We start from the raw sequence: 140,887 nt of genomic DNA, 5'->3' as shown, positions 1-140,887 counted from the left end.
TCTTATGTACGCCCTCTTTCTCAAGAAAACAAGGTGGCCACAAGAAACCTTCTGCATATATATACCCAAATGGAGACTCATCAACCATTTCTATTAAGAAAATGAATAGGAACAGATGCTCACTTTCTCTGTAAATGAGTGCAAGTGTTAACTTGTGGTGCAACTTCTCAGGACCCAATTACTTTTTGGAGTTTGGTTGATTACCATTTCCATCTGTTTCTTATATTCGAGTGAGGTAGATTGGCAACTGTAACAAAAGGCGAAACGTAAAGGCGATATATTCCTGGAAAAGACCTAACACGACTCGAGTCAATTGCGTCTTCGTCAATCTAATTCTTTCTTGATGCAAGTAGGCGTGAGTCTTAGCTTTCTTGTTCACGTACTACTGTACTGCAGCCAACAGGCATCTTTATCATATATTTGGTATCCGGTGGACTTGTTCTTGTTTGTTCGCATTCACATGCAATCGTTTGCATGTTTTTTTTCGGATTATATATATATATATATATATATATATATATATATATATATATATATATATATATATATATATATATATATATATATATGTATATGTAGATTTCGGATTATATATATATGTACCGAATTCAAATTTTTAAGAACATTTCCTGTGGTTTGTTTCAATTATGTACATCCTTGTCTTGTTACACCAAAAATGCATCAGTCTAGTAAGTAGTTCTCAGATTTATTGGCTTTCTTTAGAGCATCAGTCGCTCAACTTAGTTCATTAAACTGAAAATCCATCAAAACCATATAGGTAGGTCATTTGGCCAGATATTCTTATTCTGGCTTGTTAACACCTTTGCCTGCTTGCTCTATTCATGCATGCGTGCCTACTTTCGAATATTTGGAACATTTTAAGCTGTGTATCTATTGTTGGTGGAATTTGTTACTACAAAAATACTTCTTCATGGTTTATACTTCATCAATGCTAGGAAAAAAATAAGTTAAAGAACACTTCACCAAGAGTGAGATTTGACTTCACCAATGCATGTATTAGTATGTTGTTCACTGTGGTTAGTTTTTTGTTTGAATGGACTACTTTCCATTTGATTTCCTTTTTAGTTTCAAAATATTGGCCATCCTCATCTTCGTATTACTTTAAATTTCTCGAACAATGCACAGACTAGTAAAATGTTTGCAACTTCTATCCCTTGCATTTGAAATTGGTTGTTTCATGTTAGTGCCATGCTCAACTGTTCAACATCAGAAATGGAATGTGTTTAGCATTCTGTCTACCTAAAATTGAGGCCCTAAGAATTTAAGGACCATATCCTTCCCTTGCACTGTCGATGTCGAACTATCATAAATGTAATCCATAAATCATTGTTTGTAAAAATTCGGTCATCTGTGGCTGAAATAGCAGATGGTTCTTGGATTTTGAATTAGTATCTTCTTTCCTATTCACATCATGCGGTTTCTATTTTGTGTAAAGCAGTATATTAACAATCTTCCTTCATGGCCTGAAACATATAGAATCTTGCCTCTCATTTTCATGAATCATAAAATTTTGTCTTTATAATTATACAGCCTTGGTGTAGGGATGAGTTAAGATTTAAAATATATTTACCTTTTGGCATAATCTATAAAATGTTTGGATCAAAAATTCGTGTGACTTATATCTTGTAACTTGGATTTCTTAGGTCAGATGATTCTTCTTCTTGTTTTTTTTTGGTTGTTGTAAGCCCTACTTTGATTCGAAAGATTGTTTATTTTAGCACTTTTGCTCCCATGATAGTACCTACTAACCACCCTCCATTCCAGTTAGTACCTAAAACCTTATTTTTCTTTCTCTGAAGGAGTATCTAAAGCCCATTCGATATAAAAAAATACTTTGTTTGGCTTAATTAGCATTATTCTATTTCAAAAAGAAAAAAAAATCATTAATTTGGAAATAAAGCATGATATCACAGGCAATCTCAGATTATTCTTTTCTTTCAAGTAGTAACTTTGCTGAGTTCATAATATTCTCTTCCGTAATTTGAACTCTCTGTGACCATTAAGTTATATGTAATGGATTTGGTTTCCATTTGAGTGCACACTTCGAATACTGATTAACAAAATCTTGTCCACACTGTGGGTGGCCTTTCATTCTTTACAAATAAGAATCCAATAAATTCCAAGCGCATATCGCCCAAATATAGGTCTCTAAGCATTACTGTTTAATTATTCTTTGTTATCCTGCAGACTAAGGAATACCGGGAATGACTAGGATAACAGTTAATTCAAATACAACGAGGGTTCCACCACCTTGTTTTGGAAAATGATTCTCTCGTACCATATTTTAAACGTAGAATATATGTTATTCATCAGAGTTCCAAATCCCTCTACTTGATGAATATTAAGGCTTTAGTTCCATTGCCTAGATTGGATGACTCCTCTAGCTGTCGAAGCTTCCAGTAGGAGGACATGAAATTGATTGATATCTACATCTCTATCCCAAGTAGTCCCATCGAATGATGTTCTACCATGGGTTTATCTTAGACTGTGCTTTATGGACTCTGATATTTAATAAAGCGACTCGACCGTTAATGGATCACTACTTGACTTCCCTAAAATTTTAAAGAAATTAAGGTGCTACTTGGAGCATCGATGGATATCGATATCTTATCAAACCTGAGACAACTGATAATTAGCTTTGAAATCAAAGCTCGGGTTCCGCCATTTCTTCATTATTGTTTGGCAAGCAGTACTCTTTAGCCTTCACTTGATCACAAAAATAATCTTATCCTATTATGGCCTTGCATGACTACATGCGTGCAATCAAGTAACCCCCCCTATAGCTTTCCGACACTGACTACACGCATGTATGCGTGAAGGGTTCTTTATTTTTTTTTGGTAGAAAGCAGCATTCATATAGCTCTTATATGGGTACAGCTACCAAGTCAGAAACAATAAAATGATACAAGGGAGAGGGAATCTCAGTGGCAGTAGTCCAAAAATACTCTCTAGAGTGCCGAGCAACATAGAAGACGATTCAATCTGCAACTCTATTCGCCTTTCGATACACGTATGCTGCCTGTAAGAAGGCCAATTTTTTGACCAATCTGCGAGTCTCACGAATCAGTAGATGACCATCCCCATATCGATCACCTTTCTCTATCCAATCGGTCACCATAGAAAAATTTCCTCGATGTCTACATCACCATGAAGGGTTCTTGATTCCATAAGTACGTAGGACCAGGGAATAAGTTTGTACGTTTGGCGGATAGGGCATCAACCAAGGTGCCGTCCAAGTTATCGCGTGCAATGGCCTAACTCTTTGTCCTGCATGGGTGGCTTGTCCCGTCTCCCATTCCATCCAAGTGGCAAAAGTCTTCATCTCCTCCCCCATGGGCCATCTCAATGAATGAATTGCTCCAGAAGTATCCATGCCTTGAATTGAAACGTTTTCCGATTAGGCCCGTGCAAAAGACGTGATAGAGGTGGGTGCAAATTTTTGATTAATTTTGAATAAATTTAAACTCTTAATTTAACGTTAAAAATTTAAACGAAGAAAATTTTTTTTAAATATTTATATAGAACCAAAAAATTTAAATAATATTTTTGAGCTAGTTTTTTTTTTGAATAAGAGTTATGAGAGAGACCAGCTCATAGTGGTATGAAAAATTAAAGTTCATATAGATTATTAGAGTTACTTCAAAGAAACAGGATTCTTCCTGTCCTCGAGTCCTCATTTTGCTCAAATGGTTGGTCATGCTGTGGGAGAAAATGTTGCTGCAAATATTTCCTTTTGTGAATTTATTATATAATTTAGCTATATTATCATATCTTATAGTTGCATTATTATATTTTTTTAAATTGGAGGAGATTAATTTGCAGGATCATTCTAAGAATTGCTAGAGACATATTGCTGTGTGAATGTGACCGTGCCCTTTTTTATTCATTAATTGTTTAGAGATCTCATGTTTGGTATGTTTGGAGCCATTAGCTGCATCAATGAGAGGAGGAGGTAACCATGCTAAGACTGAACATTTTGGGTCAAAACAACTGCAACGGAAACCAATGATGCCGTATACACCTCATTGGACTTATCTAATACAGTGTATGGGGATACTTACTCCCAGATTGTCCCATATTGCGGCCTGCTACTTTCTTTTCTCAGAGACATGATGGCCCTGTTTGGGGGAGCTTTTGGAGGGCCAGAAAGCACTTTCTGGCCCTCCAAAAGTACTTTTAGATGAAAAACTGTGTTTGGTAAATTTTTCAAAAAGCTGTTTCAGCTTTTGCGGGAAGCTGAAAACAGCTTTTGGGAGGAAGCTCCAATTTGGAGCTTTTGCGAGGAAGCTGTTTCAGCTTTTTCGGAAAGCTGTATTTTTGACAAAAATGCCCATATTAAAATAACATAATTACATAGTCTATCCCTTTATAAACCTAAAAATCTGCTGGAGCCAAGAACCCTAGCCGTCAGACTCCCTTCCGTAAGAAAATGTATTTTTCTTTTCAATTTTTGTATGCATCTCTTGAACCACATTTTAGAAGAAAAAAATTTTAATCCTTTTCCATACCTTCCAAAATCAATCTATTTTTTTTTTTTTATCATCAACCTCGCGGCCCACGCTGAGGTCCTCCTCGAGCGTGGACCACGAAGAAGAGCCCCTGGACCGTAGAAAATTATTTTATGGTAAATTATGGGAAATTATTATGGAAAATTATTTTATACTAATAATTATAATATTTTATACCTTTATTTTTGTGTGATACTATAAATATAATATCATATTATATTATATCATAATACATTAATATGCTATGTTAAAAAATTTAATATTATGTTATATTATGAAAAATTAATTTATACTAATAATTATCATATTTTATACCTTTATTTTTGTATTATACTATAAATATAATATCATATTATATTATATCATAATACATTAATATGTTATGTTAAATAATTTAATTTTATGTTATATTATGGAAAATTAATTTATACTAATAATTATAATATTTTATAACTTTATTATTGTATTATACTATAAATATTATATTATATTACATTACATTATAATACATTAATATGTTATTTTAAATAATTTAATATTATGTTATATTATGGAAAATTAATTTATAATAATAATTATAATTTTTTATACCTTTATTATTGTATTATACTATAAATATTGTATTATATTACATTACATTATAATACATTAATATGTTATTTTAAATAATTTAATATTATGTTATATTATGAGAAATTAATTTATACTAACAATTATAATATTTTATACTTTTATTATTGTATTATACTATAAATATAATATATATTACATTATATCATAATACATTAATATGTTATGTTAAATAATTTAATATTATGTTAAATTACCAAATATTAATTTACTCTAATAATTATATTACTATTATGCTATATTAACATAATATTATTTTATATTACAATAATATTATACTATATCGTATATTTATGTATTAATTTATGTTATGTTTTATTATGTTCTGTTGTATAATACTACGCAATGTCCTTTATGGTAATTTTGTCATACAAAAGTACTTTCTCAGTTTGTTTACCAAACACAAAACAAAGTACCACAGCACTTTACGAATGTAGTTACCAAACAACAAACAGCTTTTTATAACAGCTCTACTTCAGACAGCTCTACTTTCAACAGCTCTACTTCTAACAGCTCTACTGCCAACAGCTCCCCCAAACAGGGCCGATAGATTCTTAGGTTGGAACACAGAGGAAACTGTTGTCAGCCATCCGAAACCAAAGGCTCATTTCGTAAAGTTGGTGGTTTTATTTTATATTTGTTTATGTGAGCAGCTTTGGGCCTGCATGTGGATAACAAGCCGGGCTTTCGTTTGGGACAAGATATTCTTTACCCGCCCAAAATCCTATGCAGAATGGGCTAATCTCCCGTTGAACTTCACGGTCAATTTCTACTACAAATTTCTACTGCAGAATAGGCTAACATCAGAAATCAGATGGTCATAATTTCTACTGCAAATTTCTCCATTGGCAATTTTTTTTTTCTTTCTAAATCCCTCAGCGAAGCATTCACCGAGCCTGTAGAATAGAAAAGTCTACGTCGAACGTTTTCTTGCATTATTTACATGCAGACTTGGCTATACTCTCACAAGACAAGCTATCTGTTTGATTCACCATGGTTGTAAATTATGTGTGGACTTAAACAGTCTTAGATATGCTTTGAATTTGAAATATACAGCGGTTAGTCCGTCTGACCGGTCGGTTAGGTCAAATGATTTGATTGCCTGCTATAGTCATCTGCTCTGTTCGGCAACTTGATCAATTGCTTAAATTGGTAGCTTGATCGGATTCTCTGTACGATATTCTGGTCAACTAATTTGATCAGTAACAGTGGATGAATTCAGACCACAACAATACCCCCCCTTATGGAAGGTTCTTTGGATCTCACAAAAGCGATCTCTACCGGCTGCGAATCCCAAGGGAAAAAGCTAGAAATCAAGCAAAGATTGTGTTGACCGAACTCCCAACGTATGCCCATCAACCGCGGACCCCACACGCAGTGTACATGCCGAGTCACCTCATCCTCCCAGTCCCTTCCTACATCAACCAAAAAGAGTGAGTCGTACCCACCCAATTTCCCGGCTGGTGTTGCATGTAATGTGTATGCAAGAAAATGTGGCAGTCCCTTGCTTAATGAACAAGTCAAAAAGGCTTTAAGAAGTCCATCAATTGATTGATTGATTGCTGCTATTTCTTTACCTGGTTATCGCCCTTTGGTTGAAAGGAAAAGCAAGTCCATCGCTGGTTATTGCCATTTCGTTTTCCTATGTCACAATCCTAAGCTATTTGAGGCTTCCGCATAGACTTCGCTTAAATTCTGAGTCACAGGCTTGGCAAAGATATACATGTAAACGTAGAATAAATTATCCTTTCAACAAAGTATCTACCACGTACCACATGGCACTGCCTGGTTAGATAACTTAATCATAGCAAGCATTTCATAGTGATTAGCGACATGGCGTTAAACGCCAAGCAGTCGGCATCTTGCACGACCTTCTCCTCTTCGTTTCCCATTCCATGTTCATTCCCTGTAATCCAACTGTATCAAAGCGCGTCCAAGGGAAGCCTCTCAGAAAACGGCAACCTCACTCCCTCCCTCCTCTTATACCCCGCGCCTCCCCTCTCGCCGCCACCCCACCAAATGAAACACCAACGATAGCGTTAACAGATCCCGAAACAACCGCTTATCCCGGAATAACATATCCGCGTCTATGGTCGTGCCGAAGCCATGGCGGAACGGTCCGGACCGCGAGTGCCTCGACCTCCGGCTCGACGAACCGGCCGGCGGGGGGAAGGCCCCGGGTATCGGGATCCTTGCCTTCGAGGCCGCGGGCGCCATGTGCAGCCTCGTGTCGCTCCATCGGTCCCTCTCCGATCCCGAAATCCTTAAACTCCGATCCGAAACGATGCGCTCCCGGGGCGTGGCCTACCTCAACTCCACCGACCAAGCCCTCCTCCTCCGCCTCGCCTGTGCCGAATTCGTCGCCGACCTCGACCGCGCCGCCGCCGCGGCCTCTCGCCTCGCTTCTCGGTGCCAGGGGGCCCTCGCTCAAAGGTTCGACCGGGTCTACGCCAACCTCAAGGCCGGCTCGGCCTATCTTGACCGGATCCCTGTGAGCCTTAAAGGGGTCGAGAAAAGGATGAGAAGCATGGAGCGACACGTCGCGGCGACTGCGAGATTATACGAGGAGATGCAGGTCCTGGGCATGCTGGAGTCGTCGAAGCGGAAGTGGGACCGGTACAGCGGGCCGATACCGTTGCAGAAGCCGAGCAAAGCGGAGTCGGTGAAGCTCGAGCTGAAGTCGCAGCGCGAGAAGGTCTTGAGGCTGAGGAAGGAGTCGCTGTGGAACCAGAGCTTCGACAAGGCCGTCCGCCTCATGTTGGAAGCCGTCTGCGGCGTTTTCGCTCGAATCTGCGCCGTCTTCGGCCGGTTCGTACCGACGCTGCCGCCGGTCCTCGTTTCGCCCAGCGCATCTCGTGCCAGTTTCGTTCCGGCCCGTCCCAAGTTACGACTCTATTCCCGGTTCCCAGCCAAGCACTCGTCAGGTCCGCTTGAGAGACCGGCGGTAGAGCACCTAATTATCCCAAATTCCTGCCCCATATTCCGCACCAAAGAATCGGAGCCGAAACACTGGAGCAGGTTACTGCAGCCGGCACCGAACACTGTGGGTGGTGCCGGGCTAGCGTTGCGATACGCTAACGCGATTGCACTGGCTGAGAAGATGTTGACGACAAGGTCTAACTCCGGCGAACCGGAGGCGGGGGAGGCGGCGGCGAGGGAGGAGCTGTACGAAATGCTGCCTGCTGGGCTCCGGGCGATGGTGAGGTCGAAGCTGAGGGCTTGCTGGAAGGAGCGGGGGCCGATGGACGGAAGGTTGGCTCAAGGGTGGAAGGAGGCGGTGGAGAGAATACTGGCATGGCTGGGACCGGTGGCAAGTGACACGATTCGGTGGCATGAAGAGCGGCACATGGACTGGAGGCAGCGATTCGACCCAAGTCCGAGAGCGCTGATGCTTCAGACGCTGCACTTCTCCGACCTGGAGAAGACGGAGGCGGCGATCGTCGAGGTTCTGGTTGGGTTGAGCTGCGTGTGCTGGTACGGGGAGCAGCGCCGTGGGTCCTTGCGGGTTTCATGCAAAACATAGGGCTAGCTTGACGTTGTTATTTGACATCTGGATGGAAGCTTGCATCATGCCAGGCTTAACCTGTACCGATATCAGGTTCAAGTCTTGATGTCAATGAACAAAGTTTAGCTGAAGTTTGAGTACTAAATTATCGACGCTTTGGCTTGCTTATACTTAGATAGAAAGGGTGATTTCATGTTTGCCTGTGAGCCTACACTGATTTTTTGTTCGGGGCCATTGTACACAGTTTGATTCAAACAGAACGGGTTTTATCTTTCTGTGAATCCACCGTTGGATCATCCACAGATTGCTTTGAGATTTGCTCATATGCTTTGAGATCTGTAAAGTAGGTAATCCAATGGTGTATTTATGCAAAGAAAGGTGAATCTAGTCATGATTCAGATGTAAGTTAGGAGTTATTCTCAACTGTTTGTTGAGAAAGACCAATTGGTTATCCTTCTCTGATTCATATTTCTTATGTTTGCCCCGGACGGTTGACTCCGTTTGCGTTGCGAACGAAAGCGGCACATGGCCGGCCGTCACCATCGCTGAAATGCTTTGGATATTTTTATAACATATGGCTGATTGAGAGAACGAATCAGATGCTTGATTATTTTACATGATGAACTCTTTATTATACATGATTTTTTTATTTTAAAAAAACCATGAACTCTTCTTTTTCTTTGTTTTGAAATTCTTATACGTAGAAAGATTGGCCTAATTATGGATGCTTAACTAATAGGAAAATTAAGTTCTATCAGCATCAAAAGTAAAGCTGGTATGCATAATTGGAAAATCACGAGTTGGATTATCGGTCCCATTCATGTCTGCCTCCTTTTATTTGTTGTAATATCAGCAAAATACTCAAAGGAAAATGAAATTATTATTCCATACATTGCCTAATTAGAATTTCATTGATTGGTTGTCTATGGTTACCCTTCTTTTTGAGGTCATGCAGCTAAACCATGCATGTCTTTAGCCATATGAAATATAATGATTCATCGTGGTTTCAGAGGACTTTTTAACAATTATCTCATTTTAACCCAATTTAAATGGAAAATTCTAACTTTTCACTGCATCCATTTAATTTTATCTAGGAAAAATGTACAAAAGTATACTAAAGATCATGCCCAATTATGGTATCTAGTAAGAATCAACCCATTGGTATGGATACATGGAGGTATGCTTTATATGACATAATTCCTTTGATTGTTCTCTTAGTGGATTTCAGGTGAGCATCAAATTCACCATCCACTTGGCATGCAAAGCATGCCGTATATATGCAGATGGTTAGGGACATGGGAGGTCTGCTTTTTGCGACAATGCTGATGACAAACCTAGCTTTCTTTCGACTGTGGGCATTAAATATGCCATGTGGCAATTGATTAAATGGTTAGGTATCTTAAATAGTTAATAGTTAACTAATAAATTCAAAATTATGGATCATTTTATGAGGTCAAACTTCCTACCAATCCAAATGAAATTGTGAATTTGCCATAGTGGTGCGTTCGCCACCTCCCCTATCAAACAGCCATATGGCGCTGGCTCCTTTCGTCTACGGTCAAGAACCCCTTGGAAGCCCATTTTTAATGGATAGGAATCTAACTAAAGCCCTTAAAAGAAGAAGGGGTGGTGCAGTAATTTCGCATACTAGCCCTTTGTCTATAGAAGTTTCACACATGTACCGGTGCCGTATGTAGTTTTCTATTTTCCGATCTTGTTGGCCGTATTCATATCTGTCGAGTGTGAGCTGCAAAAAATTTTTTTTTTTACGCGTAGCCTGAAAAATAGGATACCCACTTTGGGCCCTGTAGTAGTTTTTTGTTTTTTGCGCTAAGGCAAACGAGTCAGACTATATGAGTACGAACACATCCAATAAAATCAGAAAACAACACATCACGAAATATTCTAGTCAACACTTTTTTTCGAGTCTATAAAGTGCCATCATAGTGATTGGCTACGTAAACAGCCATTTAATCTACAGTATTAGTGGCCTCTCTAAAATATGTTTAGCCTGGAACGCCATCCGGTCCGGCCCATCTATCAAAGCAGGTCTTTTAGAAAATATGGACTAGAGCGCGGGCCGGGCTCTCGCCGACCCTTCGGCCTTCGTACGGCGCGGCACGGTTTCCTCCGGACGCAAACTTATTTATATTCTTCCCTCGATACCCTGTTTCTCGTCCGCAACCCACTCCCCCTCTTTTCTCCCTCCTTCCCCACTGCTCTCGAAACCCTGGACCTCACGAAGCCCCAAGTTTCTTTATGATATCACCCTCGAATCCGCTCGGATTCGCGTATCTTCCGCTCTCCGTATCTCTCCCGGAGGTTCTCTGCCCCCGCTTCCGCTTTTGGGAGACGTTGGTTGATCGCTGGAGACAGCGATCAGGGTCTGCGCTGTTTACATCCTTGTTGTCGACGACGCCATTAGCAAGGTGCGCGACGGGTTCGTGAATTTCGGGTTCGGAGAGAATGTATTGAACGAACTCCCATTGGTAAACCCTCTTCCTCATTTTGTTCCAAGATAAGTTAAAGTTTTTTAACTGATCAATTTGTTATCAGGGTTCATTTGTCTTCTGGCAAGCTATTGGAATCAAAGAAACTAAAATGTTATTTCCTCTTTTGATTTTTGTTTTTTGTTTCGTTGGATCTATTTATGCACTAATTTTCTCCAAAAACAGGCTAAATTTTCCAATCCGATCCGCTTTAAGGGTTTTAGTTGTCTTCTGGCAAGCTATTGCAGTCAAAGAAACTAAAATGACTTTTTATTCCCTTTTCTTGCATTATTGTGGTTTAACATCCGCATGGATACCTTTTTATTTCCAGAAAAAGGCTAAATTTCGTCAATCTGCTGTGGTTTATGGTTATTAGTATCTTCTTGATAAGCTATTGGTCTCTCTCTTCTTTTTCCCATCTACGAGTCTTTTGATTTTTCACGTAATATCTGTATGTACGATTTTTCCCAGTAAATGCCTTTTTTTGATAGAAAAGGCTAAATTCTTTAATCTGGTATATTTTTAGGGTTTCAATTGTCTTCTCTAGGCTATTCGGACAAGATTTATTTTTCCTTGTTTTTTTTTTTTTTGGGCCTTTTGGCTTGATCATGGCGGAAAAAAGAAAAAAAAATCTAGCTATGGGAGACGAAGATGATGTAAACTGGGGCTGTAAATGGAACAGTGGAGAGGTCATCCGTCCAGAAACCTGCTGGACCGATCACCACTGTTCATGCCCTTAATGTATACCATATCAAGGGCCAATAGAGGATTATGAGACCCCAACAGCTGAGATGCTTTTTCTGCCAGTGTGCTCTCTGCCTTCGTTGATCATTTGACCCAGATGCATTGTGTTCAAGTAAAAACCTCCCTTCTTTTTGCGTTACACATGTAATTTATTTGATTATTTTTTCAAAAAATATGGCAAAGTTACACATGTAACTTTGCCATATAATTATGCACCATGACTCTTGTGTGAGCTTTAGTACTAATGCTATCAAGGTTTCAAATACTGCAGAATGGGGCAGTACGTAGTATGAATGTTACTGTAGTATTCTGGTAGGTCTCCTGCATTGGTACACAGTCCTGCACCATGTGTTCATACATGGTACCATACCATTTTGGCAAAAAATCGGTACAAGATTGTGTACTTGTACTTGAAATCTTTGATGCTATGTTATTTTCGCAGTGTACTTTTCGATATAGAATAAAACCTACTATCTTGTTCCACCGAATGTGTCACAATAGCTTGAGACTCATTTGCATGTCACCTGCTTCCTCATTATGCAATACTTGCTGAAAATATAAATTACATGATACTCTATCATAAACAAAAAAAATAAAATATTATTGAAGCTTAGATGACCAAGAAACTATGAAGCATGGATACCAATGCAAGATGTGTGTGTGTGTGTATACACGACACGATTAGGGCTGGAAATGGGCTCGAGCCGGCCCGAGGCCCATTTGGTTGGGTCGGGCTTCGAGCTAGGCCCGAAAGAATGTAGACCGGGTTTGAGCTTAAATGTAGAGCCACATTTGTTTTTCGGGCGGGGCTCGGATATGTCAAGGACTAAATCCGAATCAATTTATTTTTGTATGTTGTTATTTAGAAAGAATAATGAGAAAATAAAGGACAAATTAAAATGGGTTTAGCTGAGAATAATGTATCATGTATCATTTATTTTTTGTTATAGGAGAAAATTCAATTTTTAGCTAGCTCATTTACTTGTGAAGCAATATTATGAAATGTTAAATTTCAATTAGGTTCGGGCGAGACATATTTTTTGCCCAAATGGGTAAATTCAGGTTGGCCCAATCAGGTTCGGATCGGGTTCAGGCCTGGGCTCAGGTCGGGCTCAGACCTGGATTATCCAAAAACTTTCGGGCCTAAGTCCGACCTGGCCCACTTCACTACAGAAAAAGTTGGCTATCCCGACATCTATATGCCGACGCTAGGTAGAAGTGTCGGTAATTTTGGCTCCAACGCCAAAATTTGCCAACGCTTCTAAATAGCATTGGCAGGCATGATATTACGACGACGCTAGATAGCGTTGTGCAAAGCATGACGCTTACTAGTATCGTCGGAGGCCAAATGGGGAAAGAGGGAAGTGATTAGACGACGCTTAAAAGCGTCGTCGGAGTCCTAATGAGCCGGGACCAAGGATGACACATATATATGTTATTGTTGGAGGCCAAATCTTGCCCCCAAGACGACGCTTTAAAATGCATCGTAGGAGGCTTAATTGCCCCTAAGACGACGCTTTATAAAGCGTCGTCGGAGGCTCATTCTCACCCCCGGCCCCCACCCCCATCCACATAAATCCTAATCGTCCCCCCTCCCGATCCCTAACCCCTCCAGCCGCTCCCCTCATGACCCCTAACCCCTCCAGTCGCCTCCCTCCTTATAAATCTCTAATCCAAATCCACCAAATCGTCCTCCTCTCAGAGCCATGGCCATGGTCCCCCTCCCTCCACCACCATCCCGCCCTCGCCTCTTCCTTCTCTTCGCCTTCCCTCGTGCGACCGTCTAGGGTTAGGGTTTTCCATGGTGTTTTCCCTCTTCGATGCTCCCATGGCGAGGTCCCCTCCCCCGCCTCTTCCTCTTTTTCTTCCTCGCCTCCGGTCGATCAGGGACTGCCCCAGGAAGCTGTCCTCAAGGCCATCTCCGGTGAGCCCCCCAACCCCTTCTCCCCCAACTCTAATTTTTTGCTGGTTTTGGTTGCAGAAGCGGAGAGGGTTGAAGGAAATGGATAGCATGGACAGTGATTTGGAATAGTGATGGAGATGAATAAGAAAATAAGAATCCGAAGCCAGGGGTGGAGAGAAAATAAGAAAAAAGAGGAAGCAAAGATCGGGCGGTGGAGCGTTTGCGATGCTTTTGTTTTGAGGTGTTCTCCTCCCAAGATGCCCTAATCTTGGCATCTTGCTGTTTCTCGCTTATTTTTCTTCCTTAAATCTTTGGCTTTTTGTTTTCTTTAATCTTTTTGGTTGTTCTCTCATGCGGATGGAGAAGTGGTGTGGCCCTTCCAATCCTCGAGCTCTTGTACAGATCTCCAATCCCCATTTTAATGACAAGAAATTCATCGAATGAAATTAAAATGTGGCTTCTTTAATACATGTGATAACTGTGGCTTCTTTAATACACTGTGTGACTGTCTAGGGTTAGGGTTTTTAAATAATTTTTTTTACAAAATAATTATAACGACGCTTATAAGCGTCGGCAGAAATCAAGAGAGCCGATGCTTATAAGTGTCGGCAAAGGCCTGAGCGAGCCTGACGCTTATAAGCGTTGGCAAAGCTTCGGTTTTTACTGACGCTTTTTGAAAGCGTCAGCAAAAAAAGTTTCCACTTTTAGTTTGCCGACGATTTTGCGACGCTTTTGAAAGCGTGGGTGCCAAAATTACCGACGCTTATAAGCATCGGTATAGGCTCTGAAAAGCACCGGAAAAGACTTTTTTTGTAGTGCTTCCAGCCCTAGACACGATATGCATACATTGGTATGATAAATATTGAGAGAAAAGAAAAAGAAGGAGGAAAGAAAATAAATCCTTCTCCCTCATTGTTGAAGGTATTGGGTAAGCATATCAGGTGTATCCAACAGTATCCAAAGTCTTTTTTTTTTTTTAAATTCAGAAAAAAGGATACATCAAATATGTTTGCAAGACCTATCTTAGGAAGCACTAAGAAGTATTAGTATTTTGATACATGTCCAATGCTGACATGGCATACAACTAGAAATGTCCTTGTTTCATTGTAAGGAAATATTTTCTTATGATAGTTAGAAGATACATGTCAAATATGTATCGATAAATCATGTGCTCATTTGACACTTTGGGTCTGTTTAGTCCTCTGGAGATTTTTTGGAAAAGGAAAAAGAAAATGGAAAAGTTTTCCCAAGAAAAGGAACAGTAGAATTTCTTGGTTGCCTGGGTTAGCCAAATCAGGAAAACATATTTTTTGTATTAGTTTAGCTTTCCTACCCCTCAAAACAGCCAGAATATTTGATTTTTGTAAGAACTTCTGTTTTCTAGGGCTTTATCTAATGTCCAAAGCAATTGAACAGAACCTTGGATACTCAACCAAGTTCTTTGGTTGAGGCATTTGAAGATGGGTAGCAGGTTGTACCCTTCCATTTATGAATTCAACCAACCATAATGATGTTTCAGCTTGTTCAAGAACGTAGGTATTAAAATAACCGTGTTAAATAAAATGTACATGATGTTCTCCGATTTAGTAGTTTTGATGAGCAATATATACTAAAAGACCTTAACGAATATCACCGGTCATGTTCTCTTGCATATGATATTTTCAAGTATACATGTAATTCGGTTAAAATCTTTTTTGTACGTTCCTGTATCTTTATTTTTCCTCTTCCTGAGTTCAATGCTTGGATATGTGTGGACCCAATTCTTGTGTTTGTGTCCATAAAATACTGTCTAATCTGAATTTGGAGTTATTGCGAAGGATATTTGGTGAAATTATATATGCTAATGTGAAGAACAAAACTATGTCAGGGAGAAATGCATGCTTATGAAAAAATATGACGCATGAAAACATAACAATATGTCATTTTCGAAGTTTGTTAAAAAAATGAAGAGGGCCGACCATTTTTGGCTTTTATCTGCATATATTTTCTTTAGTGCAAATGAAATGCCAAGTGCAACAAGAAAGCCATTGCTTTGGCACAACAAAATAAAATGTTGGGTAGAATTCTGTTATGTTTCGGCAATAAGCTTTCAGTTGTCCCAAATTGTTGGAATCTCTTACAGATTTAAAAGCCTGAGCTTCAATGTGACACTAGCTTTAGCATCTGGTGGAACTGAAGCTTTAAGCATGAATCCTGTACACTTCCCTGCTGAAGCTACCAAATTAGCAAGTGAATATGCAATAAGTACTATCTGAGATCTGATGTTGACTTGATTTCAGTGAACAGATAACACACAAAGCACGGAAAAGAATGCCATTTTTATGTGATTTCTTAAAAATGCTATTTTTTCTGCTTTTTTGTGTGTGTTTTTTTGGATATTTACCAATAGTTTGTCCTACTCTAGTATCACATATGAGAGTAAATATGTAGTTTTTGATGGTTTTATCCCATGATTTTGCCATCTTTGAAGCAACAAAATTTGCATGGCTTTTGCACTGCAGTTGAGCCAACCTTTATGACTTTCTGTTTTCACTCTACCCTTTTCTTTTATATTGACATCCTCGTAGAAACTTGTTATTTGCATTTGCCTGCCATTTGAACTCAACTAAACATTAATCCCAAATTAGTTTGGGTTGGCTATATGAATCTTTTTCCTTCATTCCGTTTGATTTAGCCCATACTTTCTAAAAGATGTTTAAATATCAAGTCATTCATTAGTACTTCATCTCATATGATTTTTGGTCAGCCTCTTTCCCTCTTCATTTTTTTTGAATGTATTAAATCACCCATAGGTACTTGTGTGGTTGTGCATCCCTTGGTATATCTAAGCCATCTAAGTTGTCCTTTATTGAATTTGTCCTCAATTGATGCTGCCTTTATCCTTTTACTCCGGACTTCATTTTTTATTTTATCCTTTTTTGTATTACCACCATTTTTATTTCACCTGCTATTTTCTCCTACCATGTTTTTTTTTTGCTGGTCACCCTCTTTAGGGAAGCTATAGAGCTGCATTTTCAATTTGAGTTGCCCATCTGGAAACACTCATTTTAACTTTTATTGTGGGCTGCTGAGGAGTTGGGACTTTTAATTTTTGTTTTCAATGAGCCCTTTTTCCAAGAAGTTCAAATGCTATGAGTGTTGAACTATAGTTTGGCCCGAGTTGGATTCGCCAATAACGTGCTCGGTGTTTTAGTTCGCAGGCATGATACCTTTAGAGATGACATTAAAAAAGAAAATTCCCATTGCTCATGGAACTTTTGGTGATTTTCTTTGTAAAGTGGCTAAATCGAGCATTGTAAATTAGTTTTCCGTTAACAATAACAATAGTTAAATCGGTTTTAGCATTTTATATCATGGTGGTACTTGATGTGGCGTTTAGAAAATGATGATTGTATCTTAGTAGGGTTTGGAAATCACTTGATAACTTGTTGGTGCTGATATTCATGATCCCTGTTCCCCAGATGCAATTGTATGTGTTTATGGAGGGGTTCTGACTGGCGAATTACATTTGATATGTTTTGCTGATCATGAGCTCTTAGTTAAGAGAATAATCAAAGAATCAAATGATTCTGTGTGTACATACATTCCCTCACCCCAACCAAAAAAAAAAAAAAAAAATTAGAAAAGGATCTTTGAGCATTTCCACATTTCTTGTATGTTCAAAGAATTTTTTTTTTTTCCTGATAAACACGCTTGCTATTTTCTTTGGAAGAACATCAAGCCTTATCTTCCCCTGTTCCCTATATGATCATGTCAGCAAAAAAAAAAAAAAAAAATTCCCCTTACTATGCTCACCTACCAATAAATTTTCAACAGTTTTCTTGCTAAACATTCTTACATTCTGAAGTTGATGATTATACTTTTATGTCCCAAGTCCCAACTAACAAAAGGAGGATGGTTTCTATGATAACGAAACCGAAGGGAGGAATCTCCGGTTATATTATCAGATTTCTTTTTTAGAAAATAAGAATACAATAGTAATATGCCAATTTCGAGGTGTATTTGAGGTCCTTTTTAATTCTAGTATCTGTAATAAATTTCATCTTCCCCGGCCCTTTCTTTTTCAGAAGAAATGGCAGAGCATCATCGGTAAACCTATACACTCAGGTACTCTACCCTTTACAACAATTTTGATATTTGAGATCGTCCCATCTCAAGCAACACATTAGAGATTAAATATACGTGAAAAAAATCTCAGTAGGGTGCTTACTGGAGATAATCCACCAACTTGAACCGCAAATGAAAGGAAGTGGGGAGGGTGACGGGTTCCGTCATCATCGTGGCCAATGCTGGGTGGCGCCATCCGCCGGATGGTGGCAGCGGCGACGGCATCCTCTCCTCACCCCCATCTTCAACATCAGCTTTGTCCTCCTTTGCCGCTCTCTCCTTGGCGAATGGAAATGGAGTGGGAGAAAGGATGAGCGGTGACAGCAAAGGGATCGGAGCGCAAGAAGAAGGAATGTTTTCCCAAGGGAAGGACTTGTTGGTGGGAGGCTTGAGCTGGAGGGACGTCGGGGCCTGCTTCTGTAGCCTGCTTGGAGGCTTCCTGGCGTCCTTCAATCTCGTCGATTCGTCTCCTCGTGGGATTTTTCTTTCCATGATGGCAGCTTCTAGCTTCTCCGATATCTAGAAGGTACAAGTCGTTTGCGAGTTTTATAACAAAAGGAGGGGGGGTTGGAATTTGGCTTGGAGGGAGGAAGGTAGTCAGCCTCCTATTCTTGCGGCTGTGGTCGTGAGAAAAGAACTCCATAATGTGAGGCAAAGAGAACGGTTAGTTGTTGAAATGTAAACGACTTTAATAACTGTATTCAAATCAAAACGGTGGCTAGGCTCCTCCTCACGCCACCCATGTCCATATCCTCAGATGATGTGCAGCATATCTAATGCTACGTTCATGTTAGATTAAACTGTCCGATGTTATATTCTATAACTTGCTTTGATAAGGCATAAATTTTGCATAACCGATTTTGATGCCCGCGTATTGCGGTTGTGTCGAGCTACAACGCAATGTAGATGGAAAATATCATTAAAATATTGCAACATATTGCGATTTAATTATATGCAACTGGCACAGCAAAAAGTAATCTTTCTGTACTTATGAACAAGAATCAAAATTGCCGACAAACAATAGAACAAAATGCTTCAGGATGTTGATTTTGTGCATATGAGAGTTAAGCTCACAAAGATTTGAGGGTTAACTCAGCATTCAACCATCCTGCTGTTAATGGAACTGGTCCTCTCCTTCCCGTGCTAGAGAACTTCTTCGAGCTTGCAAGGAGCGGCATGGAATTGCTCCAATAAAATTGCGACACATCAACTGTTTTCTATCCAGCTCAGAACTACTCTCATACGAGGAGGCGCGGGCCCCGGTGGGCAGTTGCCTTCTTGGTAACAGAAAGTGAGTGCGGTTTCCTCGTTCCTTTTATTTTTCCCCGGTGAGCTTTTATTTTGGCCCTTTCTTCTCCCGCGTCTCTGCTCCCATCTGTACCGGTACCCGCCACCACCATCGCCGCCCTGATTCGCGACCTTCTCCGGCCGTCAAGAAGAGGAAAACCTTCAGATCGACCCAAATACTTCTCCTCTGTGCGCCCAGATCCATCTCGCATCTCAGAACGGGATAATGGGTTCGGTACATGGGTGTGGGTCAGCAAGATCAAAAGAACTAAAGATTAGAAATATCTGGCAGTTCTAATTAAGCAGTCCCTTAAACTCCACATTCATCCCATTCTCCTTCTGAAATCAATTGACATGGGGTCCATATCTCGCCTCTTTAACCATTTCATTGCGAGTACTTTTCTTAACATAATCTTTTTGTTTAGTTGACTTCGTGAATGAGCCCCCTTTGTTGTTTGTGTGCATTTATGGCATGAGGCTTGTTTGATTGTTATGTCAGAACGACATGACATATCACTGTTCTAGTATCATTCTCAGAGATGATATTACTATTAGTCATGCATTTAAGTAGTTTTTGTACCATTGATTTTCCAAAATGACTAATTCACCAGTGTATTTTATGTTGCAAGGCATAAGAATCGCCTGCCATGAATTTGCTATTAATTATTATCTTTTAGTTTAGCCTCCTACAGAAAATTTCTCTTAGTATCGTGGATGTATTATACCATAGATCGGTGAGATAAAATGACATCTGGTAGAAATAGAACTGCATGGACAAAGTGAAAATGTGCTTTTGGTGTTTATGTGACGAGAAGGTTCAATGCTTGAGAAATTTGTGTATTAGGAAAGACACTAATGTGTTAAATTTAGTGATACGTGGTAGATAAATCACTTAATCTATAGTGAGTTATTTGAAGTGGCCTTCTAGGAGTGGCTTTCTATGTAAGTGCTTTCAGGAGAAAGGGACGGAAATCTACAGAGACAATCCTGTAAGTCACGAGAAAGGATTTGAAAGACAAATGTTGTCTATTATATGAATGAACAGTGAAGAACGATTTACAAAACTTAGATAATTCAGGTAAAAAGCTTTCTATGGCTATAGTTTTCCTTGCTCCCTTCAACAAAGAAAAAACAAGGGTTTGTCTTTCTGGAACGGAACAATCAAATTGATGAATGAGTTCATTGGTTACAGTTATATGTTTTCCCTTTCTCCCTCTTCTTATAAGTGAAGCCTTTTTTTGCAAGTATTAGTCATAGAATTTCTTATTCTAGCAGTATAGTATTGCTTTGTCTTGATAGAATTAATTTCGGACATGAAAACTGGGAACCGAACTATCAGGTCCTTTATATGTTGAAGTGCCTGAAAGAGCCTTTTTTTGGAGATTGACATGTGCTTGCTCTTGAAGCTGCAAAACCTTCGAGTTGGCAATGAGGAGAACAAGTTCATACTCCTCTGTGCACATGTTTAGGAGATTTATAAACAGCAACATATTTTGGATGCTCAGGTGCTATTGAAAGCTGTGGCATTACTCTTTTGCTTGATTTAATTAATTTCCTTTTCTTTCAGGTTCTATGAGCTTTAGTATTGCTGTTCTGGCCCTTTCAATGGGACACTCAGCTTTGATCCTGTCTAAGCAGCAGTGGAAGCAATGGGTTTAAAGCACTAATCTAAATCTCTGGCTGAGGAGATACTAGTTTTCTCAGGCTCAAAGTTACTTAAGCTGGCAAGTTCGATATGAAAAAAATAGATCTATGTACCATATATCCAACATATGATGATTATTTTCTGGGTTAGGCTTTTCCCACTGGTAAAGTGCCTGAACTGCATAAATTCAAGCAATATTTTTGGAGGTTTCTTAAACAATCTCATGGCTTGGGATTCCAGGTTTCATTTCCAATACTATTTCTAAAATGTTAGGATTATCCCTTGCCAGTTGCCACATGGCTGAGCATGAATCACTGAACCAATGTTGCTTGTCTCATTACCCAGGCTTCTCTTGTAAGAGGTCTATAGTCTCACTGGCCAGAATTTGTTATAAAGATTCTGTAATCAATGTCATGCAATTGTTTGTTTGTATCCAGTGCGGTGACTTTGTTTCTGGTGCAGTATTTATTTAACACTTTGTGTTATATATGAAAACTTTTCTGGTTGTTATATTTAAATGTAATTGCTCATGCTGAGTTTATTCCACATATCAACTATGAGAAAGGTTTAGTAGCTAGATCTTGATGGAATTGGAAATTGCTTCAACTATAATTATACTTGCTCATGCAGCGTTTATTCCACATTGTGATCATGAGAAGGGATTGGTAGCTTGATCTGATGATGGATGGAAATTGCTTCAACTATAATAAATGGCCATGGAAGAATTTGTTTGGCAGAGCCGTAGCATCTGGGATGTATGTTAGTCTGACTCTTTCTGTGGCCATTGCTTTGGAGCTTTAATTTCTGCTGCTTTGTGTTAGAGCCCATGTGGTGCTGCCAGCGATTAGATGGGCGGTGGGTGATGGACGTTCCATTGATGTACTTGAGGATAGTTGGGTGACGGATTTTCCTATCAGTCGTTTGTCGACGTTGGTGGATACGGACAGATTACAGGGGCTTAGGGTCTGCGATCTGATTGTTCCGGGTGAGGGATGGTGGCATGAGAGTCTGATTCGGGAGGCGTTTGGAGAGCAGTTAGCGGCGAGAGTTTTGGCCTTACCTGTTCCATCACTGGAGGGGCCCGACAGATTGATATGGGAGCCGACCGGCAGAAAGTGCCAGGGATCTTCACTCTTGGATAAGTAGGGTGCCAGACAGACAGATCGATGCGGGTTGGAGGCTGAGGTTGCATCCTCGTGTGGCGCTTTTCCTCTGGAAGGTATCCTGGGGCTGCCTTCCGACTAGGTGCGTTCTAGTTAGGAGGGATGTAAGGATAACCCAGTATTACGAGGTATGTCCGGATCTCGAGGAGTCCATACATCATGTCTTACTCCGATATCCTAGGGCGGTACAGATCTGGAGCTGTTTATCTGCAGCCCTACCCTCGAGGTGGGAGTCAGTGGTGGATTTGTTACAATTCTTGAGGGACTCCACCAGGAGATCTAGCACAGCCATGTTTGGGGTTGCAGTTGCCTATCTGGCCTATCATATATGGCTGGATAGGAATGGACGGCTGTTCAAGGGGAGAGGGTTGCACCCGAGGATTGTTATGGATAGAGCTATGGCCCAGGCAGCGGAGGTCTGTTTGGTGACTCCATCGACGTCATCTGAGTTGGCTAGGGACATTTGGGGTACCTCTTCTGCTGTTTCAGCGCCTAGGTATGCTTCTCTTTTCTGGGTACCCCCACCCCCTGGTTTTCTTAAGTTGAATTTTGATGGTGGTATGGCGATGGATAGAGCTTCGGGAGGAGTTGGCTTTGTTATTAGGGACCAGTATGGCAGATTGATTGCAGCTGGTGGTCGGAGCACTCCAGGCTTGACTGTCATTGGGGCGGAGCTACGAGCTGCTTGGGAGGGTATCCGGTATGCGAGATGTGTGCTGGGTGTTGATAGACTGTGCATTAAGGGCGACTCTGCCACGGTGATTGACTGGATACGGGGGGTGGATAGATATGGTGACGGCCACCCATTGATTCGAGATACCCGCAGACTAGTTCAGGAGATGCTAGCTGTCCAGATTGGTCATGTGTATCGTGAGGTAAACAGAGCTGCGGACTGGGTAGCCTCATATGTGGCTCGCCACGCTGGGGACGTCATCTGGACGAGTCTAGCTGGTGTTCCCCATTTGTTGCTCTGTTTATTTTTCTCTGATTTAGCAGGATGTACTTTTTGATTTAGTGGAAATGGATTGCCGTTTTACCAAAAAAAAAAAAAACTCATCTGATTTGAGAGATCCATGCTGCGATTTGTGTTTACCAAAATGACAGCAGTTTGTGCAGTCGAAATAACCATTTTCTAGCTCTTCCATATTTTGAATTCAATCAGTTCATAGATATGGTTCCTCCCTGCTCTTAGTGGAGATGAATGCGGTCAACTGGTGCAGTGAGGAGGGCCGTAGCGCAAGTAGCTCAATAAGATGAGAGTTGATGGGAGAACCCATGAGACGAACACATTGATAATAGGAATGCATGTATGAACTCGGGCGAAAAATTCTCACTTTTAAGGAGGACACGGAGCTAGAAACTGCATGTATTTACCCTTAATCTTTGGTATATATGTGAGCACATTAGCTTGTTTATATCAATTAAAAAGTATCTCTTCCATTATTGTATCTCGAAAAAAATGGTGATCTTTCTTTCTTTTGATATGACTGGATGTACTCGTGTTGGATCTATATGAATTGCCGTATTTACTAAAAAAAAATGATTTATATGTTTTTTTTGGGGTATGCACTCTTGGCCTACATGGTGGCAGTAATCTTTAGTGTTTATCCAAAAATGATTGCGCTCACATTTTTTTGGAGCATGCATGCGTACGTATGCCCACATACACCACATACACACAAAAAAAAAAGAAAAAAAAAAGAAAAAAAAGAAGAAAAAGATGGCAGCCCAGTTCAGATTAGAATGAAAAAAATAAAAAGATCTGAACACACGCAGCAAAAAAATGGAATCATAATTTGGAGAAAAAGGCTATTTTACCTGGCTAAGAAACACCTAAAGAATGGATTGGTGGTGAAGATATTTCCTAGCACCAAAACCACCCCTTTGCCCCAGCCAAGGTCCCACCTGCAGGGACGCCAGTTTGGACGCAACTTATCGGACCTGCAACAGTAGGCTCCGAAGCTGCCACGCGTCGCCTTGCCTAATCTCCAGCGTGTGGCCCTCAGGGTTTGGACAGCCGCTCCACAGGAGCCCAAGCGATGGAAATTTCAGAACTTCCCCTCACCACACCACTACCTAAAAAAACCAGAGCCAAATATTCTTCTTATATATACAAGCCTCCTCCCTTGCTCAACCTCGAGCAAACCAGTGGCAGACCTCTCCCTGGTTGAGATCAGAGCTCTCGTCCTCCACTTCCGTCCCTCGGCTCCCAGATGGCCACTGCTGTCTCGACCGTTGGAGCTGTTAACAGAGTACCGGTACTGCCTATTTAATTAGACTTAACCTTGCATGCAGATGATTTCTGTCGTTAACTTCTTGTATTGAGTAGTTTTGGTATTCTTGGTGCAGCTGAGCTTGCATGGCTCTGGCTCGGGAGCTTCGGTTCCGAGCTCGGCCTTCTTCGGGAGCAGCTTGAAGAAGGTGAGCTCTAGCTTGAGCCATGGGAAGGTTTCCACCGGCACTTTCAAGGTCTTGGCTGCCGACCTCGATGAGTCGAAGCAGACCGAGAAGGACAAATGGGCTGGGCTTGCATTCGATGAATCCGACGACCAGCAAGATATCACCAGAGGGAAGGGTTTGGTTGATTCCCTCTTCCAAGCTCCCATGGGTGATGGCACCCACATCCCCGTCATGAGCTCCTATGAGTACATCAGCCAGGGTCTTCGCCAGTAAGGGAACTGAAAGAGCTCTAGTTCTATATTTTAGATGCTGCGTGGTTCATTAATGTATAGGAGTGGAATACTTATCTGATCTTGGTATTATGGTTTTCCAGGTACAACTTGGACAACACCGTGGATGGGTTCTACATAGCCCCAGCTTTCATGGACAAGCTTGTGGTTCACATCAGCAAGAACTTCATGGACCTGCCTGGCATTAAGGTATCACCAAACAGCTAATTTGACAGGTTAATTTATGTTTCGGTTGCTGTTGGTTGGACCTAAATGTTTTTGGTGGTGGCTTTTGGACAGATTCCCCTCATCTTGGGTATCTGGGGTGGCAAGGGTCAAGGGAAATCTTTCCAATGCGAACTCGTCTTTGCCAAGATGGGGATCAAGTGAGTCTTTCTTCCTGCTTATGTTCTGCCCCCGTGCATCTTTTTGCTTTTCTTTCCGCCTCTTTCGATAAGTGCTTGGCATTGGTCTTCCAAGATCCGTCGATTGCTCTTTTTATATGAATTGGAAGACTGTTTCTGTGATTCTAGTTTGAGTTACAGGTTGCAAGAAATTAGAATTTTATTTCCTGTTTCTGGACCTTTGTTCTAATGATTTCTGCACAGTTGAAATGTGCAAAGTATGATTTCTTAAATCTATTAAACTAATTATAGAGATCAATCAACTAGTCGCTTGGTTTAGTCATGATGCTGAAGCTGGGTGGTAACTCTGTTTTGCATCTATAGTATCTTCACTCGATGATAGAACCGAACAAAATCTACAGATATTCTCTTTGAGGTAAGTTCATTAATCTTTGATTCCAGTTCCTTGTAACATCAGATGTCTTATTTCTCTAACCTGGGTTGCCTTCTAATTTCTCTTCAATTATCATACTATCATCTGGTCCTATACCGTCCTATCCATTTTAATTTAAATTCTAGCACAGAGAATCTGGGAACCATCTAGGATCTCTTTGTATCAGGCAGAAAATTTCTACCTGATCCAGGTTCTGGTTTCTCTAATTGCCCGACCAGATGAAGCATTTACAGTCAGAACTCGAGATCCCACTAAATTGTGCCCTTTGATTCCCATCTCCTTCGATCAAGGTCGAAGTTATCCCTCTGCTTGGTCATTCATCATCTCCTCGAGCAATCAGAGGACAGGATGCAGCTAGTTCTTCAAGTTGCTCGATGACCAACAACATGATCTATTAGACTCTCACATGATTCTCTCCTTCAATTGCTGAATTATAATATAGATTCAAGTTCATGCTTGACATCACACCACTCAATGCATTCCCACATATAAGACTTTCACTGGATATTGCCTTGCTCTCTGCGCCGTGGAATTGCTGGTTCCCAGCATGCAAAATTCAAACGTGGAGAGGGGGAAAAACCAGGACTCAAATAACCAACCCACTCATCGGTTTGGAGAGCAAGTGCAATGCATGCATGCATGCATGTATTGCATGGTGAATGAATTCCTTTCTGATATCTTCATCTGTGGAAACATCTTCCTCTATAGAATCGAGTCAATGCTCCCTAATGCTTATCTTATGGTGGTTGCTGCTTTCCATTCACAATATTTATCCGGATGTTCGCTTCTTCTTCCATTCAGCCCTGTCATGATGAGCGCTGGAGAATTGGAGAGTGGGAATGCAGGAGAGCCTGCAAAGTTGATCAGGCAAAGATACCGCGAGGCGGCAGACATCATTAGAAAGGGGAAGATGTGCTGCCTCTTCATCAATGATCTTGATGCAGGAGCAGGAAGGATGGGTGGCACCACCCAGTATACTGTCAACAATCAGATGGTGAACGCTACCCTTATGAACATCGCCGATAACCCAACCAATGTGCAGCTCCCTGGCATGTACAACAAGCAGGAGAATCCTCGCGTCCCCATTATAGTTACTGGGAACGACTTCTCCACCCTGTATGCCCCTCTCATTCGTGATGGTCGTATGGAAAAATTCTACTGGGCGCCAACCAGGGAGGACCGTATCGGCGTTTGCCAGGGCATATTCAGGACCGACAACGTTCCCAAGGAAGATGTCATCAAGCTTGTCGATGCCTTCCCAGGCCAGTCCATTGGTAAGCCCCTTGAAAACCATCATATCTCAATAAACTACACTAATCTTCTTGAACACGTTGGGAGGAATAACTCTTCTTCACTGCACTGAAATGGTAGAATCATGATAAGAATGATGGATATTTGCTCTCTTTGTATGCAGACTTCTTCGGTGCCCTCCGGGCCAGAGTCTATGATGATGAAGTGAGGAAGTGGATTTCAGAGATTGGAATTGATAAGGTTGGAAAGAGGCTTGTTAACTCGCGTGAAGGAGCACCAACATTTGAGCAGCCTACGATGACCCTGGACACGCTCATGGAGTACGGTAAGATGCTGGTGATGGAGCAGGATAATGTGAAGAGGGTGCAGCTGGCGGACAAGTACATGAGCGAGGCTGCACTTGGAGATGCCAATCAGGATGCCATGAAGACTGGAAATTACTATGGTTAGCACTCTAATCCTAGGGGCCTTGATGGGAGGTTTGCATCTCGCTTCTAGATCGACTAGTCCTTCCTGAAGGCTAACAAAGCCTTTTCTTGTTTCCTTAATATACACAGGCAGCAAATAAGATTGGGCTTTTCGCTTATCTGTTTGTTACCTGGGTGCAGGCCAAGCAGCCCAACAAGTCCATGTGCCAGTTCCAGAAGGCTGCACCGATCCATCTGCTAAAAATTACGATCCTACGGCTAGGAGCGATGATGGAAGCTGCGTATATACACTTTAAGCTTTGTGATTGACGGGAAGCCTGGCAAATAATCTTTTTTTTATTATATATATATATAAGCAATGACTTAATGGAGTAATCGTATTAGAACTTTATGTACCTATGCTATACTTGTGTGTACTTTCTTTCATTTATAAATGGGTTTTCTTTTATGATTGACTGATTTGCTGCGACTAGATAAGATGGTAACGTGAAGGGCCATTCAAGCTCTCTATGAAATATGTGGCAATCGTAGGATCGGACTTGGAGCGTCGATGGGAGCTGTTTGGATGCATTATAAGACATGAGCATGGTCATGTGATCGGTGGAACACAGATCTCAAAGTAACAATTGCGCAATCAGATGGTGGTCTCGTGCGAAGGAAGGTGGATCCTTCTTGCGTGCGAAAGCTATACAAAACACTTGCGTGGTTTGGAGTTTAGTTTTGTCAGGGCCGGCCTAGGCTGAGGCGGTCGCCTAAGGCTCTGGTCCAAAGAAAGTCCACTTTAGAAAGGCCTCAAGGACAAAACAGAAAGAAAAATGCTCTCTTTAGTGAGTTCGCCTTAGGCCACCCCACTGTAGGAAAGGTCTTAAATACAAAATAAAAAGAAAAAATACTCCTTTTAATGAGTTCGCCTTAGGCTCTCAAATGCATTGAACCGCTCCTGAGTCCCGTGATCACATAATCTTGCAAGGCGAAAGCCTCCTACCATTCTCTCAAGTTCTGCATGTGCTAGAATGTTGCCGCCCTTGATGTCTCTATTTATTGACAACTTGCTCCCATTCCTCGTACAAGTAGAAAGCTTAGATGCCACATTCTTGATTATTTGAAAGCGTAGAACAGCACACTATCTGAAATAGATCAATTGTGCTGGCCTACAATCCAGAGCAAACAACAAACATAACAAAAAAATAAAAATATAAATTTGCAGAAAATTTTGAGAAGAAAATAAGTGGAAGAAAAAAAATGAAAGAGAAAAATAAATTTATTCAAAAAAAGCCAAAATAAATAGTTTTCTCATAAAAAAAAAGACTCACCCCTCCAATGCCTTTCTCAACCGCCAAAAAGAATTTGTTCACTTAGCTCGTTCTCCATATTTATAAAAGCACACTCTCTCTTCCCCGAAAGAAAGAAATATATTGAGTCTTAAAAGTAACACTAGAAAGTAAACTATTCCAACTAGAATTGGAATAGAAAACAAAGATATAAATAGAACAAGCAGTATACTTCAACAAAAACTTTGAACCTAGTCAAGCATAGATTGGGGTCGATCAAACTGAACATGTCGAGGCTGCCATTAAGCATGAAGTCATAGTCCAGTCAGAGCTCTCCGTTTGGCGGGCAACAAGACAAGGAGCTGCACCAAGTTCTTGCGACGGAGCCGACCCCCATGCTTATAATTTTTGCAATAAACTCTCTCTCTCTCTCTCTCATCCCTTGTCTTCATTCCCATGAGACTTTCTTCACTGCGACTTGGTTATTGCTGATGGGCAGCAAACCTTTGCAGACCATGCCAAACCTCCACCTGGGCCAGCCCGGTCCAATAGTGAAAACCCCTAAGCTCCCATAGCTCCCTTGACGACTATGGTGCTCCTGTCCCTTTTGTTGGGCCTCGTCGTGAATAGCCGGCCGACAAACTTGGTGCCACTCCCGAAGTATTCCTTGGAAGTAAACGTCCGAGAAAAAAAAGAAAGAAAGAAAGAAAACGAGAACATCTATGAAGTCTTTGCCACCCATTCTCCACAGAGCCATCTACAAGACTGCAACACTTCCTGATGAATAGATCACCAATAATTTCTTCTGTTTTCTTCCACCTCTTCTTCATCCTCTTTGCAATGGCGGAGCAGAACAAGGAATTTCGGCATCCCCAAGATGATAAACCACCCCATCCAGCAAAGTGAGTTGCTTAGTATTTCTTACTTATTTTTACTCTCTTATGTGTCTCCTTCTATCAATCGTATTCTAAAATAACAGTTATCTATTTGTCATGCGCTACCAAATGTAATGTAGAAGTCTCTCACACATTACTTTTTTTCGATGTCCTCTTCCAACTTTTATATATGGGCCGATCAAATGGATAAACCTAGTTCATTATTAGCTGAGTTGAATGTTACACAATAATACATAAAATACGAACACAAATAAAAAAAAATGCAGAACTAAAATGAACATACTTTGGCCTGAATTGAGGTTTTCAAGAAATAACAACACATCTCTCAACAATATTGTAATAAATGCAAAAAGGAAGGGAAAAGAAATAGGAGAGAAGGCAAGAAGGAAGAGAAAATACCTTGAGCCGGGATAAAGAGGTTTCTGCGAGTTGAGTGATCGATCGAACGTATTGCCGATTTTACGAAAGCAGGAAACTGGAATGCGGCATTGGAGAGGGCCCGTGGAGGTCCAATTCCGGTTCAAGCCTTGGGTCCGTGTCCATCGTAATAAGGGCCCCGATCTAACGGCTAGGCCCGGTCCGCATAACTCAAAATATTATGACACGTCACACCCATATGTATGGGATGACGAGTGATGAGAAATGGACACACCATCTGCCACCGAATTATTTATTTGTCTTTCTTGTAAGTTTGTCGACCGCGAAAGAGACAAGAAGGAAGAAAGTCATCATACGATTGTATATGGTACAAAAACCTGTCCACATGCATAATTAGGTCCGCTTAATTTTCTATAGAGACAGCGGTAAATGAATGGCTATGCTGCCTTTGAAGAGGTTGTTTTAATATTAAAAAAAACCTTTGATTTGTAAGTAATTGCCTACATAATAGGATAACCCTCCTCAAATACTCTTAACCCCATAACCTTGATCAAGGTAGGATATTATATCATGGACCTATTTTACCATAATTAGTAGTAAGGCTTTCTTTTCCCTTTGTAATTTATAAGTGGGATGTTGCTAATTGAAGTTCTTCATGAAAATTTACTCCTTTTGTTTTTTCAATGATGCCAATTAAACATTGCTATGTAACTTATCCTTTGGTTCTCTTACTCAAGCTAGCTTTCTCTTTACCTCAATCCACTATAGATTTCAGAGATCGATCTTAATTCCCATCTCCTCTAGTAAACTGCATGGTTTAGATATACAGAACCATTCAATGAAGCATTTCACCCCAAGTGCTTGTTTGATTGCAGAATTGCATGCCGTTGTTATATGCTCTTTTAATTTCTACCAGAAAGCCGAATGTGCTCTTGCTTGGGGCATGTGTCCTGGAGCCTAGTTAGCATTACTCTTCCGAAGTTCATAAAACAAGATGACCATCCAATTGGAATTCTTTTCTTCTAATAATATTGAAATCGTTTTCACCAGAAAAAATAAATAAATTGAATTCATGTCTTAAGTCAATGAAGTGTATGAACTTATCATACTTTTGAACTAGGGTCATGTCTATCATAATTTTTCTATTTTGGTATTCTCAGTACCTATCCATAGTAATCATGCCTCTCGTAGATTACTAATATATATGTTCTCTATCCTCAGTAGCTATCTGTACGTAGTCCAAATATATAAAAAAAAAGACGTCGTCGTCTCTTGAAGTTGATTGGCCTCCTGTACTTTGCATCTGAGCTGCTAACTTGTGGCAGCCTGTCTATATGATAAGACCGGATTTAATGCGAGTCTTGCCCAATTTCAGTGCAGCTCTTTGGTTATTCTTCGCAACAGTCTCAGCACTTATTGGTGGTTGAGGAGAATCTATCCTTATTGAATCCAATCCACCGGATAACTCCCACCTGAAAATAGTTGAACAAAAGATACCCTCCTCCCCATACCGTATCTAAGCTTGGATGCAGCCCTTCTGGCCGAAAGCGAGAAAAACCCATCCCTTTCTTTCATTTTTATTTTGTACCTCCATATCCCGCCTGTGTGACACGGTCTAGGGACGTAGAAACAAAAAAAAAAAAAAATCCTATCAACTAACTTAGTCCTTATATTTATCTATCTGGCCATGAGATAGATTAGCAGCTACTCTCTTGGACGTAGAAATAATTGTGTCATTCGTATACTTGTGGTGGTTTCGATTATATCGTACAACAATTCTCTCTCTCTCCAAAAATATATTAAAAAAAAAGCTTGTGCATCGATATATGCCATAAAAGATTCAAGCCACGATAAATAAGAAGCTGTAGGATTTAGCTCCAACATATTACTTTTATATAACCATCTTTCTTGGGTATTTAAGTATTTTTCATTTTAGAAGATTGGTTTAAAGGAACAACTTTTGTAACTTTCTGGCATACCAATGGATTAGCCGTTTCCTATTTGGAAGGTTGCAATGTTTTAACCGCTGCAATTTTCTTTAGTTTTCACACTGCCATTTTATAAGTTTCTTCCTTTTAGCATATGGTATTGCGACTCTCTCTGGCAGTATTCACTAAGTCAGATTTTTTTTTCTTCTCGTGTTTTGGTTAGTCAATATATTACAATCGATTACAATAGATTGGATTGAATTTTTACATTTTTTTTTCTACATTACCTCGATGTGATATGAGTATGAAAGAGATTTAAGAATCGGTTTCTTTTACGTTAATGAGAAAAATATGGATCAAGGCCCTTAGGTCTATTTACTTCGTCAAAAATAGGGCAAAATTCTCTGAATCTTTCTTTATTGTTTTGGTTAGGTTAAAGTCTACCAAGAATAATATTCTATGGCTAACAACTCATCTATTTTCCCAACCAATTCGTGTACTATCTATTATTTGATTTACTAATTCTTTATATTGAAACGAGTAAATAGTCAAATATTTTGACAATTTTTTGATTTTGGATGACGAAGGAATTGAAAAATCTCTCTTTCGACTCTAACTCTCCGCTCCCACCGTTGCTTTTCTTTTTGTTACTTCGAAAATAGCTACAAAACAGAACTGCTATGAAGAAGTTCGGAGAGTTATGAGAGGAAGCTTGGGGCTTATACTATTCATACAGGAGTTGAACCTTATGAAGAATCGAGTTAAAAGGCCGCTTTTTCCATTAGGCGTGCCATACTCTGTCTTTGCATGAACCATTTCTCGAAGCACATATGCCAATAGTCCAAAATCTAAATAGTTAGCCCTAGTTTTTCTACTCATAAAATGACGTTGATGAAGATGTATAGCTGCCCTTGTTTTCACGTCAAGAATCTTTTGCAGACGAAGAAAAGTCAGGCAAAGTAGGTCCTCAAATATTAATTTCCTAGGTTGCCATCAATGATTTTTTTTTTTTTTTTTTTTTTTAGAGAGAGACCTGACGCATAAAATTGGTGATCCCCAAAAGTCCAAGCGTTCGTCTCATGCTAAACCAACTCATCCAAATCCTCCATTCCGTGGTTCCAGCTGCGACTTTTACACGCCCCAGCCCTGCTGCCACTGCCACCACTACTGTGTTCTTCACATCACTTTATGATGCATAGTAAAAAATGGTGCAATTACAGTTCGGAGATCCAATTTCCAGTCTCTTTCAAACACGGACGGTGTGTGGACCTAGTAAAGCAGCAGTTGGCAGAATGAAGTCCGATTAGCTGGTAATTAACCAGTAGAGATAATAAAGGCCAGCAAGAAGTGGGAATACTTCTATGATGTTTGAATGCAGCCATGGTATCCAGGATCCTCCTCGTGATCCTTCTACTGAAATTGGTAGCCTCCTTCGACAATGAGTTCATCTTCCATGGATTCACCGATGCAAACTTGAGCCTCAACGGCTTAGCTCAGATCACCTCCAGCGGGCTTTTGATGCTGACCAACAACACAAAGGCAGGACTGGGTCATGCCTTCCACCCTGAGCTGCTCCATTTCAAGAACTCTTCAAATGGCGAGCCTCTTTCCTTCAGTACTACGTTTGTCTTTGCGATGATACCGGAGTATCCAGATGTCTGCGGCCATGGCCTGGCTTTCGCTGTCTCCCCCTCGAAGGAGTTCGCTGGAGCTATGCCCAGCCAGCATCTCGGCCTCTTCAACACGACAGATAATGGAAACTCTAGCAATCATATATTTGCCATCGAGCTCGACACTGTCATGACCGTGGATTTCCACGACATCAATGACAACCATGTCGGCATCGATATCAATAACTTGATATCTGTGAATTCATCTCCTGTATCATATTTTGACGGCAAGAGTGGTGGATCGAAGAGTCTGAAGCTGATCAGCGGAGACCTAATGCAGGTTTGGATCGAGTACGACGGCATGGATATGCAGCTGGATGTTACGATATCGCCAATCGATGCACCTAAACCTGCTTCTCCCCTTTTGTCTTCGAAGGTCGATCTCTCGTCGGTCTTCCTTGATGACATGTATGTAGGCTTTTCCGCATCAACAGGGGCAGCTACATCGCATCATTATATTCTGGGATGGAGCTTTAGCCTGAACGGAGATGCCCAGCCGCTTAATCTCTCTAAGCTTCCATCACTTCCTTACCAAGAGAGCGCCAAGAAGAAATCTCATCTTCTTCTAACTATTGCACTGCCCTTAGCTGCAGCAGGCTTCTTGCTCATCCCCATAGCTGCGATCTTCTTTGTTCTGAGGAGGAGGAGGAAGAAGTACGGAGAGATACTTGAAGACTGGGAACACGAATACGGACCTCATAGGTTTTCATATAAGGATCTCTTCAAAGCAACCAAAGGCTTCAAGGAAGAGAACCTCCTCGGATTTGGTGGTTTCGGTCGGGTTTACAAAGGTGTGCTGCCCTCTTCGTCAACCCAAGTTGCAGTGAAGAAGATATCTCACGAATCATGGCAAGGGATGAGGGAATTTGTTGCTGAGATCGCAAGCATGGGCAGGCTGAGGCACCGCAACTTGGTGCAGCTACTTGGTTACTGTCGGCGCGAAGGGGAACTCCTATTGGTATACGAATACATGCCCAACAGCAGCCTCGACAACTTCCTCTTCCAAGGAAAGCAGCCGGCATTGACTTGGAGCCAGAGGTTTCAAATCATCAAGGACGTGTCTTCCGGGCTCCACTATCTCCATGAAGGGTGGGAGCAAGTGGTGATCCACAGAGACATCAAAGCCAGCAATGTCCTAATTGACGCAGAATTTAATGGGAAGTTAGGGGACTTCGGACTGGCGAGATTACACACTCGTGGGACTAATCCTCAGACCACCCATATCGTCGGGACGCTGGGTTATCTCGCGCCGGAGATCAGCAAGACCGGCAAGGCGACAACGAGCTCCGACGTGTACGCCTTCGGTGCTTTCCTATTGGAGGTTGCCTGTGGGAGGCGGCCTATAGAATGCCACCCGTCGGTGGAGGTGCCGGGCCTGGTGGAATGGGTTCTAGGATGCTGGAAGACGGGGACGATTCTGGAGGCCAGGGATCCAGTATTGGGAGACGAGTATGTGGTGAAGGAGATGGAGCTGGTGCTGACGCTTGGCTTGCTCTGCTCGCACCCTGATCCCATGGCGAGACCGAGCATGAGGCAAGTCGTGCAGTTCTTAGAAGGTGATGCTCCCCTCCCTCCTATGTCAGCGGATGCTCTCATCACCAGCACTTCGGCACAAGGATATGATGAATGCTTCGACGATTTTGTGATCTCAGATCTATCTACAACTGATCGCACAGACAGAACATTTTCATCACCATTTGTTCCTGGTGGTCGTTAATAGTACAGTAGATCTTGCTGTGTAACAATAAAACTGTCTTCCTCTGTTTAGGCTGTTCGCTAAGCATGCAAAGATCCATCTATATATATAGGTTTAATAATGTTCTGCAGAAATACTTTGTCGACTGGCTGCTGTATGTTTTACTTTTAACGCTGTGAATTCATCAGATTAGAAAACTCAGAACTTGGTTGGAGTAAACCCACCTAGGATCCGCCATGGATCGACTATTATTTGAGGCTGTATTTTTTTTTTTTACCATCGCCATTCAGTTCTGTTAATGATAGATTTACTAAATGTAAATAAATAACCTTGGACAAAATTAGGTGAGAGGGAAAAACAAGAATATTTAAGGGCTGGATATTCTTCATATGCTCTTTTCCTGATTTGTATCTCATACAGATACAACGCTGCACTTCTTTAAATTTACCCACCAAAACTGGATCCTGGGAATATGCAGAGTCCTGGTAGCACAATACAATGGCATCATTTATGCAACTAGAATAAGAATGCACTTTTTTTCGCATGAGATATGCCCTGGGAGCTGTCTAACTCTTCTAGATGTTCAAATGCTAATAATCTCACAAATTGATGATATCTCAAATAACACCACTCACGCCGTGACTGGCTGAAGTTGAAAATCAAGAGGACAACAGCAGGCAGGCAGCTGGAAGCCATGCCAAACTAAGAAATGAATCCCACAACCCTGGCTCCAGAGTTACAAGAACTCGGTTCTTAACATCAGCATTCAAATGTCATTTCTTGTGGTGTTGTGGCACTAAACTCAAGGATATCTCATAATTTTCATGAGGCACTAACAAGCATATCTAATACTAAAGTAGAGTGTGTCAATGTTACTCAAGGGCCCAACCATCATGTCAATGTAACTTCCTGTATATGGATTACAATCGCTTTCAAGGGAAAGAGTTAACATTAAAACCCCTTACAAATCATCATATCTTCCATTTCAGCAAACTTTAGTGGATTTAAACCATTTATTGGCTAAGATCAGGCCTGACTGTCTCGATTATCGATAACAATAGCTTACATCAATTTCAGTTTTTATCTGCAAAGTTTTGAGAAGGGTTTGCTTGGATTTCAACCATTTCATATGTTTCCATCTCGCCATTCTGTTTGTCATCGAACAACAGCAGACTCTACAAATTTCATCATATATAAGAATCATACACCTCCGTTCTGTCCTAATGATCCCATTAAGTAAAACTCAGCATTTCAATGTCATTGATCTTTAGATCTAGTCACATCCAGAAAATTGTTACCAAGTGCGTCCAAATTTAAAATTTTATGACATTTTGAACTGAAGGCATGGTCAACTGTTGTCGATCACATTGTTAGAAGAGAATTTACATTATCACTCTATAAGATTCATATAACTTCTGCACTTCATCAGAATTGCTCAGATAACCTAGCATTCTCTAGTTATTCACATTAAGAGATCTTTACCATGTTTGCAACATCAGCAGTTACTGACAGAATAAACTGCGACGCTGGGGCAATAATATCAAGTACCTGACAATCATTTTCGACAGGGAAGATAGTCCACATAAAAATAGTATCAAGTCTAAATCACATTGTGATAATATTCCACAAACCCATGCATCTCCAGAGAAGCCAACATTAATTGCCAATACAATGGTCTGGAACATTCTTTTCATTTTACTTCTCTGCATAATGAAGTCAAACTACAGCAACAGTTCAAAAGCCACAGATGCACTTACTTTACATATGATACTTTTCAAGTAGCATGCAACTTGTCTTACATACAAAGGTGAGAAATGTAAATGGAATTATGACATATGAGGTCTTAAAATGCAGGAACAACAAACCTCTGCCCATATCATTAAGAGTATGATGTTGTCTCTTTTCATCAAACCTTCAGCCTCAAACAATGACTAGCTGATCTGCAATAAATTCCACAGTTCTGATTCTAGCCGAAATGGAGTAGCTTAATTCACATCAAGGAGCTCCAGACCTTCTACTTCACTTTCATCCTGAAACATATCCAGAGATAATACTTTCCTTCCTGTACTTGCTTTTGCACTTTGTCTTGACAGTTGTCTCTGTTTTTCTCATTTTGAGCAGAGCTATAGCTGCCTTTGCCTTTTCCTTTTGCAAAAATTCCACAAATATCTATGTCCAATAGCCCACTATTCCTCTCCGATAGCTTATTTGATTAATAGACAGTGCATCTTAGAATCTAAGCTTGATAAGAGAGCCTATGTAGGCCAGGCTCGAATATAAGGTATCAAAAAAGCGATTTGTTGCACAAATCCACGGGCCAAAATTCCTAAATTCAACTTAAATTTATTTATTTGAACATGTCTTTCTATGGATAATTGGATATCTTAGACAATAGGTGAGTATGGCTTAATTTGCTTATAGGCTAGGTTATAACTCCTTAATACATTTGGAATGGAATTTTAGACTGAATCAATGAGAAACAAAAGTTCTAGGTCTTTATTCATTCACTTGCTTAAAGTTACAAAATTGAGGATAAAGTAGTTTCCTCACACTTTAAGGTGAGTGGATGCTGCATAAATGTCCCCTAAGTAGTTACAAGACCCATGAAAATTTATCATACACATCATTACAATGTTCTGCAAGGTGTTCGTTCACAAAAGAACAAGAATTCTGGAGAGATGCTTATTGAGATCACAAACAATGCTTCTGAAAAATAAAATATTATATCAGAAGGAGGAGTTCAATTACCAAATTAGGGATACAGAAACCGACATTCAAATCCTGTAAGTTAATAGGCATAGTTCATGCATGCAAGTGGATGAAAGGTAGCCTTCCTACAAATAAATGCAAGTACAACCTACATATTCAAATGCCTAAGCATCTATAGACTACTTGAGTACAGATTTACAATATCTTTTTTAAATAGCAGCCCAAAGTAAATGCAAAATAGCTAATCAATAATAATCACGCTATCCCTTAGAAAGACTGAATATACGAACTTCTACATGGAACCATCATCCCTTTATTATATGACTCTTCAATTACATGTAAAAGAAGTACCATCATGGCTCTCATCTTCCTCTTTAATGTCATCATCATCCTCTGCATCTTGACCAGCACCTTGGATCACCTCATCATCAAGTCCTATGAAAAGAAAGCCTTTCAACTTTAATTTCATGCAAATGAAAAAAAAAAAAAATTGTAAATACATGTAACTCAATAACGAAAGATACCTGCAATAAAGGCTTCAACTTCAACATCATCAGAATTTTCTGAAAGCACTCCACTAGCTAATGGTGGATTTAGTACCATCCAATTGGGATCTTCATCAGCCCCAGAAAGCAGCTCGCTCTTCTCCAGAATCCAATCATCAACAGTGTCAATGTTGTCAATGGAAATAGGATCAAATGGTTTACTCTTCAAAAGTTGCCTGTATAGTTATAAATCATGATTTCCCCATGAATTTAGTAATGTCTAATGTAAGTGACATGTTTCATATTAGGTAAAACACACATACAGAAGTTATTCTTAGATCACTTTCTTACCTTTGCTGCAAACGCAAGTTATAACGGACAAAAATGAGGTCACAGAGTCGCTGATGCTCCAAATAGTTCATTCGTTGGTTATGAATTTGTTCAAAAGGAATGTGCATCCGCTCACATCCCCTAGCACTGCAAGTTTGACTGAGAATGCGTACGGCCAAACGCATCAGATTCGGGCAACCACCTCCGTATGTGGACCACCACTCAGCTACAACAAGAATCAATGTATTATCACATTGAGGATGCATTTATAAATACCATAATAAGGATAGCAAAAGCTATAATAGCAGTCAACAACAATGATGACGACAAAAAAAGCTCACAAAATCTTTCTTACCAGGAAGTAAAGTATGTCTTGCTCTGACAGCCATCTTTCTTCCCAAGTCCCCTGCTGCACTTTTATACAAGCTGAGCTCCTTTTGGATTTTGTCTTGGACTTTTGTCTCAGGCACTAATCTTTCTATACAATCGAGCATGCCTGATGAGACCTCATTGGAAACTTCTCCCTGGATGCTGTAGAAGAACTGAGGGTTGAGGAAGAAACCTGCTGCATGAAGAGGGCGAGGCAGTTGCCTGTCCCACCTCCAATCGATGATATCCCAGTAAGTCATGTAGTCTCTCTTCTTCACCAGTTCCTTCTTAATTGCTTGTTTAACTTGATGCATAGCCACATAAATATAGCCCATTGCAGGCCTCTTGTTGCTATCGACCAATTTAAGAACTCGCACTATTGGCTCCGTTATGCGAACAATTGCAGCACAAGAAGACCAAAATTCTAAACTACCAATAAGATTAGCCATAGCAATGCCTCCAGGCTTTTTCGAACACAGGCATTCCATCCACTCCTCTGAACTGACCATTGCTCTTAACTCCTCTTTCAGACTAGTCATGCTCTTCAATGTGATGAAATTCATAGCAGCACGGGTGTCACTGGGGATTATCAAATCTTTCCCATTTGTATACTTCCTCATCATATTCAAAACAATCGCATGATTGTAGATAAACCCAGTAATGGTTTTTGCATTCTCAATAACCTCATTTATCGCCTCCAACTTCCCAATATCCTCGAGCATTGCATCTATGCACCGTGAAGCACATGGCGTCCAAAACAATGTAGGAAAGGTTTCCGTCATCCTTTTCCCAGCAACAACATGGCTTTCAGCGTTGTTTGTAATCACTTGCACTACATTTGTTGCACCGACTTCTTCCACCACATGCTTAAGCAGCTCATAGAGCGTATCAGCGGAGTTAACAATATGCGACGCATCAACCGACTTCAAAAACATTGTTCCTTCAGGACAATACACCAAAAAATTGATCAGGGTTTTACCGGTCTCAGTGGTCCATTCATCTGCCAATATAGAACATCCAGTCCGACCCCACATCCCCTTTAAACGCAGCAACTTGTTATTCACTTCTTCGAACGATCTCTTTAGAATCCAACCACGGAAATCATGATACGAGAACATTTCAAGCCCCGGGCCAGCTGATGCAATTGCATCTAACATCGGCTGGAAATACACTGAATTCACTGCATCCAAAGGCACTCCAGCCTCATAGAGAAACCGCCCAATTGCCATATAAACCTGATCCTTATCCACGGTCGCTCCTGAACCGGGCTTGATGGGCACGCCGACCTCCAATGCGGTGAGAAGAGGTGGGAGAGGAGGAGGAGGGGGAGGAGAAGTGTATCTCGCTCTCTTCTTCCTCCCTCTCTCTTTGGGCATACCCTCCTCTCTCACCTCCACCTGCACGGGAGCAATATCACCGAGCATTTCAGGTACGGGGATCATTTGCAGCGCAGCTTCCACTTGGTCCCCTTCTGCTTGATTGTTACTCGAGTTAACCTTCTTCACCTCCTCAGGAAGCTTAAGCTTCTTCTTCTTTCTCACCGCGGCGCCCTCCAAGCTCTGCTGCATGGCGACCTGGACCTCCGGCGGGACTTTCGGGCAGCACGAAGCATTGCCCTTATGCCGGGCAAGATGTTCTTTGATTCGGTGGATCCCGCCGCCTTGAAACGGTTTCATGCAGTACATGCATTTCAGCTTCGTCCGGCCACCCGACCGGATCATCAAGCAGTGCTTCCAGGCCGGATCGTGCTTTTGGGTACCAATTGGGAGTATAATTTCCGACGCAGATGCCATTCAACTGTACAGCAACCGAAATAACTGTCATCCCAATGACACTGTTGGGCTAACTAACTCGGGACTCGCGTAGGCATCAATTGAAACCAAGAGAGAAGAGGGAGCAGGGATGAGGACCTCAGGTGGGGCCCGCATGATGGGACGAGTGGGTCCCACTCCAGAGGCGGACGCGTGTCGGGAAAGTGGGCGCCCACTTGGTGAATTCTGTACAGAGTGCCTACTAACCGATCTACAAAATGGATTTACGAAAGGAAAGAGGAGGGGGGAAATGGGTTGAGGCCGTACCCGGGGGTTCGAAGCGTTCTCTCTCCTCCAGGTTCCGAGGGTTTGTTTTTTTGGGATGCGCCTCCGGAAACCAAAGGGGGAGAGTGCGGTTCGGTTTGGAATGATATATAGGAGTGGGGGAGACTTGGGGGTCTGACCGGCTAAACCGGTAAGGCGCTGGGCTTGGTTCCCTTTATTGGCGTCGGCCTAATCGGGTTCCACCGGTCAAAGCCGGGCTCTGGACCGGCTCCGTGGGCGAAAAACCGGAACTCCCGGTTGCACTTGCCCCGCGGTGGGCGCGGCCTCGGGGCGGTTCGGATGCCGTCCGCTCCGGCTCAGGTCGGCCGGCGAGTTTCTCCCGATCGATCGTTCCACCAAGAAAAATCCTCTCCTTTTTCTTTCCCCTTTTGGTTTTCTTTTGCCTCCCCTCTCGGAAGAGGGAAAGGTCGGGCGGTCTATTTTTTTCCCCTCAGTTTTTTTTTTCTCCTTCTTTTGTTCGAGATCGGATCGATCGATAGGAATAGCTTTGAGAGCGGTCGAGGTTTCCGCGCGCGCGCGCGCGAATTCGAGGTTAGGGTTCTCTTGGAATTCGTTTATGCTTGTTTTTGTGGGTAATATAGTGGATTATTTCGACAACTCGACGGATCTAAATCTAGATCTAGGGTTAGGTCAAGCAATAGTATTAGGGTTCAGTTAGGCTTTTTTCCCTCTTTTTCCTTCATTTGGATTTGAGGGCCTTAAATCTTGAATAGCTGTGTGTCCCGAACCCTAGATTGTTAGGGTTTATGCAGTCAGATGGCAGGAATTTTGTTGAGGTAAGAAGATAGGTTATCTGCTGTGATATGCTGTATGTATTTACGACTTTCTTTCATCCTATTGTTGGAGCTGGTTCTGTACTGAGGAATTATGGATATGATTTTGATGATATTTGGAATTTTCCGGCTTATAATGCTTGAAGCCTTGTTGGACCTGCTGGAGATGTTTGCTTTCCTGTTTTCAATGATATGCATCAGGTCATGGTTCTTGAATAATGATATCAGTTGCTGTACCAAAAGCAAAATTCAGACCAAATTCCTATCAGAATTAATCGACTGTGGGTTTGGTCTAAAGTATGAAATCAGGTTTTGTGCCTTGAATTGGTGAGCCACTGTATTATATGCCTGACTGGAAAATAAAACTCAAAGAAAAAACTTGGACAATAACCACATAACTATTTTGTCGGCTAAATATGGATTATTTGCTTGCTGTAAACAATAGTAGACATAGAGACCATGGTTGCAATATGCTCATTAAAGATGGACAATTGGGTGTTACTGAAAAAGCTCATTAATGATGGAGCCTCAATTTGCTGAAACCTTATTTTTCTTTTGAATTAGTTCGCAAACCACTGAATGAACAGTATTTTGTTTTTCAATTGAAGCCCTAGCCTTGCTGTATTTTGATACATTTTTTTAATTGTTCATATCTTGTTATATAGAATTTTGATACTCGCTTTATCATCGACTAGTGCTTTAGTGTATTACGTGCGTGGTATGCTATACCTGTCCGAACTGAGTAGTATAAGGTGTACTGTATCGTACTAGTTTGGTACCGATATCCGGTACAGACGGCGCACCGATATTCCGTATGCCAAAAAAAAATCCATACCATACTGTATGAACCAACGTCTGCCGAACTAAGCCAAACCGCCCGGTTCAGGCAGTACCGAACCAACCTGGTGCGAAATCGGACCGGTTCGCTAATTAAAATCAGTTCCGGCCCCTACGTGCCAGAATCGCAATGGCACTGACTGGTACCGGTCCTTTTTACGTCAGAACCGGCTAGAACCATTTCGGCGGTTCCGACCGGTTCAATTCTGACTCAGTCGGTTCGCACCAAGTTAAGGAGCAGTGTGGCAATAATCATATTATTGCCATAGCGCGGCCACTGTGGCATTTTGTGGCAATAATGCCATAGTGGCATGTTGGGGGTTTTAAAAGCCCCTTCAACAGCATTGGGAAGGCCCGAGAGGGCCTTCCTAACGGTGAGTCCACACATAGCTAGAGATTCTCCTTTCCAAAAATCCATAAACAACATCAATTCAAGCTATCAGAAGGAAGAGTCAAGGCTAAATAAGTTGCGCTTTCTCTCCATTATCTTATTTCTTTCCTTTTTAGGGGGGCTTGAAAAAATAACTCAAAAATTGCAAAATAAGAGGAGATCATGCCAATTTTTTTAATTTGGGCTTGATTTTTTTATATGTTGTAGATCATGTCACAGGAGATTCAGTCACCACATGATTCCTTGTCCGAGACATCCTCTCGGAGATCTGATGAAGAGATGCTTAGACGAGGTTACTACGCTATCCGGTTGACTCGGTTAGGAGGGCGACATAGCCAGACGGTGAGGGATACGAAAGGTAAGAAGGCAGCTGTCTAGCACATCGAAAAATAAAAATAAAAAGTACTTGCAGCACCAATAGAGGTGTCGAGGAGTTCTGGAGCAGGTGGTCATAGATTTGCTAGCCATGGAGAAAACGGAGGATAGAAGACCGTTGTTTATGAGATACAGTCGCAGGGTGGTCTTTGTTACACCGGTGACTCTCAGTTTATGCATGCTGCACAGGATAGGGACCGTGGTGCACAATCTGGTAAAGCCCGCGAGGTTATGATTGCATATAGAAGGCATGCTTCTCAAGGTCATTTAGGAGGATACGATGCAGCTGCAGATGACCTCGTACGTGGTGTAGGATCCATAGACGTATCAAGTTTTGAGTCGTATACTGGATCATATTATCCGCAGCCACATGTAGTCTATAACCTATACAAATATGGATAGGTGTATCTGATGCATCTTTCGATGGCTACTATCTTATGCAGTCCGTAAACATCTTACGTGTCGGATTTTGCTACCAACTTATTCGGATGGGCTCCTCCATAGCCGTATTATCAACCAGAGAACACCTCTCAGAGCCAGAGCTTCAGCGAGCGATTCGAAAGTGCTTATAACTCAGCCTGCGTTTCTTCTGGGATGAACGTACAAGACTACAATGTTGCTTGGTTAGAAGGTGGGTTGATGTGCCTTCGGACTATACTTATGATCCGGATATCTACGAAGGTTATCTTCACTCAATCCCATTTTAGATATCCATGTGTATATTATACTTTAAATATATATAAGTGATTGTATTATTTTATATTTTTACGTCACTACTTGAATCGAGGATATTTTATGTTGTTCCTTGTGGCATGCGACGTCTCACTAAATATTTTTTGATTTGTATAATTTTCAAATAATAAAATGCATCATTAGGTTAAATCGGGATCATAGAAACATCAAAAAATATCAAGAAAACACCAAAAAAAATCAAATTACACTTAAAATTATTAGAAAACTTCAATGATTTAGATTATCAATTAAATATTCTTCAAAAGTTAAAAAAAATGGGCGTGCGGGTACGGAACCGGCACGCTCTAGCAGTACTAATTTTGGTTCGGTACCAAACCGATACCGAACCGGACTGACCGCTGACTAGTACGGGTCTCGGTACTGATTCGACGGTCCTTGGTAATAACATTGTGTTAGTGTAGCACCGGTACGGGGTCCGATACCGAGACGGCAAACGTTGATTGCATGCTTGTAATACTTCATATGTAGGTTTCTTACTGCTGAACAAACCAACGATTGGTTTGTCAGCTTCTGTGTCATTATGCTGTTCCTAAGTTTATATGTTGTGCAATTGATAGTTGAATTTTTGGCCATAGTTTTAATGGAACGAGGTTTCCTCCTGACAGGAAAGGAATCTTGTATATGCTCATTATCTAGTTTCCCTCTTTTGAGTTGTTACACTGTTTTAATGCATTGATGCCAATTGTATTAGCGTGTCCAGTTTTCATGCTGGGATTCAAGTTCTAGGTTACTTTTTGAGTTTACTTTATCTAATCTGGATTGAAATCAGTTCCTTGAGCTTTTAGACAAGGTGTTGGATCAGTGGTTGCATCTCTAGGGTCTTGAAACGTCAGGTTCAAAGATTGATATTACTTTTAGATGAAGGGTAAGATTTTGCTTCTCTTATTTATGAACGAAGATATATTGAGCCGTGAAAGTAAAGTTGAAATTTTTAGTTGAGGAATGCTGCATGATTTCTTCCACCTTGACCCTCTCACTCTTCTATGTTCTATGTGACTTTTTGTGGTTATTCTTTAGGTATATCTTGCATCAGTACTTGAAGTAGCCTATCTCAGCATTTGAATATTTTGCATGGAAGAGAACCAGTTAGAGTAGCATCTTGCATTGGGATTACATTCATTATTGATGATGGTATTGTGGTTATGTTTTGGAAGTGGGGCTGCCTCTCTGCCAGGGAGGTGGATGCATGGTGGAGCGGCAGGTCTCCTTGCTCCATGATGCTTGAAGTGGCAAGGCTCTTTCTCTGATAGAATGCAAACTGGAGTGATATGTCAAAGAATAAGACAGTCATTCTTCTGCCAATGGAAGAAAATAGAGTAATTTCCCCACTTCCTGGTCTCGCAGCTTTGCACCTAAGAGTTCTATGTTTCTGCTTGCAGATGGTGGTTTCTTTGCAATGTTTTACAATACATCTGGGCATGATGGTCTTGCCTAACAATTTTGGATGGTGTGTTCTTTTTCACAGTCACAGGGGGACTTGGTATGGCCCAAAAATGTTACTAACTGAGCTTTTTCAATCAGGTTTCAGAGATACATCACAGATACAAATGCCTGCAAAGTCTCAGTTTATAGGAGAATATATTATGTATTGTTTTCATTTGGGGCCTCTTATTGTTTAAACAGTTGTTAAATTGCCACCTGTATATAGTTTCATGTCGTCTTTCATCCTCCCCCTCCCCAATATAATACATATTATGTTTTGATGCTTTAAGAAATTCATTCTGCTGGCCTCTCATATGCAAGATTCTTTGACCTTTAGTAACTATCATATCTTCTTGATTATAGCATTAAACAGAAGCCACTAATTCATATTATGTATTTTCTTAGTTGATTTTTTTTTTGGAATTACTAATTCTCTTTCCCAAGGTAAATGGACTAATAACTAAACTTACTTCTTACAATTAAGGTTCATCAGAAAGTTCTGACATACGAATTTGGAATCCATACTACTTTACTAAAAATTCAGCTATCTTTCTTTGGGTTCTTGGCGAAATCTCCGTCAATTGCTTACTAGTGTAGGGGTCATCCTTCCCATCCAATGATTGAAATCTTTATCCTGTGTTCACTTTTCTTTCAAGGCAGTTATGTTCTGTGATGGATAAATTGTCAATGCAGAGAATTCTTATCTTTCTTTCAGTTCCCCTTAGTTTCTTTAGAATGGAAACCATATTGAATCTTTTAGGCATTCACGATGTCTTTGCTTTTTTTGAAAATTTTCTCATACTGTTATTCTAATATTTTCATATCATAATTACCATTCATTTGAACAAGATCAACTTTTTTCCCTCATATATAATTTCATGCTGAAGGTGCTATATCTATTCTGCTGGATTAACTATTCACATGTTTGTTGTTTTTTCTTATTTATGCTTCCTCCCACATGTTACATGGTTGGAAAGAGGTTGTATGTTGGCCATCACAGGCTGCTCCTATGTTTGCTCTTGCTGTAGTCATGGCTTCGTTGGTGCCTTCTTTTGTGACCCAAACAGCAGGTATGGTCCTTCTCTCATGCAGACTCTTTATCACATTTTAGCTACATTGTTAAAGATATTTGAAAAGGAATCATGTAATTTTTCCATACCTTCTTTATTGAGAAGAGAGCTCCAAATATTCTATATACTGACCATTTTTAACTTGATGATTACAAATTACTAGGTGAAGATAGCCTATAGTCCCTGTCAGATGTTGGACTCGGAGTTATTAAGGGCAACCTCAGGTTTCAGCATTTGTCATATATGTTATGTAGAAAATAGCTAAATAACACATTAGGTGATACAGGGGGAACAATGCTTGCATGAAGTGAAAAGGGACCAGTTCTTGCAAAATGAGAATCATCATGTAAGATAAAGATTCCTTCATTGAAAAATAATCAAGGTTGCATCTTATCCGAGTATCTATACTAAGGTGTCACCAAATCAATGAGAGTATCCCGCTTGTTCTTTTGAGCACCATTGAGAAGGTTTTATGCAAGATATTCAGAAGGTGTTAGCAGTTGCCTAACAATAGACTGGGGAGCTGTAACCTAAGATTATGTGATTTGACATGTACCACTAGTTGTTTGGATAAATTATTTGCTACCTAAACATTGTATTGGGGATAAGTAAAATCATCACATTGATGTGTATGATGAAATAATGAGTTATGTCTGCTTAAACAAGGTTGTAATCATCCCGGACCTTTTTTTTTCTCAACATTTTTCTTGTGATATGTTTCTTTCCCCTTTCTTCGTCCTTGTTTTGCTACAGTAATGACTGCCATGTTATAACTTCTAAGCTGATTTGACTAAATCATGAGCTAGATAGTAGCAGAATCATTGTATTGGAAATTAATTTTTGTGAGTATATATTTTTCTTCAACTAAATGAACTCACAATTGTGGACACAAAATAATGAATTAGGTAAATGTTGCAATTGGTAGTTCCCTAATTCATTAGTTCAGTAGTTATTTAATTCACCTGAACTATGAGTTGGTAGAAAGTGAATGAATTCACAACATGTAACGAATTCACAGCATATTTTTTATTTCTATTATATGATTAAGGATATCTTTAATTAATTTGATTATCCTTTACAAACCGTTTCACTTCACATTTATCTTCTGATAAAATTGCAGAATTTATTGATGCTGATATCAGATGGAAGGCCAAAGGATTTGGTGAATTTTTCGCTTGAAGGCTAGCAAGAATTGTTATCTCTATCCTGATCCTTGAAGCTTCATTCAAGCTTATCCAGGTCAAGGCCACTGGAACCCTAAATCAACGCGATGCATGAGCATGGGAACCATATATAAATCTGAGACTCAGATAATTTTGATGCAAAGTAGCTTGGCATAGATTGTCAGCATGTTTTTGGTGCATCATTCTGGTACATGCTGCAGAGTAGACTGGTCGGATGGAGGAAAGAGAAATATTGTAGCATGCCAGGATGCCAGAGACGAGCAGGAATGCTAACATTGGAAAGGAGAGCTGGATTTAGGAACTTGCCCCCAAGGGTATTATGTTCAATCACTTGTGCTTCTTCATGGCTCTATTCAGATAATTGATTCAGCAAACAACCTTACGTTGAACATAATTTTTGGCATTGCCTTGGATTGAAGATCTTGTTATTATTAGAGAGGCCGCAGGGGATACCTGTGGGCAAATGGATGAAATTTTTTGGAAGACTTCCCATGTCTTTAGTGTTGATTTATGTGCAAGCCTATGAAGGATTGCAATTGACTGTTTTTAGGTTGCCGGTCGATAGGCTTGGAAGGATTTCAGCTACAGGGTTCGAAAATTCCTGACAGAAGGTGGGTATCAGAATAATCTTCGAAATATGCTTGCAATAAGTTGGAGCAGCTCGATCCCCAAACCTGGCTTGTGATTTGTACTGCCAAGTATGGCGTCTATGTTAGAGAGATTGTTATACAAAAGAACAGTTCTGTTCTCTGTCTTTGTAGAAATTAGTGGAGATTGCTGTACACCGGAAAACCCCCAAAAATCTTAGTGGACTAAGAGAATCAAAGCAGTCCGTGGATGCACTTCTTCTTTAGTCATGTGTCTTTTCTATGTTGTGCTTTCTGTCGATGATGTGATGATGTTATGGGCTGCCGCTCATCAGTGGTCTTGTTGTGGCCCACCCACCTGCCGTGGCGTGTGGGCGGGCTCCAGCATTCGCAATCAATTTGTTTGGCTGCGTCGGAAAGGAGTAGAGCTTTCGAATAATGGAAACCAGAGCAACCGGTAGTGCGACCGAGGAATTATATGGTTCACGTGTTGTAGTAGAGCAGAGCATATTGCGTGAATGGTCCCTGGCTGTTCACCTCCCCTCCCCGCGTGTGAATTTGTAGCCTTACCTCGCACTATTCACAGGGGAGGGTCCTCCGCCGGCCACCACCATGACCGCGGCATGGCTTCCAGTTTTATCATCATTCAGGAAGGATAGTTTTTTTTTTTATCAAGTGGGAACGGGATATCTCAGCTGTAGCCTTTAGATATGCAAAAGTTCAGAACAGACCTGGTCCAATTAGAAATGCTACGAGGTTGGACATCATGCATGTTCTCTATGAATGGTTATTAACCTAATGCCGGTTACTTATATTTTGGTATGACTTCCATGGTAGGAGCTAGGCTGGGATGCGATGAGGTGCAGATCTAGCTAGCAGCCGATCATCCAGACAAGTTCTTTATCATCAGCATATTAATTGGTGAATTATGAGAGATGGAGGAGAACGGGCCCATCCTCGTGTACCGTCACGCCAGTGGTGAAATAGAGAGGAGAAAAGAAGACACTCAGCATTTACCCTCCCTCATGAGGGCAACCCTCCCCGTTTTTAAAGCCCCACCAACCACCAACCCCCCGTTTTTACTTGGGCCAGCCCACCTCCAGTGCTCCTTCGTGTTGCGCCTCGATTGATGGTCGGTTGGCGCGACCCCACCACCCGCACGTCGCGTTACGTGAGGTTGAGGGGGCTACAGGGGATAACCTCCTCCCCTGCACTCCGCGTCCTTTATCCTTCATATTTTTACTAGAATTTATGCATCAGGCACAGAAGAGATATTTACCAAAACCGAGAGAGTAGAGGTCAGGATAGCGTACTCACACAGTCAGCCGCAGGTTTCGAAAAACCGTTAAGGGCCTTTGCAGATCTGATCCCGTACACATCGTTCAGAGACACTGCAACTCTCTCTCTCTCTCTCTCTACCCGAGAATTATAAAAGGCTGCATCATCCTCAGTTCCTTTCGTCATTGAGAACTACCATCCTTTGGTTCCTCTTCCTCTTCCTCCATTTATACCTTCTAGATCGATCGCGAGAAACCTCCTCCACTTCACCCCGATCAATCACATATCGAAAACCCGAAGAATCCCCCCAGAGAGAGAGAGAGAGAGAGAGAGAGAGAGGATGGTGGAGAGCAGCAGTCTAGAGCTGCTGTGCGACGAAGAGCCGTTTCTTCTAACTCCCGCGCCTTCTCCGGTGGCAGCTCAACGCGGACAGCGCTACTCGTGTTTCCCTGAATCTCCTCCGCTATCCTACAGCAATATCACTGATGAAGAACGCAGCCAAGCCTTCCAGGATTACATCCTCAGGGAGCACCAGTATGGTCCATGCGTCGGGTACTCGAAGCAACTCCACCACTTCGCTCATCTATCAACTGCCCGAACCAAAGCCATAAGATACATCATCCTGGTATGCGATCATATTCCAGTTCTGACTTCTGACCGTGGGTGTTAGCTAGCTCTCATCATGTTGCACTACCTCTACCACTACTGTCGCTAGTATTACCTTCTTGTGTCTCTAGGTTTGCAGCCGACTTGGTCTTGCCACTGGAACAGCATTTAACGCCGTCAACTATCTCGACCGCTTCTTCTCCATGAATCGTCCCATGGTACGTAGTGCGTCCTCCCAGACTTCCTTATTTGCTATCTAACTTTATTTAGCCGATCGACGTCCTCCATGATGATGATCATCATCTTGGACAGAGATGGGAAGTTTGGATGACAGAGCTGCTGTCCGTTGCCTGCCTCTCAATTGCTTCCAAACTGGACGAGGTCGACGTCCCTTCCCTGCATCATCTCCAGGTTCCTCCATTTCTAATCCTATACATCCATTTCTTTCTTTGAGTTCCCCAAGAAGAAGCATTAATCGATCGTCGTCGACGTGCTTACAAACAGACGGAGGATCTGGACCATCGGTTCCAGCCGAGCATAGTCCAGCAGATGGAACTGACGGTCCTCAAGGCCCTGGACTGGCGTCTCTCCTGCGTCACCCCATACTCCTACGTCCACTTGCTGACGTGGCGCACCCACGCCTCCCAATCCGCTCGCGTCACCCACCTCCTCCTCCGCGCCCTATTAGGTAACTAACCGAACCCCCCACCTCGGCATGATAAGAAAATCCAGTCTTTGGGAAACCACGTGATCGAAATTCAACGGTACAGATACCACGTTCGTGGATTTCGCTGCGTCCACCGTCGCTGTATCAGCGATGAGGTGCGTCGTGCAGACCGATGCTCATCTCTCGACCCTCAGCCGTCTGATTCCGGTCGAACGCATGGTAAGATTAAGATTTCAATCCTTACCAAACCAACTAAAACCAAGATCGTAGTTTAAGCTTGTCATGATTTCTTTTTCTTTTTCTTTTTCTTTTTCGGGCTAGGATGACGTGGACAGCTGTCATAAGATCATGGGCCGACGCATCATGGGCCCACAAAACAAGAACGATGGCCCGTGGAGCCCGGTGTCCGTCATTCCCATGCGCTAGCCTGCAACGCAGAGCCTCCTTGGTTCTTTTCCGGCTGTGCCTCGGAGGCAGCTCCAAGCTCCAAACAAGCCAAAGATCGAACGGCTAAGAGGATATCATCATCGACAGCCGCACGCGATGCACCACTGCGTTGGATGCACTCGCTGTATGTGATTGTAGCGTATGATCATCCAAGGTAATCATAGATTGGATGCAATGCTACCGTAACACGAAATGTTTCATGCCAAAAAGTTGAAGACTCCTGATATGCACCCTCCCACTTCTCCCTGATACCCGATCCAAGGAGCAGCAGAAGAGTCATGCATCAGCTGTCTGAACTTTTTGTGTGACATTTCTGCGTTATTAAGAGCATTTATTTTTATTCAAAAGTAATTCTTTGTACATTTTGTGGGCTTATGTATCCTTCTTCTTCATTATTCGGAGTAATGTATTCTTCTTCTTAAGCATATATATAAAAATATATGCATTTTATTTCATCGAGTAATATGATTAATGTGCTTTCGATCACTTATTGATCAATGAACTTGTCATAACTAATTAGAAATTGATAGCGAAAAAGCAGCGTAAAAGGACTGCGGCAGAATTTTTTTCATATAAATGATCGTTAGTTGTCAGTTTCTTTAATATATAAAGGAATCAAGAGAGCACTGTCATAAATTGTGGGACAATTAATGATGGAATACGGCTATTATGCACGAGGAAGTACTTTCACGACAGCATACCCATGTAAAGATGGGCCTGCATTTCGTCACAATGGAGTTGAATTAAGGTTTTTCGTAATGTAGATTTCGTGCATGAGCATATCATTATTCATGTGTTTAGTCTTGCATATGATCATAATGGAACTGGGTCATCTCGAGATTAAACCGAGAGGCAGCTTGAGTGAGGCAAGTTGCGTATGGGCACTCGTCAAATTCCTGCTTGCTTTTTTACCTATATCAAGCGTCGCCACTTGATCATGATAGCCTAATGATAATGAAAACAGAGCACATTTAGGCCTGTTGCTTGATGGAAATAGACAATAAAAAAAATAATCATGGAATATGTGTGAACCGCATATAAAAACCTGTAATTTGTATTATTTTTTAATTACACATGCACTAATGAGCCTGAGATATTAGTGGGCATTGATATATTTGTAGATATGTCAAACTTAGTACATGAAAAAATTATGATAAAAAATATCTATTAATTGCAAATACAACACCACAAAGATTGTATATTGTACGTAGTTTCGTGCTTCACACAGAGAGAGTGAACAAGAGATCTACCACAAAGTATAAAACAATGGTACACAGAAATGCCGATAGCGAGATACAGTAGGCCTTTGTATTTACATAGCCTTTGTTACTCGTAATCATATAACTCTGTATTTATATAGCCTTTGTTACTCGTAATCATATAACTCTACCAATCCGTGTGTCGATAACAGGAGCTTTTGGCGGTTCACAAAAATCAAGCGCTTGGGCGAGAGATAAACGGTGGTTCCTCCAAATAGTCTTGGCCCACTTTCTCATTCGTTCACCTTCTTCTTTTCTGTTCTGTTGAATGCATAACAGTTCTGCATATCCACCTAAACAATAACACTATTTAGTCAAAACCTTAAGATAAACCCTAATATTCCAACTACATTATTATATCAATAAAATGTAGAAGTTACGAAAAAACAATACTCTATAAAATAAATACGTATTAGTTATAGACTTCCAAATCTATCATGAAATCTATAAGCTTTATTTTTATTATCAAGCAATTTGTTCTATCATCTAAACGCAAGCATCTTTACTGAAACAAAAGTCTTTTACATTTATCGGCAGATCAAAGAGAAAAACCATGTTACCATCATCTAGTATTTTTTCTTCTACTACTACTACATAATAAAAATTAAAATTGATCATGTGAAGTTCTAAACATGCTGCCATAAACTGGAAGCTTAAAGCAATCCTCTTCCATGATACAGCTCAGATGAACCATAACAAACTAGTTCTAAAATAAGCCATATTTCACCGCTCACTATATAAAAATGTTTTATTACGACAATGGCCTTCTGCATACACTTCCTCACAACCGCTATTGGAGAGGTCATCTTTAAGTATCGTTCCTCCTTCGACCAACTAACCCAATACTTATTAAGAGGCAAGCATTTACAAAGCAGCAAATCACAAGCATATGGACGGTAACAAAAATGTCGCAAACAACTTTAAGAAAGTTGAGAGGGCATATGCTGAAGATACCAAGAAAAACGTAAACTGGTTGAACCTTTTCTAAAACCTCAGGGTCCGAAACAAGTACTAACAATGGAGAAAAATCTTTTGCTAGGAAGTACGTAATGTTGTAAGAAAGGACCTAAAGGCCCACACTAACTACAAGCTATTAAAGCCTGCACAAGCTAGTCAAGAAGAGGGGTTCCAATAAAGAGATGTAATTCATAATAGGGGAAGCCCTCCACAGAATTCATACATATTAAGGATGTTCTAGTTGAGATCAAGGATCATCCAGAAATTGTCTAAAAGGAAAGGTATCGTTACATCTCATGATGCATAGGCTTGTGTGCAAGTGTTCAGAGCAGGTTTGTGTTAAGTACAGATTATCTACAAATTTCTTCTTGCAGACTTTGTATCTGAATGACACAGATACCCTCATATTTTTAATTGTCAGATGCTGATACTCTGGGATAAATCAAAGGTCCAACAATCACAGGTCAAATAAAATCAAATACATGTGCATAATAAAAAAAATGGTGGCTCCTTTTAAAGGAATGATGATTAAAGGAGGAGAAGGAAGAGTAAGCGGAACAGAGAAGTTCAGGGTGCAGGAAGTGGACCACTAACATGCCCATGCCAATAGCAGCACTCAAGGACTTCAAAATCAATCAAAAAAATTGGATCTGATACATTACATGTTTCTGTGTTACTGGCTAATATTTAACAACACCTCCTACATTATATCCACTTCTAGCATCCCAGGACGAATAAAACAACAATCATGTGGTCACTTGGAGTATCATAACCTGGTCAGAGTTGGGGGGGGGCATCTACAGATTGGGGTTGAGAGTATTTCAATAAACTTTAAAAATATAAATGAACAGAGAATTTCAATCAGCAAGAAATAACCTTTAGAAAGAGGTCATCTATAGTTGATTCCACCCCCCCCCCCCCCCCCCCCCCCCCCCGGTCCCCCCTTCTATGATCTTTCTTGCCATTGACATGAAAGAACCCAAATCCTTCATAATGTCTTGCTTATATGCAATGGTCCTACATATTATGAACATGGCAAATAAGGTGGTGCAAAGAACTACCTCTTGCAAGGGCAACAATGTCTCTTCCATCCACCTGTACTGCAGCATCTGCAATGATCCACCATTGAAAAAGCAATTCTTACATGCAGATGTGTAATGAAAAATTGGATATAGCAGTGGAAATTGAAATACCTTCACAATCCAAGGCTGGAGCTTTTAGCAAATCAATGGCCCTCCTATATAATCCCTGCCATTTGGCAGTATCAACAAGTTATTAAGTAGATAATATACTGAATTTCAATAAAAATGACAAGCTTCTTTGACTTGGGTGCTTGCATATAAATTAAACCCAGCTTAGTGGAGAGCATGTGAGCAAATTTAAGATAATCATGGCATACAATTAAGTAAAAACCAATAGCGCAAAACAAGGTGAAGCCATGCTGTATGTCTAACCAGGTTTGGCCACATTTATAGCTATGGAAAAACAACAACTGAATTTGCAAAGACACAACTACCAACTGTATGTCAAGGTTCAGGCTAACCTCCTGGATCAATATAGAACTTGAAGATTCCATCTTTGCTTTATGTTTAAACATAAGAGCTATGCAAGTTAACACAATCCCAACCTTCGGATGAGTTGATCCTGAGTCGAAGAATAACATGTGATGCAAGTCGAACTCAAACTAAAAAATAGCCAAATGTTATAATGAATCTACAGTTCATGTACTGAGAAGTTTAAGTATGACGAACCAAAATGATTTTCAGCTTTAGTTAGTGCCTTGGTCAGCAACTCCTCCGCTTCTTGAAATTTCCTGAATGAGAAAGACCGCATTAGCCAACTCAGTAAGAAAAATCACAATGATTGTATTGTTGCATTGTAAAAGTGAGATACAATCTTTAGGTGAATCATATATGCAGAATGTAAGCTAAAAAATGTTGACTAAAGTAGTGACTCTTTAGTTAACCACAAGAACCTTACCCCAAATGTGACAATAGCTGGCCTAATGCACATGTAGCTCCCAGGAGACCTTCTTCAGGGATCATGTTGGCAGAAGACAGATACAAATTGTTCGATATATCCTTTCCTTCTGATATCTGAAGCGCCCTCTCATACAAGTTCTTTGCCGATGAAAAGCTCCCAGTGCAATGAAGAAATTCCCCATGAGAAAGAGCAACATTTCCTGCATATCAAGAAAAAAAATAATAACTTGCATGAATTCGGCATCCAGAGGAAAAATTGCCTCTTGAATTGCTGCTGCGAAGCATAACATACCCATTTGATCTTGACCCTCTCGCACATTATAGTCTGGAAGCCCCTCAAAGAGCAGCTCAGCTGTCACAGAAAATTAAAATCATTTCCATCCTAATCTTGCTTTTCTTTCTAATAAAAGAGTCGGAATGTTTTTCTTGGGGAACTTCAAGAAAGTCACAAGGGTTCCCCCAAAGAAAACAGAAACCTGATTGGAGTTCCCCATTCACAAGATCAGCAAGTCCCTTGATGGCTTTAGCCCGCAATTCAGGTACGCTGACTTCCATGCTTTTCCTCGACAGTTGAGAGAAATCATCTGCGAGCACTGATGGAGGAACATCCTATGGCAAAATAACCATCAAATAAATCCAACCTAAAGCATCACAGACGCTATATATAGCCGTGCTTACCAACCTGGCCCAGCTCCAACTTCAGCCCGATCAAAGCTTCCCATGCTGCCACTGCACATTCATTTGAAAAAAGAAAAGATGGGATGCATCTTAGTGCCAATAACTAGGTGAGAAATCATGTGCAAGGTTTCTGTAGGATGTTGGAACAGCAGGATGGATCCCTACATATGATTCCTTTGTAATTTGTAAAGTAAGGCAACACCGTTTGTGCAAATCGAAATGATAGACCGATTGACCAAACAAGAAAACAGATGGGAGACTTGTTTGGTCTCTATCGCATCCAAATATACCAAAAAACTACGGAGCAGTTCATAAATTTCTCACAGAAACAGCATGTAGAGAACCTACCAAACCCTGACGAAGGTAAAAAGGTAAGAGAATCAGTCAAAAGCATTTCAACAAACAGCACATAGCCGGTGCGAGCTTATCCATTTCATTTTTGTTAATCATATGAAAAGCTTCCAGAAAGCAGCCATGGGAATCACCTTTAAGAGCTAAAGAAGTGCGCCTCAGCTGGCGAACCATCTCGAGCTTCTCAAAGGCATCTCGAAGCCGCCCTCTGCCCATATACATGAGATCCATTATATAGCATAAGCGACCAGTTATCATCAAAACTCTCTTCTAACTCCCGCTTCAAAAATGATGATGAATTTAAATAAAAGGAGTGACCTCTCGTAGTGCAAAGTCGACATGGCGAGCATCAGCATTCCCATCGCCTCCTCATCTCCTCCTCCTCGAAAGTTGGACAGGCCTTGCTCCAGCACGAGCATCGCTTGGGCATACGAATCCCCTGCATACATATAAACATATAGTACAAGATTACAAAATTGGATCGAAGAAAAAGAAGAAGAAGAAGAAGAACACTCGACTGAAAGATAGAAAGGGGCAGGGGACCTGATCTGTGAGATCTAGCATGGCCGAGGGCGTACTGGATCATCTGGCGAGAAACACCATCTGGGCCGTTGGTCGCGTAGGACCTCAGGACTGGCGTCGAGGCGAGTACGAGCTCCCTTGGGGACTGGGCTGGGGCTTTGGTTGCTGCTCTCCTCAGCGCGACTCGGAACATGGTCGTGGGAGATGGGAAAAGAAAGGGAAGCTGCAAGAAGAACCGAAGAGCGAGCAGAGACAATGGAAGCCGTTTACATCGGAATATTAGATTCGCCGCGGCCCCAGCCCAGTCCCCGAGATTTTGCCACGTCTCCAGGTTCGAAGTGAAAACGGCTTTAGGTCCCGGAGGCCCCGCGAACCGAGCGGTTCATCAACCAAAGCGATTCCGTTTTCGAAATATGGCCCATATGGGTTTGGTAGTTTGATCTCGGAGTAATATGGACAGCACTCCCTCAAAGGCTGCAGCTTTGAAGATGGCTGACTATGGTGATTGGCTAAATTCAGAGCCAACACAGTTATATTGATGGGCACCTGTCTGTTTTAAGTTATATTGATCGGCACCTGTCTGCTTTAGATTATCTCTAGGCTTGCGAGAGGATTTATTTCCTTTTAAGTCATTTATGTCTATTAAAAAGGAAACAGTGTTGCTGGCTGTATTACCTCCTATATTGTGCATCATTCAAGAAAGTTTATCTGATAGAGTCTCAAGTTTATTTCTTTTTCTTTTCGTCAAATATTTTTTTCTGATTTTTTTGAATGCATGCATGAATTTTTTATGTGAGTCACTATTATATAAATAAATAAATAAATAAATAAATAAAATAATATATATAAAGAAGGACGACGGCTGCAGCCTTCATGGGCAAATCCTTATATTGGCGCAAGACGCTAACCGCCCCCTCATCATCAAGACGTTGGTGCTCCGTGACGCTGACAACTCTAGAAACAAGGGCCTTATCCTCGGTATCTTTGACGATATTAAATCACATAAACATCTTCATGAGGACAGCCATGATCAGAGGCTCTCTTCCCACCAAAGTACTTTGAAGGGTGATTCAATTCAGGGCGAACGATTCATAGGTCCGTAGGAGTCTCATGAAGGTTAGGCTTGAAACGGACATCCATCTCAGATAATGTTATGGTAAGCGTTCGCACTTAAATAGCAGTGAGAAGACTCAGATTTCCAGGAGATGAATTTCTATTCATATTTACCATTGGAATCCATAGAAAACAGCTATGCTGCCATTTCAAATTTAGCAATATCTATTTCAGATATACAAATGAAAATCAATTAAAAAATCTACATATGCTCTATAATGTTCAAAGCCAGGTAACACTAGGAATGATACCAATATTTTTTTTGAAAGAAATGATTTTGATAATAATAACTTTTTGTTACAACTTTAGGCGGACTGGGATTCTCGGGTACATGAGTCATGTCAACGAAAACTTGGAAGTGGAAGTGGAAGTGGATGGTACAATTTGTAAAAGAATTTACATGAATATTGTCAATATAAGAAATGCAGATGCACTATTATTTGTTATGCTTTGGCAAAATCATAAGGCATCCGGAAGTGGACATTTGAGCAAAAGATTGGGCATCAGCTTTGTTCCGAGCAATATCTCTAAACTCATCATGGGTGAGGAAGTCTTTCCCTTGGAATTCCTTCTTTACCACGAAGATGCTTCAAAGGTGACTCCAGAGAATGCCACTAGAGTCCCAACTCCTTTTTCAATTGAGCAAGAGCAGCTTCAATTTCATCGATGCTGTTCTCGATACTGCCTGCATTTTGGCTTCCATCTTTCCTTTTATCTTCCCTAGGCTTTGTATACGAGTTTTCCTTCGGCGAGTCATCACCACCACTCTCTTCTTCAGAATTTGAATCGTTGATGTTGAGCTCCTTCTCTAAGAACTCGACAAACTCCTCACCAATGTCCTGAAACATACAGTGATGAATATATAATGAAAATTTCAAGTTCAGAGCAAACGAATGCTTTTTCTGTTTTAATTGCATAGGAATATGTTCGGTAGGCAGGGACAAGGATTACTTCATATTTTATAATTGCACAATGTTTATCAGATTGGAACTTACTGCCAGTTCCTCCCACAGACTCTTGGGTTTCTCTTCTGAATTTATGCCTGCTTCCCAGTTTTGAAATTCTGCTTGTAGATCACGAAAGAAATCCGCTGCAACATCAAGGTTCTGGTTATCTTCAAGGAAAATTGGCTCTTTTGTAGAAAGAAAAAGATTGATCAACTAAAACTGCGAGAATAACATGTTCAAGCCACAGTTTCCTGCAGGAGAAAAATCTACCTATTGATATTTGAACATCTCTCAAAAAATTGCCTGCAGAATAAATGGGTTATATAAGGACTTCCAATTAATTATGAGGATAACACATCCTAAAGGAAGTGCTAATAGAGTGACCATATTTTTAAAGTATGACGGCAAACTTATTGAAAAAAAAAATCATGGTGTTCATGATGATGCTGCAAAGGAAAAAGGACTACTTTCTATAAATAACTCCTTATCCAATATCGGGAAAATAATTAAAAAAATTAAGGTAATATAATTAAATTTGGATCTAGCAAATTTCCAGACAACTTTTCAGAAGCCAAGATTCGCACCAAAGCCATAAAATTCTTCTTCTGGGGTACTGCTGTTCCTTTCAGCTGTTCTCGAATAATCTGAACTGTAACTGCCATACTTGAACTTTGATTCTGAATTCAATAAGGTATTGTATGCATGCTTAATTCGCATGAATTTCTCTTGAGCATTTGCCTATATCACAGTCAATATAGAACTATATCAGTAAAATAATCAACATGATAAGGCAAAGCATTACGTCTCTTATCTAGTATAGTATGATTACCTTAAGTCTTTCCAGCAAGTTAGTAACTCACGGGTCTCGTCAAAATAAAACTAGAAACGAAAAATAGAAAATAGAGAAACAATTTTTTAGCAAAACAATAAAAATGAATATATGGTACCAAAACTTTCAAGCACATCGCATGCCTTTTTAGAAGAAAACAGCATTTGTTATGATCCAGAAGGATGAGACAGCCGTGGCAAGTGAGTTATTTTTTTTTAGAGGAGGTTAACATGCAGGTAGCACACGTCTGAAAACAATGCATATATTTGCAGTTTCCTCTTTAGTGTCTGGCAACTGTATTCAAGTTTTACGGAACTAACACTCTCTTTTAAGAGATCTTTTGTTATCACTAAGTGAGATCTAAAGTAGACAAGGATGTAGGAAACATTGTCCATAAAGAAGTCAAAACATCTGTATCAATAATACTAGCACTAATGGAGGTCTAGTCTCAGTTTTGGATGATGCTTCCTGCTCAACAGAACAAAATGGTGTCAGCTTTAAACAATTCACCAGACGAACTTATGAAGTAAAATTATAAAAAACGTTAAATATATTACACAAAAAAGTTGCCTTCAGAAAGTAATCATGAGAACAAGGGAACAATATACAGACAGCAAGAGAGATTAGATATGCTCCATAGTCCAGTGGATGTACATGTTACCATTCCGGTTCATTGGCTTTTGCAGGTTAACCATCGAATTGCTGACACGATTAGCAACTGTTAGGTCCTATTTGCTAACTGTTGTTTAGCATAATGTAAATTTTTCCATAACATTACTGAACAGTTAACATTTTTTATCATCAGCTCTTGCATCACACTGGATGATATATGTATATATATATATGTATATATGATGAACTTTCCTAAAATTCGAGAAAACAAGAATCATAATAGATATAACGAAATCTTGCCAAAGTTCTATAAAGCAACTAAAAAAACCAATTTCACCAATTCGCATAAAAAATCTTAGCATCGGAACGAAACAGGCAGATGCAAGGGAGAGTGAGTAAAAAGATTTTCCAGGAATCGAGAATCCAAGGCTCTCTAGGAGAATCTAAAGAAGTTGTTGAGGTGAACTGTAAGTAAGAAAAAAGAGGGAATTGGAAGCCTTACCTCTTTGTTAACATCGGGATGATATTTGAGGGCGAGCTTCCGGTAAGCCCTCTTGATCTCGCCAGGGGTTGCGGATGGGGACACGCCCAATACCTCGTAAGGCGACTCCCTCCGGCTCGATCTCACCGTCGAATAGGTGGTGCGCCTTCTCGCCTCCCGCCTCCTCTTCGGAGGGCTCCAACCAAGACTTGTTCTTGGGTGCGGGGACGGGGGCGAGAAGTGAGAGCAGGCCTCATAGGAGCGGGCAGGGATGGAGAATTTGGGGAAGAGGGTGGGAGGAGGGAGCAAGAAGAGAGGGTGTTGAAGACGGAAGGGGGGAGAGGAGGGATGGGTGGAGAGAGGCGGCCTCATCCTCTCAAAGAGACAGCCATGGGATATATGATAAGACTGTTCGGTCTTAACAACGCAGCCATGGATAGGTTTTCGATGAACACATACCGACCACAGGATCAATTCAGTTTGAGAGAATATTTCATAGCTTATGCGGTCCCAAATTTATTAGCTAATTAACCAACGTCCTTAATCATAAAAGTAGAATGCTAATCTGAGTACATAGCCTTGGCGTTATTGGGCCAACAATTGCAGACGCTCCGTTTACAATTTGATAGGATCAATTTTTCTACATGTGGAACACACATGCTTTTTCAATTTCTTAGGGCTCGTTTGGTTCGCGGGAAGTATTTTCCCTCCTAGGAATATGATTCCTGGGAATCAGATTCCTAGAAAGAGGATACCTAGGAAAGTACTTTTGACATGTTTGGTTAACCATGGGAAAGTGACTAATTTCCAAAGTGCTTATGTTTGGTTGACCATCCACTTTCCTAGGAAAGTTATATATAATTCCTATTATGCCCTTAATAAAAATTAGGTCTTTAATGCCTCTTTAATGCTTCTTTAATGCTGAAGGGTCTTTTTGGGAAAAAATAAAAAAGGAGTGATTCCTACCTCATGGGAAAGTAACTTTCCCATGTTTCTCATGGGAAAGACTTTTCCATGAAATGTGGGAATCATATTCCCATAGGAATACCACTTTCCCATCTCTCTCCTTTGAAAACTCCAACCAAACAAGAGGCATTTCATTACTTTCCCGTTGACCACACTTTCCCCCCTCGTTTTCCTGCGAACCAAACGAGCCCTTAATGTAGATCTATGCTACGCACATGATATTTCACATACACAAACCTCGAATTAATAATATATTGTATTAATATATTATTATATTTTTTAATATATTAATAATATGTTTTTTATATTAAAATATATTATTGTATATTATTTTAAAAATTAATATATTTTTGGATAAGTGAGAAATTATAAAAGCTTTACTTCAGCAGAATTTTAGAAAAGATTTATATTTTTTATGGTGGGATTAGGAAAGAAAAATGTAGTTAGTTAGAAATTCATGTTGTGGCATACTTGATTTTTTTTCCCTAATTAATTTAACTTTTTTAGAATTTTGAAGAGGGTGGAGCAGCTTTTCTTTCCCCCTTCTTCTTCCTTCCTTCCTTCTTCTTTTTTTCCCTAATTAATTTAACTTTTTTAGAATTTTGAAGAGGGTCTTTTTTTTCCCTAATTAATTTAACTTTTTTAGAATTTTGAAGAGGGTGGAGCAGCTTTTCTTTCCCCCTTCTTCTTCTTCTTCTTCTTCTTCTTCTTCTCCTCTTTTTTTTAAGTACAATAGCTGACCACCCAACTTCAGGATAGATGGAGCTAACAGAATCACAAGTGAAAAAATAGCCCAAAAATGGAGAAAAAACTCCCTAATGCATTCCGAAGAGGCCCAAAAATGGAGAAAAAAGTCCCTGATGACCTCTTCGGAATGCTGGGCTAGCAGTCTAGTTTGCAACCCTGTTCGCCTCTTGGTATACATGCATAACCTGAAAAACGCTGCACTCCCCTGCCTTCTTATCTATTCAAGATACACATTTCACATGTACAAATCGGGCCCGCCAAACTAATTCATCCTTTCCATCGCAAGGAGCCGTTTGCTCAACGCCTTAATTGATGTATTGATCTTCAAATGACCTAGTCCGGATAGAGATGAACATTTTGCAATATAAAATTTTGATATAGATATCCTCATCCATAATATTTTCTTTACTCCACAAATAACATGGAGAACTAGAAAACATATTTGCCAATTCTAGAAACCATTATTTCCATTCACCTTTTCTAGAAATGTAGAAGAGGTTAAATTAGAAAGGCAGACGGCTAAAAATTCTCTGCATATTTTTTTCCGAATTCTTACAGTTGTAATTTTCGATTGTTTCAAATTTCTTGGCAGCTAGATGCTTTACGTACCGTAGATTCTATCCGGAACAAGGGCTCTAGCTCTATGCGCCGTAGTTTCGACTCAGACCTCAGTTTTTGCCAAACCGCTGGGGCCAAAGCAGGCATTAAGGCCCCAAATAAATCACCAAAATGTTGATACTTGACGTCCGAGAGGCTTCATCTCGTACATAGAACAAATCTTTTATTTTCATCAGAGAAAGGTTTAAGGCTTCCACAATAACAGGGTCGATATACAAGTTTAACGCACTTCCCTCTTCTTAATCCCAAGCAATCCTGCAGATCAACAATACAGGATTAATAAAGATGCTAACATGGACTGCAAGTAGCCGGACCTATTTTTTAACATGTTTTCATGGTAGGCTCTTATTTCTTGGTTGAACAATGGTCGTGGACATGGAACATACTACACCAATATTCTTTTTATTTTTAAGAAAAAAATACCATAACATATCTTGACTTCTCTACCTTCTCTGTTTTTTCTAAAAAAAAAATCCTGATGGCTTCAAAAAAATTTGAAGAAAGCAATGCATGACCACATATTTAAGAAACAGGCAGCTCTAAGATCAATTATTAAAACCCCTAAAGCAAGGGATCAACATTTCCTTTCAGTTCATGACATGGGCTTTTACTTCATATACCGAGAACCATAGAGGTAACAAACCCAAACCCAACCCCAAGCAAGGAATATATGCAAAGCTTAAAACTGGGGGAAAAGTTGAAAGTAAAAGTAAGAAAATAAATAATTAAAGAACGAAAGGAAAAGCAAGCGCAATGGTAGTATAGGAACATGCCTGTCCACTTTATAAAACCGTTAAGGCAGTTGTAGCATGCTTCATGATAACGAAATCAGCTTCCAGGCTAATATAAGATCCATATCATACCATAACTTCAGAAAATCAAAGAGGGAGAAAAATGCCAGCTTCCAGCTCACATCTCTTCTTCCTCTGCCTCTGCCTCTCCATCTCTCTATCATGTAAGACTCGGATCAACAAAACCTTTGATTGCATGCTCACAGCTGTAGTATCTAATTCAATTGTGTTTCTCCTCAGTTGCAGGTGAGATCCAAATCATTGTGGTAAACAACTGCAACCACAGTGTGTGGCCCGGCATTCTTGGCAGCTCAGGCAACCCCTCCCCAGAAGACGGTGGCTTCCACCTCGGCGTCGGCGAGGAAGCAGTCTTTCCGGTGCCCACTGGATGGTCAGGCAGGATATGGGGCAGGCAAGGCTGTTTCTTTGATGAACAAGGGAAAGGCTTCTGTGACACTGGGGACTGCAGCGGCGCACTGCTTTGCAAGGGCGTAGGCAGCACGCCACCCAGCACGGTTGTCGAGATGACATTCGGAACTGCCAAATCCCCCCTTCACTACTATGACGTGAGTTTGGTCGACGGCTTCAATCTTCCAGTCACAATGTCCCCGATTGGTGGAGGGATCGGGTGCGGTGTGGCAGGCTGTGAGGTGGACTTGAATATGATCTGTCCTTCAAACTTTGCAGTGCTGAAGCAGGGGAAGGTGGTGGGATGCAAGAGCGCATGCTTGGCTCTGCAGAAAGATGAGTACTGCTGCACTGGGAACTATGGCTCTCCAAGGAGTTGCAAGCCGACGCTTTTCTCCCATATCTTCAAGTCCATATGCCCGCGAGCTTACAGTTTCGCCTATGATGACTCTTCAAGCCTGAACATGTGCAGGGCATCACGATATCTAATCACCTTCTGCCCTCCTCCAAGATAAGAGATGTGACACCAGCTTGTTTGCAGTTGCAGTAGTAGATATAGTCTGTTGGCTTTTATAGATGTATCCCCAGAGTATTTTCAGTTTCTAGTTATGCCGATTACTGTTATTAGTTATGCAACATTGTCTTTGTTAAATTGACTTCCCTGATGGAAAATCAGTTCTTAAAATCTAGCCTATAAAGGTGCGATCAAATGAGCTTATTGCTTACACTAGTTAGTTGATATGAATGGCGCGCCGAAAGGTAGCAATCTAAGAAGATACCTGTTGGGACCTGAAGCAGAGACCAGCATCAACACCTGAGAGGAAAAACCTTAAAAATCAGAATCATCTTAGAGCTTATAAAATGAGGGAACAAAAGTTACTTACAGAAGTAGTGTAGAATAATCAAAGATAGTCCAAATGGATAGAAATGAGTTAACGCACACCAAGCATTCTAAATATGATCTGGTATGGCCACCTACCACCCTACTGGATCAAACTTCTTAAAACTGAAATAAGCAGAGATGAACCATTGTCATCAGAGCACCTGACTTTAGCCCTTTAATTTTCAGGGACTTGTTGGGGCTTAGAAACACCCAGTGTATGAACCAGTCATGACTGGGTATACAGCACCAATCAAGTTGGACTTTTGAAACCATATTCATAATCATCTAAGCAAAGGGAAAAAAAAAGAAGAAGAAAAGATAATCCTGAAACCAATAGTAGCTCACAAAGTAAAAGATTGATTCTAAAATTTTGCAAAGATTTGCCACTTATGTACCATATCCCTATTCTTTGTTTGACAATTTTACAACCACACAGGCATATAAACCTCTCTAAACCTCAGAAATGCAGGCAGCACTGATCGACATATGGTATCTACTTTATTATATTTCCTATTCAAGCAGTGACTTGGAATGAAGTTATTGCTTTCAATAATTAGAAGCTGCAAATAATAGAAGTTGCCACAGCCCATCTTCAGGACGTCTCATTAGTCATTATCAGACAAAAAGTCACTTTGGCACAATTAAAAAAAGGGGTAATGCTACAGAACTCCCCTTATGTGCATATGAACAATGAACTTTTTGTTGGTGCATAATGGGCGCCCTGAAGCACTGTACTAAGAAAAATAATGGAGGATACAGGTAAGTCAACCAGAACACTGAATAGCAACAATTGGACTAAGCTGTCTTCTTTATGTCAATCCATCCATCCAGGTTCAGAAATCTTAGCTATAGGCAAACATTCTTTTTTTCAAGATCCTTTTTAAGGAAAGCTATAGGCAACAAAACCAACTTATGCACGTTTACTTGGCATCTTCTCTTTCATATCAAAAATCAAAAGTTTTTTTAACATCTCGTAACATATCAATGAAGAGGACCATTATCAGAATTATGATATACAGGGGACGTAATGGAAACAAATTTTGAGTGGTTTCAATCCAGAGATTTTAAACAATATTTTGAAGCACATACAATTACAGTCCAGAAAAACAGTCATGATTGAACAATCAGATTTGGTCATGATAAAAAAATGAAAGAGCTAAGTGAATTATGCACAAAACTGAAAGGACTAAGAACATTACATAATTAACTGTACTAGTATCATAAGCTGTCAATTTTTTTTGCTCTTACATGTATGGTTTTCTAAAAAATATGAAAATGGAAAAGAAACAGTTACAGATAAGATTGATTTAGACAATCTAAGAGGGAGGTGTGGAAGCCATGGACCCATTTAGCAAGGATATAAAGTCTGCCAGATCACTAACACACAAGTAATGCATCAAAAAGTCCACCAATATGCTAAAACTTTTCTCGTCAACTATATTACAAAGTAAACTTAAAGGAAAGTTACCCAAGAAATTTAGGTTTTTAGAGATTAGTTGTTGCTCATCTCTCCATATTAACTATAACAGCCTTCTCATTATGATATTTACTCTTACCTGCAAAACCTTATATTAGCAACAATGAACATGACACCAAGTGAGACAATGATCACAGAGCATTAGATGTTGCCAGGCCTGAAAGTGATCGAACTTGGTGCATAGGAAAGAGGGAGAGAAGACTGAGTTAAAATGGTGTAGCAACTTATATTTTTGCAAGAGGAGTTTCCCAAGTAATTATTTTAGAAGAACTCCAGTCTGGAGTTGACCAAAGTTGCAAGCTATGCAATTTTTGTAGACATTTGGCAGGAAAAAAAAGAACAAAAATTAAAGAAAAAGATAGGAGCAAAATAATAAAAAGTAACCAATCCAAACACAGTCACACAGGTGAAATGTAGAAAGTATCAATACCAAAGTATTCTGGTAGTCTTCTTTATGGTGATTAGGTCCAAGGAAATGGCAAGTACAAAATGAATTGAATATTGAGCCATGACAGACAAGAATAAGCCAAGAATTTCCACTGCAACATTCATATCTCCACAGGATAAAGAAGAAATGAAGCCTAGACTAAATTATGGATTTCGAATAATGTCAATGTACAAGAACATCACTTAAGGGTCACATATTGAATTTTACATGTGTATAAATTAAATCTCATTTGATGTTTATAAACCATCTAACCAAATATTGAGTAGGAAGAATGCAATTTACTTAAAAAGCGAAGAGAAGATATTCCTACCAATGCTTCAAGCAAGGAGAAGAAATAATGCCCAAGGCAGAGCAGATGAATTCAGAGAAATGGGCATGACGCAGCTGTTCAATGAAATGGTTGGCAAAGAACTTTCAAATCCATCCAAACTGTCCTACAGGAATCAGATGTAATTTCTCTTTTTGGGAAAAAACAGAGATACCTGGTGAAAATTGATTGTTCCATAAAACACAGCTTATATATTTTGAGTTCCGCACTAGGCAAACAAGCAACTTGAAACAAACTATGGAACAGAGACTAGGACAAAAACAAACAGAAGAAAAGTTGGCCAAATAAGTGGCAGGATCGTAGTGGGCAATTAAAAACTGGAGAGAAATTTCGAAACTAGATTTCTGACAAAGTTTATTAGACATAAGATCAAGGCAAGAACATGTGTGCAATTAAGGATCATAAACCAAACCAGAATATAAGGGATTGAAAGGTAAATGGCCAAAGACTAGAGGCATTAAGAATGTAGCACAAGTACTCCAAATTAAGATGATGCAATAAGTAAAGATCGAATGAATAAAAAGAAAAATCACCACATATCAAGTGGCACTGAAAGAAGTTTGTCGACAACATCACAGCTCCATCAATGCAAAATCAGTAAATCCATGAGAAGATAGTTGGTCACAACTTTGACAACATCAAAGGCATAGTGTTTGCAGTTTCAAGAGAAAAGGGTAACATAACACACCAAAGTGGGAAATACAGATCTGCAGTCTATACAGCTGGGATGAGAAAGGATGAAGCAACAAAGGCCAAAAGGCCACGCATCTCATGTCAATAGATAAACATGAAAAAAAAAACTGCATTTTTTCCCCCTAACACAGCCTACCAAATTTAATAAGGCTGACATCATGGTTTTTGAGGTAATAAAGCACATGAAAACTGAAACCACAAGAATATGGGCTTTCTAATCCTATCAAACTATGTAATGTGAGTTATGCTTCCTAAATCAATATCAAACAGCAAAATTCTTGAATAGTTCATATATGGTTATTTTGTTAGTCTATGTTGATAACATTATGAAACCAGGAGATGATATATTGGGAATTTCATCTCTTAAGTCACACCTTCAAAAACAGTTCAGAATGAAAGATCTTGGTGAGTTGAGGTACTTTATCGGTATTGAGGTTTTAGAAACCTCTCGTGGGTTACCTAAAGCCAAGCTCGTAAAAGCTCAAATTCATGCTTTGTATTGAACGATCATAGCAATATAAAGGATCGAGAGAAGCATTTGCTTCCCTTAGATGTACCGATTTAATTTCTATTTACAATTACTTATCATTAGATATAGCATGTGGATGGAAAACAATCGAACCAGACTTGTTCCCAGCAGACCAGTCCCCCTGCTGGTCCCCAATCGCTCCTCCATTCGGATGATGCGAAACAAATCCATGATAAGCCCCAGCGGCCTGGTGTCGGCTAACGACCGGCATCATCTCCTTGGCACCGCTATGTCCGGGGTGGAATGAAATGCCGAAGACCGGCATCGGGACCGGCGGCGGCGGGACACCATATGGCATCGGCATCAGCGTCTGTGACGGAGGCTCGTGAGGAAAATGGTCGGACGGGGGCAGGCCCACGCCGGGAATCCCCTCCATCCTCTTCCGGTAGAGCCTGTACTTCTGGAGATGGCTCGCGACGTTCTCCCTCGTCAGCCCGTCCACGTTCATCAGCTGCATGATGGTTTTCGGCACCGCGTTTTTGATCCCCAGATGCGAGACAACGTCGATGAACCTCTTGTGGAGCTGCGCGGTCCAGACCAGGCGGGGCCGCTTCAGGGACCGGCTGGAGTGGTCGTCGCCGGAATTCTCCGGAGGGACGCAGGAGGATTCGCCGGCGGTAGACACGGTGGCGGTGGTTCCATCCTCGGCGTCGTCTCCTTCGCCATCGAGGACGACGGGGTCATCGGCGACAACGGAGGAGAGAGAAGGGAAGGGAGAGAAGAAATTGAGGGCAGCGGCAGCCGAGGAGGAGGTGGGGTGGCGACGGAGGCTGGAGACGGTGCTCTGGGAGGCGCGGTGGACGTCGAGCAAGGTGCGGGCGGGCTCCGGCGCGATGCTGAAGGCATAGGCGAGATCCGGCGAGATCAGGGACTGGGACAACGGGATGAGGTCGTCGGCGCTCGGGAGGCCGACCTCCCACTCGAGGACTCGCCCCTCGTCTCCTTCGCCGTCTCCGGCCACCATGTCGCAGTCCTTGGAATCGGCTTCTTCCCCCATCCGCGGTGAGAAGGATGGTTGAGGAATTATTAGGGTTTGATCGATCGATGAAGGTGGGTGGGTTGGATATTTTGGGAGGTCTCAGATTCCGAGGGATTTTTTTAGTTTGGGAATTTTTATGTAGTTTAAGTTATGATTTTGGATTCGCTGTCAGCGTTTCCAAATGTACACGTGACGGGCTTCCGTTGATATTTTCGCTCGCTTTTACTTTTTTGCGTACCCGGAATGAGCGCCAAACCGGATTTGAGCACATTTGATAGATTATTAGATTATCATCCATTTTACGCCCAGCCGGGTGAGGATACCGCAAAGCTTTTCCCTTTCTTAATACTCGCGATTTTTTTTTTTCTCGTTCGTTCATCGACCGCATTATCGGAACAAATTCCTTCCCTTAATCCAAATTATCCATTTAAAAAAATCCTCCTGCCTCAAGGTCTCGAAAACCGGATATATGATCGGCTTTTTTTTTTTTTTTTGGTAGATGAATATGATCGGCTTTGCACCACCCTCGGACCAAAACACACGATATGAAGTTGGTCAACTATGGAACTCCTCCACCAACATTATCAACCCACACGCTAGAGGCTCTTATTGGTGGCAATTAGAAGGATTATAGGACGGATATGAGCACAAAAAATATTAAATTTTAAATAAATTTTATTCAAAAACTATCTAAAAGTAAATGTAGTTTAAATCCGAGGTCAGATGGCAATAAATTTAGAATAATCTCTTGACCATCAATTATTATTGGCAAGACATCAAAATAATTCTGAAAAAACAACATTATATTTAATAATAAAGCCTGAGGACTACCATGCTTCACCACCTTTCCGGTTACAGAGGCTTCAACTCGTTGGGAAAAGGAATCAAGGCTCCATCGACCATCCTATGTTTCCCCTGATTGCTGCTACTTTTTCTTTGCAGCCCTTGAAACTTTTGTACTTCAACCTCGATTTTTTCATGATCCTCACGAAATCCATGGGTGGGTTTACCGTCCCTTTCTCCAAAAACCACAAAAAAAAGGAAGAAGAAAAAAAACACAAACACAAACACACACAACTCCCTGCTCAAATACAATTCTTTTCTATTTCCATTCAATCCTGCTCGCAGGGGGAATCGAGTTGACTTGGCGCCAGGAATACCAAACCAAGTCAGAGCCGGTGCTCTAAATACCCGAGAGAAAAATGGATCGGGGCAGAGGATTGATAATATAAAATAATCACAGCACTATTACTCGCAATATACATGCCGAGTGCTAGCCTATAGCATACACCATGCATTCTCTGTTTTCGGGAGAAAGAAAGGAGATGAGCATATTTATCAATATAATAACTATAATAAATAACAACCAAATTGACTATAACAAAATAATCACCATCAAATACAATCACAGCCATCATCTCCCACGCGCTATCTCACTTCATCCAATTCCTGCGGCATGACAGAACTCAAAAAAGAACCAAGAAACCCCTTACAGCTTAATAATAACATTATGAGTTCATCATACAAATAACTTTGTTCCATAACATTTGAAGGCTGATTTTTGTTCGGTAAGATGATGGCTAATGATAAGAGAAGCAAGGTACATTTTAACACTATTGTACACAACTCGAATGTTGCCCTCTATACATGTCGTTGCACTAACGGCAATACATTCTTAATAAAGACAACATTCCATCCCTCAGCTTTGAGGTTCCAGTGTTCCACCATTTGAAATAGGGCCATCGTGGTGTGCACTAGACCCCTCATCCACAGCTCCAGGGCCTAGTAACAGCGGGCTCTCCTTGTTGTCACTCGTGGAGTTTGAACACTGTGCCATGGGTTGTGCTGCCCATGCTCGAAGTGGTGGCTCGAAAAGCTTCCCAGCAACATCAGGTGGCGGCTGAGATGCATCTTCTCCTGGAAGCACGACAAGACCCTTCTCTCGAAGAGAGGATGGCTCGTTGTAGCATGTGCTCCACAAGGAGTCCACAAGGTGTCTCTCCTCCCTAGCAGCCCCAAGATCATCAGAGTTCATAGAGTTGATGCCCTCAATTCGGCTTTGGAGTACCTGTCTCAGCTTATCTTCTTCAGGTAATGCATTACTATTTCCTGATGTCCTGCAACAAGCCAGCTCTAAAAGGCCTCCTAGAGCAGCTTCCCGCACACCTGAATCATCGCTGGAAGCTAGATGCATCAGGAGCTGAGGAAATCCAAGTTCAGCAACAAGACTGCAGTCTGAGTTGTTTTCATAGAGCAGGTACTGAATCAGATTGAGAGCCTTCCTGATGAAATAATTTGGTTATAAGCACAAACACAAAGATAAAGCTCAGAGGGGAAAGGGTGGTTAAAAAAACATTGAATATCTAATATCAGCACAAGCACAAAGGTAACAGATTATGAACCAAATCCATTTTATTCAACGTCTCTCTAAATTAATGGAGATCCGAGATGTTCGCATTTATAAAGGACAGCTAATTTCGAGTCAACCACGAGATCCACAAACTCATTGACCTTCTCTAACCCCACTGTTTAAGTCGCCATTATGACTAATCATATAAATCTCTATCATGGTGCTCCCCTTAACTGGGGAAAAAAAGTCTATTGCTACTCATGATACCCAGTGCATCCAACAACTCAGTTAATATCCACATACTTCAGCCAAGTAGATAAAGGATCAAAGAGAGGTACCTTTGAAATCTGACATTTTCTGAGCGCAGTGCATCCCTCAAAGCTGCGTAGCCATTTGCCAGACGAAATGCAGCAATCCCTGGCTTGTTATGCCGAATCAATGCTGAATAACACATGAGAACGCTTTGAATTATCATTCTAGCAAATGCATATATAATGAAATCGAACAAATAATTCTATGTTCTGCTCTAAGTAAAAAAAACATAATACGAACAATGATAGGTACTTACAGGATATTGCACCAAGAGCTTTTGTTCGTACAGTTATATCAGGATCTGATGTCAAATTTGACAGGAGGGATTCCAGTCCATTGGCTTCCATTACAAGTTGTTGACTCTTGGGATTATTTTGCACAATGGTAGTCACAACTTCCGCAGCCTTTGCTCGAATACCAGCATGAGAATTTTTCAAGTAACCAAGTAGAGGAACCAAACCGCCAATCGAGTGAAGATCTGTTGCATTCATATAAAAGTACTATAGAGAATAAGCAAACCTCAAAGGACCAAACTTTCAAAATTGGATGTTCTTAGCGATGCCTATATCACTCTCCCAGAACAATTCAGTTAAAAATAGCCCATAAAACAAAGTTTCCATAAACAATATACAGGATTCTAAATGTGAGGCTGCAGAAAGTTCAGGAGAACAGACTCTTCGCAGAAAATAGCAACAGAAAAAATATGCAGCAAACACAGCAAAACAGTTACAATACAAAATTAAATTATGCATTAGCAAGTCTCACTTTTACTTCTCTGCACACTATAATTGGATAAGTTGTAATCATTCCATACAAGAATTGGATATTCTTCAGCTTCTTTTTCTGTTTTATGTATTTGGTTGATTGTGTGCATTGAGAAATTCTCTGAAATTAGATTCTACTTGATCAATTTCACTCCTCATAAGTTCTGAATTGAGGGTGATTCATATTTTTTAAAAAAAGTAAAAACAAGAATCTGATGAGTCATGTCATATTTCAATATTTGCATAAAAATAATTCAGATTGGACTAAAACTTAGAACAATCTCTGACTCTTCAGTTTACATTCACCAAAGCAATATACCAGCTAATCTATGGTTAGGTGTTTACCCAGACCATACAATATTAGGGAGAACTCATCATCTCGCATTAGCTATAATCACAAAAGACAGGGTGCTGGGTAGGTATTCACTAAAATTTTATTGCCTCAAGTTTGGAGATGCATTTAAATATCTTGCCTCTGGTTTTGACCAGTCAGATACGACAATCAAAATAGTGAAAGCAATTCACATCAAGAAGAACTGGAACAAGATATCATCGCTAATCAGACAAGGCAGCTAGGCACTATTATGTTAACATTTCTTGAACCGAAGAAATATAAAGTGAATTAACCAGGATATGTAATTACGAATTTTAGAGATTTTGTGCCATAAAGAATTGCCGAGGCATTACATGTAGAACATCAACTTAAAAATGCAAATGTAACATTCTTACAAGACGGAAGAAGATTTGACCAAGGATCAGACAACATAAGAGTTACTTATTAATCATTTGGTCTTCTTTCTTAAAGAAAACAAGGAAAAAAAGGTGGGGAGAACAGAAGTTACAGCTAACAACATCAGGCACCTTATCACATGTTTAACCAATCCACCCATAAGCATGCAAATAGGCATGCGCATGCAGACACAAACAAAAAGACAAGAAAACAATGTACAGAAAGGGAAGAAAAGACAATGAGAAATTTACCATTAGCCATGTCAATAGATTCAACATGCTCTCCTAGCTCATCCAACATGTCTGCAGAAATGAGTCAAATGGTTATTGATTGTCTAAGAAAATGAAGAGAAAAAAGGAAAACAACAATAAATGGTGTAGCAGATACAGAATAAAATGAATAAACTAAAGCCATACATTTTTAAACACCCATGGATGTCTGTTATGTCTAACATATTTTGATCAATCTCAAACTTGATGTTCCCTCTAAACTAAATATAAAATAAACCAATAGACCTAATGCCACCCAGTTGTCATTGATTTTTAAAGTGAACATTATTTTGATCTTCATCTTTTTTGAAAAAAAAATGATTTTGATCCTCATCTATTAGCAGACACTAGCTTTACAGAAAATTTAGTCATGTATCTTCTACTGCCTTCATGGAAAGAAAATGATGAACGGCACATATAAAGGATCCTGTCTTCTATTACCTTCATCATATAAAGAGCACTCCTTTTCCCACATGTTACTATTTCCCTTAAGCTAAACATGAAATAAATAAAATAAAACAATTCACTATAACTTCTCCAAATTAGACCCTAGTGAAAGGTGAAAACAGCCTTTACAAAAATAGAAAAGTGAAAATAGACATCTGCCGGCCTTTCAGGTCCTAAACTTCTGCCCATAAGTCAACCAACCTTCCCTTTCTAGGGAATATGTCAATACTTTCTAGATTCATTTACTTCTTGAAAGTGTACCAAAAGACAAGAAGCAAACCTTTAGTTGAACAGCGGAGAAGAAATCACCTTAGATCTTCCACAAATACAAAGAAAGTATGTTTCCATCAGAAATACAGTAAAGCAAGGGATGCCAACCAAAATTATGTTCAATTACATCCATCTTAAAGAAATGAAACTCTTACCCGCTTTCTTTTACTCTTTTTGATTAAAGAGAATATTTAAATTTCTTTGTGTAAATGACTGCATCTGAATCATGTATGTTCTAAGAAATAAAAGAATTGGCATGTTTCATGCTCATGAATTGGAGCTAAGAATATACCAAGATAAACCTACAACCGGCCGCACGCCCTTGGAAGTAGTAAGCAATCATCTCTTGTTGAATCAGCATAAGAAAAGGAAGTCTTAAAAACTTGTGATAAGTTAAGAAGAGAAATGTGATAAAATAACTCGTTGCTTCCAGTAACCTTTGTTTTTCACTTTCTTTTTCTGCATTCATCTTTGGTAGTTCAGTTGCCCATTACTTTGGACAATGCAAACAGACTCATGTATGGGGTGATTATCCCAAGATCAAAGGTGACGTGGGTGAAGGTAAAAAGATCATTGTATTTAGTTGCATCATTGTGATCCTACATGGTAGTGATCCCAAATCACCCCCACTTCTCAAATCACCAACCAACCCAATGATGGAAAACACATCCTTGAAGTCCGGTATCCAAGATCATTCTAAAGCAGTGATTCTGGATTGAAATTTCAGGATAAAAATATAACTTAGTCCAGCAAAAAAATTGACATATCGATGCACCTAATATATTATACTAATACTATACATTGTATTATATTGATATTACATATATTGTACTTATGATATATATATTATATTGTAATATATTATCAATTATATTATTGCCATATTATTATTCAATTATAATTTTAAGTTATGATAGAAACATATTATTATACTTTATATTTATATCATGAATTTTTTTAATTTATTATTTCTATTTACCTTATCTTCCTAACCAAAATAAATACTAATATTACGATAATAATATATTATATGTCTAAATGAAAATATTAATTCTATGATAGCAATTAATATATTTTTTATAGGATTGATCATTTGTAGATTAAAAAATATATTTTATGAAATACATTAATAATTAATATATTAACAAATATATTAATGATTTATAATAATATGTTTCATATGATTAATAAATATTTTTATAAAATATATAAGGGATAGTTTTGGTATTACATCATCAGTGATCTTGATTCCCATGAAATACCAAATAGGTAACTTGTGGATATTTGAGGATCTTGATTCACTGATCTTGGAATATAGCATACCAAACTCGATGATCTTAGATCATCGAGGATCAAATTACTCTAGAATAAGGATCACAAATGATCTAAGATCACCTTGGTGATCGTATTTAGGCCGCCAAACGCTACCTAAAAGGGGAAAGCCAGGGTTCAATCCAAGTGGATAAACCCCTAAGTTCTTTATGAATGCCCCAAGCTACTAGCTAAAATTCTTAAGATCTATTTTCCTATTTTCTTCAGGGGATCTCTTCACCTACCAAAACTATGACACAACGAGTTGAGCACTTAATAATGAAACTAATATCCATACAAAAAAGACAATTAAGCTCGGTGCATATAATATACCTTCAATATTTTCTGGCGTGACGCCCTGAGCCTCCAAAACGTCCTCCGGAGTATTCATAACAAGAGTAATCTCCTTCATTCGTTTCACAACATCAACCGTCTGGGCTTGCATCGCCTCCATGAACCAGTTCCGATCCTCCTCACTGACCTCGAACAATTAAAACAACACATTTATATATATATATATATATAAAGCTCAAACATACACCAATCGATGTAAAAAGTTTTTCTAGAAAGTCGAAAAAAACAATTTTTAATCTTCACCAAAGCCACTTGAAAAACTAAGAACAGGAGGAAAAAAAAACATTAGCAAGGAAGATCCGGTACACCTTAAACCCTCAAACTAAAGAATAGGAAGTTAAGAATTAAACTGTAGAATACCTGAGATTGTGGGAGGGTTTGGTCCCATCGGCATGACCGAGGCTCCACTTAAGCAATCCCTCCCATTTCAAGCCATCGTTCGCCATCGATTCTTATCACTCGCGAAGAATCAAATTAGGAACGGATGAAACGATCTCTTCTTCTCTCCCCTCTATCAAACCCTAGTTTTTTTGCCCTGCGGAGCGAAGCCGGCAGAAGGGTCCCGATTTATAGCGGCGAATAAACCGCCTTTCCCCGAATTCGGGAGAGTGGAGAACTTCTACTGTTTGATCAAGATCATACGGCTCAACGTTGACTTCCAAGACCACGATCGTCAGATTGATACTGCCAGTCAGCGAGGGACATGATGATGTCCCAATCAATATCCATCCGCGACATCACGCCTCAGCGGGCACAAATCTTGACGGTCCATTAGTTCCATCCGGGTCCGATCTGACGATCTCCGTCTCTCCCTCACGGGGGTACCCATAACGCCGATCTACGCCAGCTAACGGAACTCCTCCAAAACCATTAAAAATTAATAATATATGAGCATTGGAATAAGCTTATGTGGAAATGCAATGCTACTTGTTTATGAGTTCCCATTAAGATTATAATTTTATGATCTTTTCAAGTCACCATACACAAATTAAATAATTTTTTTTTCCAAATTGGCATGAAGATTTCAATTTAAAAATATTATTTTTTGAGATTAAGTTATGAAACATAAGCTATTAGCCTCACGTTGCCTCTATTATAACAAGATATGAATTAAATAACGCATAATGGTACCAAGACAGCTAGTTTTAACCTTGCTCCATAGCTCTCAAACTTCTAAGCAAAAACTCTGTTTTGGCGGAATAGAGTTTCTAGTAACTTTCGAGCAGTTCTTTCCCTCATTCTTCAAAAACCTTTACCTACATTGTAGGAAAATTTATTGAACAAACCCATGGAGAAGTTAGTTTATCTAGGAAGATCTTTGCATCCTTGGGATCCCACAATAAATTTAAGAACGATCTTGGCTACCCATGGTGGTTCTTAACAAAATTCCAGTCAAGAGCAAAGCTGGCTTAATACTCAAGCAACTGAAACAGTCCCACCAAAAACAAAATAAAAAATAATAAAAAAAAACCTCCCCTGGTAGGCTCATCTTAGGCCAGCCCACTGCAAAATATGCTTCGAAGACAATGGATAAAAAAACCTCCCTCAATGAATTCATCTTAGACCCCCAAATGCATTGAGCCGCTCAAGAGGATAATCAATGAACACCCTAAATGGTTACTCACCCAGTAAGGTCATCAGCTTGGGATGGCACAGTGGCCAAACCATGACATGCCACATTAGTGTGCGAGTGACAAGAAAGCTACAGCATTTTCCTAAAACCATTTGAAATCGAATAATTTTAACTTCAAAACCAAACTAGAGTTTGAAAAAGTTTCAATAGAAGAACTTTCAAAAGAAAATACCGGCGAAACAAGCATAAGAGAAAAGCATTAACACCTGGGCAAGTTTCATAAACACCAGCTGCAATATAGCAATACATAAAACCAACCATGCAGAATATCATAAGCTAAATAAAACCAAAGGCTTGTCCATAAACAAGTAAATTGCATGTGAAAATTGTCTATCATGTACTATAAAATCCATGAGTAATTAAAAAAAAACAAAGAGAATTAAGATTGTCCTAAGTCCTAGACAACTGACAGCTCTCCGCATCGCTACATTTGTACAGTCATGGTAACATATGCATCTTTTCTTTACCATCTCTTTACACCATAAAAGCTTGTACAGACATTTATCTCCTGTGCAGGGGCAGCAGGTAATGGTAACCAACTGAGCCTCAGGCTTGGCATATAAACTATAACCTCGAACTACAGAATGTACAGTTTCCAGTACAAGCAACATTTTTATTTCCAGCCAGCTTGTACCTGCCCACTAAATAGATAAAAGAGGGAGCTCACACTAGCCTCAGTTAGCTGTACAACTTCGTTCCTATGCCATCTAAGAGGAATATGGGGACTGCAGTCCAATCCTCCTTTCTGTGAAAGAAAGAAAGAAAGAAAAACCCATTAGACTGGCCAAGTATTAAAGAGGCTGTGGGAGATCAAAAGGAGGCACTAGAAATATAAATGCAAGGGATAAGCTCGTAGAAACAGAACCACCATCGCTTTATGCAAAGTTCATGCAGAAAAGATGGAATAGTAAGCATGCACTCCAGAAGTCGCATGATGGTAGAACTTATGTAAAATCCAAAAGGTGGCTTTTCTTTTGAGCACAAAGGGAGATATAGATTCACGAAGTGAAAGTAATAGCAAAGAGAAGTATGCATTACCCCCAGCTGCAACGAGTTTCTCTACACGAGCAACTATATGCTTTCCGTAAGTATATTTCTTCAGCGCATTCAAGTGGACCTTTATTCGTGAAAGGATCAACTCGCGTTGCTGATCATCACAAGTCTCCAATACTTTCTGTACAACATAGTTAGCAAATTGATCTTTCATCATGGCCTGCCATTCACACAGGGAAAAGGGAGAGCGTATAAGTGAGATGCCTAAATGTTCCCATAAACAAGTATCTATTTTTTCTTTTTCATCGATGAATAGTTATCAACCAAAAGTGTATTTTTCCATTAGTAGGAAATGATTCTTAAATTACAAGGAACAAGCCATATATGATTGTCTCCAAATAGAGATTTTTCCTCTCTGTTGTTGATAGGTAGCGACAACATCATTTAGTGAACTATAACCAAACAATTCAGACCAAATAGAGATTTTTCCTTTGTTTCTCATTTTCTGAGCGCCTAAAGCATGAACTGCAGTATATCTGTAACTTTGAAACTCTGAAGTGGTAAATATTTGTCAATTTTTCGTAACTTTTTCTCCCTTCTCTTTTTCACTATAGATACAGCATGATTGAGCAAAAGGTATTGCTCACAGTTTATGTATCACGTAGGAAAGCAAAGCTTTTAACGAGAATGACAAAATCGTTCAACACTGCAGAGGACCGGTCAACTTTAAAACATATGTAAATTCAAATATTGTATGAAAACAATGATGTAGCATTCATAAAGAGGAAGTCAGGATATGCTCATAATGTGGAGCTTGCTAAAGTGAAACTGAAAATTACTGAATGAATAAGAAAAATAGTGGAAATTTCTCACTGCATAGGAAAACAATAAAGTGAAGCCATTAAAGCTGTAGCCAAAGCCCAAAGACATGCTCAACACAAGGCAGGCAGAACACTTGATCTCATGCCTTGGTTTTCCAGGAGAGATGGATAATGTTACCATAATCATGCCATAACTCATAATAAAAGACAACAACAACAAACCTGGAGTGGCTCATTTTCATCAGTGGAGCCAAGCATCTCGTTTACCAAAATTTGACGCTCTTCGGGGCCACCAAAAGTCAAACACTTCTCAACGACATTTGATGCAAACTTCTGTTGGCTCATCTGAACTATCTGTCCAGCTAATTTCTTGATAATGGCAGATCGCTCATGAGGTTTTCCATGCTCCAACACATGCTGTTACAATTCAAGCAATATAGAAGTGAGAGGATCCATAATAGCACACAGTACAAACCAAGAAGACTCCATAACAACATAGTCTGGTGGAACTCATACATTATGCTACAATGAAATAGATATCAGACCAAAGAGATAAAGAGATACAAATGTAAGCCATGCAGATCTGAAGACACTATATATTCTAGGCACAAAACAAATTTCAACAAAGCAACAATGAAGCCAAGCCAGTAAACATTAGAAGTTTGACAAGGCAAAGCAGCTGTGTCAAAGAATGCATCGCATAAAGAAACTGGATATTTTTGATAGCAATGCAATGTAACAGGCGGCAATATCTGGTTCATATGTCAAAGTGCCTTTTTCTTTACATCATGTAAAGTGTCAAAAAGAAAAGCATACCCTTGCTGCCTCCATCCGAGCTTCGTAGGATCTCTTTAACAAAATGCTGAAGGGGTTGAAATAGATTGCTTAAGTTCAGTCACAATATCATGACACTAGATAAAATGTCCACCAGTACAGAATAGAATTTTGACTACTTGGAAGAATGTAATATGTGCTTATCATGAGGTGGTTAAAAATACAGCCCACTTGATTTGCGAAACAAAGACAAGTTTAGAAGGAGATCTTGGTCGAAGATAGAAACAGATCTTCAAAATAATGGCCTCTTTCAAGAGGTTAGTGGCAAGTTCTTGGAGAAGCCTCCAATCAATGGGGATTATAGCAGGACCAACCTTGAATGGAAGTATGTATGCCAAGGATGTATGTTCTGTAAGCCAAACATTAACATGCAAGAATACTGTTCGAGTTAACTGTATATTCGCATTGTCAATGTTTGCAGCTGATGGTAATATTAAATAAAAGATGTCCTTTTGGTTTAGTTAAATACAATCATCTTAGGCAAGCAATGACAATATTTAGAGAGTCACAGAATGGGTGGAATTTCATTATAACTATTAACTTATGAAAAACAATATCATGCAAAATTACAAAAGAAAAGAATTTAAATGCTTAATGATCATCAGGAAAATTCACAGAAAAGCTATCGATCCACATAACATGAACATAATGTGTTTATCTTGTAATGTAAAGAAGTTTAACAGATAGAACAGTGAGAAACTTCGTATTGGAGAAATCCAGAGATGCTACAAACCTGGACAACATAATTCCCATACTGATCTTGTGCCAACATGCAAACAGATTGCAAAATTTCATCCATCACAATTTGTTGAGTTTTAGGATCATCACAGTGCTCTAATACCCTCTGAGTTAGGAAAGCAAAATGTTAAGTCCATGAAGCACTGACTAACATACAAATTTAAGCATCGATGCAAGTATAAGAAAGTTCATGAATTCCATACCTGTATCACACGACAACCATATGGATGAGTTGATAAAATCACGACTTGATCATAGAAGGTTGAGATGATAAACTGAATGGCATCCTGAGGGACACACTCGATACATTTTTGAATAACATGGTTTCCATTTTGATCACGTACACAGCGCATGATGTGGCCATCAAGCTCCATAACCATTTTTGTCTTCTGGTCCAAATCAACAACTTCGATCGCCTGCAGCAATGGTATGTACATATAGTTGACTTGCACCCACATTGAGCCATCTATTTGCATTATAATCGATATGTATCCATTTAATTCAAGCATGATCAAATGGAAGATCAGAAAAATATGATGAGTTAAGTACAGCAGCGGAATTCTTAGAACTTTCTTCTGCAGTTCAATGCGGAAAAACACAACTTTTGTCAGTTCAGTTGATATTTTCAGAACTTTCCCAAAAGATGGGCACCATCTCCATTCAACTAATAATTACAATATTATCTAGCATGCAAGAAGCTAAGAGAATGAGGGGAGAAAGATAGAAGCCAACAAAATAATACCAACCGGAGTTAATATGAGACATAACACACCTGAGCAAACAAGGACCAGATGGCCCAATTTTCTGAGGCCATTATTTATATACCAAGCTACTTGTTAATGTAGGACAAATATAACATGAGAAATATCTAAAGACTTTTCAAACAATCGAGTACAAAACAGTCATGTTTATTCATGTTATGTGGGTGTGCTGAGAAAGGATGTGCTAGAATACACACATCTGAGACTGGACCTTGATATCAGCAGCCAAACATGTTTTTACATGTCACAAACGATTAGAACTTCACAATGAAATTACAAATTCACCATTTCTTAAACTAAAATTATTTGTTTAATATAAACACCTATAAGTGAATAGAACAACTTACAGACAGTACGGTAAAATGTTGGTTGATAACTTGATATTATCATTGATGGTCGAATTTCCTAGCTTCCCTTTCAAATGAGAGAGATGCCTTGACTATGAATATAATGGAAAAGGGTTCTGATATAGAGATTCGAGTACCTGAAGATATTAATCAAGTTCTACATACCCATACAAAAATCTATATAGTATCCTATTTTTAAAACATCATTTCGATGGATTTTTAACCATAATTAGCCCCTTAAGCAGTGTTATAGACTTCAGTGTTGAACATCAATGACCAAAATATATATTTCAACACGTCATTTATAATTCACCAAATAAATCTTCTCCATCTCCACTCAAACATCTGATATCAAGATTTGCAGCTTGCCCCAGATTGAGTTCATCCAAAGTCCACCTTCACAAGTATTAGCCCATCAGCAAGTAAAATTCTTCTAAAGTTTCACCTCTGCCACACAACCACACAAGAGTCCAAGACATGCTCGTTAAAGCACCTTCCTATTTCTTACAGAAACATTTCTGACCACTTATTTGTGTTCCCTCAGAAAAGATTGATTTCTTTTAAGCGTAGAATATTTTTATGGACCCAAAAGATCTGCTTGCTAGGTTTGGATAGCACGGCTTAATAGGGCTCAAAATTTTATCTTGATTTTCTAACTGGTGTTCTGGTCCAAAATATTCTGCACAAATCATGCTTAATGGATTAATTTGTGTTCTAAAATTAGGTATACTAAAAATCTGAACAGGTGAACCAATATACAACAGTCTTCCAAAATCTGAAATGACAATAGCTAAAGAAAACTCAAAAGAATCTCTGAAACAAGAACCAGATGAAGCCACATGTCAACTTTGGCAAAATACCAATGGGCAGAATTTTCATGATTGGGAATTCTCAAGTTGTGTGCTAGGCAGCATTGCTCCTTTTACGTCGTTTATGATCAATTGAGAATATTAAGAGCAGCATCAAACAACAACAACAACAAAAAATTGGCAACTACTTAAGCAGCAAGGAGTTAAGGTTTGTTTTTTAATTAATTCAATAATTTTTTCACAATTCTGGTCGCTCTAGATTGAAAAATATCATTACAAAAGAGTAGTTCTTGGTTATAGTCCGGTCACCTTGAACAGACAAAGTAACACATATACTCTGTGACTGCCTATTGAGCTGTGGATCCATATTCATTCCATAATGAACAATAACTTCAGTGAGACAGCTGCTGGAAGTGCTTCCTAACAATAAAGATGAGAAAACAGGAGGAGAAACCTGCTATAAGTAGAAGCAAGTTGAAACACAAAAGCGGATAAGCTGAAAGCAATTTGCCTTTTTTTCGGGCCTTTTTGGGGGAAAGGCTGTGTGAAGGGTTAAGAAGGCAAGCATGCACAACAAATTATCTCTCTCATAACAGGTAAAACAAGTATAAAAGATTCTTTAAAGATGAGAACCACCACACCAAGGCGGGGTTCCTAGGAGAAAAGGTCATACAGTTAGCAGTAATATTGGGCATATCTAGGAGCACATATCCATTATACGCAGGATGAGAAAGTATGAATAAGACAAATAAGAAATGACTATCTGTATTCATTTATATGAAAATGTAAGTTATCCCAAATTTCACCTTGATATCAGAGTAGCAAAGAGCAAAACACTTAAGGCACAACCAAAAAAAACAGCCACCATAAACAGGATTTGTTATAGCAAAAAGAGCTAATATAATGTTTCTGCTTCATATTCACCAAAAAATATATATGGAGCTAAAGATACCTTTTGGATCACTCGACAGCCATACATCTGAAGGCTGAGAGCCAACACATGCCCATTAAGTTGGTTGGCCAATTCCCTTCTCTGAGCTGAACTCCCATGCTCAAAAAACTAACATAAAGGCAAATCATAAGCTTTTTTATAAAAAAAAATTGCACCCTAAAAGTAATGAAAAACTAGCACTAGAGAACCTAATTGCAGAGGGGGTGGGATCACCTTTTGGACCACATAATTTCCAAAAACATCCGTCATCAGTGATAGTGCATGAGGGATGACTTCTTCAAAAACCATGTTTTTCTCTTCAGTGGTTGATGTTTCAAGTTTCTGTTGTATGAAACGACTCCCATACTGGTCAGCACTGGACATAGCAAATAAAGCTGTTTAGGTACACAAATGCCTTGATGAGTGTTAAACATTATAAGAAATGTAGAACCAGGATTTTTAAGTCCAGATCATAGGGTTGTAACTGAGGCAATAGTTGGTAAACCTCAGTTTGCATTCAGGATTACATGGTAACAGGCAATAAGCTGACTCAGTATCAGGACATATTAGCTAATCCAGCCCTGCATTGCCCATTTTTTTTATTAATTGCTCTCTAAAGATACATATATACCACATTTCAGTTAAAAGCAAGTACAACATCAAGAGCTATTAGGTTCCATGTACAATTTTGAAATATCATGGAAAAAAACATGGTATTATCTAAGGTTTGCCGAACCGGTACCAGGACCCGTACTGGTCGGCGTCCGGTATAGTTCAGTACTATACCAAACCGGTATAGATAGGGCGTCACGGACCGGCACGCCCTTTTTTTTTTTAAGTTTTCAAGAATATTTAATTCATCATCTTTTTTTGAACTTTGTCAATGATTTTAAGTCTAATTTGATTTTTATGTTTTCTTATTTTTTTATGTTTTTTTAATGTTTCTATGATCTCAGTTTAATCTAGATGATGCAACTTATTGCTTAAAAATGATACAAATCATAAAATAATTAGTGAGATGTTGCATTCTACAATGAACAACATAAAATATCCTCAAATCAAGTAGTGTCATGAAAATTAAAAAAATAATACAAGCCCATAGATCGTCCATAGATCTACAATATATAAAAAAATCAAGCCCAAATCGAAAATTTTGGCATGATCTCCCTTTACTTTGCAATTTTTGAGATATTTTTTCAAGCCCCCACCCCTCCTAAAAAAAAAAGGAGGGAATGATGTAGAAAAGAGGAAGCACACCTTATTTAGCCTTGGATCTTCCTTCTGATAGCCTGAATCGAAGGTGTTATTTTTGGAGTATTTGGGAAGGAAAAGCGGCGGAACCGCTTTCAAATGCTGTTGGGAAGGCCTTCTCGAGCCTTCCCAACGGCCATCTGATACTTTAAAAGAATCATGTGGCAATCATTCAAGGAACAATGTCAACCCGATTTGGAACCGGGTTAACTCGGCCAATTCACACCAAGTATGCACCGAACCGATCAGTTCCGATCGGTAAGAGACCGATTCCGACCGGTTCTATAGAAGTTCCGGACGGTACGGGGCTGCAACCAAAAAAATTAGTCGAATCGACCCAGTTTCGCACCGGAGCAGCTCGGCACTGCCTAAACTAGGCGGTTCGGCGGTCCTTGGTATTATCTAATAAGTATCAATGATATCATCCAGAGTGATGAAGAGAACAATATTGAAATGTCAAGATCTGAATGCACGTTGAGCATACCTGAACTCAACCACATGGCCAGCAATTTCAGCAAGCTCAAAACATCTTGTCTTGTTGCTCTTGAACTCATCCAGAAGTGAGGATGGAAAATTTTCATCCATGTTGCCAGTTGGACCACAATGCCAGGAGCCCATGACACTCCCAGTTAAATTTCTCAAGCCAGAAGGAAATCGCATGTTGCGCTCACCATGCCTAAGAGGACTGCCAGGTCCAACTGGAGAAGCAATGGGACTTGCCAAAGGGCTTCCTGGATATGACATACCCAGGCCAAAAGCAGGATTCCCATAGAAACTTTGATTTAATGCTCCAGATTTACCTAGAAGCGGCATCCCATACTGTTTCTGCGGTTGAAGCAATGTCCCCCCATAAGCTTTCTGCAATCCAAGTAAATCCATATAAGAATTTCCAACAAAACCTGTTTCTGCAGCAGGATTGCTATGGGTAGCTGCAACTTGTGCTGTATATTCGACTGCCTTCAGATACTGAACATAAAGCGGGTCAGCAAGGGGTGACTGAAGAGCTGTTGCAGTCTGATTGCCAATTCGACCAAGATTCTGCAAGTCTGCTTGACTAGTTAAATTTGGGGGTGCAAATATACCACCTCCTAAGCCCCTGCAGTCCATACCAAGAGATACAGATGCAGCAGCAGCAGAAGCAGTTTCAAACAAAGAAGGCAAATTTCCTGTTCCAATATGATTCACTGTCATCGATGGTAACACAGAATTCGCAGAGAACCCACTCAATCCATAACCTGTAAATGCTGTATCAACAGTATCAAGATTCTGATACTGTGAAGATGAACCAGCAGCGGATCTGTGTGGTTCAGCAGGTGCATTTGGCCGTGGAACTGAATTTCTTGGGTCAATTTGACCTGTACCACTCCTGGCTGAATCAGCATATGAAGACTTAGATGACTGTGGAATAGAAGACACCCGTAAATATTCTGGATCAGAATTTTTCAGGAAAGTGTGTTGCTTGACATGGTTTTGACCGCTTTGCGAATCAAAAAGAAAAGACTGGTGGTTGTTGAATCCTGGTTGAAGCTTCAACTGGGAAATATTGACACTGTCCATTGCAGCTGCAGTTGACAAGCTTATGCCTGATAACGCAGCTATAAGATCATCAGATTCAGCAATGCCAGAGGAGCCACCATTGAAGGAAGATGAGCCATTGTTATGTTTCTTGTCATTGGCATTAAACCTCACACCAACTGGTGGAAGGCAAGGACTGGGAGCCCTTGCCACCAGCTGAGGATCAGGAGTGGTGCTTCTCTCTAGGGCTGATCCTGAAACAGGTGCGAAGTTATGAGATGCCGATGCATCAACATTCTGAAGTCCAGGGACACTATGAACATAACCCCCAGAATTTTTCCCATCTAAACACGCAATTTCTTTATGCAGAGCAAGATGAGACTCAGCAGATCCTAATGGTTCGACACCGTCAACAAGTGCATTGCGACTTCCTGGGTGAGAGGAATGGCCTGACATGGAAGTTCCACGGCCAAGGTCATCCTGTAATAAATGATAGCCAAATCTCATCAAGGCTTCGCAGTATAGTACCAGACCAAATTTATGAAAACAATGTAAAGGCAGATACCTGTATGTAAAAAATGGACATAAAATTTTAAACCGATCCTAATCTTATACATGGCACATGAATGAGCAAGTCTCATTGCTTTATATTTGATAAAATGTAAGGCATCTGACAAAGTAGACAGGATGCATGGCCATGAGAAACCAGGACGGCTGCTGGCAAACTAATGGTTGATTTATCATTTTCATCATCTTTCATATGTAATCTTAAATGGGGAAATAATTAGCCGGTGATACATTTAAATTAAAGGCAAGTGCTAGGCAAGTGCTGGGCAAGCAACAATGGCTGCGGATGATTGGGTACAATAGAGAATAAAAGTTGACAAATTGTAATCAACAGCCTTAGTCTAATATGATACTTAAATCATTTGAAAGTTCGGATTTTAAAAAATTGAGAAAGTTTTTTATTTGGCTAACATAATAAAGTCATTGCCCCAGATTTGGAATACATATCATGAGACTCTATAGGATTCACAACTACCACAATGACAAAATCATAGTTGTTTTAAAGTTCAAAAGTTGCAAAATTGCTAATATAATATAGCCATTGCCCCAGATTTGGAATACATATCATGAGACTATACAGGATTCACAACGACCACAATGACAAAATCATCGTTGTCTTAAGGCTCAAAAGTTATAGCGATGGTGCTTTCAGCAATTCTAAGCTGAAGCAACATACATCTGTAGACTAAGTCCTGCCCAATTTGAAATTATATGCATTCATCATTACCTCATTTATTGTTCTCCTTGCCGATTCCTGCCTCATTAATTAACTTTAAAAATACGCAAGAACAGAAAACAATATAGACCATACCAATTGCCAAATTTTCTTCTTTCTTAACCATCATTTACATCAACCATTAGATGTTGATGCATAAACAACCAAATACTTTAGCTCCCATACATAACCTTCGAGGGGGTCTAGCAATACACCATTGTAGGTGTCCCTGTTTTTATCTTTTAGAACAATTAAAGATGAATGACAGAGCCATTCCTCCAATCTCACATCCCACAAATTGCTTGAGACACTTTAGTCACACCAGATTTATACAGGTTAAAATGTGACATGGACTTCTCCATGCAGAGGATCTGAAAACTGTCGCACTATTTAACATTTAGTTATATGCATAATGGTGGGTATTCCCTACGATTGGTCAGTTCATAGCTGGACGGTTGTAAATTAGGGAGCAAGATTCGTCCCAACCAAAAAAAAGGGAAAAGAAAAAAAAAAAGTTCTCTGCCTTTTAGACTGAGAACGTTATATATGGATTCGCAGTGCAGTAATACAAACTTACAAAGCATAGAAGGGAAGTATATGAAAAGATAATAAAAATGAGGCACAATGATGAACATATGAATAAACTAAGAGTTCGTAAATTAGTTGTGGCAAGAGAAGAGACAATGAATCAAAAGGCCAAATTTAACAAGGAAAAAAGCAAGGACAGGATAAATAACAACAGAAGTGGACAGATAACCCAAGTTTCCGCTATATTAGAAATTTAAGCTGACTAGGTTAGTGATGATGGATATAATAGGCAAGCTATGAAACAAAGGCCTCATCAGCTTTAAAGGTACTAAAGCATAAAAGACAAAGGAACAGAAAAGGAGAAACAGCAGTTGAATAACTGGTACGGGATAAAATGGGTAAGTTATTACAAATAGCCGGATGGGGACTAGGGGAACCAGAGCATTCAAAGCACCGAATATAAAAGGCAATCAGGTATATGATGCAATATGAAGCTTAAAAGGACAAACAAAATGAGTATGCAAGCTAGTGACACAAATGCGAGCAAGAAGTACCACATGTGATAAAGCAGCTAATTGAGTAGAATTCAGTATACTTTAAACCACATGAAAAGAGCATTTCTAATACAGGACAAATCTGTTTGTCTAATAGATCCTGCATAAAGTCCAAATGGCACAAGGATAATAATCTCCTTAAAGAAAGAACAAAGTAATCTTAATCATATATATTCTGTTTCAAAATTTATAATTAATTCAGTAACCTTTGGGTGTATGGAGCACTGCACCATTCCCGTTGATACGAAACATAGTCAAAGAAATGAAAATCAAAAGCTTCACTTTCAAGTTTTAAAGAAAATGATGAGTCAGAAAGTACAGTGTTGGTAATAAATCTGCAGGAGGCAGCAAATCGCAGGCTGCAATAACTTGCAGGTGTTAGGGTGGCCTAATCGAATACATTAGGTTTTTCCACACATATACCTTAATTAACAAGACTGATCAAGGAATTTCATGTGGAGGGATTTTTTAAAAAAATATTAAGACTCCAATAAATCAAATACAACTAAAAAAGTAAGTAAATTACATACAACTAAATCAGCAAGATTTTAGAGTTCTTTCATGTGTACACAAATTTCATGCAGAGCCTTTTTTTTCTTATTAATCTCCTCCCCCCCCCCTTCTTGTACCGCTTATTATCTTGCATATACAACCTTTTAATCTAGGTCAACCTAGCATAATATAATTCCATATGAGGGAGTTACCCCTGGTCAATATTCCTGTTCTCTTAACCAGTCCAGCCCTAGCTTCCCTACTTCAAAAATACAATTCTTCAACTAGGTCACCAGATCTCTTCCACACCAATACACTCAAAATCATCACAAAAGATGCCTTATCAGAGAACAAGATATGAGATCCAAAGATGGATAGCTTTTTATAATTTTCTCCTTTCTAGCCTCCACATTTTCATGCCATGAATGTCATTTGTTCCCCCTACAATCTTAATTGTTTTCTCACATTATGTGAACCCTGCAAAATATAAGTCTTAAATAGCTATGATTTGGTGTGCACATGTCCATGTTTTACTGCATGACGAGCATGTGTAGAACATAAACAAGTTGTGAAGCAGCCCCAGAGCACTTACATGATTCCATATGTATCGATTATATGCCAAGGATTTTTTAGTGCCAACCATGCCATCGAGGCCTTCAATCTTAGTAGCTGACCCCGTACCAATTAAGGATTAGGTTGGTCAGTTTGGTAAACCTCCATACCAGCACATGGTGTAAAACTGAAGGCAAGATAGCAGCTGTACTATATGTCAGTATGGTACCATATCGAGTCCTTGTATTATGAGGTACACATATAGTATGGCATATATGAGATACTATATGTCTGTATGGTACCTTAGTGACCCCCCATACTATATTGGGTACTATATGGTAATGTCGGTACGTAGAACCTTGAATGCTAGTTTATGTCATCCCATGCCACCAAATTGCTGGCATTGGGCGCAGGGGTGCCAAGATACCCTGCATATTGATTCATGCTCACCCGTATCGAGCAGTGTTGGTTCAGCACAAGACAATTTGGGTTAGGACCTCATGATGTTGAGTGCTTTTGGGAGAAAATAATTCTTTGTTTTGGCACCACACTACACATGTCAACATGGCAGAGCAGGCACTATACCAGCAGGGATGCCCATAGGCACCAACACTCAAATTCATGCATATTCATGTACGAAGATATCTAACCCCCAATCTAGTAGTTACAAAGGTCAAGGAGTCAAATCCTGACATCAGCACTCCTAACAGAGGAAACACCACAGACTTTTTTGTTTTATCTAATTTCCACATTTCCTTTATGTTATTTAATGTTGACTAGGCATTGGTGCATCAAAAGGCAGTTGTCACTATAGGAACCTTCAATTTTAACAATATAGCTGAACCAGAGTCAATCCTGTTCTGGCCTTAAAAGGATTTTGAGTTTCCTACAGAATCCACCATAAGTTGTTGCTATTACAATTCCATCTAAATGACTTCTTATTTTTTTTTTACCTTTTAAAAATGACTTTTAATTTTGTCTCATTTGAACAAAGTACAATAAGCAAACACTTCTGTTCATTTTTCAGAATCATAAACTAGTTCTCACCCTTAAATCCATTTCAGATAAGTATAGAACACATTTTTGTTAGGAGTCTAGGAAATTATCAAGATAACATAACCGCAAAAGGGTTGACGGTGCAAGGAAAGTGTTTTACTGAAGTGAATAACAGAAGAAAGTATGAAGTCATTTACATCACTACCTAGAATATTCTCTTAGTCTGGATAGATTTTTCTATGCTTCATCATCAGCTTCAACCTTCAGATTTCATATAGAGATATTTTCTGCTACATCTAATGCAAATTCCCAGTATGACCGGATATTTACATGTAAAGTCATGCATCTCACTTCTAAGCAGCTTGGACCTGTTTCAGTCCCTTCTATACGCTAACCTTTAGTACTTAAACTCCACCATATTTACCCTCCAATAAATTCCAAGAAAGAAAAGGTGATAGATACATGATCCGAAATGAAGTGTAAATTTATTAAATCTGAAACCACAGCAAATCATTAATTGATTCTTCTATTTGAATAAATCACATCCGTTCCAAGTTCCCATAGCTAGTAAAGAAAAACAACAACATCAATGTATATTTATAAGTGCACCTTTGGCGAAATAAGAAACCATGTTAAACTTCCTATGTTTTTCCTTTATATACCTTATCTCTAGACCTTTCAAGTAAACTAAATAAACCCAAAAAATAAAATTTTGTATAGAAGGCGAATGTATTCATATTTTCGCTCTTATCATAGATGTCTACAATTAAACCATACTTCAGGCGATTCAGCTACTTCTCCTGATTTACAAATCATTTCCATCTCTAACCACTACAATCACTCTGCATAAGCCCCTTGCAAAAGGAGGAAGGAAAAGATACAGGGGAAACCACTCCTATGAATTCACACATATTTTTTAACATTAAACAATTTACAGGAAAGACCTCTTTCATTCCAGCTGTTGTATTAAATATTGGGGCCTTCTCATCATATGCTTATTAATGATTTGCTTGGCTGACCATTTATAAAATAAAAAGATGATCTAGAAAGAGACAATCGAGCTATCAAATAACAGGATTCGGAAAAAGAAAAAAATGATGCTGAAATTTGGTTGCGAGTGTTTCCATTTTGATTTTTACTACAGTTATATCATTGACCGTGTCCTACAAAATCGAATCGAATGCAAGTAGATGTGTGCCTCCAGATATGGCAAGAAACAAATTGTCCTCTATATTTTTTATGCACCGAAATGAGAATTACCATAAGCACGTAGAAAGGGAAAATGATACATGTATCAGCATGTACAAGTAAAGTCATATAATTAGGGAAAGAAAAGAGCCCAGTAGAAAATAAAGATACTTCACCAAAGCATCGTAATGTCTCCAGCTACAAAATAGAAAAATCAGGCACGAGAACTCCTCATGGTTGTCGCTCATAGGAAATATTATACAAGTAAAGGTTTCAGCATGCAAGAATTATAATGTTAAAAATTGGGGGAAAATGAAAAAGATTAAATTTTTACAGTTGCAATATTTAAGTAAAGTCAAATAGCAATGGAACGTTCAAACTACAAGGAAACAGAATATATATTTCGTGCCACCGGAAATCACCTGAAGAATATCAGCAAAGCTCTTCTGTCGGCAGAGTGACAAGCCGATCAGCCCATCTCCTCCTTGGTTCAGCCACTCCCCAGAACCAGGCACCGCCCTCAGGTCGCCCTTGCGCTCCTCCTGCGAACCGAAGCCAGGCTGCTGCGAGAAGAGCGAGCTGTCCCTCCCTTCCCCGTCCCTGTTTGGTCCCCTCCTATCCCCGATCCCTCCCAGCACCGAGCTCCCGGCCTTAAGCCTCTGTGTGGACCTCCAGTCCTCCTTGGATAGAATCGGAGGAGGGAGGCGCGGGTTCAGATTAACATGAGAGTAGTAGTAGGAGGGGTAAGCCGGATGAGACCGGACCTCCTCCTCAGATAACAACACATTCCCATTATTTCCCGGGAAGAAATCCGGCACGCCAGCAACGACCTCCCTGCTAAAGAGCCCTCCCGCGGCGGTGAGCGACCCTTCGACGGTAGGAGGCGCGGAGCCACTCCGGTAAAGATTCAGCTCCCGCACCCGATCGCTCGCCTCCTGCCTCCTCTGCTCCAGGAGGAGCAACTCCAACTCCTCCCCACCAAATCCTTCCCCCCCGCTTCCGATCATGGACCGAACCCCTCTCTCCGATAGCATCGTTAGGGGGCTCTCAGTGACCATTCCAAAAACCCAAAAAAAAAGGAAGAAGAAGAAGAAGAAACAAAAAAGAAGAGGAGATAAAACTAAACTTCAAAACCACCCCAAAAAGAAACGAGAAAGGAGAAAAGACAGCGAAAGATGGCAGCTTGAACAGCTCCGAGACTAGAAAACCCCAAACCCGCTATGTTTTAACTGGAAAGATTGGATCTTTCGCCATTAAAACAAGGATTCACACCATTTCCCGATTGGAAACCCTAAATCCCCGGCTCGGCGACCGATCGCCACTCGGGAGGCGAAATTGCCTTAGGCGTCCGAGAGATCGAATGAAAAAGGTGCGATCTTAATACGATCGAGCTCGAAGCGATTGCCGATCGGCCATCGATTCCGCCATTGATACCCCGCTCTCCGCTCCGAGGCCCTGGAACGAGGAGAGAAGGGAAGCGAGTAGCAGCAGTGAGAGAAAGAAAGCAAGAGAACAATAGAGTGAGGTAGGTGCCTGGGGGTGATAAGCTCTAGGACTCGGACGATCTCGACCGTCTGATGGAGGAATCAGCGGTCAATGTCGGTCCAGACTGGGGAATTTCGGCATGATTAGGGTTTTTACAAGACGCCACCGCTCGGACTTTGCCGAAGCCGATTTAAAAAATAATACATTTTTTTCTCTTTCCCATTTAATGCATGCAAGGGGTTTAGCTAGATTTTATTTTTCGCTTTCTTAAATTATTATCTGATGTGTTTTCTTGTTTGAGTGGATGCGTCGTTTTCCGGCTCGTGCTCCGAACCCGCGCGGCGGAGAGATGCCGGTGTCACGTCGCCAGGGGCTGGATTCGCTCGTGCGGCTCGCACGTGACGGGGCGCCCGGGGTTCCGGAAAGGGGCCCCGAACGAGGGGCAAGGAATACGCGAATTCCAGAAAAGAAATTTCTGATCTTTCCTTTTGTGAATTTCTGGATAATTTGCTGATATTCGGCAGATATTTGTTGCATATCAAAAAATAGTAGTGATGCTGTAACCGTTGGATGCAAATTCGACGTCTCTAATTGGGACAGAAGATTGGACCGTTCGAACCCGCCGTTTCGTATAGCGAAGAAAATCCAATCATTACATCAAATCAAATATTTTAATAAATAAAAATTGAGGGGAAGGAGAGCAAACATGGCATTCATATATTAGCAGTCAATGCAGCCAAATCACATAAAACATTCTATAGTTAAGAATCATATGCAAATCTAGGTTGCCTCTTTTGCTACATATCATTCAAAAAAATTTATCAAAATAGACCACATATCTGCGTTGGAGCCTCTTTATAGCCATCTGTTCTCTAATTTTGTTGACCGCATTCATACCTGACGGATGTGTGCCACCATTATACCAAAAAAAAAAAAATCATATAAACTTTCCTCAAAGAAGATTCCCAGCAGTATTTAGGAGTTCCTCTTTCATGTGCCGATTTGAAACATGCAGATTTTGCTTATATGGTGAATAAAAATGAAGCTTAAATTAAAAGTTGGTAATAAAAACTCTCTCCTTTGCAGGAAGAGCAACCTCGCTGTAGTCAGTTTTGACTTCTATACCGCTCTTCACCATGGCATACCTGCATATACCATCGTTCATGCTGCATAAACTATTTGGCGCAAGTGTTCGCCTATTTAGCGTAAAATCTCTTTCTTCTTTCAATACCATATTGTATAAGTTACATGCCTCCTCTCAAATTATCCTTTAGAATAAAAATAAAAGTATATTTACAACGTGAGCTATGATGAACACATTCAATCACAATTTCGTGCAAAGTAGGAACCCACCAGCTACTAATGAAGAGAAAGCTAGATGAGGAGCATACTTGATTAATTACTAGGGTGACAGGATCCAACTCAATGAACTTTTTCTTAATAGACAAGATCATAAGACTATAGATTGTGCCTAAATAAGTATTTAAACAAATATTGAAATGACCAATTCAACTTATAAAATTTTTTGCACCCAAATACATGATATTTAGGGACTTCTACTAGGCATGTAGGTTCGCTCTTAACTCGGCTTAATATTCACTGAAATTGTAATAAATTAGTAGACATAAATGCGTAGGTAGGTTGTGCTTCCTCACCAGACTATTTGCTTCAAAGAACAATAAAGTATTGATAAGATCTACATTGTTCGTTCATCGGAAAATCCATACGTAATAATATATGGAAACCAAAGTAATAACATGCCACTAGAAGGTATGATGTTACATCATAGAACTCAGATGATTATAAGGGGACCATAGAGTGACGAAGTCTTGGTGAGATCCAAGATGATGGCAATATCACTTTCTCAAACCATCTAAAATATCTTATATGATGCTGCCATTTTTTAAAATTGTCATACGATGTATAAGGAGGAGATAGAAATCTCACAATTTTTCAAGAAATTATATCTTGCACTAAATGTGTCAGCTTAGCGGTATACCGAGCTAATAATATTATATCATATTAGACCAAATTTTTATGTCAACATATCTAAATTACGGTAAGAGTTTGAAATTCAAATCTCTCTCTCCATCTATTAAACTTTCTCTCTCTCACTCTCTTACTCTCTCTTCACATGAAGTCCATGGCCGCCAACACACCTTGCTCCCCTCTCTCTTAGGCTAATGTGTGGCCCGGTATATCACCGAACTGGTACATCGGGTGTAGGAAATAATTTCTCCTATTTTTTTGCTTTTGACTTATTCAACTTGGAGAGTTTAGTTTAAAGTAAAATAAGCTTTTCAAATTGTAATTTCATTTTTAAGCTAAAATTTCATACTTCAAAGTTTCGATAAGCATCTTGGCAAATGCATTTCAACATTAGTTTGGTCATTAAATCTCCTGAAGCAATTTTTTAGTAGATAGGCAAAAATAGAAACAGAAAATATATGCTTTCCATCGTCGAGCACCCAAGCTAGAATGCGGGGTGTCATCAAAACATAATTAAATAACATGTGGGAACTCTTGCATGACCATGTTTCAAGCAACCAGAAATCCTGCCCATATTAAAAGCAGCGAAAGGAAGTCTCGAAAGGTCTGTGAGTTGGAGAAACTGACGTTGGTGTCATACTAGTCCAGCCAATTTCAATGCGGACGAAGGTTGATCAAAGCTTGTATTGAGAAAAAGCCTAGGCTAAGACTAAATAAGCCAAGCACGCCCACATTTTAGCCCAAGGCAAGCCACTACCGGCTCAAGCAGTTGACTCGACTTGCCTTTCCAAAAAAATTGCTCCCAACTCCCAATCAACTCTTTCTGCCTTGGGCCCTCAACTCAAACCGGCCTCGAACACCGGATAAAGAATAAAAGAAAAACATATGCCCGTGGAGCCGCCTGCGACAGTGGGATCAATGATTTACCTCAACCTTATCATGAGACGGTGATCATGTATATTTATAATTGAGAATGTACAAAAGATTATAACTACGACGAAAGAAATAATAAATGGATTCTAAAATTAATCATGCTATTCGAAATTCAGAATTTAAAATTCAACGCTTCTCGAACTATGGTTCTTGATATATGGGTTGATATAGGGCTGAGATGAAGATAGTGCCAATAATAATATTTTCGGTGGGTTCATGAATGGATTCCAGCCAAGATCACCCGCTTTTTGCCAACTGTTGTTGCTTAACTCGAGGCTTGGGCTTAGCCAACTGTTTTAACTTAACGTTGTCGCATAGCCACTTGTGGTTACTACGGTCTGGCTTGGGTCGCCCAACTCTATCCTCTAATCCAGACCACATCGCATGGGTGCTTCTTTGTGCAAGGGCATAGCTTTAAAAGGTTGAACTAAACTGGTTTCTAACTAGACCGGACTCATTTAATATTTGCAGACCAACTTTTGGTGGGCTCTAACTTCAACCCAACGCTTCACATATTTTTAATTTATTTGAGATGTTAGCCTAGTAGGCTGGCTCGATTTACTTGGACCCATATGTGCTGCATTCACAATGCAGTCTTGCTCTCTTTTGGGCCAACTGCAGGCCCAGCACTACCGGAAAGTGGTCCATCACATCTGTTCACAGCCGGAGTGGGCCTCGAAATGACCCTGGCCCGAGCATGTCCTTCTCCTGGAATGCCAGAGATGGATCTGGAATCCTGAGTGGAAAAGTTTCTGCTAAAAGTGGGAAAAGAGTGGGGCCTGCCCGAGCATTGGCTAAGGCAAGTCGCCCGAGCATATCCTTCTCCTGGAATGCTAGAGATGGATCTGGAATCCTGAGCGGAAAAGTTTCTGCTAAAAGTGGCAAAAGAGTGGGGCCTGCTTACAGCGCCCTTTCTTGTACTGCAATGTAATGGGTTGTCGTGACTTGGGGACCTGGTCAGAAATCTCCCAGCCTAAGTTGGATTGGTTTATAATCTGATTGAAAAGATTAAACTCACAGAAGCTGATTTCACATAACTCCAATCCACTGCTTGATTTGTACTTTTTTTTTTTTTTTTTTTTTGGCTAAGAACGGGCATATCATACTACACGGGTACGAATACACCCAGCAGAATCTGCAAACAAAAGGCTCCGGAATGCATCGGGCAAGTCATCCTCACCAACCCATAGGGTGCTTCCTGAGTGGTTCGCAACATACGACGCCACCCAATCAGCCGCCCCGTTTGCCTCACGATATATATGCCTAGCCTGAAAAGTAAATCCCTCCCTCACCATCAACCATATATCACGGAGCAAAGGATGAGCCCCTCCACCTCTGTGAGAGCCCTTTCGGACCCAGCTAATCACCGTGGTCGAGTCACCCTCCAGGAGGATGGACCTCGCCTGAAGTACATGTCGTGCATATCGTAAGCCCATCCAAGCCGCCCGTAGCTCTGCCCCAGGGACCGAGGTGTCAAAGATCTGACAACCCCCTGCTGCCACCGTGCTGGAACTCGGACCCCTGATAACAAACCCTGCTCCTCCCCTCCTGCCACCATCCAGGACCGAAGCCATCAAAATTGACCTTGAGGAAGCTTAGGGGTGGGGGCTCCCAGGTGAAAAACACCGTATGAGAGACTGCCAAAGCAGCATGGGAGTCCCAGATGTCCCGAGCTGTCAAAGGTCTATGATCCGGACCTGCCTGAAGAATCTCTGCTGCATGTGCCCGCGCCCGCTCCATCACAAATCGTGGGGACAGGCTAGGCTCACCAAAATTCGGGCGTTCCTGGCCATCCATACCTGATAAACTATGCAGGACGCCCTAATAGCCACAGAACGCATTTGGTGGGAACTGGACCAATGCCGAACCTCCTCCAGAAAATAGTCCCTCCGGCTCCATGCTGCCTCCGAAATCCCAGAAAGCCTCCAAGCCCTCCGCGCCCAGACACACTGGAATAGCACGTGGTCCATCGACTCATCTACCTCACAAGACTGGCACAGAGGAGGAATGCTAACTCCCCGTTGGCTCAACGCCAAGCTCGTCGGCAGCCGATCCCAGGCTACCTTCTAGAGGAATAATGCAACCCTCTGGTGTAGCCCAAATCTCCAAACCCAGCTTGATTTGTACTTCACTTATCAATTTTGATGCCAAGAGAACTTGAGAGTCTATAAAAATAAAATTAAACAAACAAGTGCATGTGCATGTTTGTGTGCACGCGCACAATATATAAGAGATAGAATTTGCTTTTTTCAGAAAGAAAAAAAAATCTACTCTTCTCGAATTTAATAGTAATAATATGCCAATCAAATTAAAGATTCGTACCATTGGTCATGATGTATACTATAATACTTAGAGACTAAAAAGTACGTATTCTGCTAGTTTCTAATTCATGCATCAGGCTAGCACAAAAGTAAATAGCTAATATGATGAACGATTTTGCTTTGCTATGAATTGAGCATAAAAATCTGATGATTTTCAATCTATATATATTTTAACATATGTGGATTATGATTTTTTTATAAAATAATCTAAATATTTTATCATGCATTCTAACATGGTAATATGATAGAAATCATCGATATTTTAGTCCACATGATGCATAGATTAGACCACAAAAATCTGCGATACAATAGCATAGGTTTTTAGTTTGGATTACCTTATGTTTAATTTTCGACGTGAAAGAATAAGATCTCTTATCCTCTTCATAGAAGTGTAGCCCAACCCTATATATATATATATATATATATATATATATATATATATAAAGAGAGGGAGAGAGAGAAAAAGATATTATGACTTTAAATGAGAATACAATCAATCTTAATCACGCCATTGGATCCATTATTTACTTCATTTTTTTCACTGTCTCCCAGATCGCATGGACCATGGTCCACATCATATAATTTTCATAAAGGTCTAGTGTTATATCTAGTGGCATGTCCAACTCAAATTATCTCAAAATGCTCTAAAGTTCTATTCAGACATGGCGTTGATGCGTGGGACCGACCTACAGCACCATGTTGGTAATACAGTTTCGAATCCTGTTGAAGCAAGTAGAATGGAGTAATTGAAATTAAGAAAAGGTCCAATGGTCGAGCTTATGAAGTACCTACGAAGATTTCTAACAGACATCATTTCAATTAAAGCATAAAAAAGATGTTAGCTATGCACGCGTACCACATGTTACACCTTCAAATTGAGGTCTAAATTTCTAAATTAACTTGATATGCCATAACAGTGGAAGAAAATGTTTTGATTTGTGATCAATAACACAATCCTAGATCAAGTTGTTGATCTATGCGGTATATCATCAAATTGAGAGGCTCAAATAATCATGCAAGAAACTCTTAAATCCTATCACCATTATCCGTGATCAAATTCCAATGATGCTATATGTATCACAAGCACATTCTTTGGCTTAGATAGACTATATATTTAAACCAAATTTTGTAATCCACCGGATGCTTACAAAGAGTAAAGGCTCATTTGGCATAGCTTTTGGTGGGCTAAAAAGCATCTTCTGACCCTCCAAAACTACTTTTAGATGGAATAAAGGTATTAGGTAAAAAAAATCGAAAAGATATTTTAGCTTTGCGAGAAAGCCCAAAACGTCTATTTGGGAGAAGCTCCAAAATATAGCTTCTTCGGAAAAGTATTTTTAGCAAACGTCGAAAAAATGTTTTAGATTTATAAAAAATAAATAGACCAAAATACCCATGATAAAATTATATAATTACAGAAAATGTACCTTTATATCACAATGCACAAAAAAAGAAATTTGTAGGAGCCCTAACAAACAAAGAACCCTAATTGGCTTTGGCTTTTTCCTTTGCCTCATAATCAAGGTAATATTTATTTCATCCCTTTTTTTTACCATCGTTTTGTCTTTTGTTTAAAGAAAGAATTTTTTAGCTTCACTCTTCATTTTATCTTAAAGAGCCTGATGGTATTAACAACAATCTGTGATAGAGATGGACAAAGCCTTCTCATCATCATCCCTCTCTTCCATCACCCAATCGATCTCTCATTCTCCTTCCAAAACCCTCTTTTCATCCTCTTTTCTCTCTCTCATTCTCCTCCATCATCCATTCTCTCCCTCTCCATCCCTCTCTCTCATGCTAGAAATGCCAACCTTGATCTCGCAGTCCACGGTACACCGCGACATCGCAGTCCACCTACTCTCTCCCTCTCTGTATTTAGCTCTTCAATCTCGTAGTCCATAGTACACTGCGATATCATGGTACGCAAGAATGCGGTCCACCTTTAATTGTGGATTGCAACATCGCGGTCCACCTTTCAGCGTAGATTGTGACATTGCAATGGACCACGATCCACCTTTCAACATAGACCGCAACATCGCGGTCCACCCACTCTCTCTCTCTCTGCTTATCTCTCAAGATTGATCTCACAGTCCACGGTACACCGCGAGATCCTCTCTCTGTTTATCTAAACCAACCTATAATATCTCATTATGCATAAAAAAAGTCGGAACAAGAAAAGCATTGAAAAGAAAAGTATCGTAAAATCTCACTCCTGCAAATATGCTCGTGTGTCTCTATATTTTTTTTCAAAAATTAGTTCCTAAAATATTATATTAATAAAAATATTAATATATAATAATAATATTCTATATCAAAATATTGTATTATACTATAAATATAATATTATATTACATTATATCATAATACATTGATATGCTGTGTTATATAATATTAAATTATGTTATATTATCATGTTAAAGTATACAATATTATATTAACTATATTAGAATGATATTATATTACATTACAATAATATTATATTATATCATATATTTATGTATTAATATATATTATTTTTTATTATACTCTGCTGTATAATACTATGCAATATTCTTTATAGTCATTTTGCCACACCAAAAAGTACTTTTTCAATTTGTTTGTTAAACATATATTAAAGTTCTACAATACTTTAGAAATATAGTTATCAAACAACAAATAGCTTTTTATAAAAGCTCTACTTTGACACAGCTCTACTTCAAAAAGCTCTACTTCTGAAAGTTCTACTGCCAACAATTTTGCCAAATAATTTTGTAGTCCTACATTAACGACTAGTTATTTACCATTTTTAAGAAGCCAAAAGATCATGAGAGTTGGACTAGGAGCAGACAACCTGAGATGGACCCGACTTGAATAGCTCAAGACATGCAAATTAGAGATGTTGGACTAGGAGCAGACAATGTGCCCAAAACTAGCATTCCAATCCAAACAGCCAATCTGGCATATTTATTTAGAATATAAATACATAGTATACATCCAAACTAGGAGAACTTATTGGCTGGACTAAGCCCACCTCAGAGCTGGTGGCTAGTACAACCACGCAGCAACAAGCATAAAGATAGATAAAAAAAAAGGGTTTGTGCACATTGTTTTCTGGTTGGACTGGTCCACCAGCTTAGTGGTAGATTTGGCCCAGCTAAAAATTTCACCCAAACTTGATAGCTTCTTGATATTGACCAAATTGATAGAGTTTCCAACCCAAGTCTAAGATTTTCCAAGTCATTGAAGTTCTGATACAATCACGCAGATATCTTGCAGCGTTCATTAAAAACACAAACACGATAACCATCCAAGCCAGGCGTCTAATCCAACTTACTAGAGTTTCAAAGCCATTTTCCTTGGCGGTCAAGTTTCCTACAATAATATTAGGCTGGCCAGAAAAAGGGTCAACGGTAGGCACCCCTTCGGATGAAGGACCTGGATTTGCGAGTGAACCAAAGAGAAAAGCAAACGGGCGGCCACCAAAGAGGAAGGAGAGCAGGATGCAGAGTAGATCGGTTCGTTGTGAATTAGGTTTGCATGCTCACCACCCGCCCATGGCGTGGCGTGGGACTCCTCACTTCTAGTGGTGGTTGCGAATCGGTAAACGGCCTCATTCCACCCCCCCCCCCCCCCCCCCAAGACCCCGAGCCCTGAACCAGTCAAGCCCACCACCCTTCCGCTTCACCCTCCCTTATATCTCTCCCACCTCTCCAACCACTGTTTCACAGCTTTATCGCCATATCTCAGTCTCATTAGCTCCCAAGAAGAAGCTAGCTAGGGGAGGAGCAAAGCAAGAACAGGGAGATGGAGGGTCGATACTCCGGCCGGACGATATCCGGCTCCATTGTGTCGGAGCTCGAAGGAGCGCTCCTCAAGGACACCGACCCCTTCCCCTACTTCATGCTTGTCGCCTTCGAGGCATCCGGCCTGGTCCGCTTCGCCATCCTGCTTCTCCTGTGGCCGGTCATTCGCTTGCTTGACTTGCTCGGCATGGGCGAGCTGGGGTTGAAGCTTATGACATTCGTGGCGGTCGCCGGGGTCCGGATGTCGGAGATCGAGGCGGTGTCGCGCGCGGTGCTGCCCAAGTTTTACATGGATGATGTCGACATGGCGGCGTGGGGCATGTTCAGCTCGTATGAGCGGCGGGTGGTGGTGACGAGGTGCCCGAGGATCATGGTCGAGAGGTTCGCAAAGCAGCACCTGGGTGCCGACGAGGTGGTCGGGTGCGAGCTCGAGGTTAACCGGTTCGGGTACGCCACCGGGCTTCTGAACAGAGCCCGGGGGTCGGTCGCCGATCGGATGCTAGAATTGTTTAAAGGCGATGCGCCGGATATCGGTTTGGGAAGTTCAGCGTCGGCTCGGTCGTTCTTATCTTTCTGCAAGGTGAGTTCAGTATACTGGTGCTTGGAATACGACCAGATTTTTTTTCTAAAAAGATTTAAATTGTGAAATTGCACGAATTTTCGCAACAGTTTGCATCAATTTATATGTGACTAAAGAATCCAGGTTCTATCGAATGATGAACTATACGAAAGGGTTAGCTTTCCCCAATCTATTCTCCAAAGGAAAAAAGAAGAAAAAAAAAAAGGAAAAGAGGAGGGGGGGGGGGGGGGGGGGGGGTGAAGAAACAAAACTTTCGCTGCTTATTAGTCCAGACAGCATGAAACATATCCTAAATAAATTTCAGCAAAGTCCATTTGACTTTTTTCAAGCTGATGCAGCCTACATTACTTTAACTTTTTTATTCAATGGAATAAATTACTCTGTTTTAAGGAAGACCTAATTAGTCGTGGTTGAATAGAAGTATCACAAGGCACAAACTATGAAAATCCAAATGTTGCATATAATCTTCTCTGTTTTAATTTTCAAGCTTCAAGACTTCCATTTTATTGATGAAGAGTTATAGGTGTTCTCATCTGCTCCAAAAAAAAGTAGCTTCTTGCCACCACGTATTCTTGCCAATCTTTTTGCTTAACAAGCTAACAACAACCCTTTTATATACCTGGGCAGGAACAGCACCGCCCACCATTTGCTGCCGATCTCAAGCATGGCAACCAGTTGATCCGCCCGCTCCCAGTCATATTCCATGACGGCAGGCTCGTTCGCCGCCCGACGCCATTCATGGCTCTCCTCATCATCCTCTGGATACCAATCGGCATCATAGTCGCCTTCGTACGCATCACCGTCGGTCTAATCCTCCCATTGCAATTCGTCCCTTGCATCGTCGGCATCTTCGGCGGCGAGGTCATCGTGCGAGGCCGCCCTCCGCCGTCAGCGTCCGGCTCAACAAGTGGAGTCCTTTTTGTGTGCACCCACCGTACTCTCATGGACCCAGTGGTCCTCTCCGTGGTCCTCGGTCGCAAGGTCCCAGCCGTCACCTACTCCATCTCCCGGCTATCGGAGATCCTATCGCCGATCCGCACCGTCCGGTTGAGCCGAGATCGTCGAGTGGATGCAGAGAGAATAAAGAGCGAGCTGGAGAAAGGTGACCTCGTAGTGTGCCCGGAGGGCACGACATGCCGAGAGCCCTTCTTGTTAAGATTCAGCGCCCTGTTCGCCGAGCTGACCGACCGGATCGTGCCGGTGGCCATGAATTACCGTGTCGGATTCTTCCATGCAACCACTGCTAGGGGCTGGAAGGCCATGGACCCGATATTCTTCTTCATGAACCCCAGGCCGGTGTATGAGGTGACATTTTTGAACCAGTTACCGGCGGAGGCGACATGCTCCGCCGGGAAGAGCCCGCATGATGTGGCCAACTATGTGCAGAGGATCTTGGCGGCCACGCTCGGGTTCGAGTGCACCAACTTCACAAGAAAGGACAAGTACCGGGTGCTCGCAGGCAATGATGGGACCGTGAGTTTTAAGTCCGCGACGCCGTGGATGGGAAGGGTGAAGGAGGTGCTGGGCTTTCTGCTGCACTAGTGGTGTCCACGGGGCTTGGCCCATTCCTCCGGAAAAGAACGGGTTTGAGCTTGCATATTATGCGCTTTGCTTTGTGTACATATAACAGTGGATTCTTGTCTTTATGATTCTTTGATGTACTAATAACTGGGTCTCGTTTGGGTTCCAAATTTGTTTTTGCGAGAGATGGGCATGTTCTTCTTACTTGTAATTAGCAGAACTCTGGGTCTCCATGCTGCGCTTTTACTCTATTTTAGAATCATGCTTGGACTCGGCTCTTTCTCTTTCTCTCTCCTCTTTCATATATTGCGAATACGGATACATTCGATGAAATCAGTAAACAACAGGTTCCGAAGTATTCTAGGCAACTTCCTCTTTTCGCTCACAAGATGCCTTCTAAGTGGCCTGCTACATCTTTCTTTTCTCTCCTCGTTCAAGTCGGATATGTATCTATCCCGCACAAGAAGAATGCACCTTTCTCTTCCACACTTTGAGAGTAGCGCAGGTAGTGTTCGTAGTATTTTAAAGATTTAGCAGCATGCAACTCCCCGCATAGTTAAAGATTTAGCTGTAAAATAGGGTAATTGTCCCACATTAAGCACTCAGCTCTCCCATGGTTAAAAGTTTAACAATAAACGAAGTAATTGACTTGCCTTTTTTTTTTTTTTGCTGAAACGGATACTTCATACAGTACGGGTATGAATACACCCAATAAGATCAAAATACAAAATCTCGCGGAGTGCCAAAGGTAACTCCGCCTCCCCCGACCACAGGGCATACCCCGAGTGGTGGGCCGCATGGGCAGCCACCCAATCGGCTGCCCTATTGGCCTTCCTGAATACATGCTTGGCCAGAAAGGCCCCTCCTCACACAAGTAATTGACTTGCCTTGGATTTACATTCCGTGAAGCCAGGTGGACGCGACAACGGGCCTAAATATAATTAAGAAATTATCAAGCGATATGTCGTTCCTCCTCGCAATGATTGCATGACGGGCCACGATCATGATGTACTTTTGGGCCGAAACTACAATGAGACTTACTATTATATTTTCACTATACAGATTCCATTCCACACTTAAAGGTAATTAAAAAATAAAAAAATGTAATGTTAATTCTTCAATTTGCAAGTTCCACGCTGCAGTACATGTACAGTTGAAAATACAAGTTAAACTGGTAGAAAACTAGGGAGAAATTTATGGGCGATCATTTCATGATTAAAAAAAAAATGATGTGGAGGAAGGTAATTTATAAATGATTTTAAATTTTATGTAATATCAAAAAAAATATTTATAAATCTTTTACAAAAATTAATCACACGAGTATAATTTTATATTTCTTTTGGTACACGAGTATAATTTTATATCAGTGTGGATCGGCATAACAGGGGGTGGGTCCCGAATTCCAGTACGGTGATCTCCGGCGAGCCCTCGGCTCTTCCTCGACGGACGCTGCAGGTATGATCCCTCCTCCACCTTCCCACGGCCGTCTCCTCTTTCCTTCTGCAATCCACTTCTCTCGCCGGCGACCTTGGAAGCCAACCAGAGCAGGCAAAGCCTCTTCCGATTCCGATTTGGACTGCGAAGTATGGTGCGTTCGTTTTTGTATATATGCCCCCTTTTAATTCATTTCTTTTTGCTGAAAAACTCGTTCTTTTCCCTTTTACTTCCATATTTGCTGGGATTTATAGAGCCGATAGTGGGAGTGGAGAAGCAGAGGCAAGGGGTTCTTCTGATTCCTTTTCTTTGAAAATCTCAAAATTTGATCAAATTGATTTATTTTTGAAAGATTCTTCGCTGGCATTACGGTTGATCCTAAACTTTTATCCCTTTCATATTTTTCGCTGGCATTCGTCTTTATTTCTTTTTAACGGATGGGAGCTCGGGAGTGGATGATAACTGGGTTGTGGCAGATGGATTTACTTAATTGCAAAAAGTACAACTGTTTTTCTCCATGCACCCAGTCATCAATGCATTTTTAACCTTGTTGCTCAATTCGTGGGCGATTGTTGGTTGAATCACCGGAGAGATCTAAATACAATTAGGGCAGGAGATGTATTCGAATCTTATCATTAATGTGGTTTATATGCAATTATTTCGGTAAAGGTTATGTGCTTTGTCATCTATTTTGGTATTTCAGCTTTCTACATGACTTGCATACGGATAAATATTAAGATCAAAGTGTTATTCTCTTGGACATAGGATCTTAGTGATGGCATGCCAATAAATGTTCAGTTGAAACTTGTTGCGTTCCATTAATTAAGCTTTTATATGTTCTGTAAAATTTTTTATTTTTAGACTAAACTATTTGCAATGCAGGGTTGCCATATGGTTGGGTTTCACAACAAAACGCATTAAGCTATGTCTGCCAATTGGACAAAAGAAAGATTTATTAAGAGGAAACATGTTAATTTTTTTCTTTTTAGAAAAACTTAAACTTCTTACCGCCTAGTCATAATTGTTCACCTTATAATCTCACTGCTTTTGTTAGATGTCTCTCCTTTGCAACGCACTTTTAACTGACTTATGGTGGGTTACTAGCTATGCAAGGATAAGGCTTCTCGAAACTTCAAGCAAACATTCTGCTATCAGGTTGATTATGCTATATATATATATTAACTATCTTATAATACTTACCCTTCTGTAAATCTGATCGTAAACTCTAGGTTTTAGTAGCTACTGTTAACTAACTATTCTAACATGGGCTACTGACATGCCACTGAAGTTCCTCTAAACTTGGCTAAGGTTATTATTACTGGCATTCTCTAGCACTACATGTTTTTAACGCATCTAATGATCATTCAGGTTTTGAAGTTTTTTAATAAAATTTGCAGGACTGATTGAAAAGAAGAGGTTACGAAGAAGCTTGATATTCAGAAGTAACTGAGGCAGTCAGAACTTGTATCACCAGACATACTGCTTGTAAATGATGAACTGTTTCATCCTTGAGTACCTACAGAGCTTAACAAGAATTTGAAACAAAACTGCTTGCTCTAAACTGAAACCAAAAAAAAAAAAAATAAGAAAAACCTGCAAGTAAAACAGAAAGCAAAGAGTAGAATCAGTAAAACTTTGGATTTCCTATATCAAGTGATGATACAGGCAATCTTTAGTTTTTTCTACCATCTCCACCCAGGAGATTATTACTACAATTCTGATTTGATATCGTTATGTTGCTTACTGGTTCTTGCTTTCATAACCAATTTACTGCTATGCAGAAAATAACATATATGTTCCCTTATTGCGGTTTTGGTTGCAGAAAATGTTGAACACAGTCTAGGTCAAAATATCTTGGCATCTAGTTTCTTTTGGTTCAATTTGAGAGTGGCTGTAACTACATAATATATTTATGAAATTAAGTTTGACCAAGAAAATTAGAACAATGGAGGTGTATTGAAAAATGTAAAAAACTTAAGCATATAAGCTACTAACTTAAATGAAATGTCTAGTCTGCTATCTGTTTAATTGTATATTACATTATAATGATATATCTATGTTATCATGATGCAACATACTATGTAGAAATTCTTACATTTATCAGAAGCAGATTTGGATGTTGCACTCTAATATAGTAAGCCATGTATATTAGTATCCATAACTTTAGTCCAATTTTCTTACATGTGTTTGACCTAATACAAGCAGTTTTGTCTGAAACCATGCATTCTGGAAGAAAAATTTCTGACTTGGTATAAAACATGCTGAATAGTAGCTGGAAGAGATTTGGACTCATTTCTGTTTCTTGTCTTGGTTTGCTGGGTTATAAAACATCAGAATTATATATGAAAGCCTGTCATCACAGATTATTTTTTCAGATCATTCCTATGTTTTCCATTCGCGCTTTATTTGTATCTGAAATAAGTTATAGAATTATGCTCTTTGGCAATTTTCTAGGTTTTTTTGTTCATCCGACTTTTTTCATGAGATGTTTTTGGTAGATCTTTCTGCCTTTGTCTGCAGAGTAATTAAATATATAAATAAACAACAGATGGGTTCCTTAGAGCCATGTAAAGGGCCTCTTCTTCTTACGACATGGATAACAGTAGGTTATTATAGTTGTGTTAAAAAGGCCTACAATAGTTTATGGAGGGGTTGACCCCATTTACACATTCTGATTAAGGCCTATAAATTTAGGTTTATACTGTTTTAATTGTATATCTATATCCTTATTATGTTTCTGATCATGCATTACTTGCGGTATACTTCATGATTGAACCAGACCTAAACAATGAGCCTTATCTTCTTACTATTTATCTGAGTTACAAGCCATCAAAGTTGTCAACATTTTACAACTAGCTCTTATCCCGACATTAACTTCCTCTGGCTGGATCCTTCCCCGTATAGGGGGATCTTGGAGGGCCAAATTTTTCAGGAAAAAGGGAGGGAGACTAACCTGAAAAATAATTACTTAGATCCACATTTTTTGGGATGCACCATCCAAGATTCTAACGCGTAACCTCTGATTGCTAAGTAGAGGGGTGTGACCACTAGGAGAAGTTTCATGTCACAAATTCCTTGTTTTATAAACTTAAACTGTATCAACTGATTATTTAGGAAGTTGGATCTATGAGTAGAGAACTGAATTTGGCATGAAAAGCAAGTAGCAGCTAATGCTGTTGTTTCTTCATGAATTACCATATTCTGTTCGTGAAAAATTGGATCTATCATAACTTCATAAGGGATTCTGAAAACAAGTACATTTCTCCTGTTGATATATTGTTCAGACTTCTTTGGCACTTCCATTGTATACTTATCCTGTGTCAGGGGTTGCACCAGCTGAAAATCTTCTTGATTTGTACTACGGGAAGTGGAGATGAAGTGCACGTTTGAGGAGTTGCTGTATTAAACAGTTGTATTGAGGTACCTCATATTATGCTCCTCTTTCACCGAGGCTGATATCTCGCTAGCTTAATCAGCAGGTTTGATTTGTTGAGGAGTCCTCCTACTTACATCTGCAATTGCCTGCAGCAATATTGCAATAGGTATATTACTATGAAACATTAGTTGAATAAGGAACTTACTGAAAATTCTTGCAGTGAGCGGGCTCTCAGCTCTAAGGGTTAAGAAGAATTCACTGACCAGGTGAAATTGTTATATATATATATATATATATATATGATTATTACTCCACTGAAGAAAAAGGAAAAAATGCTGATTATTAAAACAAACAAGTCCTTGTTTGATTGGACAACTTTATACACATGGAGTTTGTACAAAATACTAGCTAATGTTCCAGTGGGACGTGAGATCCATCATTCATTGTTTGGAATATATAATTTTTAAAATGTGATCCATTTACAAATCCATTATGTACATATATCCGGTCTTATGCTTCGGCTGAAGCTGCTGGGCATGGTTAAGGTCTCTTTTAAAAAAATGTTGTCTTTTATATGAAAAATAAAACATTTCTGCACCTAACTGCACCTTATTGTGTCCATTGCATGAGCAATGACTTGAACAGATGCATATGTAAATTCTAATGCATCCATCAACTTGCCTAAATGAAAAAGGAGCTGATGACCTCGAATGGGCCATTGGCATCATTTGAGTCCGTCCTGTTGAATTAATCACATGGACCATGCATATTGAACTTCACATAAATTTATTGAAAAAAGAGATCAAACATCTTGCAGATTGATGGATCATATCCATCATCAAATAATCCTTTATCTTGTGTAAGTTTTTTTTTTTTTTTTTTAATCTAAAGAAATTATTTGGAGCAAGCGTGTGTAAACATGTCGCAGTTCTCAATCCATTAGATAGCTGTACACGCAGTTTATTTACATATGTCGAATAATCCACTGAACTTGAGAGATTACGTTTTGTATATCTTTTCCTCTCAAAGTAATATGGAATGGAGCAGGAACGTATAGAGCCTTACAAACAATTCCATAATTTGAGTTCAATATTAGAATAGAATGGATTAAAGAGATAGAACTGGGAGAAGTCTGATAAAATATCCAAGCAAGTACATAATCATAGAGCTTTACAAATGATGTATACCGTAACTTGTGTTCAATATTAGAAAAGAATAGATTAAGATAGTAGATCAAAATAAGTGTGTGATCAAGCTGAGATATCTTGCACCAAAGCAATAGATTCCATCAACTCTCTCAGTCGGTTTATTTTAGATCAAAGAATGCGAATTAACGAATCTTAGGAGAAGTTTCTGTGCAGTTTCTGGTCATAAGTCGCTGTATATAATAGTACAGGTTTCATCTATTACAGCTCAAATACTTCTTTTCCGGTCTATATTTCAGCAACACGACCGGGCAAGGTTTCTCCAAGGTCAATGATATCTGCTTCCTGCTTGTGTGGTGATGATCTACAGCTGATCAGCTGAACTCTTCTGAATGGACGGTAGGTGATTGGACTTGGCAATGGGGGGAATCCGAGATAAGCGTACCCTGTGTGACGTTCCGCTATAGCCGGCGCTGGCCGGTTAGAAACCAGCGCCTTATTCCACCGCAATCATAGCCGTCGATTATCCACTTGATTCCTTCTGTTGTATCCGACGTCTGACGATGATTAGCCCAACTCGCGTCGCGCTGTTCAGGACGAAGCAGCAGATTCGAAGGAGATCCATTGCAAATTACGCAAAAGCCCTTTGATTTCGATCTCGCAGGGGCGATTTGGTAATTCCGGGTCCTCCATGAATCAGGTGCCATGTTTGACCGAACGGGGACAGGTCCACGTCTACGGCAGCAACGCCGTAAGGTGACGAACCAATGATTTGCTTCCACGTGTTCTTGACGTTATGTTCCGTACTATCGGGGTCGTCGGCCACAAGCTGAAAGCCTAAAACGCGCAAGCGGTTCCGCCGTTGAATCCAGCGCTCAAATCCATTCCAACCTTTCTTCCCCCCAGCCCTCTTATTCTCGGTCTCTGGATGTCGGTCGGAGAACCGCTCGGTGACTCGTGGTCTCCCAGTCACCGCGACTTGTCTTCTCCCCCACGTCTCCCCTCCTCCTCTTTCTAGGGTTCCGTCGTCTTCGCCCCTCGATCCGCGAGGAAGTCGGGTAAAAACGACGGAAGAGATTTTGAGAGACCTAATTTTTTTATTTTTTTTCCCCCAAGTAATTCGGTTACTTGATCTCCAATTTCTAATTCCTTGCTAGAATTAGACGAGAAGGTCCGATTTTCAGCCCTCCTGGTTCTCAAAGATTGGATTTTTATTTCGATTTGGATCTGGAGTTTCTTTGGCCTTTATCTACTTGAGGTCTTTGCTCTGAGGTCATGTCGACGGCGTCGTCGTACTGGTGCTACCGGTGTAGCCGCTTCGTAAGGGTGCGGCCGGAGGACGCCATCGTCTGCCCCGACTGCGAGGGGGGGTTCCTCGAGGAGGTGGAGACCCCTCCCCGACTCGCGGCCGCCGCGGCGGTGGAGACCCGCCACCGGCGGTTAACTGCCGGCGCCGCTGCCCCCAACCGCCACTCTGACATGCGGATCCGCCGCCGCCAGCGCGCCTCCGCCGGCGACCGCTCCCCCTTCAACCCCGTCATCGTCCTCCGCGGGCCCTCCGACGGCGGCGGCGGTTCCGATTCGGATCGCGCGGCCACCGGCAGCTTCGAGTTCTACTACGACGATGGGTCCGGCTCCGGCCTCCGCCCCTTGCCCTCCAGCATGTCGGAGTTCCTGATGGGGTCGGGTTTCGACCGCATCCTGGACCAGCTGGCACAGATCGAGATGAACGGGGTCGGTGATGGGCGCGGGTGCGACCACCCGCCGGCGTCCAAGTCCGCCATCGAGTCGATGCCCACCGTCGAGATTGTCGCCAGCCATATCAGCACCGACTCCCACTGTGCTGTCTGCAAGGAGCCGTTCGAGCTCGGTGTGGAGGCCCGGGAGATGCCTTGCAAGCACATCTACCATCACGATTGCATCTTGCCATGGCTATCCCTCCGGAACTCGTGCCCTGTGTGCCGCCATGCGCTGCCTTCGGATGTTCCTAGGAGGAGCTCGCCGGAATTGGATGGCACCGAGCAATCCCCTGTTCCTGCTAACGACGATGATATGGTCGGCCTCACAATTTGGAGGCTCCCAGGTGGTGGCTTTGCAGTTGGGAGGTTCTCGGGTGGAAGGCGAGCCGGGGAACGCGAGCTTCCTCTTGTTTACACGGAGATGGATGGTGCTTTCAATGCGGAGGGTGCGCCGAGAAGGATTTCCTGGCCCTCTCGAGGGACTCGGTCGCGGGAGAGCGGAGGAATTCGCCGCGCGTTCCACAGTTTCTTCTCCTTCTTCAGACGCATGCGGCCTTCCTCTTCTAGATCCAATTCGGATTCTGGGCCGTCTTCTTCGCTCAGAAGCCGGAGTGGCTCACTTACCATGAATTGGCGGAGGCGCCCGGGTTGGGCATCAGAAGATGGACATGGGAATGCAATAGCAAGGTGGTAATGGAGACCCGGAGCAGTGAGAAAACTTGCTTTTTTTTTGCTTCTTCTTCTTCTGTTTTCTTCTCTGGGCTCTCATCTTAGTTCATCTAATTGCTCCTATTTCCATCGGAGGAGCGGAAGAGCATTTGTAAAAAGCTGAAGCTCGGTTATGTTCTACTTCCACTGTAAATAGAACAGAAATGGAAAAATTTGCGGCGCTGCTTGGTTTCAGTATCTTTCGAAGCTGCTCCTTGTGGAAGACAAAGGGAAGAAGTTGTGTCTGGGATGCGCGTCGGAAGTTAAGAAGGCTTAGGCCATCATGTACCAAACTTATTGCAAATGTTATGGATCAGAGATTCATTATTACTACTGTTTTTTGTTTTTTTTTTATTTCCTTAAGTGTAAAAGTTGCCCCCCTTTTCCAAGCTTATGTTGGCGCATCATCCATCTTTCATGTATGAAACTTTTGAGTTACATGCACCCTTCATTATACATGGAGTATTGGAGATCTATCTATCTTCTCTCTCTAGCATTGTTTTCATGTCTCGGGTTTCTTTTTATGAATTTTGTTTTGTTATAATTTTAGTTAACAATGAGTTGCACAAACTGCTGTTATTGTTTAACAAAAACTCAAGGGTCTACTCTCTCTCTCTCTCTCTCTCTGTGTGTGTGTGTGTGTGTGTGTGTGTGTGTGTGTGGGGTTTGAGGGGTGGAAAGCTACCTAAGAACCATGGGGAAACATACAACTCAGAGTCTGCAACAAGTAACAGGGCAGGGTCGATTCTCTATTGGATTGAATGGTTCATATCTAGCCCTCTACTGTGATTGGATTTTGTTATCTGGGAAACTTTGTGATTGCAAGCTATAAGCACCAAACTCGCGCACCTTTGGGCTGAATGAGTTGACTGTTAATGTGAATTCATTCTAGTGTGATTTTCAATTTCCGTCTAAATCCAACTCCTGCAGAGAGAAAATACCCCAGTTTTCTTTATGCATCATCTGGTGATATAAGTTGGCCATTCGTTTAATTACAGTGTTAACTGGTAGAAGGTATATGGGGGTAAGTTGTTCCTGCTTCTGCATTGATCCAAGTGATCTTTCTTTGGTTCATGTCTCTGCAGTAGCAATTCAGCTTTGAGGATTAGTCCTGACCTACCTAGATGCTCATGGCCCCTGTAAAGTTCTTGTTATCTAGATGAAATTAGCTTGGCGTTCCATTACATATAGAGTACGATAATATATCATGTTGAAGAATGTCGTCAAATTAGTAATCTTTGAGTATCATGTATGAAATGCATATCCTTCTGTTTGATGCAGCACTAGGTGCTTAATTATTCTTATTTGGATGGACCATCATTATCTAATTCTTCTGTGCACCAGTAGCTAATTCCAGAATTATGTTTCTAAATCAAAAAATGTTCGTCGTTTGCTTATCTATCTGATCTGCTTTTGTATGTTTTCTACATTTGTTATGGCTATTTTTAAATGCTTTGCTTTCTGTTGGTGGTTCCATGGTAGCTAACTGGTTCTCTAATGTTTGACAAAGCCATGCTTGAAAATATACTAGTTTGTTGGGTTCAGTTCAGGTTTTCTTCAGGTCTGGTGGCGTAGTTACAACCTCATGAAACTCTTTGGCAGTTTGACTGCTGCTGCTATATTGATATGGGGTAGTTGGTGTCCGTTGCTAACTTCTATACGCATTCTTATTTTGTTGTTTCAGGGTGGATGCACTTGATCTTAAATCATTCTTTAAGTTTTCTCATTATGTGCATGGATAATATTAATAATCATGGTGGTTTGCCTTCTTTAGAAAGCTGTGGTGTTATTGGTGGCTTTAGAAACCTGTGGCCTTATTCTTCACCTTTATAATTGTGGTTCACTCTAAATGTTTTAGTTTGGGTGTGTAAAGAGGCTCTACCATGAGATTGTGGAGATATTGGGGCAACAAATACTTTGAAATGGGACTATATTAAGCATATAAACAATCTCTTTGAAAATTATTCAGTGTCATCGGATTATTAAATATTAGTATACGCCATCTTCCCGAACTAACCATTATGAAATTTAGATGTCAGTGCTGATTAGAGCCTAAACTTCCTTGAGGAAAAGGAACAACTTGGAGATAAACTCAACTCCTTTCTAATATTTGAAAATAGTTGCTCTCAGACGATACTACTCTTACTACTTCTTAAAGAAACATTAATTGTACCGCTCAGAAAAAACGAATGCAATGAGATATCGTATATGCAAAGAAAGAACAATTATATATATAGTGTTCAAACGAAAATTAGCAAAATTTAAGAACTTAGAATGGCTAGAGCGAAACAAAGCGAATAAAGTAGCCCGGTTAAGCAAAGCATCAACTGCTTTTTTTATGTCTGCCCGTTGTCCCAAAGTGCCTTGGTTCATTGGATTGATGAGTTGTATTCCCCTTTCTGTGATGCTCTCTTGTTTCTTTATTCTCTCATCCATTTGGATGGCTTTCGCAGGTGGGATTCAGATTGGCATCCTTTTTCTTCTTTAAAGCTCCAATATGTGATTTTTTTCATCTCACTTGCTTTCGTCTTTCTCATCTATGGCTTTCTTCTGCTATTTTGGAGGTCAATGGCTGGTCCACCCTCTTAAAAACAGGATTTGTGCTTCCCCTGAGATTGGTCCAACACTTGGTGAATGGTGATACATTGACCCGAGTAGCTATTAGGTTAGAAAAAGGATGTCTCTATTCTGGCCAATCGCTTTCAAACCACACTAACCCAAGGAACTCAATGCTGTCCCTGCAGGCCTTCGTTCAAACCTATCATTTTAAGCAGTGCTCCTGATGCTCTTCTCTCATCTTTTGTAGGATACCTCTGTTCCCTAATACTTTTCCTTCTCTTTAGATTGGAGGGCTGTTGACTCTGTAGATGCCATTGTTCCTGACCTCCATAGCTGGTCCTCATGCATAGTCTGATGCATGCGTGCTTCATGCCTCATGGTCGGCGCGACGACCGATATCTTGCCGACTGAAAATTTATCAGTGGTTCCTGTGGTTGGAGTCAGAGGCCAGCCAAAGTAAAGAGGTCGGCATCAATCGAATGCATGCATGGGACGAACCAACCGCACCATCATCTGAGGCGTGGAGATTGAGAAGGGTGATAGCAGAGGTTGCATATGGACGGGGAAGCTGCGTCCTGCCTCCTGCGTGCTTCTCTATAAGTTGAGTCAGAATCTTGGGCCCAACCTGAACTCACAACACGTGAACCGGCATTGTACTATCTCTTCTGCTCTTTAAGAAGGCCTTCTGAGTTTGACTTTGACCTACCAAGGAATTGCAGGCCATTGTTTACCTACTTAAGAACGCTTCAACATCCACTTTATCAGGTATTGGAACAAGGTTTTGTTTGTTGGTTTGCAAAGGTTTTAGCGTTGGTCTTGGGTTTGGGATTTGAAGTGTACTTCCAAATGGAATGTGGATGCTTTATATCTTGGGTTCGGGGTGGGGCATTTTGGGTGGTGTAAGAAACTAAGAATGGATTGAGGACCTCATTACAATCTTCGAAACCTGCAATCATGGACTAAATGCATCAGACCAATGGAAAAGCTCTATGGGTCCATATGCTGATGCCGTGAAGTAGCATAGGTGATCCATATTTTACTCTTGATGCACAAACACATTTCTTGTCCATCTTTTATTCTTTACACAACTCTATGTTGAAAACCGAATGGCATCAAACCTGGAACATAAATGGGCTATATAATGCACACTCTCATTTCTAGCTCCCGGCAAATTCTAAAACCAGGATTTCCAAAGGTAGATCATGTGAGCTCCACTTTTCATCAATTTTGATTGAGATAAAAAGTTTAGGATGTATCTCCTTATTCCTTGGAATCAATTTCATAGTTGGGTCTACCGAGAATTTTCCTTTCATACTAGTTCCTCATTTTACGTTGACCTGACCCAGTCTTGCATAACAAAGGAAGCGTTTTAAAGTTAGCATCATACCAAATGATTTTACTAGTTCTATTTAATGTAATTTTTCGGTAATATTCAATCATCCTCCCTTGCAAAATGCCTAATAGACCTATTTTTAGACAACCAAAAATAGATCTATCAAGTCAGTGCTAATCAATGCTGTGACAACCGAAATTCTCTCTTTTTGCCGAGCACAACTAATGACATTATAGCACAAAAACCACATTATAATATGTACGATTTTGGATATTACATCTGTTATATATTACATGCACAATTTTGGTATATCGACTTAGAACAATCTCTAAAAATCATAAAATTTAATTATCATATTCAGATTTAGTAGTTGTATCAAATCATAGAATTTTGCTATTGTATTATATTATATCTGATCCCTAATATCTTTTCTCATACTTATTCTATTATATCTGGTCTCTCAAGTTAAGGAGATTAATTTGCATATAAAGCACTTCAATGCAGTGAACAAAACAAGCAATCCAAATTTTATTTTAATACAATTTTTTCCGCATCAACTAAGAACATGCCATGTTAGGAGGAGAGGAATATATTGCAACACTACAACGCCAAGAAGAGCCAAGCCATTTAAGAGCTCTGTTTTTAATCAAAGAGGAAGGAGAAGCAGAAGAAGCGCCAAGCCATTGATGTGGGCCGAGGTCAACGCAACCATCGACACCGCGACATGTGTACTGGAGCGCGGAGTCGTCGCTGACCAAGCCGCTTCGGCGGGCCAAGTAATGCAAGAACGGAGATCCGGGTCACGTGCCTTTTTTTCCACGTCCTCTCTCTCGTTCGTTTCTTTTCCCACCACCTTTGAGAAAAGGAAATAAATAAAACCAAGAGACCAATCCATTCCTCCTATCTTTTCATCTGATCGCTATGTCTTCGTCGTTATTTTACCGTGTGGTAAAAGTTTTGCAGTTTCGTGGGGAAGAGAGAGAGGGTAGAGAGGTTCGAGGCGGAGATGGACAGCGAGGCCCAGCAGCGCGACGGCTCCCACCACTCTTCCTCGTCTTCACACGCTACCGGCCCAACTCTTATCAGCCCATTTGGGCCCAGAACTACAGGTTCTCTACTGCTTTAATTTTCTCCTGTCTCCTCACCTTACGTTGAATGTAGAGCAATAGAGGCTGATAGATGTGAAAAAAATTTTGTCATCAGAGATTAGATTATGCAGAGAATCTATGGAAGAATGTGATGCATGCATATCGGGCATCCTTTATGTATTCAATAGCAGTTTGGGATTCTACCAAAGAAAACAGCAAAACTAGAGATAAAATATAATAACCCAAGATCTTATCCGGTGCAAAGTCCAACTTAGGACTACGCACATGCTTCGCATCGATCCTCACATACTTTTTTCATTTAAGTCCAAGTATCCTCACTAGGTTCAGTCAAATCCAATCACAAGTTTCATAAATTCAATCATAAATATCATGATTAGCCCTTAGTCAACTTAAATAGGCTCATGACATAGTTTTTCCTATTTTACATCATCATAGACTGGGTTGGCTCTGATAACCCAATGTCTCATATAAAAAAAGCTAGTCGAAAAGTGTTATTTAGGTTCCTTAGCCTATATAAATATTCACGATCTGCCAAGTGCATAACCAAGTACTTAGCAAGTAGAGATGTTCACTGTTTTAAAAAATAAGAGTTATATATTTGGATTTAGTGAAGACTCGTTGCAGCACTTACCAAGTACTTGTCCTTCTTGATCGAAGTAATATTAACTTTAAAGATGGAAATAGATTAGATGGTCTAGTTAGTAGCTGAAATGAAATTCATGTAACTCAATCTGGTTAGATTATCTATTAATTGGTCCAACAACCTGCAGCAAGACTACCTTTCATAAGCCTCTCTTTACATGAAAAAAAGCCTATCTTTCATAAGCCTCAGGTGTATATGCGAGAATAGAAATTATAGAAAAATAATAAAAAGAAGGTTTTGCTTCGCCATGCTTCTAAACAGTTGCCTCCAACACATTATTTTCATTATTTGTTTATTCTGTTGAACCTAACTAAACTTGTCTTTACATTGATTAATCTTAATGCTTGCATAAACGATGCATATCAAAAATTTATCATGAATAGCCTGTACATTGATATGCGGCCTAAAAGGTGGTGTATCATTGGGCTTTCATGAGTAATTACCAATTTCCAGAAACAACATAAAAAGCTGCAGCAGGTCAAATAAGTGGAGCATCAGTGAAGTTGGTGGAAAAATAAATTGCAAAAATTTACCGAGCTTATAGAAGCGATTCTTCTGTTCAAAACATTGAAGTAGATGGTGGTATGGAGTTTATAACTAGTTGTACCCGTAAGTCTTCAATATTTAGCTTTAGAAAGTGATGTTTCAAATTTGTTCTATATGGATTATAAAATTTTTACTATATTTCATGTGTTTATTTAATGTTTGGTTTACTGTAATTCCTTGAGTAATGGCTAACTAAAATTCCTCGACTAATAAAGTTTGTTTCGAGATTTTATTTCATACATGAATAAAATTGGAGTTGCAGTTTCGTCTCTAACTTGACCACCGGTTTGGACTGTGCTAAGCGTTCTAAGATTTGTGTTCAAGCTAACTAGGTTTTCCTTCTAAAATTTAAACAATCCAAGAATAGCTAAGCTTAGTCATTCTTTAACTAGTTCTCGTAAATTTCCATAGATCATTCATTTTACGGCTTTACAGCCAGCATTATAATTCATAGATCCTATCAAGTTATTCCTATATATCTACTATATTCAGGTTTCTGTATGCGTTTCAATTATCATCATGGGAGTAGCATGATTGTGCATCGGCTCATTAGAGCTCAATCAAACAGATAGTACGTTGACCGTAAAGTGGGCATTAACTTTCTTGCAAGCATTCAGATTATTCATTGAATTGGTAAAGTGGGCCCAAGACCTAGAGCTACATATCTTTGCATGAAAAATTGTCAGCAACAGGTAAGTAGCAAATAATGTTAATGAGTTAACGTCAATCAAATCATAACGAATCTTTCCCATATATTCTTTAAAATTCTTCGTAATATTTTCTTTCACAGATATTCTTATTTTCCAACAATATTCAAGCAACTTTTGGACCGAAGCTTCCAATTCTAAGTACCTGGTGTGAGATGTTTTTATGAGAAATGAGAGGCACTTAAAATGTGGGATAAGGCCGGTTTCTTCCTCCTACTTCAGGGGAAAAAATAGAAGAAAGAAAAATAAAAAAGGGAAGGCGCTTCAATCTCAAACATATGGATCTTGAATGTTCAACAATGTTGATGGTTAAAATATTCAGATTGGTTAACAAGTTAGCATGAACTGCTTTTTTATTTTACCTGCTGGTAGGTGTTATATATTAATCTTCTCATCTTATAACCCTTTCTCTTTACTGCATCAATTTGCATGCCTGTATCATAAACAGTAATATAACCATTTTTTCCTAAATATTTCAACGTTTTTATTACCTTTAGTACATTTCATTATATATAAACAGTATGATCCCAAGCCACCCACTTCTTATGGACATAGTGCACTTCAGGAAATCATTCTCTCTTTCCCATGCAAGTTCCGTATTCAGAGGTAGCAATCAACCAGCAGATAAGCTTGTAGGAGAGGGAACCAATGAAGACTACTTTTTGCTTAACTTGATTCCCTTTGCTATTCGCCCACTTTTCCTTGCCGATGTGATTAGTATTATGTATTAGGAACCTAGTTTCTGTGGGATTTCCACCCCCAAAAAAACTCACCCTATATAAATATTGAAGATGATATTAGTGGAGATAAACATGAAGCTCGAGTTATCCGTCCGACCCTTCCCCAACATCCACGAGATTAACCTAAACGACTGTGACTTTGATTCTTTAAAACTGCGACCAATTGACTGATTGGATGCGATATGACTTCATCTTGTTCGCCTGCAGCTTTATGGGATTCCACGTTTCCTACCCGTACAGTCATCAGAGATCAATCATTACGTACGTGCTAAATGGAAGAGATAATTTGGACGCTATTTGCTACTATGTCCCAGGCTGGAAATACATAATTGAGAGCTACCCAATCCTTATCCATTGATTGCTTTGTGGCTTTGAGGAGACCAAAAACAAAAACATGAGTTCATGAACGGATAATATTTGTCCGTATGGTGCTCCTCGTACGACTGAAGTAATTCTCCTTCCTTCGTTTCTTTTTACCAAGATGATGATGATCATACCCAGATGGAGTAAAAAGTTGAGTAGAAAGATGCCACTTTTATATATTGCTGCTTCTACCAATAGAACCTGCATGTAAAAGAACTTTATTTCATGGATCATAATGCTTCCTTTAGTTAGCATTCAAAGGAAGGCCGCAATTTCTTCATACTCAAGTCGATGAGAGAATCATGACACATTTTGTGGTTTTATGTGATGGTGACAGCAAGCATATATATTATTTACCATGATGTATATGATTGAAGGCATAATTATAGATTGAAACATCTGCAGTCAAAAAGAAGACCGGCATCTTATTTTGAAAGCATGCATTTTTAGCAGCCATATTTCCTGTTTATACTGCGAATAGAGATTGCATGGTAATCGTATATACTGCAGTCGTGGGTTTCGTTTCCTCTAGAATGCCGAGCACAGGGATTGGTGGGGTTAAGCGGCCAGGCAAACAGTACTCTGATAGAATTTTCTTCTTGACTACAATACGCGGAAATTTCTTAGGCTTAGTATACTGGGGCGATAGGCTAATATAATTAAAACTTAAACATGTCCTTTTGAGGGTTGGTCATCTCTGGACGGCTATCAGGATTATTCTACTCTGTTCATGTCGCTATAAAGCTTGGAAATTCCCCGTCTCTTCCGAAGGTCCAGCTAATACAAATCTATATATCAATATCCTATCAACTTTAGAATCGCCACACAGTGAGATACGTTTGGCATTGTAATACTGTTCTCCAGACACGATTACCGACTGCCTTTATATTAATTGGAACTCTTTATGAGTGGCTCTAAGTCAAATATTTTTCCATGAGAGAATGGCTCAGTTATGGTTGTCATTTTCTGGAGTCATTGGATTCTGAGGTACTGAATTGCTGTGAATGTGGATACCCGCTGTCAAGACGAGTAGAAAGAAACAGCTGTAACACATTATTTCGTTCCTGTGAACTCTTTACTCTTTCAACCTCTAACTTTATGGCACAAGCTTTTCTTTCCAGGAAACGGGCAAGTAGGGCCGGTGCAACAGGGTTCGCCGGACTGCGGCCAGTCTGGTGCATTGGCCAGTCCTCTGAGATACAGGACAATGAGTGCGTGTCAGATGCCGAACCTATGGAGAGGCTGTTCGCTGTGTCGGCAGGTCCATGATGGGACGTAGAGCTCCCGCACGGTTGCTGGATCACGCCCACGCGGAATTCGCCGCGTGGAGAATAAATGTCAGGTGTCGTCCAAGCAGCCAACTGTCTGCGCGGGAGTCTCCCTCCTTGAAATATAGAGTTCCATCCGACCCTAGCTTAGCTGGACTTATGGATGGTTTTAAGAGGTGAAAGAGTAGACAAGCGTAATCATATGAGTTATGACACAACACCTCACGTTCTAATTTAGATTGAAGTCCAGAGTCTTCTCTTTCTTTCCGCCAAGCCAAAAAGCACAAGAGACAAAAGACCCTCTCTAGTAGTCCCAGAGACTGATATTTTACACCTCACGAGTAGTCTCTCCCCCATGGCCGACCTCCACCACCCTCTCTGATGTATATAAAATCCTCTTCCCACTTCCATCACACTTCAAAATTAAAAACTTTCTTCCTCCATTCCGAAGCCCCCAAGCTCCCTTCCTAATATTTAGTTGTTAATACTCGAAGAAGCAGACATAATGACTTCCTCCGTTCTTCTGATATTCCTCTGTTTCCTTCTCTTCCAACCGTTTCACCCTATCTCCATGGCAGCACCACCAGCAACAACAAAGACTAATAAGCCCCTTATTTTGCCGCTTAGGACCCAAAAGATGGCTTCTTTATCACTCCCTGCTCCTCCAAGCAAGCTCCTCTTCCATCACAATGTCAGCCTCACCGTCTCTCTCTCCGTCGGCTCGCCGCCCCAGAATGTCTCCCTGGTTCTCGATACCGGCAGCGAGCTCCCCTGGCTCCTCTGCGGCTCCAAAACATTGCCTGCCTACCGTCCCCGCTCCTCCTCCTCCTACTCCCCCATCCCCTGCTCCTCCCATACCTGCCGCTCCCAGACCCGCGACCTCCCCATCCCGGCCTCCTGCGACGCCTCTCGCCTCTGCCACGTCGCCATCTCCTACGCCGACGCCTCCTCCTCCGAGGGCACCCTCGCCTCCGACCTCTTCTCCCTCGGCGCCTCCCGTCCCCTGCGCACCGCCTTTGGTTGCATGGCCTCCGCCTACTCCTCCGCCGCAGGCGACCCTGCCGTCGCCGGCATGCTCGGCATGAACAGGGGCTCCCTTTCGTTCGTCTCCCAGACCAACACCCGCCGCTTCTCGTACTGCATCTCCGACCGCGACTCCTCCGGAATCCTCCTCCTCGGCCACTCCGCCCTCTCCTTCCCACCACTCAACTACACTCCTCTCGTCAAAATCTCCCTCCCCCTCCCCTACTTCGACCGCGTCGCCTACTCCGTTCAATTGGAAGGCATCCGCGTGGGCTCCGTCCTCCTCCCCATCCCCAAATCCGTCCTCGTCCCGGACCACACCGGCGCCGGCCAGACCATGGTGGACTCCGGCACACAGTTCACCTTCCTCCTCGGCGCGGCCTACGACGCCTTAAAAATCGAATTTCTTCGGCAGACCAAGGGCGTTCTCACCCCCTTGGGCGAGCCCAGCTTCGTGTTCCAGGGGGCCTTCGACGCCTGCTTCCGGGTGCCGGAGCGGCCGCCGCTACCGCGTCTGCCGGAGGTGGTGCTGCTGTTCCAGGGGGCGGAGGTGGCCGTTTCCGGCGAGCGCCTGCTCTACCGGGCGGCCGGAGAGCGGCGAGGAGGAGATGGGGTGTGGTGTTTAACGTTCGGCAACTCGGACCTGGTGCCGCTCTCGGCGTACGTTATAGGGCACCACCACCAGCAGAACGTATGGGTCGAGTACGACCTGGAAAACGGTCGGGTCGGGTTCGCGCCGGTCCGGTGCGCCCTCGCGAGCCAGAAGCTGGGTGTGGTCCTATAATCATCGGGATTGACTCTTGAACCTTATTTCTGGGACGGATCCTACGCACTGCCGATTCATGGGACTCTGTGTGATTATCAGCTGACCTTGGCCGTTCGATTAGTCTGTAAATCCGCGGTGCTTGGTTGCTGGACGGAGACGTCGGCGCTTTTGGGTTCTGGTGATGGAAGGGTTATCCAATGGTCGAGATTGGTTGGTAGACTGAACAGGGGGATCGCATGGGTATGTGGGCTAGCTTGTACATATCTTGCAAGAGAGTTGGAGGAGAGGAGCGTATTTTACTCATGAGTGTGTATGGGATACTTATAGTTGCCACATGCAGATACATATTATACTTTAAATTTTATATATTGCCTTTTGATTTAAGTGGGTTCGGGAATTCAGCACATTGGAGATTGATTTTGGTCTTTGTATATGTTGAATTTTAGAAGGGTGCGTCAGAAAATAATGATGAGCCCAGTGGCTCATCAGCACGAATGGTTAAGAGCCTACTGGGGTATTTTTGTAGAATTGGGTTAGAAATTTTGTAAAATTTGTGAATTGGACTGTTCATTTAGAGGTCATGCATCAACGGACATTGTTCAACCTAAATTGTGATTCTTCATGCAGTCCAAAGACTAAAACATTGGTTCGATTTAGATAGATTTTTAGAAAATACAAGCTAGATGGGCTAATAAGTTTGATTACCATAGAATTTTCAACTCAATTCTATAGAAATATTCAAACAGTCTATGTTAGGATCATTGATTAATTTGTGCCAAACTTAGTTAGTTTTACCAAATTTTATTTTTATTGATTTGTGATTAATTGTGCCAAATTTAGTGAGTCTTACCAAATTCCGTCAACCTATTTTTATATATTATAATATACGGACTGGAATCTAATATTTTTTCTTTCATTCTTCTTCTTCAACGGCCTCCAAGGGTTCTGGATATGTAGACAGGAATATGCGATTAATTTAATTATTTTTTGTACCATCCTGGATTTGTAAAAGTTCTGAATTAGATGGATTGTTTAGCTGCAAGAAAATTTTATTACGTGGGAAAAAACAAAGGCCAAAAAACAGAGGTGTTGTCCGTTTATGTGCAATAATTGCTTGTTTGATTCTTGTATGGCTCCATGACAGCTGAATTAGTGGAGTCTGATTGCTTCTGTATAGTAGCTTTCTATACGCTGAAGGCAGTCTGGGTTCATGATTGTTTTTATTTTGTTCTTGTTTTTAAGATTATCATGGATGTTGAACCAGGTAGGAATTTTGGCTACAGAACAAGATATAATGTTATGGAACTGCAACAGCTCAGAAAAAGAAAAGTTTTGCAATTGAGGTATGATTCATGGTGACTTTCCAAAGGAGCTCCATTTTGATACCTTTTGCATGTGAAAATTTCAGTACTTAATTTTATTATTACTTCACCAATTTGCTATTTGGACATAACAAACGGGACTGAGAACGGGAGAGGGAATGCGACTCCATGAATGGTGTGGAATGATACTTCTTGTGCACCTCATAATTTGAAGTGGCACAGGGTACAGGAGCAGGTATCAAGATCGTAGATAAGGAATAGATTTCTTGCATTATAACTTAGAAATCTTTATTTCCAAGATCAAGTAGACTTACCTAGCCCCACAATGTTGAACAAGCTTTTTATAAATTATTATATGTTTGCTCTAACTTCTTAATAAACAACGTAAGTAAAATTGCAAGAAACTTAAGATTTCATCAAATACCTTACAAATCCTAACAGAGAAATGTGAGGTGAGAATTTTTTTTTTTTTTTGCTTTTGATATAAGTGGAGGCTATTGGGTTTAGTCTCACTAGCCACCAATTTTATTGCAAAGAAGGAAAACAGCAATAGTTTGCAAAGTATAAGAAAATACAAGGAGATTAAAACAGAAAAAGACCTCAAAACAGATAAAGATTCCAGTAGCAAGCATAGGTTCAGTTGTGAGAAGAACCGGAAGAATAGCCTTCATCTCATCAGGGATCAGGTCGATGCTATGATGCAGGAATCATGCTGGATCATGAATGATGTTGATCAAGACAGATCTAGCCCATATAAGATCAAAGTTTCCATCATGGAGTGGATGGGCGATCATCAAAAAAAAAAAAAGAGTGGATGGGTGATTAGATACAGGGAGCTCAGGGGTTTGGCTTGCATTAACAGGGCTTGTAGTTTGTATTGGTTTTGAGCAGCTGATTGGGTCCTTCACTGCTTTGCATCAGGTGTTTTGAGCAACTAAAGTCAGCTTCAGAACAAGCACTCACAAGTTGTCAAAGAGTACTAGTGCACAGAAAGCATGGCTTGCAAAAGGCACTTGATAAACTTGCCTCCTAATCAGCATAGGGCATAATGTACTCTATCTATATGTCTGGAAAATCATTTTAATCGAATTTTTATTCAACCTTATAGACTATAAGAATTGCTCATTTTTGTTTGATTTAACCGAAAAAGAATGAAACAATTTGTCTTTTTTGTTCAGACGGTATTCAGATAAAGATTCTATTTCCTTTCTTTCTTAAACCTTAGCGAAGATCTCATCATAAAGATCCCACAAAAAACAAACAAACAAACAAAAAAAGCTAAATGATTCATATCATCATGTGCTTCCTTCTGTGCATGATATCAAACGTATCTTCCTTGTTCCCTATCATTAGGTGAGCAGAACACAGGATGGACAACTTTCATGATTGCTAACCAAGTGCCACATTCCTGTATTGAGACCTTAATGAAGAAATTCCATGGACTTGAAGGTGATGCAGTCCATGCTGCGGAATTGACATCACCAGAGGCAAAATTATAAATTGTACTGTTCTGATGGGGAGTGACAGTGAGCTGCTTTAGATATTCTTTATGGGATCGTTATTCTGCTGCCTCTTTTTTTATTTTTTTTCATATTCTGTAGCTTTCATACTTTTAGAGTGTACCGTGCGGTATAAAATTGGCCCGTGTTGGAGGATCTTGAATTTAGTCCCACATCGGCTAGTAGCGGAAAGATTCTGTGTCTTAAATGAGAGTGAAAATCCTTTCCTCTGGAGGGCCCTTTTGTGGAATAAAATCGTGAGGGCACCAGTCTCCCCCCGTCTGCGCTGGACGCGCGGGCCGGAGCGCCCAAAGCGGACAATACCTCAGGAGGAACGCGGTTCTCTTTCTCTGCTAGCTTAATGTGGGCTAGGCTGTTGTGTGAGGCTCCGGCCAAAGGCCGTCCCCGTAATAGATGGCACGCCAGGTAGGGGCGCATCCTCTCTCCATTGACTACCCCTCAGGGGGCTATCGTGGGTAAAATCCGACATATGACCTTCCCGCTGGGGGGGCTATGTTGTGGAGGGGAGGGGGCCTTGAATTTAGTCCCCACATCGGCTAGTAGCGGAAAGGTTCTGTGTCTTAAATGGAGGGTGAAAATCTTTTCCTCTCGAGGGCCCTTTTGTGGGATAAAACCGTGAGGGCACCAGTTTCCCCCCGTTTGTGCTGGACGCGCGGGCCGGAGCGCCCAAAGCGGACAATACCTCGGGAGGAACGCAGTCCTCTTTCTCTGCTAGCTTAATGTGGGCTAGGCTGTTGTGTGAGCCTCCGGCCAAAGGCTGTCCCTGCAACAGCTCGTATGCCGGATCTCTCTACCTTGTGTGGTATTTGGTATCCCCATATGTGGCTCTCCATTTTCGAGAAAAATGAGTGCCCTCCATCTGTTCTTTGGGATAGTCGACATTCACCACGCTTTACAGTATAAAAGATGCACCGCAAAGAATCCAGGCTCGTCGACTTATACCAAGTTTTTCGGAGTTGAATTCTATTTTTCTTCTTCCTCATGGAGATTATTTTATTTTTTAAAATCTTTTTGAATAGAAATTCATAGGGCTGCAGCACATCCTTCTCGGAAGATGGATAGATAAGTATGTTTAAAATAAGTATTTGATATAATGGTGCTTAATTAAGATCAAGATAATTAAGATTGAGGGTGTATCGATTTTTTTAAAAACTGGTGCAGTACTAGCTAATACTGTTATACAGTATAAGTGTGTCATATATCAACGCACTGTGTATCGGTATTGGTTATATGTGTGGGAAAACAATGGATAGCAAAGGGAAGTGAGTTGGGTCAGACATCCTTCTCTCGCCCAGCAGACCTCACCAACCTTCAACTAGACCGGTAAGTTTGAAATCCAAGTATCTATAACTAAAAGCATATTTAACAGAAGACCGCAATAGCAAGGGCTTTATTCATGCCTCCGTTTCTTTTAACTGGAAAAAGACTTCTTGACAACAAAATATATTAGTTTCAGTTCTAATTTTCTTGATGTATAAAAATAACGGTAGGAGACTAGAAACAACAGGGAAAATCAACGAAGAATTTTTCCATAACCCTTGCCCTTCTTCATGAAAAGGAAATACAATCGCTCCCGTGTTAGGCAAGCTCTTTTCCAAAAGAAAAGTCGCAGTTTCAGGAATTCTATATGTTTAGAAGGTAGGCCAGTGTAAGATCAAATAAAATATAAGTTAGCTGCACTCTAAAGCGAAGCGAGGCCAGCATTCCTTTGAGGTGACCTCGTCGACTTACCTAACGAAACAAAGCCCCAGCTACAACCATATCCACCAGTATAAATAGATCTTTCGAGCTCTCGTAACTCCGTATCCACCTATAGTTTCGAATCCATTCTTCTGGTCATCTAGCTAGATATCTTTCCTTCTCTTTCCAGTTAGTTCGATCCACGTCATCACGGGAACAAAAATGGCCTTCTCTCTTCTTCCTTCATCCCTTCTTGTGGCAGCCTTCATGTTCTCGACGCTCACTCTGCTTCTTTCGCTGGATGGCGTACGTGCACAACAAACTGGCATAACCAGGCACTACAGATTTGACGTATGTTCTTATATACAAGTTACATTAAACCATATATCTATCTATATATATAGATATTCCTTTCTTCTGAAATGAAACATATTTGCAGATAAGAATGGCCAATGTGACACGGCTGTGCCATACGAAGAGCATTGTGACGGTCACTGGGCAGTTCCCAGGTCCCAAGATCGTTGCTAGAGAAGGAGATAGAGTTGTGGTTAAGGTGGTTAACCACGTTCAGTATAATGTCACTTTACACTGGTACGTCTGCTAAAGGAACTTCGTTTTCCCATTACGCTTATAGTCAAGGGGTTTGAGTGCACCAACGAGTGTTTAGTCTCCTTTTTTTTTTTTTTTTCTGCATGACGTTTTTTTAACAATAACATGAATGTTTTGCGAACCAAATGATGTGCGGAACGAGCAGGCATGGTGTTCGCCAGCTGAGGAGTGGATGGGCGGACGGTCCGGCGTATGTGACCCAATGCCCCATACGGAGAGGGCAGAGCTACGTGTATAACTTCACCATCGTAGCCCAGCGAGGGACGCTCTTCTGGCACGCCCACATCTCGTGGCTGAGGGCCACCCTCTACGGGCCCATCATCATCCTCCCTGCCCGCGGCGTCCCTTACCCCTTCTCCAAACCCTATAAAGAAGTCCCCATCGTCTTCGGTACATGCATATATGTTTTAGTTGTTACAATCTCTTAACTTCAGGTTGTCTTTGATTAGAAGCTTAGTAACATATATGGAGAATTAAAAAAAAATTGTAATATTTGTAGGGGAATGGTGGAACGCTGACACGGAGGCCGTCATTAGCCAGGCTCTTCAGACGGGTGGTGGTCCTAATGTCTCCGATGCCTACACCATCAATGGGCTTCCTGGTCCCCTGTACAACTGCTCGGCTAAAGGTACCATATTAAAGTTATGTATCCTGATTTACCAAACAAAAAAAAAAGTTATATATCCTGGAGTTTTTTTTTGTAGTTTTTAGGCAAAGTAATAGCAAATTAATGGTGGGTGCTGATGTATGGTAGATACATTCAAGCTGAAAGTGAAGCCCGGAAAGACGTACCTACTCCGTATGATCAATGCTGCACTCAACGACGAGCTCTTCTTCAGCATCGCGAACCACACCCTCACCATCGTTGATGTTGATGCTGTTTACGTGAAGCCCTTCGACACCGACACCCTCATCCTAGCACCAGGTCAAACCACCAACGTCCTCCTTCGTTCCAAGCCCAGCTTCCCCCATGCCACCTTCCTCATGGCTGCAAGGCCCTATGCCACCGGATCCGGCACATTCGACAACTCGACGGTGTCCGGCTTTCTTGAGTACCAAGATCCCAGGACTTCCTCCACAGCTAGCTTTAATAAGAAGCTCCCACTCTTCAAACCAAGCCTCCCATCTCTGAACGACACGGCGTTTGTCGCAAACTTCACCAGCAGATTACGGAGTCTGGCAACCGCTCAGTTTCCGGCCAAGGTACCACGGACTGTGGAGAGGCAATTCTTCTTCACCGTGGGGCTTGGCACGAGCCCGTGCCCGAAGAACCAGACTTGCCAAGGGCCCAACGGCACCAAGTTCGCCGCGACCGTAAGCAATATATCCTTCGCGATGCCGACCACAGCTCTCCTCCAGGCCCACTTCTTTGGGCAGTCCAAGCGCGTTTACTCCCCGGACTTCCCTTACAGCCCTCTAATCCCATTCAACTACACGGGGAGCCCTCCCAACAACACACTGGTGAGCAATGGGACTAAGTTGATGGTGCTTCCGTACAACACCACCGTGGAGCTGGTGATGCAGGACACCAGCATTCTAGGGGCGGAGAGCCACCCGTTGCACCTCCACGGCTTCAACTTCTTCGTCGTCGGGCAAGGCTTCGGCAACTACAATCCGGCAAAGGACCCGGCCAGGTTCAACCTGGTGGACCCGGTGGAAAGGAACACTGTCGGGGTGCCCGCCGGTGGGTGGGTCGCCATCCGATTCCGTGCCGATAACCCCGGTGAGTGTACAACTAACTGCATGTAGAAATGCCTGCTCGAGCTAGGCCATGCCATATCCCTTATACCTCGATCAATGGTTAGCTTTAACTATGAATATTGAGCTGTGTTTTTTGGGGCCCATGCAGGTGTGTGGTTCATGCATTGCCACCTGGAGGTCCACACGAGCTGGGGTCTGAAGATGGCGTGGTTGGTCTTGGATGGGAGCCTTCCCAACCAAAAGCTGCCACCGCCGCCATCAGATCTTCCCAATTGTTGAATGGTCCGGAGGCGTTTGGTGGTTGGACCGGCTCCAGTTTTTTCAATTTTTTGCGGATACTTGCTAACGGTCGGAAGTGAATAATTTTTTTGGTGGCTAATTAGTTTTGTAATCGCTCTTACGAATGATGTGGCAACACGATAGACTTTTCTTGATTTTGTTCGTTATTTTATGATGCTAACTTTCATGACAGACACGAAAGACTAGAATAAAGTTAGATTGGGATGAATAGAAATTTTAAAATGCATACAAATTGGAATTTTTAGATGAAAGCCTGATATTATAATTTATTATTTAATACGACTAAAATATAATCATATAAATAAGTTATATAAAAATATTATTTATTTATCTATTTATTTATTATGTTTAATTAAGTGTGGATAGCTTACACTCGGTGCTAAATTGGATTAGGACCTAGTTTTAGTTAGATCGAAGCTTCATCCCAAATTTATCCAATTTGAATTCAAAATTTCCAATTTAAGCAAACTTAAACTTATAGGACTTTATTATAATAGTCGATGATAAACATGCTTGTATTTGCCTTGAGACAGTGCAATACAAATTACACTCCTACTTTATATTCAGATAAAAAAATTAAAATAATAATTTGTTAAGAGACAAAATGGGTTTGCACATTCACAAATCTATAGTTAAAAAAATAAATTGGCGGGCGTATAAAACCCAAATCATTATTTTTCATCAGAAAAACCTAACTTGTTAAAATATTAAAAAAATAGTTTTTCAAGAAAAAAAAGTAAAGCCGGATTTATAATAAAACTTTAAAAGAAACAAATAAACGGATAAAATTATTGTCGCTAGGATATCCGTGATAAATAGCAATTACTTATTAAAACAGGACCGGAGCGCTGGCCTCTGTGCTAGCTGTCCGTCTACCGCATTGCCACGGCAAGGCCACCGGGCAAGCAACCCCTATTTCCCTCCCTCCCATTTGGCCTCATCTCCCCCTCTTCCCCTCCTCCCACCGTCGCCTTCTGGCAAAAAGGTGGAGACGCCGTCGTGTAACGGCGTCGGCGCCTCCGCCACCTGGCAGCCCCGATGGCTTTTTCCTCCAACGCCCCTCGGTAGACGACGACGCCGACGAGGGCGCCCTTATACCCTCCTCTCCCCCGCCCTAACCCTAGATCCAAGAAGATCAAGAGCGGATCCCTAGCCTCATCCAGATCGATCCAGAGGGGAGAGGAGGGACGACATCGCCATCGGCATCGAGATCGAGATCGACATGAGCCGCCAGGGATACATCACGCTTCCCATCTTTGTTGTGCTCGCAACCGTGGCCTTCCTCTACTACTCGACCGTCTTCTTGGTGATCGATGAGTGGATGGGGCTCCGGACCGCGGCGGGGCTGGGGAACGCCGTGGTCTTTACCTTCCTTACCCTAATGGCGGTGGGGAACTACTGCATCGCCGTATTCAGGGATCCGGGCCGCGTGCCTCCGTCGTTCATGCCCGACGTGGAGGAAGCAGAAAATCCGATCCACGAAATCAAGAGGAAGGTACGAATGCTGATGATATTACTCGAATAGGACTCGTTTGTTCTTGACATTATTTGCCCGTGTCCTGGTTAAAATTGAGTTTCTTTGATGGATTTGTGCTTAATTAAGGTACAGAATGATGCCTTTTTGGGTAATTTAGAAGATCTATTCTTAGTTTGGTGAGAAAATTGTGTTTTTTTTCTGGTTTATAGATAGAGTTTGAGTTTTGCACTTTAAGGGATTTTGCGTGTGTTGGTGTAGTTCTGTGTGATCATCAGGCAGAAGGGCGAGGGATTGTGCGTGATCGGTGTATTTCTCTGTGATCATTAGACGAAAAGGTGCCATTTTCTTTTGTTAGGGTTATTGATTGAAAGAAACTGTTATTGAAGACCTTATTGATCCATCTGAATTGCAGTTTTTGGTGGTTGGGAGCTTTGCGTGTTACCATTTGAGTTGCGTGATGTTTCTCTGACCTGATTCAGTAATTCAGCAACTACCTTTTGGTAGATGGGAATTGCTGTTTTGGGTAATTGAGAGATCTGCATTTACCATTTTATTTTGCACGAGATAAAGGGACATTTATATCCTTGTGGAACTAAAACTCAAATCTGTTTTTGATGGCACTCATGCTTTGTCAGCAGAAGTGTTTTCACTCCAGAAAATGATATAATACCTCTTAAAAGTAGAATAGATTTACTAAGAATGAATGATTGGATGAAATGATGCTAACACTTCAGATGCCTTATAGGTGCATGCATGCAACAATTGAAATTGAGATCACGAGCACCAAAACAACATATGGTCTATTTAAAATAATTGATCAAACAGTAGTTGATGATATGGATCTCCAAGTTGTTTAGATTTAGGAGTGGTGGAAGAATATAGTTATTTTTCAGTTGCATTAAATTTTCTTTCCTTTTGTTATGTTTAAAAAACTTCTGTTTTAGAATTGCCTCCCTAAGTTTTAACTACTTATATCTGGCATCAGCTGAATGCTCTTTCTCCATTTTCTTGTTATGTTACACCTAGTTTGTCCATGGTTCATCTTCTTTTATGAATAATCTATTCTTCTAGTGTTTGATTGAACCCTTTTTCCTCAAAAGGGAAAGACCTTGTTGTGCTTTTCTTATTCTAAGTTGGAGGAACATAATTGGCAAGGGTAGTAACCCTTATTGTCCCTTCCTGGTCGCAGTAGCCAGAATATTTGAAAATTTTGTGCATATGCCTGAATCAGTATCGGTAGAGAATTTTTAAGGTGTTCCATCTGGATAGAACAATAAAAATTACTTAGATCTGGATATCTGCTTTCTTTCCAGCCACTTCACACCTTTACTGGAAATCATGTTATTACACATTCCAGCCACTGCTCAAACTTCTAATGCAAAAGTTTGAGGAAAAGTTCACGAGATACGGACTGGCAGGATATTAACCATTTTCTGTTCCCTTTTCTTTATTTTGTATTACTTTTTTCTTCCTCTCTCATTTTTTGTTTCTGTTTTGGCTTTTCTATTGTTTGCTCTCTGCTTTGTTTTTTCTTGTGTTTTTTCCTAATAAGTGTTTTTCTAATTACTGTTTCCCTTTTTGGTTCTTTTTTTTTCTTTAGCTCTCTGTATGCTGCTTTGTTTCTATCTTCTTCTTTCTGTTCTCTGGTTTTTTTGCTATTTTTTTTTTAAATGTTTCTTTCCCATTTTCAGTTTTCTTTTTTTTCTGGATTTCTGATATATGTTTCTTTTCTTTAGTACATCTTGCCTATTCGTATTTTAAATTATTTGTATTCCGTTCTATCATTTAAACACTGTCCTTATGCTCTGTGGTTTGAAATTTACTCTTATTTTTAGGTCTAGCAATTATGACCAACCCCATTTACCCACCTCTAGCCAACCTTTACCTGTTTACCCAACCCAGCACAGCAGAAACCCACCCAGTCAGTTCCTGGGTCATATACAGGTTTGACATACCTGACCTGCCAGCAAATTGGGTTAGGTTTAGGTCATAACCTCTCAACTTGTCAGGTCAATACACCTAAATTGGTTAAATATATGACTTAAAAAGTTAAGGGATACAAGCCATTGGATCAATATCTTATGTCTTTAGTCAATATTGATACAAATTTGAAGATAGGCAACTGGCTGTGGGTTAGCTTGTTGTTGTTGCTTGCCAAATAAGCTTTCTTCTAGCTTGTTGCTTGCAATAGCAACCAAGCAACTTGTAAATAATGCCTAAGGTGCATCTTAAAAGAAAAGACTAAATTTAAGTTCAAACTTTTGCTGCTTCTGAGATAAAAAGCCCAAACCTATATTGTCTTGGGCCGTAGGCCAATAAACAAGTCAAGTCTAGGTTAGCTAGGTTAACCATGGTTGGGCTTGAGCGAGCCATGGTTGACGTGATGGGTGGTTGGCTTGAGTTCAACTCAGGCCCATATGGACTTGATATGGGACTTTGGTCCAAAACTAAACCAGCCAAGCCTCTAACCCATTGCAATGGCTACGTGCGTGAATCTAATAACAATTTGTTTGTGTCGTTTATTTTAGATATCAATATTATTAGTTTCCACTGCATTTATAAATTATTAACTTGCTTTTGAAGGTGAGCCCCTTGTTTGGTAACTAGCTCTTCTATATGAGATCTCAGTGTTTTGAGGGCATTGCTTGCTTTCAACTAAGCTTAAGGAAAGAGCCATCATATACGTAGAGAACACATGATCAAACCAAAGGGATATGCGGGAACTACACTAAGACCTAAGGAATATGTGGGCGATACAATAATTTGGACATACCCAAAAAATTTAAGGCTATAATTAAAACAAAAAGCTTACTATTCAAAGTGGTTGGGAAGAGATTGATTGCTTTGGTATTCTCCCAATTAGAAAGTTCAAAAGGGATGCTAGAGGATATGGCATGTGGTATATAGAATGATACCTCATTTCAAAGTAAGGAGATTTGATGGATTATCATGGATAGGGTTGATTTCCATATACTTAATCACAAGTGCATAGACACTTATTCAAGGTCCGCTGTACCGGTACCGGTCGGCGTACTGGTGGCGGTCCGGACCAGTACGTACCGGTTTCGTATCGATTCCGTACTGGTACGACAGTCGTACCGGCCGGTTTTTCAATGAAAAGCTTCCGATACCGGATCCCACGCTGATCCAGTCCGGAGGATCCGGTATTGGTCCTAGCCAGGACCGGTACGGCATACCCTGCATTTATTCTTTGTGGAACCGTAAAAGCCTGTCTGGATGGTTCAATAATGTATTTGTGTCATCCTCTCTCCAACAATGGAGAGGTATAGAGGCAATCGAACATGGAAAGAGATTTTAAGAAAGCAGAGGAGAAAAGATTCTGATGAAAGTTGGAATGGTGAAAACCTCATCTATTCAATCCCTCAAATTTCTCAATCACCGGATCATGTTTCTTTATCTTTTCTCAATATAGAAGATATTATTCGAGGACATCTAATTGGTGTCCAAATAGGCCTAAGGGTCTATTTGAATGCCACTAGATAAACCTTAAACAACGAATAATTATGAAATGGCATTGTGAGAGAAGAAACCCAAGCATTTAAGGAAGCTCCGAGATTGCCTCATCCAAGAAGATAGGGACACCAAATTCCTTGTAAAAGGTTATTTCTGATCTCCTGAGAGTTAGAGCTTGTATTGAATGGGAGTTTCCTCGATCTGGATAATTTTTTCCCCACTGGAGCTAACTTCTTCCTGCTGCATAGGTTGAAGGCTGGGCCAATAAAGAAATGAAAAGGTGGGCAAGAAAACAAGTTGGCCTTGGTTGAGAAATTCACTAAAGTTAATCATAAACTTATTTAATCTTTGAACACCACTACTCTTCTCACTAAGGTTTATAATACAGTTAAAGTCTCCTATAATTAACCAAGGTTCATTCTGTGTTGGCATGATATTGAGGAGCTCAATCCAGAGCTCCTGCTGTTTATCCTTTTGAGGGTACATGTATAAGAAAGTAGCAAACCAGAAAATACCATTATAAGGAATATTCCAGAGATACCTTGTGTGGGCATCCAAATGGGCCCTAAATGATTTTAGTATTTAAGTACTTATTGAGAGACATAGACCAATCAAAACCACATGTTTTATAGATGACATTTCATGAAGAAATTGTAAAAACAATCCTCGAGTTGGACAATAGTATATAAAAATGTGAGAATGGACTATGGGAAGCATGGAATGACATAAGAAGTTGCAATTATGGGGCATATAATACACCGGCAATGCAGAAACCAGGGAACTGCCTGGATGATTTGAATAGCATATGGAGAACTTTTGGCTTATACAAGTCTGGCTATGGGCAAAGCAATCTTAATGGAGACTTGTACATCTAAGATTTCAACAAGCTATAGGCTATTTTAAGTAAGAAACATGTCAAAACTTACTTGCCTTGGACGTAAATCTCATGATAGATTAATGTCACTTTGTTCATCAAATGTACATAATCATGGAGAAATTGGGAACCATGTGAACAAGGATGACCAAAAACCACCTCTCGTGGTGCATGCTTTTGAAGAGCCAAGATGTTGGTATCGGACATCGCACCTTTTTCCATCAGAATTGTACAATAACAATACCAATGATATATACCAAAATTGATAGCTTCCAAAAAATTGAATTAGCACCAATCAGTACGGGTTGATATGGGACCATCGATATCGAATGCTACAGTCGATACATACCATCACAGTTGTTTTGACATCTCGAGACTTGTAACAATGCCGGTTTTGCATTAGAATGGTATGGTCCCAATCATACTATCTTATTCCGTTTGTTTTTGAAGCAATGGAATCATTATATACGGTAATTGCAGCTTTTGGATCAATGGTGTTATTTTGGAGTGCATTTTAAGATCTATTGTCTCTCATGTGTTGGACTTGTTCTCTGACTCACTTAGGGAATAAGGTGTTACACAGTAGTCATCAAATCTCATGATTTGCCAGTCCAGGTGTTGTGGATGCTACATATGGCGACCTACACTTATTTTCTTACTTGACAATGTTATACCAAGAAAAATGAGCATTTCTTAGACTTAATAAATAGTGCTAATAAATAGTGCAAAGATAATAAATTGAAATGAGGCTTGGTCTCATACCCGTCAAGTGCTCGTTCTCCATATATGCTGATTGTTGTCACAATTTCAAGACAATCGAGTGTATTCACAAAAAATGAATAAATTCATCAATTGGTTGGCAAAAACTGCACAAATGAATTGTGGCAAGAGGAGCTAGGCTCGGCACTTTAGAAGGAACCGAAGAAGTTGTATATTGGAACATATAGCACTAGCGTTTTCCTAGTGTGTAATCTATGAACAACCTAATCTTTGGTCTCACGTGACAAATTTTGGAGGTCTTATTCATTAAATACATATGAAATTGGGTTGTTCAAGATGCCATGGCTCGTACTTTTTTGCCTTTTTAAAGTAGTTGGTGTCTATATGCTTGCTCTCTTGATTCACTCTCCCGGCACAACATGGTAAGAGGAATGCTCCTTCTTCAAGCTGATGGTGCAAAAGGTGGTGGTTTAAGTGAGATTGTCACTTTTGCCCAATAAGTCGATGGACCCCTTAAAGCTGTTCATAACTAATGACGAGTATGTTGGTTAATCATATCTTTTGGCATTTTGGGCTCAACAGTAGTTTCATACTCATTGACTTTCAAGAGGTGTTGTTTTCATTTGCCATTATAAAACTCTTGGATTGGGAATAAAAGGTTGCCGAAGCAGATTAAATTAAGCATGAGGTATAAATAGTGAACAATCCGAGCATGTGACTATGCGAGATAAACATACCTACATGTCGATAATTGCATGTTGTCAGTTGGCAAGCAACTTGATAGGTGGACCACAAGATAATGATGGCTCGTTTACCCATTGGCTCTGACAAAAGCATGTTATAACAACACACTTCATCACCATTCATGTCAATGTTGCCCTTCCTCTTTTTTATCTTCTTGCTTCTCAACTCTAAGCAATGTTTTCATTTGTCTTTGTCCCTCAAATGAGCTTTTGGTGAGGCCTTATCAAAAGGTAACGCAAACTAAAAGTGGTTGTTAGACACAGTTTTTTTAGTATCACCGAGGATGCTTGGATGAGAGTATTCCCCATGACAAAGTCTTGTTCATAGTGTTTATTAAGGCATGTTGCTAGTACCACGGAGGATGATGATTTTCTTGATGTTAGTAAGCTCAGCATCAATTAGGCTTGATAGTAGCATGCTACAAGCTAGGCCTAGGGAAGGTGATTGCAAAGTTGAGAATCATGTTGCTGTGACTGTTGAATGGAGAAGGGTGTATAACGTGGATATTTTCCAAATTGAGGCCCATGGTTCTGAAGTCAATTCGATGTGTAGGCCAGGGTGGCTCGGTATGGCTAAAGAAGATCCATCTTGGAAACAATTTGGTGTTAGGTGATAAAGCAGGAAGATAGAAAGCTTAGCAGATGAGGAGGAAAGGAGATAGGTAAGACAAGGCGGAGAGGGAGAAAGAGGTTGAGGACAAAAGTCAGGCTGCATTTTAAGCTTTGTGCTTCCGTCGAATTAGATGTCCTAATTATTGAGCGAGAGACCATGGAAACGACTTATATAGCTAGTTGCCAGCGTTAGCGTCCGAACAACCTTACAATATTTGTGAATGGCTCATATGACTAGATTGTTTCCTTTAAATGAAAATGAAATACATTTGGTCATAAAAAGCACATCATAATGTCTTCAAATATGGTTTGCTTTCGTCATGATGCACATGGGTGTTTACATAATGAGTATTACTCGTACACAACGACATCTTTTTTTTCTCATGTTGCTGAAGAGTAAGTTGGTCAAACCATTTGCTCAGTTGCCCTTAATTGAGGGTGAGATATATAAAAGTCTCATCTCACCCAAGGTTTTTAAAGCATGTCTCTCCAACCATCTTAAATGAACTCCAATACCAAGAAGAATCGAGATATTGGCTGATATTTAGGAAAATATGGAAAGAATTAAAACACTCCAAGATATCAGCTGATATTTAGGAATTATACATTGAAATGCCATCCAATATTATGAAACTAATCTTGACAATTATTTGAAGGCATTGATTCTAATACTGTGTGATTAAAAAAAATCACTTAATATTGTTTCAGAAATTTGAAAAAATTCGGCCAACATATTGATATCTTATTAGTCAATGTTTTGGATAATTGGGTTGGTGGGTTTATATTGAT

At 40.5% G+C, this 140,887-nt stretch overlaps 12 protein-coding genes and 3 pseudogenes across 27 annotated transcripts in view; 9 read left to right on the top strand and 6 right to left on the bottom strand.

Annotated features, from left to right (window-relative positions):
* Window positions 1–7,039: 7,039 nt before the first annotated feature.
* On the top strand, window positions 7,040–9,256 carry LOC103704140 (protein PSK SIMULATOR 1-like). The gene has a single exon (XM_008787316.6). It carries the CDS (start codon window positions 7,249–7,251, stop codon window positions 8,680–8,682), a length of 1,434 nt encoding a protein of 477 aa, XP_008785538.4. The 5' UTR covers window positions 7,040–7,248; the 3' UTR covers window positions 8,683–9,256.
* A 14,785-nt stretch (window positions 9,257–24,041) lies between these two features.
* On the top strand, window positions 24,042–27,596 carry LOC103704142 (ribulose bisphosphate carboxylase/oxygenase activase 2, chloroplastic). Of its 2 annotated transcripts, none has more exons than XM_008787317.5 (7): window positions 24,042–24,260; window positions 24,352–24,671; window positions 24,776–24,881; window positions 24,972–25,057; window positions 26,271–26,743; window positions 26,884–27,165; window positions 27,329–27,596. In XM_008787317.5, exons 1-7 carry the CDS (start codon window positions 24,216–24,218, stop codon window positions 27,442–27,444), a joined length of 1,428 nt encoding a protein of 475 aa, XP_008785539.2. In that variant the 5' UTR covers window positions 24,042–24,215; the 3' UTR covers window positions 27,445–27,596. The 2 variants fall into 2 exon arrangements, with proteins under 2 accessions (XP_008785539.2, XP_008785541.2); XM_008787319.5 differs by having other exon boundaries at window positions 24,071–24,260; window positions 26,884–27,199.
* A 139-nt stretch (window positions 27,597–27,735) lies between these two features.
* LOC103704143 (L-type lectin-domain containing receptor kinase SIT2 pseudogene) lies at window positions 27,736–35,121 on the top strand (annotated as a pseudogene). The gene is made up of 2 exons (XR_015968459.2): window positions 27,736–29,321; window positions 32,647–35,121. The product of XR_015968459.2 is annotated as an L-type lectin-domain containing receptor kinase SIT2 pseudogene (transcript).
* A 2,570-nt stretch (window positions 35,122–37,691) lies between these two features.
* On the bottom strand, window positions 37,692–41,078 carry LOC103704145 (uncharacterized). 2 transcript variants are annotated; one of them, XM_039125055.3, is made up of 5 exons: window positions 40,959–41,078; window positions 38,867–40,677; window positions 38,533–38,737; window positions 38,221–38,417; window positions 37,692–38,131 (listed from the first exon to the last, which is right to left on the bottom strand). In XM_039125055.3, the coding sequence occupies exons 2-5, from the start codon at window positions 40,671–40,673 to the stop codon at window positions 38,025–38,027; spliced, it is 2,316 nt and encodes a 771-aa protein (XP_038980983.3). In that variant the 5' UTR covers window positions 40,674–40,677; window positions 40,959–41,078; the 3' UTR covers window positions 37,692–38,024. The 2 variants fall into 2 exon arrangements, with proteins under 2 accessions (XP_038980983.3, XP_038980984.3); XM_039125056.3 differs by lacking the exon at window positions 40,959–41,078 and adding an exon at window positions 40,791–40,940.
* Window positions 41,079–48,824: 7,746 nt separating this feature from the next.
* On the top strand, window positions 48,825–51,783 carry LOC113462532 (putative cyclin-D7-1). 2 transcript variants are annotated; one of them, XM_088703685.2, is made up of 7 exons: window positions 48,916–49,124; window positions 49,206–50,271; window positions 50,384–50,470; window positions 50,565–50,663; window positions 50,757–50,940; window positions 51,023–51,138; window positions 51,241–51,783. In XM_088703685.2, the coding sequence occupies exons 2-7, from the start codon at window positions 49,987–49,989 to the stop codon at window positions 51,343–51,345; spliced, it is 876 nt and encodes a 291-aa protein (XP_088559811.2). In that variant the 5' UTR covers window positions 48,916–49,124; window positions 49,206–49,986; the 3' UTR covers window positions 51,346–51,783. The 2 variants fall into 2 exon arrangements, with proteins under 2 accessions (XP_088559812.2, XP_088559811.2); XM_088703686.2 differs by having other exon boundaries at window positions 48,825–50,271.
* Window positions 51,784–52,514: 731 nt separating this feature from the next.
* On the bottom strand, window positions 52,515–57,672 carry NDP1 (Tetratricopeptide repeat (TPR)-like superfamily protein). 2 transcript variants are annotated; one of them, XM_008787323.6, is made up of 12 exons: window positions 57,137–57,672; window positions 56,912–57,032; window positions 56,728–56,801; window positions 56,247–56,293; window positions 56,041–56,173; window positions 55,857–55,916; window positions 55,563–55,764; window positions 55,334–55,395; window positions 55,126–55,226; window positions 54,776–54,830; window positions 54,644–54,691; window positions 52,515–52,918 (listed from the first exon to the last, which is right to left on the bottom strand). In XM_008787323.6, the coding sequence occupies exons 1-12, from the start codon at window positions 57,306–57,308 to the stop codon at window positions 52,743–52,745; spliced, it is 1,251 nt and encodes a 416-aa protein (XP_008785545.4). In that variant the 5' UTR covers window positions 57,309–57,672; the 3' UTR covers window positions 52,515–52,742. The 2 variants fall into 2 exon arrangements, with proteins under 2 accessions (XP_008785545.4, XP_008785546.4); XM_008787324.6 differs by having other exon boundaries at window positions 56,041–56,157; window positions 56,243–56,293; window positions 57,137–57,512.
* A 908-nt stretch (window positions 57,673–58,580) lies between these two features.
* Window positions 58,581–61,664, bottom strand: LOC103704147 (Chaperone DnaJ-domain superfamily protein). Of its 2 annotated transcripts, XM_039125053.3 has the most exons (5): window positions 61,119–61,664; window positions 59,760–59,913; window positions 59,446–59,478; window positions 59,224–59,318; window positions 58,581–59,067 (listed from the first exon to the last, which is right to left on the bottom strand). In XM_039125053.3, the coding sequence occupies exons 1-5, from the start codon at window positions 61,467–61,469 to the stop codon at window positions 58,843–58,845; spliced, it is 858 nt and encodes a 285-aa protein (XP_038980981.1). In that variant the 5' UTR covers window positions 61,470–61,664; the 3' UTR covers window positions 58,581–58,842. The 2 variants fall into 2 exon arrangements, with proteins under 2 accessions (XP_038980981.1, XP_038980982.1); XM_039125054.3 differs by lacking the exon at window positions 59,446–59,478 and having other exon boundaries at window positions 61,119–61,616.
* A 1,371-nt stretch (window positions 61,665–63,035) lies between these two features.
* Window positions 63,036–70,182, bottom strand: LOC103704148 (transcription factor PCL1-like). Of its 5 annotated transcripts, none has more exons than XM_088703684.2 (4): window positions 69,079–70,182; window positions 65,407–65,441; window positions 64,202–65,085; window positions 63,036–63,683 (listed from the first exon to the last, which is right to left on the bottom strand). In XM_088703684.2, exons 1-3 carry the CDS (start codon window positions 69,980–69,982, stop codon window positions 65,080–65,082), a joined length of 945 nt encoding a protein of 314 aa, XP_088559810.1. In that variant the 5' UTR covers window positions 69,983–70,182; the 3' UTR covers window positions 63,036–63,683; window positions 64,202–65,079. The 5 variants fall into 5 exon arrangements, with proteins under 5 accessions (XP_088559810.1, XP_088559806.1, XP_088559808.1 ...); XM_088703680.2 differs by having other exon boundaries at window positions 64,202–65,245; window positions 65,354–65,441; window positions 69,079–70,181; XM_088703682.2 differs by having other exon boundaries at window positions 65,354–65,441; window positions 69,079–70,181.
* Window positions 70,183–71,438: 1,256 nt separating this feature from the next.
* LOC103704150 (uncharacterized) lies at window positions 71,439–78,567 on the bottom strand. 3 transcript variants are annotated; one of them, XM_088703676.2, is made up of 6 exons: window positions 77,122–78,567; window positions 76,751–76,893; window positions 74,372–74,422; window positions 72,883–73,104; window positions 72,653–72,755; window positions 71,439–72,246 (listed from the first exon to the last, which is right to left on the bottom strand). In XM_088703676.2, the coding sequence occupies exons 1-6, from the start codon at window positions 77,163–77,165 to the stop codon at window positions 71,664–71,666; spliced, it is 1,146 nt and encodes a 381-aa protein (XP_088559802.2). In that variant the 5' UTR covers window positions 77,166–78,567; the 3' UTR covers window positions 71,439–71,663. The 3 variants fall into 3 exon arrangements, with proteins under 3 accessions (XP_088559802.2, XP_088559801.2, XP_088559803.2); XM_088703675.2 differs by having other exon boundaries at window positions 77,132–78,567; XM_088703677.2 differs by having other exon boundaries at window positions 77,080–77,211.
* Window positions 78,568–78,698: 131 nt separating this feature from the next.
* On the bottom strand, window positions 78,699–94,698 carry LOC103704151 (pumilio homolog 2-like). Of its 2 annotated transcripts, none has more exons than XM_088703673.2 (9): window positions 93,419–94,698; window positions 86,374–87,884; window positions 84,873–85,014; window positions 84,660–84,767; window positions 81,994–82,365; window positions 81,786–81,896; window positions 80,441–80,635; window positions 79,443–79,617; window positions 78,699–79,149 (listed from the first exon to the last, which is right to left on the bottom strand). In XM_088703673.2, exons 1-9 carry the CDS (start codon window positions 94,052–94,054, stop codon window positions 79,112–79,114), a joined length of 3,288 nt encoding a protein of 1,095 aa, XP_088559799.1. In that variant the 5' UTR covers window positions 94,055–94,698; the 3' UTR covers window positions 78,699–79,111. The 2 variants fall into 2 exon arrangements, with proteins under 2 accessions (XP_088559799.1, XP_008785558.1); XM_008787336.6 differs by having other exon boundaries at window positions 81,994–82,206.
* Window positions 94,699–103,150: 8,452 nt separating this feature from the next.
* On the top strand, window positions 103,151–105,895 carry LOC103704152 (glycerol-3-phosphate acyltransferase 5-like). Its single transcript, XM_017842024.5, has 2 exons — window positions 103,151–104,086; window positions 104,714–105,895. Exons 1-2 carry the CDS (start codon window positions 103,508–103,510, stop codon window positions 105,626–105,628), a joined length of 1,494 nt encoding a protein of 497 aa, XP_017697513.1. The 5' UTR covers window positions 103,151–103,507; the 3' UTR covers window positions 105,629–105,895.
* A 1,077-nt stretch (window positions 105,896–106,972) lies between these two features.
* LOC103704154 (E3 ubiquitin-protein ligase RDUF2 pseudogene) lies at window positions 106,973–114,483 on the top strand (annotated as a pseudogene). Its single transcript, XR_015968458.2, has one exon. The product of XR_015968458.2 is annotated as an E3 ubiquitin-protein ligase RDUF2 pseudogene (transcript).
* A 9,067-nt stretch (window positions 114,484–123,550) lies between these two features.
* On the top strand, window positions 123,551–125,450 carry LOC103704155 (aspartic proteinase PCS1 pseudogene; annotated as a pseudogene). The gene has a single exon (XR_015968457.2). The product of XR_015968457.2 is annotated as an aspartic proteinase PCS1 pseudogene (transcript).
* A 4,242-nt stretch (window positions 125,451–129,692) lies between these two features.
* On the top strand, window positions 129,693–132,330 carry LOC103698702 (laccase-17-like). Its single transcript, XM_008780742.6, has 6 exons — window positions 129,693–129,939; window positions 130,028–130,179; window positions 130,343–130,587; window positions 130,697–130,825; window positions 130,952–131,920; window positions 132,047–132,330. Exons 1-6 carry the CDS (start codon window positions 129,811–129,813, stop codon window positions 132,175–132,177), a joined length of 1,755 nt encoding a protein of 584 aa, XP_008778964.4. The 5' UTR covers window positions 129,693–129,810; the 3' UTR covers window positions 132,178–132,330.
* Window positions 132,331–133,040: 710 nt separating this feature from the next.
* The window catches only part of LOC103698701 (DHHC-type zinc finger family protein), a 12,789-nt gene continuing 4,942 nt past the window's right edge, over window positions 133,041–140,887 (top strand). The window contains exon 1 of the mRNA XM_039125051.3: window positions 133,041–133,693. Coding sequence (XP_038980979.3) covers window positions 133,421–133,693 — 273 coding nt within the window. The 5' untranslated portion in view covers window positions 133,041–133,420. The remainder of the gene's footprint in view (window positions 133,694–140,887) is intronic.

Source organism: Phoenix dactylifera, chromosome 8 (genome assembly GCF_051530095.1).
Source record: "Phoenix dactylifera cultivar Ajwa chromosome 8, Ajwa_hap1_PhDact_Kaust_v1.1, whole genome shotgun sequence".
In the NCBI taxonomy this organism is placed as follows: Eukaryota; Viridiplantae; Streptophyta; class Magnoliopsida; order Arecales; family Arecaceae; genus Phoenix; species Phoenix dactylifera.
The sequence above is the reverse complement of the archived record's forward strand: the minus strand, read 5'-3'. Positions and strand labels throughout refer to the sequence as shown.

Coding starts and splice junctions, on each gene's coding strand:
- LOC103704140 (XM_008787316.6), top strand. CDS start 7,249: ATGGTCGTGCCGAAGCCATGGCGGAACGGTCCGGACCGCGAGTGCCTC.
- LOC103704142 (XM_008787317.5), top strand. CDS start 24,216: ATGGCCACTGCTGTCTCGACCGTTGGAGCTGTTAACAGAGTACCG. Junction 24,882..24,971: donor TGGACCTGCCTGGCATTAAG/GTATCACCAAAC, acceptor GCTTTTGGACAG/ATTCCCCTCATCTTGGGTAT. Junction 27,166..27,328: donor GAAGACTGGAAATTACTATG/GTTAGCACTCTA, acceptor ACCTGGGTGCAG/GCCAAGCAGCCCAACAAGTC.
- LOC103704145 (XM_039125055.3), bottom strand. CDS start 40,673: ATGGCATCTGCGTCGGAAATTATACTCCCAATTGGTACCCAAAAGCAC. Junction 38,738..38,866: donor AAGACATACTTTACTTCCTG/GTAAGAAAGATT, acceptor TTCTTGTTGTAG/CTGAGTGGTGGTCCACATAC. Junction 38,418..38,532: donor AACTTGCGTTTGCAGCAAAG/GTAAGAAAGTGA, acceptor ATAACTATACAG/GCAACTTTTGAAGAGTAAAC.
- LOC113462532 (XM_088703686.2), top strand. CDS start 49,987: ATGGTGGAGAGCAGCAGTCTAGAGCTGCTGTGCGACGAAGAGCCGTTT. Junction 50,664..50,756: donor CTTCCCTGCATCATCTCCAG/GTTCCTCCATTT, acceptor GCTTACAAACAG/ACGGAGGATCTGGACCATCG. Junction 51,139..51,240: donor TGATTCCGGTCGAACGCATG/GTAAGATTAAGA, acceptor TTTTCGGGCTAG/GATGACGTGGACAGCTGTCA.
- NDP1 (XM_008787323.6), bottom strand. CDS start 57,308: ATGTTCCGAGTCGCGCTGAGGAGAGCAGCAACCAAAGCCCCAGCCCAG. Junction 56,802..56,911: donor TCGACTTTGCACTACGAGAG/GTCACTCCTTTT, acceptor GTATATGGGCAG/AGGGCGGCTTCGAGATGCCT. Junction 55,396..55,562: donor CAGCTATTGTCACATTTGGG/GTAAGGTTCTTG, acceptor TTTCTCATTCAG/GAAATTTCAAGAAGCGGAGG.
- LOC103704147 (XM_039125053.3), bottom strand. CDS start 61,469: ATGAGGCCGCCTCTCTCCACCCATCCCTCCTCTCCCCCCTTCCGTCTT. Junction 59,479..59,759: donor AGAAGAATTTTATGGCTTTG/GTGCGAATCTTG, acceptor TTTATTCTGCAG/GCAATTTTTTGAGAGATGTT. Junction 59,068..59,223: donor GTCTGTGGGAGGAACTGGCA/GTAAGTTCCAAT, acceptor TGTATGTTTCAG/GACATTGGTGAGGAGTTTGT.
- LOC103704148 (XM_088703680.2), bottom strand. CDS start 69,982: ATGGGGGAAGAAGCCGATTCCAAGGACTGCGACATGGTGGCCGGAGAC. Junction 65,442..69,078: donor GTCTGCTGGGAACAAGTCTG/GTTCGATTGTTT, acceptor TTTTCCTCTCAG/GTGTTGATGCTGGTCTCTGC.
- LOC103704150 (XM_088703675.2), bottom strand. CDS start 77,217: ATGGCGAACGATGGCTTGAAATGGGAGGGATTGCTTAAGTGGAGCCTC. Junction 76,894..77,131: donor AAACCCTCCCACAATCTCAG/GTATTCTACAGT, acceptor GTTCGAGGTCAG/TGAGGAGGATCGGAACTGGT. Junction 72,756..72,882: donor AGCTCTTGGTGCAATATCCT/GTAAGTACCTAT, acceptor TGTGTTATTCAG/CATTGATTCGGCATAACAAG.
- LOC103704151 (XM_088703673.2), bottom strand. CDS start 94,054: ATGGTCACTGAGAGCCCCCTAACGATGCTATCGGAGAGAGGGGTTCGG. Junction 87,885..93,418: donor GCTTTGCTGATATTCTTCAG/GTGATTTCCGGT, acceptor CATTTATTACAG/GATGACCTTGGCCGTGGAAC. Junction 82,366..84,659: donor GCTGTCGAGTGATCCAAAAG/GTATCTTTAGCT, acceptor ATTGAACTGCAG/AAGAAAGTTCTAAGAATTCC.
- LOC103704152 (XM_017842024.5), top strand. CDS start 103,508: ATGGAGGGTCGATACTCCGGCCGGACGATATCCGGCTCCATTGTGTCG. Junction 104,087..104,713: donor CGTTCTTATCTTTCTGCAAG/GTGAGTTCAGTA, acceptor ATACCTGGGCAG/GAACAGCACCGCCCACCATT.
- LOC103698702 (XM_008780742.6), top strand. CDS start 129,811: ATGGCCTTCTCTCTTCTTCCTTCATCCCTTCTTGTGGCAGCCTTCATG. Junction 129,940..130,027: donor CCAGGCACTACAGATTTGAC/GTATGTTCTTAT, acceptor ACATATTTGCAG/ATAAGAATGGCCAATGTGAC. Junction 130,180..130,342: donor TATAATGTCACTTTACACTG/GTACGTCTGCTA, acceptor CGGAACGAGCAG/GCATGGTGTTCGCCAGCTGA.